General features: G+C 46.0%; 1 protein-coding gene across 3 annotated transcripts; it reads left to right on the top strand.

Moving 5' to 3' along the window:
- The first annotated feature begins 52105 nt into the window (after positions 1-52105).
- COL6A3 (collagen type VI alpha 3 chain) lies at positions 52106-120842 on the top strand. Of its 3 annotated transcripts, XM_065881015.1 has the most exons (45): positions 52106-52193; positions 53699-54316; positions 59746-60348; positions 63964-64548; positions 66226-66825; positions 68083-68655; positions 70128-70736; positions 73465-74070; positions 75434-76048; positions 77288-77887; positions 78530-78867; positions 79957-80035; positions 81037-81182; positions 82737-82829; positions 83341-83394; positions 84396-84467; positions 85604-85630; positions 85721-85765; positions 85885-85938; positions 86392-86454; positions 87055-87120; positions 87555-87608; positions 89805-89840; positions 90438-90500; positions 90995-91057; positions 92360-92422; positions 93311-93373; positions 94791-94841; positions 95021-95056; positions 95539-95601; positions 96831-96893; positions 98138-98170; positions 98252-98288; positions 98392-98403; positions 98501-98994; positions 100634-100730; positions 101350-102048; positions 103233-103335; positions 105826-106011; positions 106049-106056; positions 106149-106307; positions 107693-107956; positions 108990-109088; positions 119876-120040; positions 120802-120842. In XM_065881015.1, exons 1-45 carry the CDS (start codon positions 52106-52108, stop codon positions 120840-120842), a joined length of 9486 nt encoding a protein of 3161 aa, XP_065737087.1. The 3 variants fall into 3 exon arrangements, with proteins under 3 accessions (XP_065737087.1, XP_065737088.1, XP_065737089.1); XM_065881016.1 differs by lacking the exon at positions 53699-54316; XM_065881017.1 differs by lacking the exons at positions 53699-54316; positions 59746-60348; positions 66226-66825.
- The last annotated feature ends 22628 nt before the right edge of the window (positions 120843-143470 follow it).

Below are 143470 nucleotides of genomic sequence, written 5' to 3'. Positions count from 1 at the left end.
CCACGTTACACATTTAAAACTTTGAGCAGCTCCGTGAGCTAATTACAAACACGAACACGAGTACACCAGCTGATTTTTGACAAAGGTGCAAAGGTAATTTAGCAGGGGAAGGACTCTCCAACAGGTGGCCTGGAGCAGCTGGATATCATAGACAGAAAATGAACCTGGGCCCACCCTCATACCTTCTACAAAATTCAGCTCAAAGTGGGTTACGATCTGAAATGTAAAACATGAAACCACGACACTCTTAGAAAAACCAGAGGAGGAAATCTTGGGGACCTCGGTCCGGGTGACAAGTTGTTAGATTTGGCATTAGGAAGTATGATCCATAAGAAAAAAATTGATAAATTGGACCTCATCAAAATTAAAAACTTCTGCTCTGTGCATGACCCTGGTAAGATGAAAAGACAAGTTACAGAGAGGGAGAAAACATATGCAGAGGTCCGACCTGACAAAGGACTAGTGTTAGGACACGGAAAGAACTCTCAACGGAGAACATCAACTGAGGGAAGACCCCGGAGACGGGTCTACTGGGCCCTGCTCTGTCCAGTAGAACTTTCTTTGGTCCAGTATGGGAGCCACGGCCACATGGGCCTCCCTGCCCACTGGGATGGGTCTGAGGGTGGACGCCTGGCCCAGGGTCTTGGCTTGAGACCCGACCCAGCCACCAGCGCTCGCCGGCCACGTCCAGTGGCCCTCATACTGATCTGAGAGGTGCTCTGTCCCACTTCCCAATGACGCTAGGACAGTGCGAGCTGGACCCTGGGGGACCCTGGCTGCAGCGGGGGCAGCAGGTCCAGGAGGGAGCCTGAGCCTGGCGCTCGGGGAGGGATGGGGGCTCCGCCTCCCCCCTGCAGGGCAGCCACGTGAGCGTGCGGGGGCAGAGGCTGCCCGGCCGGGCGGTGTCCTGCTCCTTCTGGCTGGCCCTGCTGCTGCCATTGCTGTGCAGTTGGGGCGGACAAAGGCCTGGCTTGGGAAAGGGGGGGCGCTGATGGGCGTCGGGGAGGCTCCTAGCCCCCCTTTGCTGCAGCTCACCCGTCTCTGACGTCGGCCTCATCACCCCCGCCCCCCCGTCAGAGATGAGGTACAGGGCTTGTTGGCCAGTCAGCCCCTGGCTGTCCTGATGCCAGACCTCATCACCCCCCCCTCCCCAGAGATGAGGTACAGGGCTGTTGGCCAGTCAGCCCTTGGCTGTCCTGACGCCAGACCTCATCACCCCGCCCCCCCAGAGGTGAGGTACAGGGCTGTTGGCCAGTCAGCCCCTGGCTGTCCTGACGCCAGACCTCATCACCACCCCCCCCAGAGATGAGGTACAGGGCTGTTGGCCAGTCAGCCCCTGGCTGTCCTGACGCCAGACCCTGCACCTCCTCCGGCCTGTTCTGTGATCACACTTATGCTTTTCCCAACACTGCGAGGCCAGCTTTAAGGAATGTTTTTAGCAGAAAAGTATCGTCTATTCACGTGGTATGAAAATGGCCTGAGTTTGTTTCACTCTGGGATTTAAAAAGTTACGACTTTATGGTACCCTGGAGCCCAGGACTCAGATGGCCACCGTCCCTCCTTGTGGGCCTGGTTTGGGAAGGTCTTGCCCCCTGACTCTGGCCTGGCCTTCCCCACCAGGCAGCCAGCGTGACCCCCTGAGAGTGGAGTTGGACCTCATGTCTTCTCTGCCGGGGGTCTTGAGGCCTCTCCCCTCACTCAGAGCCACGGCTGGGCCTCCGCGCGCCTCTGGGGCTGTGTTCCTTCACGCCCCCACCTTCCAGAACTTTCCACGTCATTACTCAGCCAGGCCCCAGACCCCTCACAGGCCTCACGTCAGTTGGGCTCCCCCCTGGATGGAGCCTGCATGAGGGCTGGGGTCTGGGCCTGTCCCCGTCCCCCAGGGCGTTACGGAGCCGCACCTGACATGGGGAAGGTCCTCGATATGGGGACACGTGTGTGAGGGACAGATGGTCAAACCGAGGGCTGAGCACGTGACACCACATGCCACGTTTGTCACAAGGAGAGTCAACTTGATGGCCTCAGAAGAGGCGGGTGGGTGTGCCCCAGGCGGGAGCTCAGAGGACTGTCTGGTGCGTTAACGAGTGATTTTCCAGGCTGGCCGTGTGTGTTTCGTGTCATTTATGGAGGAAGCAGCAGCGGCCAAGGAACTGATGGAAGTTCAGCCTCACCAGGAAACTGGAAGCCACGGCGCTGTGCCTCCTTCTAAGCCAACTTCCATGACCACGAGCATCCCCTGCCGAGTCCCTGTGGGATGTTTCAGCGTGGCCGGAGCCAAACCGGAAACACTTGGGTTTCCTGAAAAAGCTTTTTAAAACTTTGACAAAAGTGCTAATCTGGAGGATCTTGACGTGGATGTTGGGAAACTGGGGTGAGATGTCGAGGATTCCGCGGGGGCCGCCAGCACACGTGGTGTTTCTCCAGGATCACGTATGTCACGTATGACGTGTTCCTCATCTGACATCTAAGGCAGAGAGTGGGGGGGCAAGGGAGGGAGGGGTGAGGGGAGAGGAGGAGAGACAGAGGCTTCGAGAGCCTCTGCTGAGGAAGGTCAAGGCCTCAACAGCACCCTGCTCTCCAGCCCAGGAGCCCAGAGCTCCGAGGGTCCCCTGGATCAGACTGGCTCTCACCGTGTCATGGGAGGGAGAAGACAAGGAACAGTTGAATAAATACAACTTTCCACTGGAAAATGGGCCTCAGACATATCATGTTATTCCCTTTTTTTTTTTAAAGTATGAAGATAATTCTCCGCATCTTGGCTTCTGAAGGGGGTTGTATTTCCCTTCTCTTCCGCGTGTTCTTTTCCAGCCTGGTAAATGTCTGCGTAGGTTAGGGATAAGAAGGACCACATGAGCGAGGAAACTTCCAGACTTGGGGGTGGGGCCTGGCTGCCTCACACCCCACCCCCCCGCCTCATCTGGGCCGGGCCTGACCCAGACTCGCGGCCTCCCTGTTGCTGTCTTGGCCTGGGTGGGCCCCAGGGATGCTGCTCTACAGTCCCCGTCAGTCCAAGCCACCCAGCTGTGCCCGCCCTTTGGCTTACGATGGGGTACAATCAATACAACCCTGCGTCAGGATCTCCACTTGGAACTCTAACGTCCTGCGGAAACTGGGTGTCGCTGGTAGCCCATGCCTTGAACATGGTGCACCTTGCCCTGAACCCCAGTTTTCTCAAGCAGCCCCTCCCAAGGGCAGGCCTAAAATAAAATACTGTAATGAAATGCCCCCCTCGCCAGCCCAGACAACCCCCTGCCCATACCCTGTCTTGGGAGGGTGGTGAGGGTCCTGAGTTCCTTGTCTAGCCCCTCCCTGGGGAGAGGACACTCTGAAGGTCACAGCCGTGTGGTCCTTGCCCTGTGAGGTACTGGGACAAGTGCCCGGCCAGGAGCAGCTGGGGACCCTCCCTCCTGCCTGGTCATCCAGGTGGCCGGGGTCTCCCCACTCAGTTTGTCAGCTGCTTGGGCAGAGGGCAAGGAGACAGTGAGGCTCATACATGCAGGGAAAGCTGGACAGGTGACCCCGAGTTGGGGGAGAGTCACCTCTTGAGAAGCTGGGATGCAGCAGAGGACCACTGCCGGGCTCCCGGCTGGGATGCCATCGTGAGGGCTGGGTAGGGGCGGTGATCTTCCCCGTTTGCTTCTCCCGTGTGTCCTCAGGGACGAGAACAGTTCAAGCCTCGTCGGATCGACACGTAAGCAATGTCCCAGCACCTCCCGTTCCAAAGCAAGTCCAGACTAAAAGAAAGGTGTGTGGATGATTAAAGAAAAATCCCTTGGGAGCTGGAGTTCAGCCTCCCTCTATTCACTGATTCCAGGCATCCCGCTTGCCCTTCAGGCCTCAGTTTCCCTGTTGGGAAACCGTGGGAACAACAGCCGGCCGCATCACTGTGGCTGGAGGGCGTGGGGGGAGGGATTCCAGGGCTCGGGGTGGGGAAGTAGCGACGGGCCAAGTAAACACGTTTACTTGCTGTTCACCAGGGAAGGGGTAGCGGGGCTGGGTCTCCCATCACTGTCCAATCAGTCACCCGGGGCTGCTGACGTTTCTTGGTGGAAAAGATGGTGAACACGCGGAGCCTAGGGAGCTGGGACACAGCCTCCCCAGGAAACCTCCGGGAAGGGTCGCTGGAGCCCACCTGACGCCAGATCGGGCGGCGGGGGGCGGCACCTGGAGGGGACAGGTCGTCAGGGAGTCAGGGCCCGTCTGCTCTGGCTCCCATTTTGAAATTGACAGCCGTGCGACTGGAAGAGGGAAGACCAAATCTGACTCCATATTGGATCTGTTTCTTTTACTTTAACCTTGGTATTCTATTGCTTTGGCTTCCAGGTAGGAATGTTGCCTAGTGCCTGAAATATACAGGATAGCCCAGTTTCTCAAGGCTGACCTTTAAGGATGTAACACTTTTCCATTCATATAAAAATAAAAAGTTGGGGATGGGAGAATAACATGTGTCTTGTGTCTTGTTGGAGGTTTACAGGGACATCGTGACCCAGCCTACCACGCCCCTCCCTCACGTTGCCTTTAAAAATGCTTTGTTGAAACCTTCGGGGAGTTGGGGGTGTTTTGGGCATGAGCCACCTGTCTCCTTGCGTCGCCCTGCAGGAACCCTTTCTCTGCTCCAGACTCCAGCATTTCAGTGCGGTTTGGCTTTGCTGTGCGTCGGGCATATGAACTGCCGATTGGTGACACACATAAAATCATTTACTTCCAAAGAATAATCTTCCCTCGGCTCAGTAATCTGGATTTTCCCATGTCGTTTGCATTTCGAGGACTCTATGTCACCTCAGGAATAATTAATATACTGAAGTGTCATTAAAGCCTGTGAACTTTGATAGAATTAGTAACACACACATTTGCATTTTTTTCCTTATTTGAAAAAATAAAGTCTCTTGGCAAAACCCATAATACAGGGACTTCTCTGGTGGTCCAGTTGTTAAGACTCCGTGTTCCCAATGCCAGGGGAGCACAGGTTCGATCCCTGGTCGGGGAACTAAGGTCCCAAATGCTGCATGGCACGGCCAAAAAAATAAAAAAGAAAGAAAAAACCCCACCAAAACCATAATGTAACAGTGTCAGGAAATGAAGCACTTTCAGAGGCTGTTTCTGATTATAATGATTTCAGGTTTTTTTAGTTATTCTGCTCCAAACTTTTATCTTTATACTTTGCTCTGGTGTGAAGAGGCTCTATTTATAAAACAATAAAAGAAAAACGGTTTTATGTGGAGACTGAACTCTTTCATAACTGAGGCAATTAATATGCAATGATATTAAGCTTTCGTCTATATGAATTCTACATCATTAGCTAGAAATTAGCCTGCATGGCTTGCCATAAAATTTCTTTTTCCTCCTCCCTGAGGAAGGAATGTTTTTATTTGGAAAGTCTAACAGAGGGATGAAAACAAAACCACATGTAGTTTTGCATATCACAGACCCTCTGCTGAAAGGAATAAAGTTGAGAGGGTCCCCAGCACCATGGGTTACAAAGGCTACAGCCATCACGAGGGCAGAGAGGATTTTATTTTTTGAACAAACACATGATCTTTTGTGATATCAACCAAGAAAAGAAATCTGAATATTTATTATTCTAATTTGATGAGTTAATCTTCCACAGTTTCAAAATCCCAGTTTCAATACGATGATTTGTCAAGCCCTGGTCTGCCTCCATGCATTCTTTCCTTCCACAGATATGTGAGTGCCTACGGAGTGTCTAGCCACGTGTTAGAGGCCAGAGGCTGATACAACAGATGAAGTCCCTGCCCTGGGTCGGGGGGCTGATAGTCTGATGGAGGAGAAAGTAGAACAAAGAAACAAATGCATTGCCCCTGAGTCCAAACTGTTTTGCTCACCACGTCTGCTCACCACAGGACAGGCCAATAATTTGGGAGACCAGTTGCTGGGGCAAGGAGTAGTGATTTTATCGGGAAAGCCAGCAGACCGAGAAGACAGCAGACTCGTCTCAAGGAACCATCTTAACCCAGTCAGAATTCAGGCTTCTTTTATACTAAAAAGGGAAGGGGCGTGGTTGGTCCTGGCAAACTTCTTGGTGCCGGAATCCGTTTTCTTGCAGCTGCTCCCCTAGGTCAGGTCACGGTGCTCCTGTAAACCTCCAACAAAACCAATGTTATATTCTGTTCTGCGCCTTTTTATTGCCATAGGAGTGCAAAGGTGTTATACTCTTAAAGATCAGAGCTTTGACATGGGCTCTCCTGCATATTTCAGGCTCCAGGCAACATACTTTTACAAAAGGTGCAGAGCCAGCCTGACTCAGCACAGGCAACGGAGCACAAAGGTTAAAGTCAAAGAAAGAGATCCAACATGGAGTCAGATTTGTTGTTCCCTCTTACAACATCAAGAGGATACCTTCTGATAGTGACAAGTGCTCTGAGGTGAGAAGGTGGGGGGCGGGTCCCTTCTATGGGGCAGGGGGGTCTCACTCACGAAGGTCACACCATGTGCTGTTAGCAGGCAGTGGCTGAGCACGTGGGGTCCAGACCCAGGCCTGTGCCTGCAGCTGTGGGACCCTCTCCAATGGAGACTTTGGTTCTCAGACTTCCCGGCGGTCTGGTTGAAACTTTCTTGGAACAGATGGAGCTGGAGGCTCCTCCATCCTCTTCTCCTTTCACGGGTGTCACACCAGCATCCCAGCCTGCAGGGGCCCCACCTCCTGCTGCCCCCTCATCCACAGTGCCCTCTAGTGACTCCTACACGTTTAATCTCTTCTCGGCCTCAGCTTCTTGAAAGGACTGGACCAACAGAGCCTGTTAGGAGAAAATATGAATATTTAAAAAGTGTGTCATGGCAGGAACATAAAAACGACCACCACCGTTGGTTGGAAACATCTGATCCCTATCGATTTCCAAGTTGGCTCAAGGCTGCTTGCATGTTTCATCTTGTTGTCAAGCTGACACCCTGACAGAGTGTTTTCCCTCCCTCCTTCTCTCCCCCAGCAGGAAACAGGGTCCTGGCCAAGCTTGCCTCCCTGTGATTTGTATTTTGCTTTCTTGGTAGGGTCACCAGCCTCTACCCATCCCCTGAATACCTTTGCTGCATTTCAGCTGCCTTTGTAACATGGTAACAACCCAGCCCAAATGAAGGTGTGCGGAAATCTTAGCTGGAGGATCCGAACTGGGTGTTGCTCCATGCGTGGAAAAAACACAGTGTTTCTTCTCCGAGGAATTCAATCCACACGGCGCTCAGTCCATCAGCTGGAGGCCCCAGCCAGGATCTGCCCACCCTGCCCCCTGACCTCTTTCCAACTGGGGGTCACCCCACACAGACATCACACTCCCTAGGCGCTGACACCAGAGCCCCAAACGGAAGCACCCCGTCCTGGGTGGCTATTGTGTCCGATGCAGGGCACGCTGTCTCCTGGGGCTGAGACGTCCTCTCCCCTGAGGGGGCCTCAGCCACTCCCATGCAACAACACAGACTTCTCTCTCAGAAGAAAGGGAAGCCCTGGCAGCAGGTCCTGGCGTGTGAAATGTAGGGGCAGTGGGGAGGGTGAAGAAACCGATGGGCCAGAACCAAGCCAGCAGTGGCTTTATGGACCCCTTTCCTCTCGAATGCATGCATTATGGATCTGACGGCGCTGCTCAAATGTTCATTGAAGTCTCATTTCCTGTGACGGAATGAATTGTGTGCTGTATAATTAGGCATATAATTAAATGCAAATTTTGGAGCTTAGGAAAGTATTGGGACGGAACCCCCTTCAGTGCTGGCATGAAAAATTCGAATGCGTTGAACTTTTAATGTGTGTGAATCCTATCTCTGCCTTGACTGACCATGGGGGAGGGACGTGTAGGGTGGGGACAGTGCCAAGTATGGGTGTCCCTGGCCCCTTTGGTCTTTTCTCCCAGGCTCGGCCTCCAAGTGCGTATTGAGGCTTCTGGATACTGACCCCTCCCCCACTGGCACAGCCCTCTCCTCTGGACACTGGTCGCTTTTCTCCTCACTGGACGCCTCTGGCTGGAGAGCTGTAGGGGTCAGAATGGTTCTGCCACGTCTGGTGTCCCTGAGGTGCCCCAGCCAAGCTGCCTTTTGGTGATAAGCGGGATGATGCTGGCTTCAGTGTCTACGCTTGGTCAGTGGATGGCCAGCTGTTGAGCCGTGAGGGGTGATGACCCAGTCGGAGGCAAGCCCCAAGGTGGTGGTGGTGCAGAGGGAGCCTGCTGGAGAGACTGTGTCCAGGAGACCCTAGGGTGGCCAGGGTCTGTCCTAGGCCAGCCTGAGCCACTGTTGCAGGGAGTTTTGTGGGAGCTGTGACTGTTCTCTGCTGAGCGGTTTGGAGAGACACAGAGGTGACTGTCACTGCTGCTTCCAGGAACGTCTTGGCAGCTGGGGCCTTTCTTTGGATGAGACTGTGCATGGAATTGTGTGCATGAGGCTCCCAATCTCGCTTTAGAATCAGAAGGAGGACGGCTGATTGTGAGGATGGGAACTCAGGGTCAAAGACGGAAGAGGTAGGAAGCAGCGAGAAGAGAGAAAGGTTTGAAAGCTTCACCATCGCAGGCGTAGAAATAGAAATAGTATGACTTATCTATTTCCAGAACAAGGTCTGCGATGACCTATGATAACCATGCTAGTTCAAGGCTTCCAGGTCTAGATGATGGAGGACCACACGCCTTTGTCTTGTCTCCAGCCTACAGCTCCACTAAAGGATAGCAAAGTGCTCCAAAAGTTATAAAAAGTTATAAAGTTATAAACTCACAAAGAGAAAGAGAACGGGAGGCTAAAAGTGGGACCTAAAAGTTATAAACTCACAAAGAGAAAGAGAACGGGAGGGAAACCTTCAGAGGATGAGAGATTTCAACACACTCGGGGAAGGTGGAGAGAAGGGAGGTGTCTGGTGCAGCGAGCAGAGCCAAGGAGGGGGTGTCAGCCCCAAGGAGCGTGGAGGCACCCAGGATTCAGGGTGCCCGTATGGAGAAGACCACGGCCCTGAAACAGGGATGTTAAATGGAAGTGCACCCCTAATCCCCCCTCCTTGGAATACCTGGCATTTAACCCTGCTCCCCTCCCAGACCAGCCCACCTCCCCCTGCAAATTCAACAAACCAACCAAGCAACCAAGCAACCAATCGACCATGGGTTCTGCTCCAAGGAAATTTAATGAGTCGTTTTGGGAGAACTGAAGTTGGTATGGCCTATGCTGGGTACCCCAGAACCAAGCCCTGGCAATGGGACATTTACTGAGCCTTCCTCTGGACCCTGTGTCCGAGGTCCTGAGGGAGCGTTTGCCCCAACTTGATCACCCATTGTGAGGTCTGCCAGCTGCCAGCCCCTTTCCCAAACAGCGACTATTGCCCTGTTCCAATAAATGAACACACAAGCCAGTAATTTGAGGAAAGCTGGCAACGTGAAGAAGAGGAACAAAGAAAAACACTCCTAAAAAAATGCAGAAGAGCATTCAGAGACGGACGTGGCAGCCATAGAGGGCTGCCACTCTGATCCCCCCCCTAGCAAGATGGCAGCTCGCCGACAACTCTGGCTGGGAGTCTTCAGGCCCTGCGCCACCTTCAAGCTGATGCTCTGTGCTTCACTGGCGCCTGCAGCTGGTGGTGAACAGCGGTGGTACAAAGCTCACCGTTTCTGGCCAGTGTGGGATACCAGATGATGTCTGCCCCCGAGCTCCCTGATGGGCTGGATGAGATGTCCTCAGAGCTGCGTGGTGGTCTTGGGCTTCTCCTACCCTGTCTTCCTCCCTTCCCCTTCTCCTTTCATAAGAGCCAGACCTGTATGATCATCTGAAGGCGCTCCTGCTTCCTCCTGTCCCCTCTCCCCCTTGTTTTTCACAGGTGTGATGCCCAATAAATCTCTTGTCTGCCTTTGCTTCTGCTTTGCAGAGGGTCCAAGAATTGGGACTAGATCACTCACAACCTGGCCGGCAAGGGAGACCCCATCCCAAGTTGTATGTGGGCTGTGGGTAGTCCCTGGCACAGGTGGTGGCCCAGATGCCAACAATTTTAATGGTGGTGACTTTGGAGTATGTTTCAGTGAGGGGATGCCCTGACTAGCGTGATGATCCAGTCTGTTGAAAATAGGGAAGCAACAGTGCACACGAAGACAAAGGAAATGGCTGGTTATGACTGCCTCACATTCAACACTACATTCATCCCCCAACATGTCATTGAGACCCATCTATTTGGTGGTGGTGTAAGGTCCTCGGAGTGTAGAGAAAAGAGAAGACCAAGTCGAAACCTCAGCAGCTACCCCTTCCTCCACTTCAGCCAAGAGTGTGAATCAAAAACAGTGTCGCATTCACGTGAGACCAGGAGAAGAATTGCCCATCTGGGTCCAGCCTAAATTCCTGACCACAGAATTATGAGCAGATAAAATGGTTGTTTTGTTATGTTAAAAAAGACAAAACAAAACGACAAAAATTAGTGTCACATTGTGGAAGGCATGTAGGTTGGCACGATCAGGGCTGCCCTTGAAGATTTTAAGAACACAGGGTCGGTGGTCCCACTCGTATCTGTTTACGACCCACTGAGTCATGAAGCTGGGTGTATCGAGGGTGGTCCTTTTTAACGTGGAGATGGTACAGCTGGGAGGGAGCCTGAGTGGGACCAGAGGGCGTGAGTAAGTGGTGTGAGCAGGTGTCCAGAGCACCCACCACATAGACCAGTGCCTAGTCCAGTGGGCATCTCCGGCCACGTGACCTGCTGGAGGAGCAGGGAGAAGCCCCCGCTTCACAGATGGGTGGGCTTGGCATCTGGAGGCAAGATGGAAATGCTTCTGCATCCCCTGAGTTCGTCATCACAGGCTTTACTGCAACGAGTCTCAGTACCTTCTAACTCCATCCTCTGCTGCTTTGCAGATGATCCAACGGACACAGTCAAAGAAAAAACACAAAACACAACAGTGCGGACAAAACAAGTAAAAAGAAATAAAACAAAAATGCAAACCCAAACTCAGATTCATTCATGTTTTCAATGAATTTTTTACAAGACAGATAATGCATCCATGAAACAGGAGCACAGGGCTATGAGAAGAGAACAGTCACAGCAAGAGAGTGCTGCGAGATTAAAAACATAGGAAAACCTCTCATTCAAGTGTTAGAATTAGAAGAAATGTCCTGGAAAATAGTGCAAAAGACAAGAAACAGAGATTATGGGAGAAGATCCACAAAGGATCAATGTCGTAGCTCTGTCGCCTGACGGGCAGTTCCAGAGACCACTACGGGGGCAGCACCTTCTGCTCCGATGGACGGGCCACTGGGGCCTCCTGCTTCCCAGCGTCCTCCTCTCTTTGCTGTAGTGACTCTCCTGACCAGTAAATTTGGGGGGGGGGTCACTGGGCCGGGCAGCCCATCTTTCTCCCTCTGGGAGGGAACTGCCTGTAGGGTACCATTGTCTCTCTGTCTCATTTTAAAAAGTCTCATTTTAAGAATATGTTATTTCATCTTATCTCTCAGAGGTTTCAAATATGGTTTCCCTAAAGATTAATTCTGCTCTCTTTATTGCTTCTTTTTTTTCTACATTTGTTGATTTTCCTTGGTCTTTGACTTTCATGCAGTCACATATCTAAATCTGGGGCCTCGGGACACTGGTGGAAGGTCCCTGTGTATGGGTGACCTGGAGGTCAGCAGTGTGTTGGTTAGAGACCAGACCCCTCCCCTCCATCTGTCTCTGCAGCTGACCTTCCCACTCCCCAGACGGGCTCACGCCCTAACTGGACAAGGGTGCCCATGAAACCCCTTCCAAGGGCAGCTCTCCCTATTGGTTTCCTGACGCCGCTGTGACAAATCGTCACACACTTGGTAGTTTTAAAACAACAGAAATTAACTTTCTTGCAGTTCTAGAGGCCAGAAGACTGAAATCCAGGCATCAGCAGGGCTGTGCTCCTTCCAGAGGCACTAGGGGAGGAAACTTCCTCACTTCCACCTTCTGCTGGCTCCAGGTGCTCCTTTGTTTGTGGCCACATCAGTCTGGTCTCTGCCTCCATTTTCCTCCTCCTTCTCCCTGTGTCTCTCGTCAATCTCTTATAAGGGCACTGATCACCGCATTTAGGGCCCACCCAGGGAATCCAGGACGTTTTCCTCTCAAAATCCTTAGTAACACCTGCAAAGGCCTTTTTCCAAATAAGGTCACATTCTGAGGTCCGGGGGGTGGGTCGGGACATGGACATATCTTTTGGGGGAAACACCATTCAACCCAGTATACTCCCTAAACTTCCAACACATCCCCTTTTCCAGCCTAAATCCCTGGACAGTGAGTTCTCTGCAGAGTCTTACAGAGGAAGGCAAGGGACACAGCCACTTGTTGGATCTCCAGGGGGCCACTCTGCTCTGTGACACTACAAGGAGGCACAATAAGCTGTGTGAAAGAGGGGCATCTTTCAATTTCTGTTCATTCAGCAGGTGTTTACGTTCTGTGTGGCACCGAGTGGGTACAGTGGCAGACCGGCTTCTCCTGGATATACTTCTATGGCTCCCTTTGAGTGATGCTGGTGCCTGAATCCTTCTCCAGGCCTGCAGACCCGTGGCTGGACCTTGACATTGGCTTTTCTCCCTCCTGGGCTGGCCATCCTCTGGGGTTGACCCGCTGTCTGGCCACCAAGCAGTGCCTTGATATCCCCATGGTTCACTCATTGAACACTCAGATCCCAGTGAGGAAGCATGGGTTCATTGCCCTTCCAAGGTGGGCACTTCAACAGAGCAGAGCCTTACCTCCAGAGAAGGGGCTAGCACGATAAGTTTAGGCCGTGGAGTCAGTCAAAAAGGGTCCTTTTAGGGAAGTAAGTACTCCTTAAATTATAGTAATAAAAGCACATGTGAACACTTAAAAGGAATCGTAGAAATAAAAGAGCAGACACAGGGTAAAGAAAAGGGGTGGGGGACAGTGGGCCAGAAACACCGCATTATTCCTCAGAAGTGCTGACATTTTCTGTTTGGGCCTGTTGCTTAGCGAAATTCCACAACCGGGGCGTCATTCCTGCTGAATTCAGGCTTGTCCAGAAACCTCATGAGACCAACGGCTTCTACTGTTTTAATATATGGGTCAATGGAAAACAGTTGGAAATCTGGTAGTTGGTTAAAATTTCACTGGCCAGGCCCTGTTTGAAGAGACACATTTATACTTTAGTCGATGCTCAAATAAATTACACCGAGAGGCAGTTATAAAATTTGTCAGACAAGAATTTTTTTGGGGGGGTGGAAGGAGTGGAAGACCCAGCAGCGTGGAGCTGAAGGGGCACTGGAAGACCACTGCCCTGCCCCCGGCCCACTACATTCTGTTGAGGAGCTGAGAAGGGGGCTCCATGCTGAGGACTGCTGACAGAACCGAGACCCAGCCTCAGGTCTCAGGATCCCAGCCGTCCCCCTTCTGTGACAGAGGTCACAACCGGAGGCCTGAAGCGCGTGTTTTGTTTCAAAGAAAATGTGCCCCAAGCTTTAAAAATCCAGATATCACACAGAGTGAGATCTCCAGCTTCTCCTGAAGACCTAGAAGTTCCGGCCGCATGGGGCTGGCACCCCTGCAAGGCAGTGGGATGGTCTCCTTTGGTCCCCTGGTTCCCACCTTGCCTTAACCACATGGAACTGTAGAACCGGGCTGTGGGAGAGCATTCTGGAGAGGGGTGGCGCCAGAGAGAGGGAGACCAGCATCTAGGAACCCCAAACTTGTCTGTGGGAGGTTTGTACTGCACGTGGACATTCATACGGATGCACAAGCATATATGTGTATTCATGTTTGTCTATGTGTGTGCCTATCTATCTATCTGTCATCTATCTATCTATCCTGCAGATAAAACTGGTAGATCTGGAGCCAGCCTGGGAACCTGGGCTCAGGTGTGTGGACGCCCTGGGTGAGAAGAGCTGAGGGTGATCTCCTTAACCCCCCTGGTGTGCTAGATGGAACCTGTGGGGAAGGAAGGACATGGCCAGCCCACAGCAGCTGGGCCTTGGCCTGAAATCCTTCAGGGCTCCAGAAAGCTATGGATACCCTGACCAGCACTTCCAGAGAGGAAACATCCCAGTAAATATTGTACAGAATTGTTTTCTGAGAAACTACTTACTATATTTAATTAAACAATAAATCAATTAATATAATAATATTATTTAACACTTATAATTGTATAATATATAGTATAAAGTTATATTGTATATATATTGCATTGTATCTTATTATGTATAATATATAATAATATAGTAACTGATCATTTATATCCTGACGTTCTTCCTAAAGCAATTGAGGTTCCTTAGTGTGCACACACATATCCTTTTATAGAAAGCATTTAAAATAAGAGAAAAGGCAAGATCAGCAGGAAAAAAGGGTTACAAGATAAAGACCAAGAGAGGTAATTATTTTTTGAAAATTAGTTATACAAGGAACGCATCACATGGCTTCTGAGACAAAATTCTTGAAGTGTCAGTCTGTAACAAAGAGTCTCAGTGATGCCTTTTTGTAGCTGGGCCCTGAAGCAGCTGAGGGCATGTAAAGAAGGCTCTTGTGGAGTCAGGCTGACGGAGTCCAGGAAGGTGGCTTTCTGTCCCTTGGGGTGAGGTGAAGCTGGGCTTCCAGACTGAAGAGCCACAAGTTCCGTCACCCCTCAGAAGGGGCCTCTGAAATCGTCTGATCTCCTCAGGTGGCCTGAAGAATCACAAGAGGGGATAGCTTGTCGTGCCACTGTAAATTCCTTTTATCAGGCTGGGATAGTGAAAGTGATTTTTAAAAACCTGTACGTTTCATCGCATTTTGCCATAACTCATGGCAGAGTTAATGGAATAACATACATTAAGGTTTCATCGTTGGCCTCGTTCAGTTTTGGTTCCATAAACCTCTTTCTGACACATTTCCTAACAGGATTGTCGGGAGGATGGATCACTCCAGGAAAGAAGAGCTGTGAGCTTTTCAGGAGGAAAGCTCTCTGTACTCCTCTCTTTTCAGGAGGAAAGCTCTCTGTACCGTGGAGACCGCGATGAGGAGGAAATCTAACCAGCAGAACAGCTGACGCTGGAAGTGATTCGAAGTTTGAAAGTTCTTTTTTCTGCCGGCACATTGGGCTCCTCTCTGGCCAAGGGCAAGGGGCAGCCCTGGTCTGGGGGCACAGAAGGGCTCTCCCTGGGTAAGGGCTGTTCTTCTTTGCTCTTCCTTCCTCTTTCCTTCCCTCCCTCCCCTACGGGTGCCGTAGTATTTTTATTTAGATAACACCATTACATGCCCATAGCATTCCATTACGCAGATCAATTCCAAGCATTTTGACATTACTCACTTAAAACAGAGATGTATGACAAAAATAATCCAAATTACAGTCTCACTTTTTTGGGTCTATTCCTGTGTTTTATTATATTTTAAGTTCTGCCGGGGCTGGGGCCATGTCATCAGCTCCGAGCCGCCACTGGCAGATAGCAAATGCCTGGTAAATACTTAAGGATTAACGACGCATCGTTCTGATGCCCCTGCCTGGACCCCTACTCTCAAGGATCCCTCCTGCGAATGATCTCAGCAGCTGTGGTGTCTGGAGAGGGTGCCAGCTCTCTGCATTCCTTCTGAGGGTCTGGGGAGGGCAGGACATGCCCGCCTTGGGATGTGAGGCCTGCCTTCTTGAGGGAAGCAGCCTCCACCTTTGTCCGGCAGACACAGCCCCTCAGGCTCCCAATGGGATGAGGGAGGGCAGGGAGGGAAGCTTCTAGAAGACAACGAGGTCTTTGGGGTCACTGTTAGGTTCCAGTGGCCTGATGGAGACGACTCGTGAGGCCTGGTCCCCCTGCAGGGCTTCATTCATTATCTCCTGGGTGATGTGAGGACAGAAGAAGACACAAGGATGAGGACAGCTGGCAGGATGGGAGCATCCCCAGGGGCTGTGAGAGCCTCCAAGTGTGGCCGGTACAGAAGCACGGACATCCTGGGAGCACGAGTCACTTATTTCAGGTCCAGCTCATCCCAGGACCTGACACCGCCCTCACGTTCCTGCCATGCAGAAATGCTCATAGACCTCTGCACCCACAATGCAGCTCCAGGGCTCCTGTCTGCTCTCACTGTCCCCTCTGCCTGGGATGCCCTTCTCCGCACTGCCTCCCCCTTTAGAAAGCTCCTATACATCCTTCTAGACCCGGTTCGGGTATCTTCTCCAGGAAAGCTTTTATAAGCCTACCACCCTGGGGGCTTGTCAAGGATGCAAGTCCCAGAAATGACTGAACTAGGGGTGGCGGGTGGCACTCGAGGGGAGCTAGTGTTTTAGTAAGTCCTCAGGTGATTCTGGGGAGGAGCCAGGTTTATAATCGCTGCCCTGCTCAAAGTTGCCCGCAAAGACCACTCGAATTTATATGCTTATTTTTGGGGTAGACTTAATCAGTTCTTCAAACTTTCTCCCTGGAAACGAACTTTCAACCTCAGATACTGGATAAGACACCCCCAAATGAAAATTCTGGACATGTAAAATCGGTACCTAGCTGGTTTGACTGTGATGGTCTCTAGGAGGTGAATGGATGGACATTTGGTGTCTGCCACATGGCTCAGAGCAGGCCGCCTACATGACACAGAGTGGAAAAAAAGGGGCACCACAAGGGCTTTCCTCGGGCAGGGAGTGTCCCAACCTTCAGGTGTGTTAACGCACACACGTAATCTGTACGACACCCATGTGGACAAGTATTTCCCATCCCTACTTTACAGAGGAGGAAACAGACTTGGGGAGGGTCAAGACCTGGCCCCAGGTGGCTTGGTGCAGCTGGGATTTGATACAGACATTCGGGCTCACAGCTGGTTTAGGGCTGGCTCCCTGGAAACAGAGACTGAGATGGATTCTCCTGCAAATGACTGATCAAGGGGAGGCCCAGGGCACACATGTGAGGGTGGGAGGATGGAAGCAGGGGACAGGGGAGGAAGGGAAGCCTCGATGGGTTCAGGGACGTGCAGCCACGCGGGCTTTCACCATCGAATCTGTCCTGTATCACTTTGCACCCCTGCCTCTGTCGGTCTTTGGCCTTGAGCCTCCCCTCAGGAGTAGGGTGGAGGGGCACAACTTCCTGGCACTTCTGGGGAGGTGGCTCCCATTAATCAAGGACAGAGAGAGGTGCAGGTGAGAGAGAACCTTTCTCAGCCACACCTGCAGCCGCTGGGAGATGGGCTTCTACAACCCGACACAGGGACCCCAGGGGCTGAGCAGGGAGCTCAAGGTGTGGCTCTAAGAGCCCTTATCCCTGAGCACTGCGCAGAAGTGTCACCCATCCCAACAGGTCCAAGCCTGGCCAGCACAATTCTTGAGAGGGGAGCACTTCTGGGGTTTTTCCTGGTCTCCAGCATCTTGATTGTGGCAGCCAACAATAGGTCTGACCACCAGGCATCTCTCTACTGCTACCTGGAGGGAATTTGAAGTGATAAAAGGATGTCCTGAGACCTTTCAAGCCCTTCCTCTGTGCTGAGGGCCGCCTTGTGTCTCTAGCCCTGGCAGGTCCTGGCACAGGCAAGCCCTCAGGACCAGCTTGCTTGTATGAGTGAATGAATGAGTGAATGAAGGAATGACGCCTCCAGGCTTGTTGCCATCAGGTCTGGCCATGCTGCTGCTGGGGAGGCAGGTCTCGATTTCTGCCCCTTCTCGGTCTTTCTGGGCAGGACTGCAGCCCACCCACCGCCTCTCTCAGAACTCGACTGGCAGATTCCACGTACGTCCGTGTATCTTTTCAAGTGTTCCCTGTGTGTTTCCTCAGGATGCAGGGCTGCTGTGTGGGTGAAGAGTGGTGGGGCAGCTTCTGCATCGTCTCAGCTCAGCGCTGGAGGCGTGAGGGGAGGAGAGGGCGAGGTGGGGACCCACGGGCATGGTCACAGTTACTGTTGACAGCATCCGGGCTGTAGCAGCCGGTGGAAAAAGGATTTCACCGTTGCCTGTAAACCATGAATCAGTGGCCGCTCTGGCCAACGGCTTCCTCAGTGAGTAGCCCATTCATTCTGACCCGAAGGGAGGGCTGAGGGGGCACTGAAATGGTGTGCCTGTGCCAGTTCTGGTGAACGGCTGTCTGTCTGTCTGTTCCGCTCCAGATGCTTCATCGACCCCAACCCGGTGCTCGGCCCCTCCCGGTGTGTGGCTGCGGTGGGCGGGTGGGAGGTGACCTGGCCCTCCTTTGCTTGCTTCCACACTTACTCACTGCCCAGTCACCTTCCGGTGTCCCCACCCACCTGCTGATCGTCTCCTGGTCCTGCGACAGCCTCTGCAGGGGCGGGGAGCCCACCTTCCTCCCCGTGGTCTCCCATCTCTCTCCAGCCTCCCCCTAAAGGGTGCCTGGCCCTCCCCGCTCCCTGTGCTGTCTGTCAGCAAGGTGCTGGGTGCAGAGAGGGGAGAGCCCGTGTGCAGGGCACAGAAGTGACAACACTGGGAGTTGAGCACAGACCCACTGGCAGCCCCCGGTTAGGGGCAGGGTGCTCTGGGGGTGCAAGGATGGTTGCCCAGAGGAAGTGACCATCAAAGGCAGAAAGGACAGTACGAGGGGCTGTGAGATGGCAAAGCTCGTTACCTGTTACATCTGCTACGACGCCCTGGGGCCTTTGAAACTCTTTCATTTTCCCCTCTCCACCACCCCCCACGATAACCCTGTGAGACCAGAAAGATGGAACAATTACTCTCATTTTACTAAGGAGAAAACTGGAGCTCAGATGGGGTAACTGGCTCAAAGTCCCATGGCCAGACAGTGAAGAGCTATGTCTACCATCTAAGCCCCCTTGTTCAAGCCAGAGGTGGTGCAACTGCCCCACACTTACTGACGGCTTGGTTGATGCACAGGACCTGTGTTATTCTGTCCTATTGTATTCTATTCTATTCTATTCTATTCTCCTGCTACAGCTCCCCCCAGCTCTAAGCAACCACTAATATTCTTGTTTCTATAGATTTGCCTATTTGGACAACGCATATAAATGGAATCATACAATATGTGGTCTTTTGTAGGAATGGAATTGCTGGCTCATGTGGTAACTCTATGTTTAACCTTTTGAGGAACTGCCAGGCTGTTTTCCCAAGTGTTCAATAAATTGGTGATTTTTACATTCTTCTCAGTAGTGTATGAGGGTTCCACTTTCTCCATATTCTAACCAGTACTTATCATCTAAGCTATTCCAGTGGATGTGAAGTGGTATCTCATTGTGCTTTTGACTTGCATTTCCCTGAAGGCTGTGATGCTGGGTATCATTTTATATACTTATTGGCTATTTGTATATCTTCCTTGGAGAAATGCCTGTTTAGATACTTTTCCCATTTCAAAATTTAGATTGTCTTTTTGTTATTGAATTTAAGCGTTCATTATATATTCTAGATACAAATTCCTCATCATTCCTTATGATTTGCAAATATTTTCTCCCATTCTGTGGGATGTCTTTTCACTTTCTTGAAGATGTCTTTTGAAGCACAGTAATTAAAAAAATTGATGAGTTCTATTTATCTGTTTTTTTCTTTTGTTGCTTGTTCGTTTGGTCATATCTAAGGAACCACTACCTAATCCAAGTTTGCGAAGACTTACCCCTAGTCTTTCTCTAAGAGTTTTTATAGTTTTAACTCTTAGATTAATTTTGAGTTAATTTTTGTGTATGATGTATATGATATGAGATAGGAGTCAAAGTTAATTCTTTTGAATGTGGATACCCAGCTGTCCTAATACTGATGATTGTAAAGACTATTCTTTTCCCTTGGAATTGTTTTGGCACCTTTGTTAAAAATCAGTTGAACATAAATGTAAGGGTTTATTTCTGGACCCCATTCTATTCCATTAATCTATATGTCTGTCTTTATGCATGTCCCATACCATCTTGATTACTGTTGCTTTGTATTAAGTTTTAAAATCAGAAAGAGTGAGTCATCCAGCTTTGTACTATGTTTTCAAGATGGTTTTGGCTGTCTGGATCCCTTGCAAACTTCTATGAATTTTGGAATGAGCTTGTTAATTTCTACGAAGAAGTCGGCCGGGATTCTGATAGGGATTGCACTAGGTTGGTTTGGAGACTAGCGCCACCTCAATAGTATTGAGTCTTCCAATCCACGAATGTGGGATATCTTTCCATTTATTTAATTCTTCCTTAATTTCTTTCAATAATATTTTGTAGTTTTCAGAGTGTAAATTTTGTACTCCTTTTGTTAAATTTACTTCTAAGTATTTTATTCTTTTTGATGCTATTGTTGATTGCTTGGGATTATCTGCTTAATCATGTCATCTGTGAACAAAGAGTTTTATTTCTTCCAGCTCAATCTGTGTATCTTTTATTTCCTTTTCTTGTCTTATTATATTAACTATGACTTCCAGTGTGATGTTGGTAGGAATGGCGAGGGACGACATCCTTGTATTGTTCCTGATCATAGGGGCAAAATGTCCAGTTTTTCGTCACTGATTATGATAGCAGTAGATTTTCTGTAGTTTCCCTCTATTCCAAATTTGCTGGGAGTTTTTTTTTCATGAATAGGTGTTGGATTTCATTGAATGCTTTTTCTGCACCAATTGGTATGATCATATTATCTTTCTTCTTTAGCCTATGGATTTTCAAATGTTGAACAGACTTGCATTCTTGAAAGAAATCTCACTTGGTTATAGTGTATAATTCTTTTTATATAGTGTTGGATTAAATTTGCTAATATTTTGTTGGGGACTTTTGCATGTATGTTCATGACAGACATTGGTCTCTAGTTTTCCCTATAATTTTTTATCTAGTTTTGGTACTAGGATCCATAGAATTGACTTAATAGAATTAGTTCTGAAGTATTCTCTCTGCTTCTATTTTCTGGAAGAGATTGTGGAGAATTAGAATCATTTCTCCTTAAATGTTTGGTAGAATTCACCAGTAAAACCATTTGGAACTGGTGCTTTCTTTTTTTTCGTAAAGTAATTAGCTATTGATTTCATTTCCTTAATAGATATATGCCTATTCAGATGATCTGTTTCTCCTAGTGTAAGTTTTGGTAGTTTGCGTTTTTCAAGGAATTGGTCCATTTCATCCAAGTTACCAAATTTGTGGACGTGAAGTTGTTCAAAGTATTCTTTCATTATTCTTTTAATGTCCATGGGATCAGTACTGATGATACCTCTTTCATTTCTGTAAGTGGTAATTTGTGTAGTCTTTCTTTTTTCCTGGTTTTCAGCTTCTAGCTGGCTAGAAGTTTATCAATTTTATTGATCTTTTCAAAGAACTAGGCTTTGTGCTGAGTTTCTCTATTTTTTTCCTGTTTTCAATTTCATCAATTTCTTCTCTAAGTTTTATTATTTCCTTTCTACCTAAGAAGAAAATTAAAATGCTTTTCTTTCTCTATTTTTCCAAGGTGGAAATTTAGATGATTGATTTTGGATCTTTCTTCTTTCTTAATATATGCATTTAGTGCTACAAATCTTCCTCTAAGCACTGCTTTTCACTGCCTTGCACAGCTCTTTATAAATTATACTTTCATTTTTATTTAGTTTAAAATGTTTTTAATTCCTCTTGATACTTCTTTGACTCATGTTATTTAGAAGTGTGTATAATCTCTAAATATCTGGAGATTTTCAAGCTATTTTTCTGTTACTGATTTATAGTTTAATTTTATTCTTTTGTATGATTTATATTCTCTTAAATTTGCTAAGGTGTGCTTTATGGCCCAGAGTCTATCTCTGTGAATATTCCATGTGAGTTTGGGAAAAATGTTTATTCTGCTGTTGTTTGATAGAGCATGTTATAAATATTAATTAGATCAAGTTTATTGATAGTGACATTCAGGTTACCTATATCTTCACCTATTTGATTGATTAATTACTCACTGAAAGAGGGGAATTGAAGTCTCCAACTATAGTAGGGGATTTGTCTATTTCTCCCTGCAGTTCTATCAGTTTTTGCTTAGTGTATTTTGATGCACTATTGTTAGGTACATACATGCTAAGGATTGTTATCTCTCCCTGGAGAAATGACTCCTTTATCATTATGTAATGCCCCTCTTTATTCCTAATAATATTTCTTGTTCTAAAGTCTGCTTTGCCTGAACATAATATAGCTAACCCAACTTTCTTTTGATAAATGTTAGCATGGTATATCTTTCTCTAACCTATTACTGTCAATTTACCTGTTTTTATATTTAAGTTGGGGTTCTTATAGAAAATATATAGTTGGGTCTTTTTAAAAAATACACTCTGACAATCTTTATCTTTACTTGGCACATTTAGACTACTCCCATTTATTGATATAGATGGATTAATATCTACCATGTTTGTAACTGTTTCCTATTTATTGCACTTGTTCTCTATTTCTCCTCCCCACCCCCATCCCCGGCCATTTTTATGCCTTCTCTGGTTTTAATTAAGAATTTTATATAATTTAATTTACTTTCTTGCTTCAGGATATCAATTATACATCTTTTTAAAAAGACTTATTGGTTCTTCTAGAGTTCACTGTACACATTTACAGATCACCTGAGTCCACTTTCAAATAACACTATACTGTTTCACAGGTATCTTATAACAGAGTATTTCCATTTCCTTCCACCTGTCCCTTATAATATTGCTGTTATTTATTTTGCATCCACATGCTATAACCACCTAATATATTGTTTCGATTATTACTTTGAGCAGTTATCTATTATATCCATTAAGAATAAGAAAAATAAAATATTTTGTTTTACTTACATTTGTTCTTTCTCTGACACTCTTCCTTCCTTTATGAATAAACAAGTTGTTGATATCCGGGCCTTATTAAGCCCGAGGGATAATCTCTGGCTGGTACTGGAAGAACATTAAGAAAGCCAGGTACTATGGAGACAGAGGAATGGGGAGCAAGGGCTAGAGGTGATGGAGCACAGCAGTCTGAGGCTATGGGCTCCAATGGGGCCGAGTTTGCTTTGTTGGGTGCTTCCCTCCTGGGATGTGCGTGAATTAAGGGTACTGACAACCCCCAGCGTCCTATTGGGCTGTTGAGCAGCCTTTGCTAAAAGTTCTTGACAAGTTTGGAACAGACTCACGCTTATTTTGGGGCTAATGGAAGAGAAGAATTTGGCTCCCAACTCTATACTTATTCTGACTTTAATTTTTGTACATCAGACTTGGGCTACCTACCTGTTCATTACCTGGGAACACTTGTGACCCCAAACAATCTTCTTAGAAGCTGCATCAAAACTTCAAATGTCTTACTCCTGGATATGAACCCGGGGCTAGAAAGCTAGCAAGGAAAGGCAAAAAATCTCATTTCTTTTCCCAGGAGCATTGCAGGGATTTGACTCAGAGCCACTTAGGTGTTGCAGATGACATGAGGAAAAAACCAGGGTTGAGTTGTTCTGTGAAAGAAAAATCTCATCACAGTGTATCTTCTGATGAAGATTTAGACAGTGAAAAGCTGTCTGCATTTGGAGGCTGAAAATAGGCAGGATAGAGAAAAACTCAATGTTCTTTTCAGGCAGTTTGTGGTTTAGTTTGAGAGAATGTATCAGCCCACAGGGAGAACTGCAGAAAAATGAGAAAGTCATCAAGAGGAACCCTGTGACTTGCAGGGCTGGGGAGCCTGGAGCCTGAGTTCCAGTGCTGGCTCTGCAGCCAGATCTTCCTGTGGCCTGACGAGTCTTTTCTGGCCTCGGTTTCCTCACCTGTACAATGAAGAATTTGTGTTAGATGCTCTTTCAGGAGACCTTCAATTCTCAAATCCCCTAATGCTATGGATTGACACATTTTGACGTGAGGTGAGGTTTTCCTTTTTCTGTTGCACCAGTGGTTTGAACAGACTCATGGGGCTAGACTGAAGAGCAAGTTGAGTGTGAGCATTTGTCTCCTTTGCTGACCGACAGCATCCAATTAAATTGTGAGGAGAAGTGGTTTTGTTTGGCAAGGCATTCGTTCGCACACCAGGAATTGAGGAAGCTTGATTTTCTTCCAGCTCTATTCCAGATCTAATCTCAGCAGACATCAGGATATTTTAAGAGGAGGGAGAAGGGAGGAGTTTTGAGAAAAAGTTATGAATGGAGGAAGAAAGCACAATGAGGGGCTGGGGCTGTGGGACTCTGTCTGTCTGATTCCCAAGCACCCTTAGGACTAAACTCTGTATCCAGTTGATGTCTTTCTTCATCTACCCCCTTGGAAGAACGTATAGGGGCCAACTGCTTGGGTACAAATTTGTGCCCTACTATTTATTAGAAGGGTGAACTTGGGCAAATGTCTTAACTGCTCCAAGCCTCAGTTTCTTCATCGGTAGATGCCAGTTATGACAGTGGTATCTTATGGGGTTGTCATGAGGTCAGAGGAGGCAAAGCATGTGATGCCCTTGGCGTTGGGTCTGTTCAATGCCGGTCATTATCACCTGAGGGTGCAGACATCCCCACAGATCTCTCAGACCCTATAGCAGATGAGGCTTCCTGACCTCGAGCCCCACTGTTCAGAGACTGGGCCCCCAACAGCGACCCGGAGAGCTAAGCATATGCTGATGACAGGGACACAAAATTGGACGTATTTTAGGAAAAGAGAAAGCACAGACTATCTTCCACCATCTTTGGAGTACATACCTTTTGCAGTCATACTACTATCCTAGTCTAGTAGTCAGTTCTGCTGTGATAACAAACAATCCCTAAATCATAGGGCTTTCAACGTTGAATGTTTATTCTTTTTGTCATGTTGCATAAAAGTGGCTATGGGTTGGCTGTAGCAGCTCTATTCCATGCGTCCTCTAGCTTGGAGAAGCAGCTCCAGTCTTGGACACACTGGTTTTGTAGCTGATGAAAAAAGAGTTAGAGGGCTGCAGAAATCTGTGAGGCATTTCTTCTCTATCATGTCCTCACACACTCCACTGGCCCAAGCTAGTCATGTGGTCTAGCTTGACAATGGGATGAGGGTTATAATCTGCAGGAAGGTAGATGCTGTAAATCAATGACCGCTGGAGGGAACGCATACTCTTCTACTGGGGAAGACGATGAATATTAGGGGGACAATTATATACTCTACCACACCCAGCATGTTTTCCTTTCTTGTAAACAAGGGAAAAAACAGAGAATACTGGGAATTTCAGATAGACTTTAAATGGCAGAGTGGACTGTTCATTAGATGGAACCTTTACATTTAATGCAGTACCTACTGCTTACTAAGCGTTTGTTGAGTTAAATAATGACACAACACAGAAGTAGCAGAGAGAATCACTAGTAGCTGTTTTCTGTGTGTTGTTTCAAATATTTTGAAACACAGAAGCTGCAGTGAACTTCAATGATAAAACAAGGTACATTTGGGGAGCAGCTCTCAAGATTACCTTTTGACCTTCTTTTCTAAGCAAGGAAAATTCCTTGGAACACAGAAATGGCAGTTCACTTAGAATTAATGAAAATCAGATATTTATAGCAATGTTTAGAAGGGTTTGGAACCCTTCCCTGAATAAGCCTTTTGTCTTAGAAGACATTAAAGGCACTTTTTGAAGACAAAATGGCATGGCACAGCTAAAACGTCTCAGTCCATGTAAATATCAGACATGAGTTGTAAACAGCCCTGCTCTCTTTGGCATGCAACCATGCTCCATATGCAGTACCCCACGCTACGCCATAAACATTTGCTTCAGATCACCAGGGAGGCGGTTTGCTATTGGTTTGTGATGAGGTTGGACTCTGTTTCACAAAACACAATGTTTTAATCATGACAGAGACTCAGCTGTAGAAGAATAGATGAGAGAAAAGCCTTTTAGATGAAGGTTCTTGCTTCAGCCTCCTGTAGGACAAATCCTTGAAGCTGAGACCTCAGAAACAGTGAAACATCCTTTGGTTATGTTCAGGTTATTACTCATAATTACCTACTAAGGCTGTTTATGAAGGGTGTTGAGTTTTGGATTTTAAGAAAGTGTGTCAACACTTCTTTTTTTAAATGATGGAAATGTGTATATAAATTTATGTCCCGAAGTTTTGAACTTTAAGCCAAAAAATCCATTCCTCCAAATCAAAAAGTAGTACTTTGGGACATATTAACTTGATGCTGGTGTTAGGGATCCTGCTCAGAATTTCCTACCCTTTAATCATCTTCAGAAAGTTTGGAAACCAAGTACTAAACCTAGAGCTAAGTTACTTGATTTTCTTCCTGATTTTGTTTGTCTCTCTTTCTTAAAAAGGGGAGAAAAAATTTTTTTGTAACAAACTAAACCCAGCAACCCTTTGTCCTACCCTCTTCCTGAAACCATTTTAACTCTTTTTTCCTTTCTTCTGATACTTGTCTCCATCTACATGTAATACTTGTACTGTTCTTCTCAGCTTTTTCATTCACAGGTATCTTCTGACTTCCTTCCGTGGAAATGAGTGCTCAGCTTTCTTATGTCCACCATTCCCCCTCCCTATTGATAATTGTATCATGTGTTTTGCTTAAACAGTTCTTCTGTGTTTACATTTTTAGGAGAGTTACTAGTGACCTCTTCTTGGTTGTGCTAGTCTCTGTACCTATGCGTATTTCTTCCTCGAACTCCTTTCAATAATCACCCAACACAACATGAATCTATCTGTTTCCTAAGTTCCTGGGGGCCTCCCTTTTGGACCCCACCTTTTGTTCTGGTCCTGGCCCGCTAACTTCCAAGCTGGTTGTACAAGCTCTTGTTTTACACCAACTACCTGGAAATGCCCCTTTCCTGCCCTTTCTGTTAGATCCCTGTCTCCCAGAGCCCTTGTTTCCCTCTTCCTGGTTTTCTTTCTCATTTTGGTGGAGCACATCCTTTAGTAGACTCCTGAGAAAAGGTACTGGAAAATAATTTTCTGAAATCTTGCATAATGGTGTCTTTGCTCTTACCTTTGATTAGTTGGGTGTGGCATTTTAGGGTGGAAATATTTATTTTTTTCCAGACTTTTAAAAAATTTTTAACATTTAAATTAATTAATTAATTATGGCTGAGTTGGGTCTTTGTTGCTGCGCATGGGCTTTCTCTAGTTGCGGCGAGCAGGGGCTACTCTTTGTTGTGGTGCACGGGCTTCTCATCGCGGTGGCTTCTCTTGTTGTGGAGCATGGGCTCTAGGTGCACGGGCTTCAGTAGCTGTGGCATGTGGGCTCAGTAGTTGTGGCTCATGGGCTCTAGAGCTCAGGCTCAGTAGTTGTGGCGCACGGGCTTAGTTGCTCTGTGGCATGTGGGATCTTCCCAGACCAGGGCTCGAACCCGTGTTCCCTGAATTGGCAGGTGGAGTCTTAACCACTGCGCCACCAGGGAAGTCCTTTTCCAGACCTTTGAAGGCATTTCTCCATTGTCTCCTTGTTTCTGGTATTAGTTTTGAGAATGTCTGATAGGTCTTCTGATTCCTAATCCTTTGTGTAAACCCCCAATCTTTTTGCCTTTTTGACTTTCTATAAGTTTTCAGGATCTTCTCTTGATTGTCAGTGTTTTGTGAAATGTGGCAAGAATGTGCCTTGGCAAGGATCTTTCTTCATTCATTGTTTCATTCATTGTCCAGAAACTCAGACCCTCCAATTCTGGGATTTTTTTCATATTATTTATTTGATAATTTCCTCCCTGTTGTTTTCTGTTCTTTCATTCTGTACTTCTATTTCTTAGATTTTGGGCCTCCTGGATGGGCCTGTAATTTTCTTGTCTTTCCTGTTTTATTTTCTCTCTCTTTGATTTTTGTCATACTGGCTGAGGGATTCCCTCTTGTTAATTGTCCAAAAACTTCTATCAAATTTTTTAGTTTTGCTATGATATTATTTTGCATATTACCACAATCAAGCTAATTAACACATCCATCACCTCACACAGTTACCATTTTTTTGTGTATGTACTGAGAACACTTAAGATCTGTTCTCTCAACAAATTTCAAGTGTCCAATACGGTTTTATTAACTATTATCACCATGCTGTTCTGATCCTCAGAACTTATTCGACTTATAAATGAATTTGTACCAATATCTCTCCAACATCTCCCCATTTCTCCCAACACCCAGTCTCTGGAAATCACCATTCTACTCTCTGCTTCTGTGAGTCAACTTTTTTAGAATCCACATATAAGTGACTTTTGCTAAGGTATTTTAAACTACTAAACGCTTTCTTAGCCAGTAAATATTAAATATTCTCATTTAAAAGGCAGCATCCTTTTCTTGTTTCATGGATGCAATCTCTTTCCTTGGATTTCTATGAATGCTCACCATTACTCTGTAGAAAACTTTGCTCCCTGCATTGTCTTTGTTTCCTATAAGTTTAATTAAGTTATCTGTGTTCAGGTAAGGGGCTTGTTGAATAATGGGTTCCACAGTGGTGTGAAGACCTGTCTATCTTCTCAGATTTTTTTCTTGGTCCAGTGAATTTCGTTATGGAGGAACTTTCTGGTTTTCTGTTGGGAGGGTGTAATGGGTTGAACTGTGTTTCCCAAAAAAGGGATGTCCAAGTCCTAACCCCCACTGCTTCCCAATGTGACCTTATTTGGAAACAGGGTTGTTGCAGATGTCATTAGTTAAGGTGAGATCACAGTGGAGAAGGGGGACTCATCCAATATGACTAGCGTCCTTATAAGAAGACAGAAGCACACAGGGAGAAGCCGTGTGATGGCAGAGACAGAGATTGGATAGAGAAATGCCTGGGCATCAGCAGCTGGAGGAACAAAGGGGGGATCCTCTCCTAGGGGCTTTGGAGGGACCGTGGCCCTGCTGACAACTGGATTTTGCACTTCCAGCCTCTAGAACTGAGAGGGAATAAATCTCTATTGTTTTAACTTTACTTACCACATCCCCTCATGCTAGTTCAGGGTCTCGCCCTTGCCCTATTCTGTGCCAGGTGTCCCTGGACCTGGAGTTCGTTGCTCTTGGAATTAAACTTCCGGTTCCTCTTGGGGTGAGGAAGGCGTGAGTCTCATGTGGCAGGGATCTGGGGCTGTGTCCTCCTCACTCAGACTCCCAAGTAGCCTCAACTCACTCTTGAAAAGTAACTGGGACCTCCTGTTCCTGAAGGACCTGCCTCCGCATACCAATGTCCCGTTCTCAAGTCCCGCAGCCAGAGGTCACATCTTCTAGGAATCCCTGAACCTCCCCAGACGGAGACGAGGGCGCCCTCTCCTGGCCTCCCCAAGCATTTTCTCTGGGCTCCCTTTAGGTCTCACCTGCACCATAAGATCCCGGAGGGAAGCCTTCCTGTCGGACGCATCCCAGCTCACCTCTGCCTCCCAACAAAGCGCTTTTCTACACAAAGGCCTCTCAGCACATGTCTGCTGAATAAATGAAGGAATGGAGATAACCTGAAGCTAAAGTGAGGAGACATTTGACTTTATGACTAAGGCTAGGATTGTTAAAGAAAGAACCAGTGCACCCATTCTTAATGAGTGGGAGTTTATATCTCAAAGCTGGAGAAATGGGTCAAAATTGGTGTCGTCTGATAATTATAAGACCAAACATCTCCTTGCTAGAATTTTTGAATTCCAATCAACTGCAAAAACTTCCTTGGCCACTCTCACATTTGGGTTTGCCATCCTTAAAATGAATCAGCTGAGCATGGTTTACAGCTTGCAAAGTTCTAGGAAGAATGCTATAATTTTAACTGGGCAATTTTACACAGATTTTCCTAGACCCAGCTCACTGCTGGCAGATTACATCTACTCAGTGCATCTTCTTATTCCCCCAAACGGAGCGGGTTAACATGTTCCCCCAAAGTTACTTATTCAAGGTAAATATAACATTCCTCTTGTTAGGCAATTCTTTGCAAGAATGTGCATTGTTACGAGGTGTTTCCCGTGCACTTAAATTTGAAAACTCTCTTTAGGATGCAAAGCCCTCCCCCATGTCTTGCTGGGTGGAGGCTTTGGAGAATCCACTGAATCTCTAGTTTCCATGGCAGGCTTTTGAGTCCATGTGACACGCAGTGGCAACACTTTCTGTCTGTTTGATTAGAAAAATGGCTTTAAGAAAAATTAAAGAATTAATGGAAAAGAATCTGAAAAAGAATATTTATATATTCAGATATATATCTGAATCACTTTGCTGTAAACCTGAAACTAACAGAACATTGTAATTACATCGGTTATACTTTAATTAAAGAAAAAGAAAAATCAAGGAAAATAAAGATGAGGTACATTTTTATTGCAGCAGACGTAATCATAGAATTGCCATGGTCATTATTGCAACGGACTGACTGATCTGCTAGCCTAGGACTTAAATTAGAAGGTTGCCCTGTGAACAATTTTTATTAGTGCCTCAGGCAAGACTCTTTTGGTAGCAAGTCTTGAGATCCTAACTCGAGTTAGGGTAAAAATGAATACGTTTTGGCTCACATAATCAAAGGGAGAGTTGGGATGGGTAGGATGAGACCAAACAAGGGGGTAGGCTCAGTCTTGGGGCATCTGGAGCCAGGAAGCTGATGGCACTCATTCTCCTTCTCTCCTCTCTGCTTCCTTCCCTCTGGCCGCCTTCCTCCCCATGGCAGGAAATGTGGCAGCTCCTGGGATCCTGAGATGGGCTGGCTGTAGGAGCGAGCTGGAAACCCCAGGGAAGGGCTGTTTGGACCGCTTGTGTCACATGCCCATCCCTGCATCAACCAGTGGAGGTGGTGCTGGCAGGTTCTGCAGGAAGAGGGCGGCTCCCTGTTGAAGCACATGATGAAAGCAGGGAAAGGGCCTTTCCCACAATAAGGGAAGTGCCGGTCTAGACAAATGACATAACAGATGTCCCTCCACGACCCGCAGATATTTTCCTTTGTAGCCTGCTATACTTTATTTTTAAAAAATTTTTATTGGAGTATAGTTGATTTACAATGTTGTGTTAGTTTCAAGTGTACAGCAAAGTGAATCAGTTATACATATATCCACTCTTTTTTAGATTCTTTTTCCATATAGGCCATTACAGAGTATTGAGTTCCCTGTGCTATACAGTAGGTCCTTATTAGTTATCTATTTTATATATAGTAGTGTGTGTATGTCAGTCCCAATCTCCCAGTTTATTTCCCCCCCACCCCCCTCCCCCTTATTACCTGGTAACCATAAGTTTGTTTTCTACGTCTGTGACTCTACTTCTGTTTTGTAGGTAAGTTCCTTTGTACCATTTTTAGATTTCCACATATAAGCAATATCATATGATATTTGTCTTTCTGTGTCTGACTTACTTCACTCAGTATGACAATCTCTAGGTCCATCCATATTGCTGCAAATGGCATTATTTTGTTCTTTTTTATGGCTGAGTAAGTATATATGTACCACATCTTCTTTAGGTAGCCTGCTATATTTTAGTAATTGGAGGTGAGGTGTCATTTAGCTTTAGACTCAAAAATTGCTGCAACAGCATTATTTGAACAGTAGGCCAGAGTGGTGGGAGGATCGCGTCAATGCACACGTACCAAGTACACGGGGAGCAGGGCGAAGGGCAGTGAGCCCACCATGATTTCCGTCCTTGCCCCTGAGCCTGGGGTTGGGTGGGGCTCAATCTGGAGGTGGAGAGTCCGAGTTTGCAGCCCGGGGGCCAGGGAGGAAATAGAGGCTGGAAATCAGGCCGAGGCAAATGTGCTGATGCAGCCCCAACTCCCCCGGGGCCGATGCTGGATCGTCCTGGACACCTTGGCGCACAGCTGCCCTTGGTCTACAGATGAGGAAGCTGAGCCGCCCTGCCCAAGACCTGCAGTTCATTAGTGGCAGAGAAGGACTAGGGCCTCGTTCCTAGCCGGGTGGCCCACTTCCCACGGTGCTGCTTATGGAGGCTGAAAACCAGCATGGGGATGGAATGAGGAATCCCAGCTGCCCTCCGGCTGCAGGGTCAGTGGAAACCTCAAATCCTCCCCATTGGTTGGACTCACAATCCTTCTTCTCTTGAAATAGTAATGCCTCTGTGAAAATTAATGTGCGGTTGGTGACAACGTGCTTTTCCTTTTAGTTTAGGATTCTTACGATTTTTTAAGATCGGGACATAATTATGCAGAATTGGGATGCTTCTTTTCCCACAATGCTGTAGCCACCGCGTCTACTTGTTATTTGCCAAAGCTATGGTTGCCTGTTGGGAAGAGCTTTTTGGTCCCAAGCAGCATCCTGGGGGCTGAGGACTCAGGGATGCTGGCTGTGACCCAGAACAGGCCTTTCCAGTGTGGAAGCCATCGAGGCACCTCCCGACTTGTCAAGGGACCGTGAGCTCAGAGGGCCAGGCCCCCGGATCACATATCTCTGAACTGGAGACCAAAGTCACAATGGCAGGCTTCCGGCTCCCGTCAACTCTGTTAGGGCTACCAGTGTCTATTATGGGATGCTGGTTGTTAAGACAATGGGGGCTAGGGGTGGCAGTAGGGAACTGATCTGAGGGGGGTTATTAAAGATGTAAAGTGGGAAAGGGCTCAGCTCACATGCACTTAGAGAAGCTCACTCCTGTGAGCTGGGTGTGAATCATTCAACCCCTTCCTCCCAAGGCATCTGCCAGGGAAATTTCTTAAGATTCTCATGAGCTCCCCGGGGATCCTTCTCAATGGAGATACCAGTTACAATTTCAGGGTCATGCGAGTTGTGTTATGTACGTTCTCCTCTCCATCAGCATGGACTTACTATGTTGAATTAAAAGAGAGAGATGGCACTTGAGGAGAAATCATTTCACATTTCTTCTAAAAATGTACTAAAATTCCATTTAAGTGTAGACTTCCACATGTACGATAGTATAGCTGAGACATGACAATTCATTGTAAGAGTCTGTGTCCGTGCGGGCTGACTCCGTGTGTCAGTGTGGTGAAGTCTGCAGATGGCAGAGAGAATTTATCAGCAGTAGTGCCAAGACAGAAGTACAAGAAGAACAATAAAGGCCATCTTCTTTTTTTTGTTTCCTATTTTTTTTTTTTTTTTGGCCACGCCATGCGGCATGCGGGATCTTAGTTCCCTGACCAGGGATCAAACCCACACCCCGTGTAATGGAAGCATGGTGTCTTAACCACTGGACCGCCAGCGAAGTCCCTAAAAGCTGTCTTCTAGGGAAGAGACTCAAAGGCAGAGAGGCCACCAGTTACAGAATCTATGTATGACTGAGCCAGAGACTAATTAAATACAACATTACATCTACAATCTCATTTGGGCATAGTGCTATTTTCGTTTTGTTCTGTCATATAAAATATATAAGCACAGGCTGTTGGAACTGAAAGAAGCTTTAGAGCTGATGTAATACATCTGTTCCAGTCGGGGTTCCAGGCAGGAAACAGAAACCGCTTTTGCTACTGTGAGCAGAAAGGGATTCTTCGCCAGGAATTATCAGGAAGGGCCAGGGGAGTGGGTTTGAGGCGGGGCCTCCAGTAGTAATTCCCAGGGCATCCCAGCTTGATCCTCTGGCCCATTCTGGGAGGGAGGGAAGCAGGGGGCTGCACTGCAGAGCCTGAGTTTCGGATCACAGCCGGCAATCCAGGGATAAGGGAAGGAAGACGGGGGAGGGTCACTCCCCAGCCACCACCCGGATGCTGGGCTGAGGGGTCTGACTGCCGCTACTGCCTTCACAAATTCCCTTCAACTCACCCTCAGCACCTGGGAAGCTGGCGTCTCCCTTAGACCTACCACACACATCCCAGCCTCTCCAGAAGAGGCAGCTTCCAGCAGGAAAGAGCAGTCCTCCAAAAAGGGTGCTGTGTTCCAGCCTTGGAAGGGGTCTGGGAGGGGCTCCCTTAGGACCCCCGCACTATACTTGCCAGGAGGGAAAAGACCAGCCAAAGTAGTAGAGAAATCGCCATGCCTCTCCCCACCTTCCTATATATCACAGCAGTGCATAGGGAAGCCTTAAGTACAGCGGAGCCTGGGAAACGGGGTTTGTAACTTTCTAACTTGTGCAGAAGGAAATGGGAAGAGGTACCCAGGTTCAACACAGCATTTAAGAAGAAACTGGACTGAGAGATTCTGTAAGGTCCCTTGGGTGGCCAGGCCCAGACCCAGGACCCTTGATGTTGAGGTCAGTTCTCACCTTTGAGATGGTTTCCTCTTGGGACCAGATGGCAGGAGGAACTGGTCGTTTCACCGAGAGTCCCAAATCCCGGTGATTGAGAAAATCATAGGAGCCATAATGCTCTCTCTGGTGAGTTCAAGGGAGGATGTGGGAGGTTTTCCACCAACGTCTGCCAGCTTCCAGAAGTTTCTGAGGCCACAGACAGTGTTGGCGAGGGTCTAGATTGTCAATGCTTAGTTACAGTTAAATATTACAGAGAACCATTCCTGCTTGAGCACGGGTTTATATTTCTTTAAGTCTTGTTCTAAACGATGCATCACCCTTGCCATTGAAATAGTAGAAATTCCTAATAGCAAGGAATGTGTATTCCTAGCTATCCTGAAAAGCAATAGTTGTATTGGTATTTGGGAAAAGGAACCACTGAATGGAAGTACATAGGCCACACTTGTTCCATTAACATCTCTGAGCGGAGCTGCTTGGGACAGAAAGTTGTAATCAAACATTGCCTTCATTTGCAGCAGGCGATGTGCCTTGGAGAAATGGTTCACTTGCAGACGCCAACCGATGAAGTGGCAGCACATGTCCCAGCTCCTCGGGTCCGAGTCCATGCCTGCCACGTGGAGCGGGGACTCTGGTGGGAGACGGGCTGCCCTGCATGAGAACATTGTCTTCCAACACGTCACACGGGCAATGTGGCTCCTACTCAGAGCCTCTGCTCATTTCTTCTTCCTCTACAGGTGATGGACAGGAAAACCCTCAATCCACGTCTTCATCCCCATTCTGGCATTCTTTGAGCTGAACCCCCAGGGTGTAGAGAGGGGGTGAATCTTCCTGTGGATGAGTAAGGGAGTCCTGGAGCTGCAGGAGGGGAGCAGGCACTGTCTCTCCTGTACCATCTCCCCTTCCTCCCTAAACCGGAAGGACATCGTCTGTGCAAAGGAGTTAATGATACCTTTACTCCTCAAACTTGGCTTTGGAAGGATCTCCAAGTCAAAAGTATCCTTCAGATGTCTCTCTCTCTCTTTTTTATTGGAGTCTAGCTGATTTACAATGTTGTGTTAGTTTCTGTTGCACACCAAAGTGAATCAGTTATACATATACATATATCCACTCTTTTTTAGATTCCTTTCCCATATAGATCATTATAGAGTATCGGGAAGAGTTCCCTGTGCTATACAGTAGCTCCTTGTTATTCATCTATTTTATATATAGTAATGTGTGTAGGTCAGTCCCAATCTCCCAATTTATCCCTCCCTACCCCTTACCCCCTGGTAACCATAAGTTTGTTTCTTCAGATGTCTCTTGATATCTCACATGAACCGAATTTTCAAGGGGGGGCCGTGTGATGGGTGAGCAGTGAGCAGTTTGGGGGTGTCCACGGTCAGGGTTCTGATCTGAGCTCTGCTACGAACCCAGATTCTTCTCATCTGTAAAATGAGACCATAATCTCACTTAAGAAAACATGACACATATCTCTTTAACAGGTGGAGACGTTCCTGGTGCAAGAGATAACGCATATCGAAGTGCTGGGAAAGGTACAAAGCCTTGCAGAAACACAAATTCTTTCTCAAGAATTTTCCTGTAAATCTGAGCACGATAACCATTCTTGCTCCTCTCGTATGTGTCCTGGAATTGGGACCATTAGCTTCATGATCAGAATCATTATATACAGAATTACAAAAAAAAAAAAAAAAAAAAAAGCAGTCTTTTTTCCTTGTCTTCTCACCGGCAAACAGAACTTTGGTTAGCAGAATGCCAAGGTGATTTTAATGGCTGGTTTTTTATATTTGAAATGGGAGGTTATTAGGAGAAGTCTCAATTCAGAAACTTCAAGAAGAAATGGGAGGGCGTGGTGAGGGGGGAGGCGGGAGACTGCATTTCCTGTTTTCCTTTCAGATGGTGTTGGAAAACACTGCAGCAAAACCATGGAGACCCCACGGAAACATTCCAAAATTCATTCTCTTTGCGGCCAGGGACCCAGCCCCAAAGGTGATGAGTAGAAGGGGTGGATTTTTTTTTTAAGAGTTTTTTTTAAGAGTTTTAAGGTGATGAGTAGAAGGGGTGGATTTTTTTTTTTTTAAGAGTTGCAGGCATCCAGCTACGGGCTCGTAGGGTGAAGACAGCCTTCCGAGGTGACATCAGCCCGTGGCTGGGCCAGAAGCAACAGAGTGAGAGTCTGGTTTTCATTTACAGTGTGGGGCAGGCCCGAGTGGGGAGGGGGAGAGGAGGGGCTGGAGGGAGCCTTGACTGTATCCCTGGACACGGTCCAGTTTGGAGCTCAGTCCTCCACCAAAGGCCGCTCAGCTCTCCCGCTCAGCAGCCCCCTGCAAGGACCACAGGGGGAGTTTTCTGCCTGCTCGGGGTCCCCTCTCCTGCAGAAGGAAAAGGAGACGCAGCCAAGTGGGGAAAACATGTGTCAGATTCGCACATAATTGAATATCGAAGCCCAGGGACACACGCTTCTCCAGGTTTGCTCAGGGTAAGTGCCACTTCGCCCCTGTTCCCCCTGTGTTGGGTTTGTGGCCAGAGGGAAATGCTTTAAATCCCGCTGACCATTTCTCGATGGCTCTCAGGTTCGCTCCCGTAGAGTCTGTTTTCTGTACACGCTGCTGGTCTCTGGAAGATCCAGCCGACTTTTCTTTCTCAGTTTGTGCCACCTGGGTTTCCTTAGCTGGGCCGAGGCCCTGGTTGCCCACGAGTTGTGCCGTGTCCCCCGCTACCTCCCCCCCACCCCCATCACCCTCTGCTCTCCTGACTGCGGTGCTTTTCGGCTCACGGTTTATTTATTGGACATAAATAAACTGAAGCTCAGCTGGAATCTGAGAATCTGCTTTGTTCGCAGAAGTGTCTTTCCGAGGATTCGGGAGCTACCTTGGGGAGACTCTGAGTTCTCCCATGTCCCTGGGGCGTGGGCTGGTTGGGTATATCTGTCACCTCCGGGGGATTGCGGTGACCTTGGTGTCCAGGAACAGGACCAAGTCAAGAGTTACTCAGCTATTACCATCAGGGCTCCATCTTTTCAGGAATCTGAAGTTACTGCTGGAGCCTCAGTCCTCTGGGGTTGCTTAAAGGAGCTGCAGGGGTCAGAGGAGGAGAAGGAATTTGGCGTTTGGGCAGCACGCCCAGGGGATAGGGCAGGGCCCCTAGGGCCACGGGCTGGCCTGTGTTGCCCAGAAGTGGAGCAAGTACCAAGTCCGGAGGCCGGGAGCCTGTTCCCCAGCCAGGAGGGTGGGGCTCCGGCCCTCTCGCCCAGAATGGAAAGTGTTATCTGACAGTTGCCAGTCTACTCTGGGGACCTGTTTCAGGGGCTACCGTGTTAGAAAATTAGGACTGAAGCAGGGGTGGGGTCCCTAGGAGGCCCCAGAGGGGTACTGGGGGGTGTAAACAGAAACTGGCATTTCACAGCCTGCCCAAGGAGCGAACTGAAAGGCTGGTCTGGACCCCAAGAACAAGTTGCTGTAGGCGGAGGGGAGTGTCCCCCACAGTGGGGACTCAGAGGATCTGGCCCATGCCGGCCTACACACAGCTGCCTCCACATGAGAACTGCAGGGTCCTAGAGCTGCAGGGCTGCTCAGAGCTCATGCGGATAGACTATTCTCACACTGGGGTCCCCCAACTTCCCAGGGCACCCATTCTTAATGCTCCAAAAAACTGAAGTGGCTTTAAAATCAGGTATTTTTTGTTCCTAAGCAACATGATGTTGAAAACCACCAGTTGGCTGTTGGACATTATTGAAACTTCTGAGTTCTTTGCTGGGCTAAAGATAAAGGAAGAGATTCTTGGTTAGGAGGCACTGAGGTGTGGTTCCCTGGCCTTAAAGATGAAGGTTTAGGGGCTCTGAGATGCTCAATTACTTGCTGAGGCCACAGCACCAGTAGGTGGCTCAGACAGCAGTCACATCTTTACCATTTCAGGAAAGCAGATGGCCCAGCACTGGAGGATCCTGAGCTAATTTACACCTAGATTTGGAACATACTGTGTGATTGGTTCTCCCAGAAGACAGTGTCCTCCTATCATATTCTATTAAAAGCGATGGGGAAATTGGGTTATGCTTCCCGGGGCCTCTACCAACTAATGGGGAAAGAGGTGCCAGAGAAGAGAGCTGGTCCCCAGGGACCGACACTGGCTCTGTGACCAGAACAGCTGAGCAGGCATCCCTCATCCAGGCCACCTCTGGGGATGGGGGCCTGGAGGGACGGCACCAGCATTTTGCTTCATTCTTTTTTTTAATTAAATTAAATTAAATTAAATTATTTTTTATACAGCAGGTTCTTATTAGTTATCTGTTTTATACATATTAGTGTATGGATGTCAGTCCCAACCTTGTGTGGGCTTTGCTGAGGGTAAAGGCAGAAGGGTGGGAAGGTGAGGGGTTTTGTAGGAATTCAAGCTATACGAATTATGGTCTTGTGGTCTTCGTCTCTTCTTCGAGGAGGCATGGGTTTTCCATCACCATAAGGTTTATTTTTCTCTTTCCCTGCTCTCGGCAGTGAGGAAGCCGTTGAGAAGATACTTGGTGGAGAGGAGAACTTGGGGAAGAATCCCATAGCAGGGTGGTGAGCGTGAGTGTCCTGCCCTTTTCCAGTGGGGGAATTGGAGGGTGTAGCTACTCCCACCTTCCTGGGAGGCAGCTGGGGAAGTCTCTAGAATGTTAGCCCTTAGCCCAGGCTCTTCCAGCCCTTGGGAGGGTGTGTGCCCCACCCCACCATGCTTTGTGGTCCTTAGATGACGGAATGTATGGTGAATGTCCAAACTTGGGGTCTTAAGGATACTTCTGATGTAAGGCAAGAAGAATTCCTATCTTTCTGAATAGAATTGTTTTTATTTCTGCACCTCCCTCTATTTTCAAAGCATTGAGGATTCACTGCATCTCATTCTGTCATCATAAGTGCTTTCTGTGATTTTGTGCCTTAGATGATACTGATGATAAAGTAGGAAGAAACCCCTCTCTTCAACTGATGATTGATGATGGATTCATGACTCAAGTGAGGCTCCCCACCTGACCTTAGTTTTAGGTTAGGAGGTTACAGATGCCGCCGCTAAAGCCAGCTTGAAATCAGACCTCCTTCCCTTTTGAAAGTTAGTAGACTTTTGCCATGGAGGCTTCATCTGTGCTGTTGCTCAGAGTATTTAGACAAGTGGTTACAGGGGTCTTTGTCATTACACACCTTTTTTAAAAAAAAATTAATTAATTTTTTGACTGTGTTGGGTCTTCGTTCCTGCGCATGGGTTTTCTCTAGTTGCGGCCAGTGGGGGCTACCCTTTGCGGTGCGTGGGCTTCTCTTTGTTGCAGAGCACAGGCTCTAGGCACACGGGCTCAGTAGTTGCGGCTCGTGGGCTCTAGAGCGCAGGCTCAGTAATTGTGGCGCACAGGCTTAGTTGCTCCACGGCAAGTGGGATCTTCCTGGACCAGGGCTCGAACCTGTGTCCCTTGCATTGGCAGGTGGATTGTTAACCACTGTGCCACCAGGGAAGCCCTCATTACCCACTTTTATGTGAAATTCCACATTTAGGGTTTAAAATACACTGGCAGGTCACGAATTCTGTTGCATGAGACTGTCTTGCAGGTATGCTAATCATTTTAGGCAAAAGTTTTATTTGAAAATTAGCTCTTGTCACTGTTCTTTTTGGAAGAAACTGAGGATTTGTTATCTCTTGGAGAAGAATAGTGGGCTGGTTCCTATCTGAAGGGGACTTTGTGTCCCGGGCAGCCTTTCCACGGAAACCCACAGGAGCAAACTTTTCTTGGTGTCTTAGCTGTGGAAAGCAGGCTGTAAAAACCACACCACTGCTACGTAAATAGTTGACGATTTGAGGAGTGACCTGGCATTTAAAAAAATCCTATTAGTAGCTCTCACTGAGGAAAGGAAAGCTCAAAATCATTCAGGTTTTTAAGTAGGGAAGCTTTAAAAATTTCCTGCTTCTTCAGACAGCCTTGAGCGAGACAAGGAAAGGTTCTTTTCATCCACATTTCTAGATATGGATTCCCTCTTTCCAAAACTCTGGGAGATAATCCTACCCTTTCAAGAAAAGACACTGCTTGTCCCCTCTAAACCATGGGTGATGGCCGTGTCACACTCAGGGAGCACCTGCAGCACGCTGATTTACAAAGAGGGGTTCTTTCCAGGAATTCATTATATTAATTTTTGAAAACGTAATTTTAGTACCTTCTGGTCTCATCAGACTATTTTAGGAAGCAGATGAAATTGTGAAGTAGCACCTTTGTCCTGGTATAGTCTTTCCCGAAAGTGTAGAGGAAAGATGCATCGTCCTCTAGAGGACGATGCCTCCCTCTGAGCTCCAGAAAAATCTCCGTGAATTGTAGGGAGTCCCTGGGGTGGGGTTTCCGGGACCGCAGGGAATCTGTTGATACACATCTCAGCAGAGCTTGTGGGTCACTTTGGGACTCACCTGGAGACTGCTTCAATACATAATTTTTAAAAATGTGACTGTAATATCTGAAGTAAATGTACATTTAGAATTTTATTTTTTCCCTATGCTCAGGTATGCATGTATTGAGGTGAACTTCTGCTTGCAATGAAGCATTCTGCTTTCTAAAATACGTTCATGACAAGGGCATGAACTAAGTAAGAACTTTTAAAGGAAACATTTTACTGATATCTACTGAGAAAAAAGTTTAAATTGAATGAACACAAAGGTGTTTCAGAACCAGAGCAAGGCTGCCTATTCGTGCAATGCTGTATCCCTGTAGGAGTTTTGAAGTTTACAACTGGAAGAGATGTTAAGATGAACTAATCCAGTAACTCCCAAACTTTTCCTTACCTGCCCTTGGTCTCTGTGTCTCATATTCCTTTAAGCTTAATAAACCCCTTTGTGCTCCAGGGCGTGGAGCTTTGGATCAAGGGAGGGGACAAAAATGACTAAGACTTAGGCCCTGCCCTCTGGTTGGCAAGTATATGATTTCCGTTTGGCTACTGGAAATATCCCCAAATTACTACCTTGGTGGATGGTCTCCCCACGCCCTTGACACCTCAGATGAAGAAATAGAACACAGGGAGGTGAATTGCTGGTTTGAGGTCCCAGTACTAGAAGGAAAGCAAAATCAGCATTTCCTGGGCGCTCCAGCACATGCTCACGTGTTCTCACAGGTACGTGTCTAAGGCCAGGAATATCAAGGGAGTACAAGTCTTCAAGAGTATATTTTGGAGTTTCACGTGAAGAAAGGCACTTTTTGCCATCGACCAGTCTTTTATAGAGTAGCATATTTTAAGTTTGTTTAGCAGAGAGGTAATTGTTGTTTCAAAAAATCTGGAAAGAGAAAGCAAAGCAGAAAAGTAGGACAAATATGAAACGTTCTGCCAAACCCTCTCCCGGAGGCAGGTTGTTAGTCTTTCGTAGGGGTCTGGCTGCGTCTTGCATAGCGTAGTCCTGCTGTTCTCCTGAATTTTAAGACTCGTGAAGTACAGAGAAACATTTGCGAGGTAAGAATGGCTGGGGAAAGGTACAACGGCAAATGTTTCTGTCAAATCCCCCTGGTTTGACCCATACCTTCAGTTTTCATGGACCCAGAGCATCGAGAATTGGCCGCTAGATGGAAGAGCTTGTGGGTTGGTTGCATTTCAAAATTAAGAACTGAACAGCAGCTGGAGATGACTCAGGTCTCAAGAGAAGCCATTCCAGGAAACTGGTTTTTCTTTTCTGGAATCCTCATCATTTGATTCGGCAGTGCAGTGCCAGCGCCCAGAGCCAGTTCAGCTAAGCCCACAGGCTGCCCCGCCGTGCACTGCGGGCCTCTCTGTCTCTTGTGGGGACAGCAGGAAACCCACCGGTGGTCAGAGCCTAGGGTAATAGATGAAAGAAAGTGGTCACAGAATCACTGCCGGTTAGAGCATCAGGCAATCAGCCTCATTTTACACGTAAAATTAGTGAGTCTGGGAGAGATTAACTGACCTTTACTGATAGAGACAGGAACTAAGTAGAATTTTCCCCAGATATTACAGTAAATAAGGTGTGGGTGATACTTTATCTGAGGTTTCAATGTCATTTTTTAAAAAGTCTCTTTTAAATAATTTTCTCTTCTAGACTTGATCACGAATCAGACTAGAAAACAAGATGTTTAGTTTTTCCTTACAAAAGGAGGACACATTAACCACTGTGTTTGCACAGTTCTACAATGGAACACCATGGTTTTGGAGAGGCCAGTAGCCCCAAAAGTCTATGGCCAAGGCAGGAAGGGAGGATAGCGCTGGGATCTACCCTGGAGCCGACGGCCCTGTGTGTGTCACGGGGCAGGAATGGAATGGGTGTTTGTGCAATTCCTTTTGAAGCGTCTTCTAAGGCATTCTCTGCCCTAACATTAAATCTGAACTAATCTCTGCCTAATGTTTATAATTAGCAGGAAAAATGGAGGAAATGCTCTGTGGGGCTGCCTTATGTTTAAGAGGGTAAAATGTCTTTTATATGTGCATCGTGGTGTCTAGCTTTTCCAACTATAGCAGATATGGAACTTTCTGCTTCATGTTTATTATCTCGGACCCTAGGAATACATCTTTAAATAAATTTCCAAATATCGGGGCAGTTAATCTGGAGGTTCTTCAAGTTGCCTTTATGGGGAGAAGGAAGGTAACCCCAGATGGTGCTCAGCACATCCTCACGTGACCTCATTCCGGGAGGAGGCTAACTTGCCAAGGCTCAGCCAAACCCTCCCTTTCTGGATTGCTCTGTTCTACTGCATGAGCTGTTGAACCGTCATTGTTTATAAACAAGATAGACACTTAAAAAAAATGGAAGTAGAGTTGATTTAAAATATTGTATTAGTTTCAGTTGTAGGGCAAAGTGATTCAGTTATACATATGCATATATATATATATTCTTTTTCAGATTCTTTTCCATTATAAGTTATTACAAGATATTGAATATAGTTCCCTGTGCTATACAGTAAATCCTTGTTGGTTATCTATTTTATGTATAGTGGTGTGTATCTGTTAATCCCAAGCTCCTCATTTATCCCCTTTCCCCTGGTAACCATAAGTTTGTTTTTTATGTCTGTGCGTCTGTTTCTGTTTTGTAAATAAGTTCATTTGTATCATTTTTTAAGATTCTCTATATAAGTGATATCATATGGTATTTGTCTTTCTCTGTCTGACTTACTTCACTCAGTATGACAATCTCTAGGTCCATTCGTGCTGCTACAAATGGCATTATTTCATTCTTTTTATGACTGAGTCATATTCCATTGTGTGTATATATGTATATATATACACATACCACAACGTCTTTATTCACTCATCTGTTGATGGATACCAAACGTCTACAAATAATAAATGCTGGAGAAGGTGTGGAGAAAAGGGACCCCTCCTATACTGTTGGTGGGAATACAAATTGGTACAGCCTCTATGGGGAACAGTGTGGAAGGACCTTCAAAAACTAAAAATAGGGCTTCCCTGGTGGTGCAGTGGTTGAGAGTCCGCCTTCCGATGCAGGGGACACGGGTTCGTGCCCCGGTCTGGGAGGATCCCACATGCTGCAGAGCGGCTGGGCCCGTGAGCCACGGCCGCTGAGCCTGCGCATCCGGAGCCTGTGCTCCGCAACGGGAGAGGCCACAACAGTGAGAGGCCTGCGTACCGCAAAAAAAATCCCAACCCCCCCCCCCCAAAAAAAAAACTAAAAATAGAACTACTACATGACCCAGCAATCCCACACCTGGGCATATATCCAGAAAAGATGAAGACTCTAATTTGAAAAGATACCTGCACCCAATGTTCAGAGCAGCACTATCTATAATAGCCCAGACATGAACAGACACTGTGTTTGTTACTTGAGCCAAAGATCTTGGGTCCAGTTCTGAGTGTCTAACGAGGATACCAGTAGGTGGCAGTGAGACCAAGTTGATACACAGGATCAGAAGACTTAAGTTTTGCTCTCACAGAACACACCTTCAGAGCCTGGGTCGAGCAGATAATCGTTTACAGATGTGTACACGTGGCTGCTATTTTCTTCTCTAGCACAATTTCATAGAATGGAAATGCGAGATTCAAGTTGTAAAATACACTGTAGAAAAGCAGCTTCCGATGCATTTCTTTGGAGGAATCTTCTTAGAGTTGTTCCAAATGGATTGCTTTTGAGGATTCCCCCAAAGCTCTTTCAAGTAGCAATAACATGTTAAATTCCGCTCTCCTCCTTCGCTAAGCTAACCGGAGATTAAGTCCTCTCATAGCTTCCTCTCTGGGGACAAGAATGGGGGCTCTTTTCCCAGGATTCAGGCAGGAAAGAGAAGAAGGGTAAGAAAAAGAGAGAGAACTAGGGTGGCTGCAAGCTAGAGACCCCTAGGGTTTACTGAAATGTGACTTTTCATTTCACGGCAGGTGGACATAGTTCTGTCGCTGCAGTCTTCCACTATTTCTGCAGCTCCTACTTAAAATGGGACAGTTAGGAGTTAACAGAAGTCCTAGAACTTGTTAGGAGGACCAGCCTGATTCTAAAAAGCAGGGCTTGGAGAAGACCAAATAAATGACTTCAAAATGGGAGCTCTGGATGCATTTAAGTCTTTGTTTGAAAAAGATTGCCTTGTGTGCATGTGTGTGTCTGTCTTAAAAAAGATTTCCAGACATGGAAAATGAAAAAGCTTCTGAGGAGACTTAATGAAAACTAATTTCATGGAATTGCACAATAGCTGGGGAATGTCACTGGACTCTGAATACAATTTTGAGTTGAAGGCCCATGTAGAGCAGTCTTCATAAGAAGAGATATCTTTTTAAGTTTCAAGTGGACAGCTACAAAAAGGTAAAAGGCATCTCAAATTCTTTTCAGAATGAGGCTGAGTAAAAAAAGGAATGACTAATGCTCAATAGAAAGATAAGAATTTAATGAACTTCTCTGGTTGAATCTATTGCCTTTGGAACAGAATCTGTGACACAAAGCAGCTTGACACCCACCCAACACGAGGGTCTCAAGCAGCGAATTTTGACTTTTTTCATATTTGAAAGACCAGCAGCAGACCAATGGCGTCTGTTGATACAGAATCTGTGGTTTGTCACCACCAAAGAAATTTAGTGTATTTTTTCCCCGAAAGATGTCGGGAGTTTCCTTGAGATTGGGGCCAAATCTGGCACATCCTCTTAGGGTTTCCTGGGGTTCTTCCCTTGGGCTTTGGAAACACAAACTTTCATTAGGATTCTGGTTCAATTTTTTTTTTTTTTAATGTGGCAGTGGGCAAAACACTATGCCTCACATGCTTTCAGTTTCCCAGCAGCTATAAGATGGGGGAAAGTGCAGCCATTGGGCTCCTGGGAGAAGGTCGTGAAATCCCACCCATGAGACAGGGGCCCAGAAGATATGACTTGTGCTCTTTTGTCTCTATTTCTTGGGGGTGGGAGGGAGAGTTAAGGAAGGGTAATGGGAGGGTGACTTGTTCCCCCTTATTAAAATGGACAAACTGGTTGATCATTTGGGGAGATGCTATTTGACGTCTTTTAAATCTAAATGAAAAAAAATCTCCAAGCTTTGTTGCCAGGAACTGCAGTTTTAAAAAGTGGGATGCCATGACATGGTAAACACTAGGAGAGATTTAATTGCAAACAAAAACATTAACAAATATTCACCAGCTGGTCTAGGAATGCTTGAGCCCCATGACTGGCTCCTAAGCCCTGTGGCAGGAAAAGTGTGTGGATCTAAAGGCCTTTTCCCCACCTGGGAATTCAGCTCAACTGAACATGTGAGTCCATTAATCATCAGTGGAGCCTGGATAACTCATCATCCAACAAACATCATTTTCTGTCCTTCACTTTCAGGGTTGAAAGAGCTTCTCCCCTCTGCCCTCCTGCGCCCCGCTCTGCCTTCTCCTCCCCTCCCCCACTTCCCCTCTCCCCTCTTTCCCTTTCCTCAACACCTGGATAGGTTTTAGAAAAGATAATTCCTGTGCACTGAATGTTTTTTCATTACTTTGTGTCCCAATGAGAAGGAATTCATTTAGGCGTCTACTCTTTTATAAGATTAAGATCTTGGAAATAAAAATCTTTACATATAATTTTCAACCAATTTAAAATTCATTTTCCTTAGGGAATAGTTGAAGTAACTCATTAATGCCTCAGAAAGACATTAAGACTTTGTTCTATCATGATTTTGATTTTATTGAGCTCTACCAAAGACTACCAAACTTTAGAATTTGTTAATAGAGATCCCACACAGGGATATAGGGATAGTATAGGGATAGTATAGGGACAGTATAGGGATAGTATAGGGACAGTATAGGGATAGTATAGGGACAGTATAGGGATAGTAAAAACAAAACAAAACAAAACCAAAACCAGTGAAACCTACTCAGTGCACAATTCACCCATGTTCTCTGTCAAGGTTGTCTGCAGAGAAGCCTGAAGCTCGTCCCATCCCACACTCAGCAGTGGTCATGTCCTATTTTTTCCACATGGATTACATTGTCCAATGCTTTGCAGTGAGGTCCTATACTATTTTTTTGCCCTCATTCCAAAACAAAAATACTACTTTAAATCCTGCCTCTTGTGCACGGATCAAATATTTAAAACAATTGAACTGGATCTCCCGGAAGAGTCGCATCAAATCTTTTTCTCGAATGAGTGGTGCTTGAACTTTAGTGGGGAGTTAGAATAGAGGCGGTTAGAATCACATGTGAACTTGGATGCTATCCCCAGAGACTCCCACATACACAGAAACAATGTTGTACACTTTTGGGGGAGGCTGACAGATCCTTTGAAATCTGTGGATCCCATATTAAAAAAAAAATCTGTGGATCCCACATTTAAAAAAAAGTTCTCGACCAATTAGAATATTACAGGCTGTCTTGGAAAGGACAGTATATATTTCTGGAAAGAATCCAGTAAAATTTAAATAATGTGGGCTGACAATTTCCCCACAAAATAGTTTTCTAGTAGGGTGCTTACTGCTGGTAAAGAAACCTGATGCTCAGTTTTAATGGAAAGAATCAAGAATAACGCATGTATGATGTACTTTTACATTACTCTAAAGTGTATATCCTCAATTAAGAAAACTTACAAAGACCACAAATACTGCATGTGCTTTTCTTTTCTTCAAAAGGCAAACTCAGGAATAGGTCTAGCAGAGTGTGGGGAAGAAAGGTATGACCGGATGGAAAGGCCTAGAAGATTCCTAGAGTAGAGCATGGTCTTGCAGGATTTCTAGAGAGCAATGGGGCAACATTGGGGCGGTGGCTTGGGCATTCATCCTCAGTGAAGAACACAGACCAACCAGCCAAGTGTGGGTTTCCATACTGCCTGAGGGGACTCCCCTGAGCACTGGCCAGGACTTGGGGGCGCTGTGGAACCAAAGCACGGCGAGCTGAGGACAGCCTTCCTATATCGTGCAGATCCGTGCCTAACACGTGTTGACCATTTCAAGCCAAGAAGATTGGGCTGTGTTTTTGGGATGGCACCATTATCACCACTGGCTGTCACTTCACTGTAGGAAGAAATACGTTCTCTTGATGACTGACCTTCTGAACATCAGAAAAACCTTTCCTTCTCACTGTTGATACATTTCCAAGAGAAAGTTGTATTGACAGGTGGTTTTGTATTAGGTGTTGGGGTTGTATCTTCAAGCTTTCAGAATTTGAATAACAGGGTAAATTTGTTTTATCACAGGTGATACTTTTGGTTTGACCTCCCTGGAAAATCCAAAGCAACAGTGGGTCTTGGAATCCATTCTCTTGTTTATGGTTTTGTCTTTTTCTATCCCACCAATTTGGCTGACTGGGCTGGCCTGGGGCCCACAATCTGTTGTCTTGCTGTTCCTCACAGCTGGGCCACAGGATCTGGACCCCAGCTCCTCCCTCCGGGCCTGATCTCTGGCAGGAAAAATCATGGGACTGAGCCCACTTCATCCACGTCCTTGGGTGACACCTTCGATAAGGGGCTCCATGGCCCTCTGTGCATCTTGCTAAGAAGTCCATCTAGACACTAGTCCCCTGCCAAGGCCAGGTCGCTAATTAACCAGACAGATTTTCCTTTGCTGTCATTATTTCTGTTGCTCTAGATGGAAAGGTTGAGAACCTTAGACCATCCTTAACATTGTCTTCCTTAGCAATGAGGGGAAAATGGGATTCCTGAATTATATATACAACAAACAACCACAAATAGAATCACCAGGCCCATGGAAGGCCTATGGTGACAGGAAGGTCAAGGTAGGAAGGTCATGCAGGTACAAAAGCCTAGGCCTTAGGCGGACCTGATTTTGTAGCTCTGATGACATTGGTTGGGGTAGAAATAACTTTTGTACCACATCTCAGTGTTCATATCAGATTCTTTTCAGTTTCCTGGGACTGAAGTCCTCTTCCCCAAACCTTAGTATTTTGCTGCCAAATACTGCTTTTCTTCTTCCTTTCCAAATATTATTTAGGAGCAAGGACAAATGTTGTGCTATTTAATTATAGGGGCACATACATATGCTTTAAGAAGGTATGTGCTGTTGTATTGTTTTCCCGTTTTAGCTCTTAAAGACTCATGCCTCAAAAAACAGATGCCACATTTATACCATTCCTGTTAAACTGATGGCCACATTTTAGGTGTATGGAGTAATCCACACTTTTAAAAATCTCAGGTAACTTTTCCTATCCTTTGAAAGATTGTAATAAAACACATATGACATAGAATTTACACGATTCTAAACTGTATATCCTCAATTAAGAAAACTTACAAAGACCACAAATATTGCATGTGCTTTTTTTTTTTTTTTTTTTTCCAAAGGACAAACTCAGGAATAGGTCTAGCAGAGTGTGGGGAAGAAAGGTATGACTGGATAGAAAGGCCTGGAAGATTCCCAGAGTAGAGCAAGTGAGCAAATTTAATCATTTTTAAGTGAATAGTACAGTAGCGTTATCCACATGTACCTTGTTGTGTAACTGATCTCTAGAACTTTTTCATCTTGCAGAACTGAACCTCTGTACCCTTTGGACACTAACTCTCCTTCCCACGTCCCCGTCCCTCTAGCGACCACCATTCTATTTTCTGTTTCTAATAGTTTGACTATTTCAGATGCCCCACGTAAGTTGAATCTTGCGGTACGTGTCTATTTGCGACTGGCTCATTTCACTTATCATGATGTCCTCAGGGTTCATTCATGTTGTAGCCTATGACAGAATTTCTTTCTTTTATTTCAGGCTGAATAATATTTCATTGTATGTATATACCACATTTTCTTTATCCATTCGTCCATTGATGGGCATTTATGTTGTTTCCACGTCTTGGCTATTAAGAATAATGCTGCATTAAACTTGGGTGTATATATATAGCTTCAAAATCTTGTTTTCAATTATTTTGGATACGTACCCAGAAGCTGGATTGCTGGCTTATATAGTAATTCTATTTTTAATTTTTGGAGGAACCTCCATACAGTTTTCTAAGTGGTTGCAGTGTTTTACATTCACACCAACAGTGCCTAAGAGTACCAATATTTCTACATCCTCATTAGCACTTCTTGTTTACTCTTTGTTTGATAGTGGCCATCTCAGTGGATGTGAGGCAATATCTCATTGTGGTTTTTGTTTGTTTTTGCTTTTTTTTAAACATCTTTATTGGAATATAATTGCTTTACAATGTTGTGTTAGTTTCTGCTGTATAACAAAGTGAATCAGCTATACATATACATATATCCCCATATCCCCTCCCTCTTGTATCTCCCTCCCTCCCACCCTCCCTATCCCACTCCTCTAGGTGGACACAAAGCACCGAGCTGATCTCCCTGTGCCATGTGGCTGCTTCCCACTAGCTATCTATTTTACATTTGGTAGTGTATATATGTCCATGCCACTCTCTCACTTCATCCCAGCTTTTTGTTCCCCTTCTCCATGTCCTCAAGTCCATTCTCTACGTCTGTGTCTTTATTCCTGTCCTGCCCCTAGTTTCTTCAGAACCACTTTTTTTTTTTTTAGATTCCATATATATGTGTTAGCATATGGTATTTGTTTTTCTCTTTATGACTTCACTCTGTATGACAGACTCTAGGTCCATCTACCTCACTACAAATAACTCAATTTCGGTTCTTTTCATGGCTGAGTAATATTCCATCGTATATATGTGCCACATCTTCTTTATCCATTCACCTGTCGATGGACACTTAAGTTGCTTCTATGTCCCGGCTTTTGTAAATAGAACTGCAATGAACATTGTGGCACGTGACTCTTTTTGAATTATCTCATTGTGGTTTTGATTTTCATTTCTCTGATGCTGAGTGTTTTTTCATATGCTTATTGGCCATTCGTATGTCTTCTCTGGAGAAATGTCTATTCAAGTCCTTTACCTATTTTTAAATCAGATCTTGTTGTAAAGTTGTGGGAGTTCTTTATGTGTTCTGATATGAACCCCTTATCAGATATATGGTTTGTGAATATTTTCTCCCATTCTATAGCTTGCCTCTTCACTCTGTTGATTGTTTCCTTTGCTGTGTAGAAGTTTTTAAGTTTGATATAGTACCATTTGTCTGTCCTTGTTTTTGTTGTCTGTGCTTTTGGTGTCATATGGAAGAAATCATTACCAAATCCAATATTATGAAGATTTTCTCCTATATTTTCTTCTAAATCTATAATAGTTTCAGGTCTTACATTTACATTTTTAATCCATTTTGAGTTAGGTCTTTGTAAGTGGTGTAAGGTAAGGGTCCAACTTCATTTTTTGCATGTGCATATACAGTTTTTCCAGCATCATTTGTTGAAAAGACTATCCTGACCCCATCGTGTAGCCTTGGTACTGTTATAGGAGTTTATTTGACCATATACTTGAGGGTTTGTTTCTCGGATCTTTATTTTATTCCATTGGTTGACATGTTTGTCTTTATTCCAGTCCCATATTGTTTTGATTACAGTAGCTTTGTAATATGATTTGAAATCAGGAAATATGAGGTCTCCAGCTCTATTTTTCCTTTCTCAAGTTTGCTTTTGCTCTTCTGGGTCCTTTGAAATTCCATATGCATTTTAGGATTTGTTTTTCTGTTTCTACCAAAAAATGCCCCAGAGCGAGAGGTTTTTGATTTTTATTTATACTGATGATGATTACCTTTTCATGCTGTAATTCCCAAGGCCGCCTTCTTAATCTTCAAACCCTAACAATGAACTGTAAATTATGATGGTAACCCAATCTCTCCACATGAAAATATTTAGGTTTCTTAAACCAAATGGGATTTCTCGCTTGACTGTAGTCTATACTACATAATTTTCAATATTAAATAGTACTTCTTGAAACTAAGGACAAGAAAAAATAACCAATAATTTTGACCGGCACACCCCTCCTCTCTGATGCTGTTACCCAAGGCTCTGATCAGGGAACCCCTGCCAAGTCTGGGTAAGGGTAAGAAGAGTCATTGATACACATGCACAGCTGTAGCCAGGACCAGCTCCAGAACCTGTGGGCTCCATGCAAAATGAACATGAAGGGTCCTTGTCCAAAAGTTATTAAGAATGTTAAGACAGCAACAACAAATCATTAGATCAAGCATGGGGTCTAGTGGGTCTGCTCAGGTCATATACCCAAGACCTAAGAAAGAGTTGGGGGAAACCAGAGCCTTGGATCAAGGGGAAGAGAAAAGAGGTGATGTCCTGCAAGGGGACCTAAGCCCAGGTGGAGAAGACCTAGGCCGGCTCTCTGGAGGGTCATAAGGAAGAGCCCAGACTCTCAAGTCACTGGAGACTGGAGGGTGAAGATGCTGACCTGAAGGTTTGGTGTGGGTCAGGGTGCTTTCAGATGTGGCATGGGGAGAAAGTGGTGTTTGCTTGAAGGGAAAAGTGATGGTGACACAGCCCACTGCTCCCATCCAGACTTGAGCCCGGCTGGCTGGCAGTTAAATTTGCATGGGAGACCACGCTATGTGGCCGTCAGCCCTCATGACTGGCTTCGGTCTTGCTAATTCCGTATCCCAGGGTGTGCTCCATCCTGTGATTGGCGTTGGACACACAGCAGGTTTTTGGTGGAGGAAAAGTGCTAAATATTAACAGAGAATGAGGGCAAGATTCGAAATGGTCCCAGCTGCCATGGTTGTGTTGGCACACGTTGTGATTTGGAGGAAGCCCGTTCCCTCCCTGAACGGAAGCTTCCCCGCGGGATTCCTTTAGACACGATTGACGTTAGGCTGGGCGCCACCAACCTGCCCCGTTGTGCCTCTGAGCACCCTTTCTGCTGGCCCTTTTCCATTCTGCCATTTGTTTTGTGATATACTATCTTTGCCTCAATCTGAGAGGAAAGGAAGTTGAGCTGCACAAGTTTTAGCTATGGCCACAGTCCTACAATCACTAGATTCAAAGATTCTCCCGTCTATGTTTAGTCAAAACTATTTTTCATAAAAGGGATAACTCTTTGATTCACTCGTTAGTAATTGGGGAGTCAATGCCTGATCATTCTCCTTTGTCCTGTTTTCTCTCGTAGGTTCTCACTTGGTGCTTAGACAAAATCAAAATGAGGAAGCATCGGCATTTGCCTTTAGTGGCCATCTTTTGCCTTTTTTTCTCAGGCTTTTCCTTTACTCGCGCGCAACAACAAGCAGGTAAGATCCAGAAACATCTCTTCATTTCATTAAAAGGAACAGTATTCTCTGATTTTAGATCTTAGGCGTCATGTACTGAATATAGAGCTTAGATAAGCTTTGAAGAGAGAGCCAAGCCATTGACTACAGGATGTTCATTTATTTTACAGACTCTTTGCTCCTCTTTATCCAGTGAGAGAGAGGTTCTTTTTACTGAAACTTGAGTTTGATATCTTGGCGGTGGTTGGCAAGTGGTTTGTTTTTACCTTGGGTGTGAGCAGAAAGTTTGTGTTGAGAATGTTTTACCATCTGAAGAGCTTTTCCACATTTCTGGCACTGGTTGATGTCTGAGCACATAAAACCCAGGGAAGACAATGGTTGACAGCAAAAAATTATTTTCCCTGAAAAAACAACAAAAACAAACACAAATGTCGCCATTTCTTTCTCACTCTGGACAGGAAAAGACATTTTTCATCTAGAATCATCAAATCTTTAAATATCAGTTTCCCCAAACTACTTAAAAATGGATCCCAACTAATTCTATTAAGAACTTGCTTGCAGAGTTTTAGAAAAATGAGAAATGGTTCGTGTATTATGAGCTGGGAAGGATTGACTTGGGTCCCTCTCCTTTGCTTGGAGAGCTGAGCTTCTGATGGGGATTCTCCCTCTGGACCTGGTAGTTCTTAGATGGCGGCCTGGTGAGGACCACCTCAATGCCAGGGGAGCATGGCTTGGGGCATCGCGTCAGCCCCAGGTGAGTAGAGTCCAGGGGCCTGCTGTGCACAGCCAGCCTGGCCCAGTGCAGAAGGGTACTTCCCAGCCACCCACAGCCTGGCACCCGGAGCCTCTTGCTCCTACTTTCAAGAGAGAACTGGATTTTCATCTTTGAAAGAGATGAATACCGTTCAGCATCTAAGAGGGCTTAGATGGCTCTGAAGATGTAGTGATGAGTCAGGGTACCTTTCTTCATGCTAAAAAGTCTGAAAACAATGAGACTTTGCCCCTCCCTACAGTTATACAAGTCTTCTTAAGATGTATTTATAATACTTATTTTTCTGGCAAATTACCCGAAGTATGGGAGGTAAAACTGTAGTAGATTGTCAGGGCCCAGTTTCAGACCCAAAGCTGAGGAAGGAATTTCTAAGATGATGCTTGGTTACCTGTGATAGGATATCCTTCCCACCTGAGCAGGTGGGTCTTGGGGTTCAAACTACCACAAAGAATCATCTAGAGTTAAAGGACATGCCGGGGAATGTTTTTGCCCATTGTGGAACCTGCTACTGGTCCATGTATGGCAGTCATTGCATATGGAACTTGGGTCAATGACTGGGCAGCGGCAGCTGTTGGGTCCATGTGTCCAGGTCCCTGTTTCTCAGGTAAGTCAGCGTCCCCGCCTGTTTCACGCATGAGGTGTAAATTATTTAGTAACAGCAGAGTGGAAATGAATGAGTTGAGGAAGGCTTTGCACTGATGGGAAGTCATTTCTTAAACAGGAGAAACATCTAAACCAATGTCTTTTTTTAAAGATGTCAAAAATGGTGCTGCTGCCGATATAATATTTCTAGTGGATTCCTCTTGGAGCATTGGAAAGGAACATTTCCAACTTGTTCAAGAGTTTCTGTATGATGTTATAAAATCTTTAGCTGTGGGAGAAAACGATTTCCGTTTTGCTCTGGTCTGGTTCAACGGCAGCCCAGATACTGAGTTCCTGTTAAATACGTATCGTTCTAAACAAGAAGTCCTCTCCCATGTTTCCAACATGTCTTATACTGGGGGAAGCAATCAGACTGGAAAAGGATTAGAATACGTAATGCAAAATCACCTCACTGAGGCCGCCGGAAGCCGGGCCAGTGATGGAGTCCCTCAGGTTATCGTAATGTTAACTGATGGACACTCGAAGGACGCCCTTGCTCTGCCTTCAGCGGAACTTAAATCTGCTGATGTTAACGTGTTTGCAATTGGAGTTGAGGATGCAGATGAAGGAGCGTTAAAAGAAACAGCAAGTGAACCGCTCAATATGCATATTTTCAACCTAGAGAATTTTACCTCACTTCATGACATAGTAGGAAACTTAGTGGCCTGTGTGCATTCATCCATGACTCCAGAAAGGGCTGGAGGCACAGAGACCCTTAAAGACATCACAGGTAATGGCAACATCGCCAAGCTGCTGCCTGCCTCGCTCTTCTTTGGAGATAAGCTTGGCAACCGCTGGCATTAAGGCAATATTACGGCTAAAAGATGGTGGGCGGATTAGGGAAGAGATGCCTGTTCACAGGTCTAAAAACAAAGGTTTGAATATTCTCTGTAGTCTCCTTCCAAAACAGAGCAATTCATCTACCTTCAAGAGGAATTCTTTGCTTTTGAGACAATTAATATTCTAACTCTAAAAAAGCACATCCTGATATTATGACCCCACAAGAGGTTGCTTCTACCTTCCTTGGACAAGACAGACTCAGCGTGGCTGGGCAGGTATCTAACAAAAATCCCTTCATTGTTCCTGGGATAGAGAGCCTGTTTCCTTTAAAGAAATCTCCGTGTCTGTCTGAAAGAGCTTGAGTGGAGGGGGAAGGGGGGGTCCACTTTGGGTCCAGTGAAGCAGCATGCAGAGCTCATCTCTTTGACTCACTGGGATTTATTTCAGAGATTTGATGGAATTAGAATTGTGAGAGGCCTTAGAGATGATCCAGTCCAAATCTATTTTGAAGAAATTGAGTTTTAGAGCTGGAGGCCCTTACATGTTGGCTCTGGAGTGGGTTTTCCCACTTCTCCTCCATGCTGTCACCGTGGCTGTGCCCATAGAGATGCTTCTGAGATTCCAATGGTCCTCATCAGTGCCATCGGAAGTACCGATGATGCAGCGACTTTACATGGATGTGTTCATGCATGGTGATGTGCATGGAACTAATTGTCCGGCAAGTCACTTAACCAGTCACGCCTATTAGCTCTCTTGCCAGTGCTAAGTGCCTAAAGACTGACAGGGAAGGAATTCCACAGGTAAATTTCAAATGTATTGCATCACAGCAATTCTGACCAGAGCTAGGCTTCCTCATCAGGGACGAGCAGGACAGAGGGAACTCCCTGTGCCCCAAAATGAGTCCATGTCGCCAACTGACAGTGGGTAGCAGAGAATTCTAGGAGAATGGGCAGAGAGCTAGGGTGGGAGAGCTCAAGGGAGAGATGAGCTCCAGAAGGAGAGACATGTGTCCCACAAGATGAAGGGAAAGGAGGAGAAAGGTATCATATTTCTAAGATACTGAGGTGGAAAGGGGAGACGTTGAGAGTGTTCAGGTTGAGTTGGCATCAATCATCCAATAAGAGACGATGACAGAGGGAGAGAAGCAGTGGTGCTTGGGAGCTTGGAGGAATCAAAGTTATTTTTGAATAGCTGCAACAGGGCGAGGAGGAAAGGACCACAAAAAAGGATCAAGAAGAAATGGCTGACTTGCAGTGATGTTCAGTTGCCATCAGAGACCACAGGCTGGGGTCTTGTCCATGAGCGTGGCTCCTTGGTGTTCTGAAGGTATCTCAGGCACTCTAGGAAGAAAAAAGCTACCAGGTTGGAGCTTGCAAAGAGGGGATGATAGAGGGACAAGAAGATCTTCTTGGGAAGGAAATTTATCATTGCTAAGACGGTAGCTAGTAAATTCCTGAAATAGCCCGCCCTGGGGACCTGGCTGGGTGGGGAAGCAGATGAGAGCGGGAAGGGGCTGGGAGACTTCTGGAAAGCCAGAGGAGCAGGGACCAGGATGGGGCAGAAGGGACCTAGAGGCAGTTGAGGAGGAGTCCAGAGAAAGGTTTTCTGGGTTATCATCAGAATAATGGTGTTTTTAGGCAAATAGTACTAGACATCAGTTTTTCATAAGAGAGATTCCGAAAACAAGGAGTGGGGAGCAAGATGGGTAGATGTCATTAGATAGGAGCCGGGCAGGCAGATCGTGGTTAAGAGAAGGGTTACAGAACTAACCAACCCCGAGGCGTTTTAGGAGATTAAAATGGTTTCCCCAATGGTTATCCGTGATTTCAGCTTTGATAGGGGTGGGAGGGCTCATGACCCTACCAGTGGGTCTACTTCTAAGAGAGGGGTGAGGCACAGTCTGGATTATTTGCATTAAACCTGAATAGCATTCCCTACTTCAAATGATGTGTCTCACCTCTGCATTATGACGCTAGTGTCGATCCTGCCAGATTACAGGAAAAGAAGGTGGACGCTGAGAGCACCCCAAACCAAGCACTGCAGGTTACAAGGAGGTTACAAGATGGCAGCTCTAATGACCTTTTCCATTTGCTACAATGTTCTCAGCATCAATAATTCACTAATCATTGCCTTTCTGAATATAGGGATAATAACTCATCCATGTCAAAAACAATGAAAGGGATCAGGAGAGACATGGAACATCTTCTCTTTATTGGTGTTTTGGCCAATTCAGGAAAAAGGGTGGATGAGTTTGCCATTATGTTTAACTGTTATATAAATGGATAAATGCTTAGATTACCATATGAATGCTAAATGAGCCTGTCAACATAGTCTGTTTCCACACAAATGACAAAACCTTTGTTTTTATGCCAAGAAAGCATCTCTGTCTTCTAGTGTCCAAGCCGCTAGCAGCACCGGGGTGGGATATTAATCCATTTATGTTGTCTTTTCTAATTAACTTCACTCTGCAATTCTGCCAGTATCATGTCCCACTGCATGTTCCATAGCAAAAAAAAAAAAAAAAAAAATAATGAAAATTCTCTGCTTATAGTTTTTGGGAAAGGTAGTCAGGAGGGCATTATGGAGATTGCTAATAAGTTAGGGCCATTTCTTTCCATTTCCTGCCCACTAGGTAGGTAACTTTTCCCCATGAATATATATATGACGGCGCTGTTCTAAATGAACTGTACTGAAGTAATCACTGAAAGTTGTGTTTTTTTAAATCCCTTTTATCAATGGATATAAAATACAAAAGCTTTGCTAAAGCAAGAGCTAAAGGTGACCTATATATCCGTGAGGATGAGCTTTCTTTTCTTTGCAAAATACAAAGATTTAGAAAACTCGCAAAACCTATCTGCAGTTTTGTGTTTGCATAGGAAATACAAATGTGATCTTTAAAATTCTGCTTGGAAAAAGGAAGCATCCCATGAGCTAAGGAAAGCATTGTGCCCACACCAGTGTGCTCAGGAAAGTAGTGTTTCCAACGATGTTGAAGGAACCTATGATTTTTCCATGGATGTTTCAAAACTTTTCCATAGAAATTGCTGCAGATGGTGTGATACATGAGCCATAAAAGCAGAAAACCAGACAACTTCACATTTTGAATTTTAGAAAGATCTGATTCCTCTTAGAGTTAATATCGATCCCTGGTATGCCTTGCTGTACACAGGAACCGGTCTCTCTTGTGTCTGTCTGAGGCTTCGGCTCTCCTGGATAACAGCATGCCCTTGTGTGTCCCATCATTGTGTGCGTAAGAGGACAACGTGGTTTTTTCAGTGATGACAAATTATCCAACATTTTTCTATGACCTGCTGTGGTTCAGCTTTTTAGAAGAGCAATAGTCAAGGGTTTTCCCTCAGTGTTTGTTTATTTTATTTATTCTATTGTGAACCGCAATCAAAAAGTAAGTAATAAATTAATAAGGAATGAGTCATCTGTGATTTAGGGATCGTTCTTCTTTTATTGATCTTAGGTTCAGAGTTAGTCCTTCCTTTAAAGGTCTCGGTTTGCTGAGTAAGGGGCAAATCTTCCTTTGTCCCTCAGGGTCATTGGTTTAGGCCTGGGAAATGTTGAGGAATTTTGTGGTATGGTTTGCTGAACCTGGAGGTCCCGGCACCATGTGGGCTATTTCTATGGCTTGCAACATAATTCACACTGTTGATACCGCACCATCCCACAAGATCCTTCAGGAACCTTACGGTTTGGTTAAAGAGTAGCAAATGCTTTGCAATTCTTAGCAAACGCTAAGTTAATATCTTATAAAACCTTACAAGATATTTTCACATTAGTATCTTTCCCTATGAAAGGAATTCCTCTACAAAATTGCTGTTAGGGGTTTCACGTATGTAAGGGGAGAAAGAGAGCAGTTCTGATTCCAGTAATCCCAACTGCAACCATCCTTGGCTGAGATTCCCCAAGGGGAGAGCTTGGGTAAGAACATCATTTCACTCTAGCAAAATTCCTTAATTCCATGAGACAAGATGTGTATCCTGTTTCCATTGTGGAAATAAAAGCAATTTTGTTGGTACCAGGAAAAATTAATTTTATGTATAAAATGTTCACTGTCATTAAAAATATCAGAATGAATGATTGTACATATAATATTACAATTATACTCCAAACATAGCTTCCTAAAATCCAGAATATAAATACCATATATGCTCACATAAAATCTCTTCCGATTCCTAACATATACTTAGGTTATTAAAATATATTTGCTAGAATAATTTTACTTTCCATATCATTTAACTCAGCCAGATTTAAACATTCTAGCAGATGAGGCTTTGAAATATTCCACCCAGGTTCATAGTTTATTGATTGCTATTCCTTGCTCAGTGCTTCCGTGAAACCCCCATTCTCAGTAACAGAATGGAAGTGTCATGTTTGCCATTGTGGGGAGCAAAGAGACCTTGGTCAGCCTTTTTATGTCCATTTGTATAACTCCGGAGCTAATTCTGATTCAGGGTTTACTAGATGCCCATGGGCTTGCCAGGCACTCGGTCTACGATGTCATAAAAATAAGGTTGGATAATTATGTCATGACTGGTTTCATATCACTCTGCTTAACATCATTCTGCATTATGTGACCGAATACAGAGGCAACGGCAAAAATAGATGAAAGAGAACATTTAGCTGAATCCCAGACTTGCATTTGAGTTTCACGCAACTAAACGTCATTTGAGAAACGAAAATCAAACCAAAATGTATCAGAGCACTTTGGAATCAAAACTGTAAATGTTGTCTGAGTTCTTCTTTTCGTATTCCCAAAGTGGTAGATACACAGCCACTCTGGTTTTTAAAGTAAAAAAGAAGGAACAACAGTTGCTCAAGGAATCAAGTGTTTAACATACTGGGAGGATGACTCACCAAACGCTAAATCTGGGATGCTGTTTTGTGCTGTGGATTTGGACAAAGAAAATTCTTATAATGACTTGAGGATTATACGAGAAATGTCCTCAAATTAGAAATCATCTTTGGACCTTTGTTAATATACTCCTTTACTTTCTCCTGTAGGTATGGTAATGCATAATTCCATGCAGCTACAGTTCCCTCCAAATTTAGTCGAAAATTTCAGAATATACCCAGAAAGTGAATATGTGTTGAAATTTGACTACAAAGATGGCACAGAAGAAAATTTGATATCAAATGCCCTACTAAACACCATCATTTCTGTTAAGAAATGATGTTAAGAAGTTGCCTCTTATCCATTCAGAATGCAGAGCTAAAAGAGAATTTCACATTCCTTAATCAACGTGTGTTTTGTTTGTCCATATTTCGTGTTTCTTATTGGTTTCCCAAGAAACATGTCAGAACACTGAACGATGCATGTGGTCACTTGTTCTAATGCTTTCACATTTTTTGCATTTCTCTCTTTTAAAGCACAAGACTCTGCTGACATTATTTTCCTAATTGATGGATCAAACAACACCGGAAGTGTCAATTTCGCAGTCATTCTCGACTTCCTTGTAAATCTCCTTGAGAGCCTCTCAGTTGGAACTCAGCAGATCCAAGTGGGGGTGGTCCAGTATAGCGATGAGCCCAGAACGCTGTTCTCCTTAAACAGCTATTCCACCAAGGCTCAGGTTCTGGACGCAGTGAAAGCCCTGGGGTTCATCGGTGGGGAGTTGGCCAATGTCGGCCTGGCCCTTGATTTTGTGCTGGAGAATCACTTCACCCGGGCAGGGGGCAGCCGAGTGGAGGAAGGGGTTCCCCAGGTGCTGGTCCTCATAAGTGCTGGGCCTTCTAGTGATGAAATCCGAGATGCGGTCATAGCACTGAAGCAGGCTAGCATTTTCGCGTTTGGCCTCGGAGCCCAGGCCGCCTCCAAGGCAGAGCTTCAGCACATAGCTACCAATGACAACTTGGTGTTTACTGTCCCGGAATTCCGTACCTTTGGGCTCATCCAGGAGCAATTACTGCCGTACATTGTTGGCGTGGCCCAAAGGCACATTGTCTTGCAACCGCCAACCATTGTCACCCAAGGTACGTATGCTTTTCTCACCATCTGTGTGGTAGTGGGCTGTCTGTGTGTGCTTTTGTAGAAGTCAGGTGGGCACCTTGCAGAATGATTCGCCTCGGGAGAACCTGTAAGTACCCACAGCCGAGTCCTTCCACGATGAGCTAGTTCTTGGATGTGGTGTCTGTGACGGTTGCAGTGTTCCAGAAAAACCAGAGATCTGTGATTGAGTGGAAAGTTCTTTTTAGAGCATGAGTTGTCAAGAAAGTGTGCTTTTAGGGCTAATTTGACAAACCTGTTACGTTGGTTATTAAACATCGTCGTATGATCTACTTAAAATGCAGTCATCCTAAAAATGGATCTCTGGGGATCATTATGGTTCTGAGACAGTTACTCCAGGATGATGGCATTGAGCTCTAAAAGTCAGCCCGTTAGAGTGTGCTGACATGTGAGAACTGTCTCCCCAAAGTCAGTTTTGTGATGCATAGCAGGAGTGGCATTTCTGGAGGTAAGAAATAACAAAGCACTCGCTTGGGGGGATGTTAATGAAAACCGTTTCTCCTGTGTTTACTGAGTAGTAGAGTAGCTCTGGTGACGGAGAGATTATACACTCAGATGGGAGGCCTTTGGCAAAAGAGCCCGACTGGAGTCATTTTAAAAAAACATATAAAGCTGATCAAGTCACATAAGAAAATACATTTCACGGACATGGGAGGTGGGACGTGTATTTAAAAATTTCAGTAAGAACCCAGTGGTGCTTGATGCTGTGGCAGGTAAAAATCTGGCAGATCCAGGTGGACCAGGTTACATCACTGGTGATCTCACCCATCCGTCAGGGATTTTATTATTAATGGTTTTAGGCATATTGCTGGGTGGGGTAAATTAAGAATTGATGCAAAATTACATCCAGAAAATTCTCTTGATATTTCCAGACTTCCCTCTGATTGGAATACAATCTATCAATATTAAAGTTTCTCTGGGCTTGCATGCTTTTGGAAACAAAAGAATGACTTCCATAGGTTTTGTAAACACTCAGGGAGCGCCATGGCTGCTGTCCGAAGAGCGGGCCTTTGGTCCTAGGTCTTATGTTAACGAGCTGTGTGATCCTGGGCAGCCCACACAGACTTTCTGGGCTCCAGTGTTTTGAACTGATGACAGAGGATGAAAGGATATTTCTGTTCCAGGAGAAGTTTCAAGTTCATTTTTATGTATGGCAGTCCAGGCCCTTATTTCAGCTTTCCCTAGCTGACTTTCACTCCTCACTTACAAAACCGTCTTTAATCTTTGTGCTTCATCTGTAAATATTCAACAGATATTCTTAGCTATCAGGTATGTGCTGGACACCAGGCCAAGCACTGGGGACCCAGACTGATGTGGCCGCTGGCTCGTTGCAGTATAATGGGGAGATAGATCACGAAAACGTAAACCAACGACCAGAAAACTACTCCCAGAGTGTGACAGATGAGGACACTAAAGGGGGCTGTCATGGAAAGAACGGGGAAAGAGAGCTGTAGGTCAAGTGGCCAGGGAAGGCTGCTGCGAGGAGCTGCAGGACAGAAGCAGAAGGAACAAGGTGCCAGGTGTGGCGGTCAGTCGTGCAGCACGAGGGAACCTGGCCGCACCCAGGACTGTCAGGGGGAGGTGGGCCTGGAGCTCACTGATGCCTGGAAGCCTGGAGAAGCCTCTGGGTTAGGGCGCACGCATCACCAGCTTGGGTGAACTCCTCCAGTGGCTTCTTTCTCAGTGAAGCTGGCGGGGACAGGAGGACCTGCTTTATTGGAGGTCAGGGTCCCCAAGTCACTGAGAAGAATCACCTAGGAGTAGCCTTGAGCCACCCTAAGAGGAGGGTGCAGAGGAAGACAGCAGCGAGGAAGGGCGATGGGGGCTGGACGTTTGCTGGAAGAGATTTTGCCTGGGAACAGGAGCGTGGGAGAGCGAGGACTCTGCCACCGGTCCTGAGCTTGCAGGGGGCTTGGCATCCTGTGGGTCAATAGGGAGGTGAGGGCTACAGTCGACTGGTTACAGGACCTTCAGGGTCACCGTGGTAACGGGGGTTCACACCCAGCCCCAGCAGAACCCTGTGAAAGAGGGGAGACGGCTCTGTTGCCATCTCGCAGCAGGAAGAGGAGAACTCTTACTGGAGGGGGAGGGAGGAGACGGGGTGGGGGTGAGTCAGCCCAGAGACCGGGGGTGTGAAAGGGATCTGCCTTCCTCTCCATCTACCCATGTGTTGCATGCACCTTATTGAATTCAGGAAGCTCTGCATTTATCGTTTCAACTCCTACATCCACGGTATGGAAGGCGCGTTGTGAGGGTGGGTGTTTCCGGGTGAGCTCGCTCTCCTTGTATGTGTCTAGAAAGCACACGTGTGGTTAGCTGCATAGCTGTGTATATGGCTTTTAGGTGTATATGGAGAGAGGGAGAGGGAGGAAGCGGGGGTGCGGCTCTCAGGGTCTCTCAGCAACCCCCGGGTAGGGAGAATCCACGTGTCTGCAGGCTTCGATGGAGAGTTGGAGGACTTGGAACTCACTGTTTACACCACGACTCAATGCCAAAGCAGTGGTCCCCACGCGCCTGTCCCTGAATGCTTTGTATCTATGGTACATTAACATGTTTTCTCTTAAAGAGGAGAGTTTGGGCCAGTGCTGTCAATATAATCAAACATCAAGGGAACTAAAGTGCTACGTGCCATCCATCTGACTGCAGGGGGTAGTGAGGCCTCCTCATATGCAGATGAGCATTCAATAAATCGCAAGCACTCCTGCCTCTGCTTGGACCATTTACGATCTTACGAGTCTCGGAAGCCTCTTCTCCGTTTTCTGGATGGGGTGCTGTGGTCCGATATGAGCCTCGGTTCCCGAGACTCAGGTGTGCTGCCTGGGTGTCGATACAGCAGGTGGACACAAGTTCATAGTCACTTGGAGGCAGTGATCTTGTTAAGGTGTTTTTGCTTCGTGATTTGTCTTTGGATTATCATAACCTTAACATGTGACGTGGGACCTGCACAATGCCTCTCTCTTAAATGCAAATACTTCTGGGCCACTTCCTAGTTTTGACATTGATTTCCTTTTTATAAGTTTATGATGCCAAATAATTGGTGTTTTTTTCCCCTTGCCTGAAAAAATCAAGGCAGGGACAAGAGTACCAAAAGGAATAGAGGCGCTTATGCTTTTTCAAGTTTTGCACTTGGCAGTAGGTGTTCATGAAATCAGGATTGTGAAGCACGGGGCTCTCCGAGCAGACACTGACTGCTTCTTTAATTATTTGAGCTATGGCTTCGTTCTCACCTCTAAAACCCAAGCTATGGGTTTATGGTAGAAAAGAGCTTTCTGACATTTTTAGTGACAATAGGGTAAATAAGTGGTGAATAAACCTACATTGATTTTTGTGCAACTATTTTGTAAAAAGTACTAAGAGAGGGTGGGGGGTTGGGGAGCCCCACCTGCTAGCCGTAGGGAAGCTATAAGTAGCGCAGCTATAACTCATGTGTGTGTTAGGACAAATTCCTCAGGGGCTCCCATGGACTTGACATTGGCCAGGGCAAAGGGAACTCCCCTTGGGTGGTGTCAGCTGGGTAGACAGTCATACTGAACGTGATGCGTAAGGCTATTCTACTCACCTTGTCACGTTGCTACCTACAGTCATTGAAATCAACAAGAGGGACATAGTTTTCCTGGTGGATGGCTCTTCTGCACTGGGACTGGTCAGCTTCAACGCAATCCGCGACTTCGTTGCCAAGGTCATCCAGAGGCTGGAGATCGGACAGGATTATATCCAAGTGGCAGTGGCTCAGTATGCAGACACAGTGAGGCCGGAGTTTTATTTCAATACCTACCCCACCAAGAGGGAGATCATAACTGCCGTGAGGAAGATGAAGCCCATGGATGGCTCGGCCTCGTACACAGGCTCTGCTCTGGACTTTGTTCGGGACAACCTGTTCACGGAGGCGGCCGGTTATCGGGCCGCCGAGGGGGTCCCTAAGCTTTTGGTGCTGATTACAGGTGGTAAGTCCTTAGACGAAGTCAGCCAGCCTGCCCAGGAGCTGAAGAGAAGCGGCATCATGGCCTTTGCCGTCGGGAACAAGGTGGCCGACCGGGCTGAGCTGGAAGAGATCGCTTTCGATTCCTCCCTGGTGTTCATTCCTGCCGAGTTCCGAGCCGCCCCTTTGCAGGGCGTGCTGCCTGGCTTGCTGGCGCCTCTCAGGACGCTCTCTGGAACCACTGAAGGTGCGGTGGGGAGGGTGTCAGACACGTGAGGGGCTGTCTCCAGGCAGAGTCTCTGGGGAAAAAGCCAACCCAAGTTTTATTTGTGTTCAGCTGAGAGACGCCTTTTAAATGATGGAAACCATAGCAACCAACAAGATTTATTTCGGGTTTCCTTTTACCCCGACTTGGGAAAAATATGACTTAAAACACCATGTGATACAACTGCATGTCTTAAAATGTCATAAAATAAGAATCATGTGACTTAGGCTATAGGGCCAGAGACCACCTGTCTTTGAAGCTTCTGGCCGAGAGATCACCTCTCTGTTCCGATCCCTCTTGAGGTCCTAGTGTTCTGTCTCTACTGGTGACTCCTGTCCAGCCCCCTCCCGCCTCCACCAAGACGAAGCCTGGCTCTTCCTTTCCCAAGTAGACAGTTTACTTCTAAATGGTCCAAACCTGAGCATTCATCCTCTGTCCTCTCTCTTTAAGGGATTTCCTTCAATGGGGAAGCATAGTGAGGGGATGCTTGTGCAGATAAAAACCCAGTGGTTTCCCAAACCCCTCATTTATTACGGTTATCACTGAACAGTTATTTTTAAAGACAGGATAAGAGTCAATGAGCTTACGAATTGAATCAGTGCAATTCACCGTCCTTAAAGAAGATGGATATCACAGAAACAAGCTTTTCTGCCTCACAAACTTCACCACTGGAAGTTCGGTGCATGACCCACAGTGCATGGATGCATGCTTTCTCCTCAAGCTCTCTGGTCTTCTAAAATCCTCTCTCTCTCTTTTATTTCCTTAAGACTTCTAATCCACACTTTCAGAGCCAAAGTTCAATTTGACAGAACATAGGATATAAGTAGTCGTTAGGCTTCAATTTTAGTGAAACATCAGGGAAGAGATGGGAAAGAATTTGGTGGCATGTGTTGGGGAAAACACTCTGATTTGAGAACTGTACTTTCGATTCTTTATGAGCACAACCTCAGCCCAGCATAGCAAGGAGTCTCTTTGCATTTTAATGTGTTTCCATGATCCTGTGATCTCACTCAGGAGGAATCCCCATGGGCACTGGTTGGATTATTGCTTGCCAATGCCATGACTCTTCTATGGGAGAGTCAGTAGAGAATGACAAGTGGGCCTCCCTAGGAATATTTCAAGATGAGAACAGCCTAATTTTGTTGATTTTTTTTTTAGCCTTAGGGAACTCATGTTCTCAGGTTAACTTGGGCTAACCCTTCTAATCTATCTGTAAGTGGAAATTTATCTGTAAATGTGTAGAGGGAAACCCAGGGGGACCCAGTCTCGCCCAGGTAAACCTGGCTCTGACCGTGGTCGTAAGCCGAGTGATGCAGAAAGGAGCAACACCCTTGCAGAATTCATTTCCAGGGAAGGAATGTTCTGTTTCAAGGATTCTGATCACTTTTGTTGGTTGTAAACATTCTAGCTTTTGGCACTGTATCTCTCTGTGAGCCAACTTGGTTTCGTAACGTTGGCTATCAATACTCCTCACAAACACCAGCCCCCACTGGAGGAAAATATGCAGCTTTCTGCCATATTTTATGAGACGGACGTGCTTGGCCTCACTGATGTTCTCTGTGTTCTACATGTTGGCATGTGTGCCTGGGCTGTGGGCACACATGAGGAAGCCCTCTGCGGTTGTGTATGTCTCACTTTGTTTTCTGTGCTCCACTGCAGTTCACGTAAACAAAAGGGATATCATCTTTCTTTTGGATGGATCGTTCAACGTTGGAAAGACCAATTTCCCTTACGTGCGGGACTTTGTCATGAATGTAGTTGACAGCCTTGATGTTGGAAGCGACCATATTCGTGTCGGTTTAGTGCAATTCAGTGACACTCCGGTGACGGAGTTCTCTCTAAACACCTACCAGACCAAGTCAGAATTGCTAGCTCACCTGAGGCAGCTGCAGCTCAAGGGGGGTTTGGGCCTGAACACGGGCGCAGCCCTAAGCTATGTCCATGACAACCACTTCACCGAAGCTGGCGGCAGCAGGATCCGGGACCGTGTGCCGCAACTCCTGCTCTTGTTCACAGCCGGGCAGTCTGAGGACTCTTATTTGCAAGCTGCCAACGCCCTAGCACGCGCAGGCATCCTGACCTTTTGTGTGGGCGCTAGCCAGGCCAATAAGGCAGAGCTTGAGCAGATAGCTTTTAACCCGAGCCTAGTATATCTCATGGATGATTTCAGCTCCCTGCCTGCTTTGTCTCACCAGCTGATTCAGCCCCTAACCACTTATGTTAGTGGAGGTGTGGAGGAAGTGCCACTCGCCCAGCCAGGTAACGCTCTCCGACTGTTCCGGGCTCCCTCTTCCCCCCTGACACCACTTTGGCAGGCAGATGGCCCGATCTGAACTCCAGAGCGTGGCAATAAGCTATAGAAAGATGATGGGCTCTCTTTAGTTGAAGGATTTTGAAGGGGGGCTTGAGACACTCTACCAGCAAGCTCAGATGCTCTGTCTAAAGTCTAGAAAATCCAGTTTACGTTCTGTCCTGGTTGTCCCACTCTTGATTCAGAAGCTTTACTTATTTATTTTTTTTGCCCCAATACCCCTGAAGATTCTGGTGAGCAAATCCAGATGGAGATGGGAGAAAAACAGAGAAAGAGAGAGAGATGGATTCCCTTTCATACATGAGTATGAATTGGGAGCATTTAAAAATGGAAAGGATTTTCCTGATATGATATTTTTATGCTCCAAATCTGCTGTATCTAGAAAATTATTTGTCATAAACCCAATGAAGGCTGTATCTTTATGTGATGGCAAAATGGAAAATGGTTTCCAAAGGAAGTCTGGATGATGATGATGACGCAGATTACTAGGGTGATGAGATACAGACTCTTAGATCTACCAGTCGCTGACATCACAGATGGGTAGCAAGATAGATCCCACTGAAACATAATCAAAATAGTTCTAAGAACCGTGTGTGCCGAAAATAATGTTCACATGACATGCCGTAGCCCCCTATGTCCGTGTTTTCTGTTGTCTGATCACAGCAGATTGGAAATCACTGACAGAGATCCTGACCCACAGACCGATAATGGACACTATTTTGGGTTCTAACCCATAAGCTCAAATTTAATGAAAAGAGGATCTAATTAGAGCATGTCTATGTGTCAGGTGGATAACCCATATCAGCCTTTGTCACTAGAGACAGATCAATTTTTAAGCAGAAGAACAACAGGACCATATTTTCAATAGTTCTGTTTATAACAATTTGAAAACACTGTCTGTTCTCCTAGAGTGGTTGCCACCTGATATAAGAACAGGACCCTCTGGGCTTTTCCTTGGCCTGCTTTGTTGAGGAAGCATGATGTTAGGTTGGGCAGACCGATCTAGTTGTCCTGATCCTGTGCATGGATGAGAGGGGGCATTTGAAAGACACCTGTTGTGGGTTTTCTCTTCCCTTGCTGGTGCAGTGATACCAGATGAATTTTGTGAACTCCCATTACCAAAAGCTGGTGGTTCTGGGCTGAGGTCAGTTTGGTGCTTGTTGTGTTCTTGTCCCTCACTGTGTCCTAACTCTCCTTCGTTGTAGAGAGCAAGCGAGACGTCCTGTTCCTCTTTGATGGCTCAGCCAATCTTGTGGGCCAGTTCCCTGCCGTCCGCGACTTCCTCTACAAGGTCATTGATGAGCTGGACGTGAAACCTGACAGGACCCGGATTGCGGTGGCTCAGTACAGTGACGATGTCAGGGTGGAGTCTCGTTTTGATGAGCACCAGAACAAGCCCGAGATCCTGAATCTCGTGAAGAGAATGAAGATCAAGACGGGCAAAGCCCTCAACCTGGGCTATGCCCTGGACTACGCGCAGAGGTACATCTTTGTGAAGTCCACTGGAAGCCGGGTCGAGGACGGAGTGCTTCAGTTCCTGGTGCTGCTGGTGGCAGGAAGGTCATCCGATCGTGTGGACGGGCCAGCTCTCAACCTGAAACAGAGCGGTGTGGTGCCCTTCATCCTCCAGGCCAAGAACGCAGACCCTGCCGAGTTGGAGCAGATGGTACCATCCCCTGCCTTTATCCTGGTTGCGGAGTCTCTTCCCAAGATTGGAGACCTTCAACCACAGATTGTAAACCTCTTAAAATCGGTGCAAAATGGGGCGCCAGCACCAGGTAAGGCATAGAACTTCTGGTTGCTTCTGCAGCCCAGTTGTCCCATGCTTGAGTCGATGGTAGGCGGCTGGCTCCTGGTCTCCGGGTAGAAGCCCTCCTTGGGTTTCCAAGAAAGATAGGTGATTTCTGCAGGAACAATGGAATATGGCTTTTCTTTCCCCGAGGTGACTCTCTAACTGCTCTCTAGGGCAAAACCGGAGAGTCAGGGTGATTATTTTTAAGGACATTATAAAATTTAGCTATATCAGTGGTTAAAAATAATCCTTTTCTTAAAAAAGAACACAGTTTTTACTATATATATAATAAAAGCCATATAACACGGTCACATTAGAGCTAACACAGTTTTCATCTTCATATATTTCCCCAATTTCTTATTTTAAGTGGGTATCACTGTGTCATAATTCATTCTCTGCATTCATGAAAACCATAAAGCATGAAGAGAGGCAGGCACATTCCCATTATAAACGCTGCATTAAAGTTTCTCGGTACTCATCTTCGTTACCATGACTTCATGCTCAACCGCTTTGCATTTGGTGATAAAACTGCAGCAAAAAGAGTAATTAATTTCACATATAATCCCTTTGATTGAAAATAGAACAGCTAGAGCTTCTCTACATTGACTGTTGAGCACGTTCGCTGTGGGTTTTGGGTTGTAACCTGGACATCTGGGTTACGTTTTCCCCCATTTATCCGCTGTGACTTGCAGTACATCATTTGAAACCCCTCATCTATAAAGTGCTAACGGTTGTGCAGACTCCGCCGACCATGTCTCTCTCCCTGCCCCCAACATTCCTTCTTGAGGACAACGTTGAAACTTAACAATACTGTTCAAACGTGGAAAAGTTCTAAAGTAAAAGGGCTATCTGTATGTATTGGTGCATCAGTTTCCTAATCCTGCTTTAATAAATTACGATAAATTTAGTGGCTTAAAGCAGAATGAATTTACTATCTTAAGTCTTAGCGGTCGGAAATCCAAAACCTGTTCTACTGGGCTAAGATCAAGGTGTCAGCATTGCTTTCCTTCTGCAGTTTCTGGCCGATTACCCACTTCCTTATCTTTTCCAGTGTCTAGGGGCTGCCTGCATCCTTGGTCCACGGCCCCCTCCTCCATCTTCAAAGCCAGCAGATCCATGGCCCCCTCCTCCATCTTCAAAGCCAGCAGATCTTCAAAGCAGATCTTCTCATATCTCTGGCCTCTTGTTTCCATCCTTACCTCTTCTCCCTCTAACTCTAATCCTCTTATCTCCCTTTTATAAGGACACGAGATTGATTACACTGGATCTACCTGGATAATCCAGGGCAATCTCCCCATGCCTCTAATCCTTAATTTAATCACACCTGCAGATTTTCTTCCATATAAATTCCAGGGATTAGGGGTTGGATATCTTAGGAGTTATTCGGTCCACCACAGATTGGTATGAAATTATCCCTATTGTGTCCCGTGTGAGCCACAGAGGCTGTCTTCCGTCTAGTTTCAGGTGAAAAGGATGTGGTGTTTCTGATCGACGGCTCCGACGGTGTCAGGAACGGCTTCCCGCTGTTGAAGGAGTTTGTCCAGAGAGTGGTGGAGAGCCTGGACGTGGGTGCGGACCGGGTGCGCGTAGCTGTGGTGCAGTACAGCGACCGGACCAGGCCCGAGTTCTACCTGAATTCCTACATGGACCAGCAGAGCATCGTCAGTGCTATCCGCGGGCTGACGCTGCTGGGCGGGCCAACCCCCAACACCGGGGCCGCCCTGGACTTCGTCCTGAGGAACATCCTGATTGGCTCCGCCGGGAGCCGCATAGCAGAAGGCATCCCCCAGCTCCTGGTCGTCCTCGCGGCCGGCAGGTCTGGGGATGATGTGAGAGGTCCCTCCGTGGTCCTGAAGAGGGGAGGAGCCGTGCCCATCGGCATCGGCATCGGGAACGCTGACATCACGGAGATGCAGACCATCTCCCTCATCCCGGACTTCGCAGTGGCCATTCCCACCTTCCGGCAGCTGGGGACCATCCAACAGGTCATCTCCGAAAGGGTGACCCAGCTCAGCCGCGAGGAGCTGAGCAGGTTGCGGGCGTCTGTGGTCCCTGTAACGAGCCCGGGTAAGGAGCGGATTCTTTGGCTCTTCATTCCTTGAAATATCTGGGGCTACTTGTTTGGACTGTGTGTTACAAAGTATTCTCAGTTTTGTTTCCTCAGCTGTAGGGAGTGAAAACCAGAGTTACGCGAAGAATCAGGAACCACGTGGGCTTGGTGCCAGAAATGGCTTGCGAAGATGCTAAGATTCATGTTTTTGGCCAAATTCAAGTCTCAAAGATGGGCGTAGGCTTGGCTTTCAGCCCAGACCCCTAATTCTGCATAAAGGCTCTGTATAACCAACTGAAAAGAGAGGCCATCTAATTGATAGTTCCAGTTCAATGCCGGGTCCAGACTTCCCCTGGTCGGTCCAGCTGGCCGTCTCCTGTGATCGAGGAGGGAGTTTAACCACAGGTGGCCTATCAGGCTAGAGCACAGTCTCTGAAACATTGTTATCTCCAGACCCAATGTGTCAAGATTGCTTTTTTTTTTTTTTACATCTTTATTGGAGCATAATTGCTTTACAATGGTGTGTTAGTTTCTGCTTTATAACAAAGTGAATCAGTTATACATATACATATGTTCCCGTATCTCTTCCCTCTTGCGTCTCCCTCCCTCCCACCCTCCCTATCCCACCCCTCTAGGTGGTCACAAAGCACCGAGCTGATCTCCCTGTGCTATGCGGCTTCTTCCCACTAGCTAGCTATTTTACGTTTGGTAGTGTATATATGTCCATGCCACTCTCTCACTTTGTCACAGCTTACCCTTCTCCCACCCCGTATCCTCAAGTCTATTCTCTCGTAGGTCTGTGTCTTTGCTTGGTGCAGAGAAGTAAGTGTCTTAACTGGCAGGAAGGCCACCTGGCTGTTATGACCTCGGCTTATTCTATCTCCTCCTTCCTGTTCCCCTTTCCTAGGCCTGATACAATGAACTGGAAAGTGGAGGGAACCTTACTTGCTCAGAAGGAAGGGGGCTCAGATAGACCCACCCTTCCCAAAATGCCCACAGAGCGCCTGCCCTCCCTGGACACTCGGGTGGGGAGGGCACAGCGGTGAACAGGCACATGCATCCTCACTCCCGTGTGGTTCACATTCTACAGAACCGTCCGCATCAAGGCTTGGGGAGCGGAAACTAGGAAGGGCTCGCGGGGAAGGGGGAGGGAAGAGTAAAAGCAAGTGAGAGGAAAGTCGACGTAGGACACAGTGCTGTTTGGGTGGGTGAGGGTGACTGGCACGGTGCTGCACAGAGGGATTGCTTCCCTCGCTGATGTCCATGCCGAGTGCGGCTCGCCCTGCAAGGCTTCCCTGGAATGTTCTAGAGGGCTTGCCATCAAATAAATTTGAGAAGGCAGTGGGATAAATGAAGTGAGGGTCTTTTTGGTTTTGGTTGGGCCCTAATTGATATGTGTTGTGTATCCCCAGTACAATAAGGGAACACAGCATTTCCCAACCTTGTTTGGCTGCAGCAGTCCTTTTTCTTTCTTTTTTTTTTTTTTTGTTTTTACTTTATACTGGAGTCGAGTTGATTTACAATGTTGTGTTAGCCTCAGGTGTACAGCAAAGTGATTCAGTTTTACATGCACATGTATCTATTATCTTAAAAATTCTTTTCCCATTTAGGTTATTATAGAATATTGAGTAGAGTTCCCTGTGCTCTACAGTAGGTCCTTGTTGGTTATCTATTTTAAATACAGTAGCATGTCTATGTCAATCCCAAACTCCCAATTTATCCCCTCCGCCATCTTTTTTTACGGTGCATTGGAGGTACTGGTACTCCCAAGAAGGCACTTCAGAAATGCTGTCATCGTGTGTGTGCACCTCACTTATACACAAAAGCCTATGTTTCTACAACAGTACGACTCCTGGTCTATCAGCTCTCCCGCTCTTCAAGATGACTGTTTTCTACCTTCTCCTTCTCCTGCTTCTTCTACACTTCTCCTCCCACAGCTTACTCTGAGCTGGTGATCTTGATTCCCATTTCACTGAGAAAATATAAGTCAATTGGAAAAGAACTTCCAGAAGCCTTACTGTCTGTCCCAGCATCAGTGTCCATGTCTTGGCTTCCTCCCGTTACTTGGATGAACTGTCCCTGCTTCCCTGGGCAGCCTCACCACTTCCCTACTCAAGGGTGTCACCTGCAACTCTCTTCCTCTCTCCTGCGTCATCAGTTCTCTGACGTACTGGGTGATTCCTTTCATGATACAAACGCAATGCCTTTTCTTTTCTCGTAAAAACTCTCCCTTGATGCCCTGCTCCCACCTGCAGCAGTGCTCCAGGCTCCTTTATAAAGTGTTGCTGTCTACAATTCTTCTCTGGACACACCCTAACCTGTTGTTTGCTCTCCCTGCTCCACAGAAGGTGCTCTGGTCAAGGCCCCTCCATCTGGCAAATCCCAGTAGTCAGTTGTCGGGCACTGTCCCACTTGACCTATGAGTGTCATCTGTCACAGGTTCGATCCCCTCCTTCCCAAAACCCCATCCCCACTCGGTCTAGACCTGGCTCCTGTGTGTCTAGGTTCTTCCTCCCGCTGACTTACTTTTCCTTGCCCTTTGCTGCTTCCTCCTCTTCCCTCTGACTTTTAATCACTGAAATGCCCAGGACTCTCTCCTGGGACTGGTATTCTAACTCAAATAGCCTGAATTAGGATACCTTACCAGTCAGGTGGCAATTCTCTGACAAATTGGGAGGCTGTTCATTAACACTAAGAATTTGGTGTCAGTGAAGCTGAAGCCCTATGATAACGTTTGATTCACAGGTGTCAGCGGCAAGAGGGATGTGGTCTTTCTCATCGATGGGTCCCAAAGCGCCGGCCCAGAGTTTCAGTACATCCGTACCCTCATCGAGAGGCTGGTTGACTACCTGGATGTGGGCTTCGACATGACCCGGGTGGCCGTCATCCAGTTCAGCGAGGACCCCAGGGTGGAGTTCCTGCTGAACGCCCACTCCAGCAAGGACGAGGTGCAGAACGCGGTGAGGCGGCTACGGCCCAAAGGCGGGAGGCAGATCAACATTGGGGCCGCCCTGGAGTACGTGTCAAAGAATATCTTCAAGAGGCCTCTGGGGAGCCGGATTGAAGAGGGTGTCCCTCAGTTCCTGGTCCTCATTTCTTCCGGGAAGTCTGATGATGAGGTAGATGAATCGGCAGTAGAGCTCAAGCAGTTTGGTGTGGCGCCACTTACAATCGCAAGGAACGCAGACCAGGAGCAGTTGGTGAAGATCTCTCTGAGCCCTGAATACGTGTTCTCAGTGAGCACCTTCCGGGAGTTGCCCAGCCTGGAGCAGAAACTGCTGACACCCATCACAACCCTAACCTCCGAGCAGATTCAGCAGCTCCTGGCCAGCACGCTCTACCCTCCTCCAGGTAAGATTGGGCGTTTCTTGTTCTTTGTTGTGTCTTTTCAAAAAAATATAAAAAATAACAGGCTCTAAGGCCATGGTGCTCACAAGTAAAATTAAAATAACGGGACACCTGAGATTGAACCGGCTGGGTCTATTGCTTGTGGCAGGGAGGAAGGACACACATGCTGGTGAGCCACAGGGCATCTCAGCGAGAGGGTGTTAGGAAGGACTTATGATAGGATTTGAACTCATCATAGATGATTTTGTGGAAGGCTTGAGGAAATGGGACTTTGCCCCGGATCGAATGCTGTCGAGAAGGAGTAATTTTATGATTGGATATCTTACCAAATCTCACAGCTAAAGCTGAAATTGATACAGAAGCAGTGGTCACGCCTATGATCCAGGATGGGGAGTGTCTGGTGATTTTTGTTTTCTTTTTGTCAGTGTTCCGATATGATCAGGGCATGGCTGTCTCTGATACTGATGTTCTGTGAAATCTTTTATGTGCCACTGGAGAATCCAAGTCCTGGCTGTGTAGGCCTGGCCAGCTTTTCTCTCTCTCAAGATAAATGGTTCAATTCCATGACCTGCTCAGCTTTTGCTGTGCTATGTTTCCACTATAAGTAGCCAGTGATTTATGAGGCAAATGTCGAATTTGTTGAGAGGCAAGGTATGAGCTATTTAATAAATGGCATCCAAGAAGTACCTAGAATTCTAATTAATAGGAAGCCATGGCTCATCTTTCCTAAGACTTTTGATTAATTTTATAGTTAAAAATGGATTCATGCAAAGAAAATAGGGGTATAATAGTGAAAATAAAAACTTTGCATAAATGCTAGAGATATGTGAGAAAAAGAAATACTATGAATCAAACACGAGGAATGATGGTGTGGCCTGCTGGAGCGAGCTGGGATTCTCCGGGCCGTCACTAGCTAAGTGGTGGCCTTGGATGAAGTGAGGGCCTTTGTCCTCAGCTATCTCTTTTCTTGCACAACAAAGATGTTGATGCTGGTGATCTCAATACCTTCTGGTAGTAACAATTCATGATTCATAGATTATGGTAACCCAGGATTCGTTTCTAAGTGCTGTTTATATTTTTGAAATGAGTTGTAACCCAGACACCAAAGCCAAATTAAAATTGAGTAAACTCAGAAAGAGAAAGTTTTGGAGAACTTAAAATATTTCAAGAAGCAGAAATTGTTTTGATGCAAAAGGCCCAATGTGTGATGATTGATTAAAAAAAGCCAAAGAGTTAAACACATACACATCGGCTTATAATTTTCATGTCAGTTGATATTTTGGTGCAACATGGAGCGAAGTTCAGAAACGAAACCACATGCGTGCCAGTCTTGTCCTGAGTTTTCTTTTTTCCTTTTCCTCCGCAGCCGTGGAGAGTGATGCTGCAGACATCGTCTTCCTAATCGACAGCTCTGACAGTGTGAGGCCGGACGGCGTTGCACACATTCGGGACTTTGTTAGCGGGATCGTGCGGAGACTTAACGTTGGTCCTAATAAAGTGAGAATTGGGGTCGTGCAGTTCAGCAATGATGTCTTCCCAGAGTTTTACCTGAAGACCTATAAATCCCAGGCCAGTGTGCTGGACGCCATACGTCGCCTGAGGTTCAAAGGGGGGTCTCCGCTGAACGCTGGCAAAGCCCTGGAATTCGTGGCAAGGAATTTCTTTGTCAAGTCTGCCGGGAGCCGGATAGAAGACGGGGTGCCCCAACACCTGGTTCTGTTTCTGGGTGGCAAATCCCAGGACGATGTTTCCAGGTATTCCCAGGTGATAAGCTCCTCGGGGATTGTGAGTTTAGGGATAGGAGACCGAAACATCGACAGAACGGAGCTGCAGACCATCACCAATGACTCCAGACTAGTCTTCACGGTTCGGGAGTTCAGAGAGCTCCCCAGCATAGAAGAAAGGGTCATGAACTCCTTTGGACCCTCCAAGGTCACCCCTGCACCTCCGGGAGTGGACATGCCCTCTCCCTCACGGCCAGGTATGAGCTGTGGTACCCGTGACTGCAGAGCGGGACACCAATTATTTTTTTTTTAATTGAAAAAAAGCAGTTAGCATTCATTTTAATAATTTTCTTCTCTCAGGGTTGTGGCTGCCATACAATTAGAAACTAAATGCGAGAAAAATAATTGAGTTGAAATTGTAGGAGGAATAGAAGGAAACGCATCTCAGAAAGCATATGGTCATTGATGCTTCCATGAGCTTCCACGAGGCTAATCATAGCCCCATTGAAAGGTTCTATAAAGGTGCATTGAGGGTTAGCCACAGACCCATTGGCTCTCAGAATAAAATGGCATCTTTGAAGTTGTTCAATCTACGCCCCTCTGAACATGATTGGAAGTCAGCCTCTCTCCTTGGTGGGGTCATGGTCCAGTCAACCCTCTTCCTTTGGACTGGTATCATCGGGAATTTAGAGCTGTCCGCCTATAGCTTTGACCTCATGCTCCTGGGTCTGACCTTTGGGGTTGCCAAGAGCAAAGTGAGTCCCTCCACCAACCCACGTCTTTCTTAGCTCCTACCCCAGGTGATAGCCCCTCAGACACCTGGAGCAAATGATTAGGGTTGGTTTTCCATGGGGCATCTGCACTCTGCTTAGCTCTTTCATGTCTTCCTTCTGTGCTGGTGGTGGAACATCTCACACTGCTCCGGATTCCCTTCTCTCTACTCCAGTCTTGATCCCTTGATTGGAGTCAGGGAATTATCTCCAAATGTCATTGAGTGTCACAGGCTCCAACAAAGCTCTCAGCATGCTGGCTGGTGATCCTCCAAAGGTGCACGGAGTCTGCTTCCCATTTTCCAATCTGTTTCTCCCAGCCCTCCCTTTCCCCGTCTCTAGCACACCTCCCCCAACTCCTTCCAGACACTATCATTTATTTTTGACCAGGAGGAAAGTGTGCAGTGGCATTTCCTAAAACCCCTGATATCACGGACTGTTGAATCCATGGCACAATCTCATTTTGCACGGGATAACTGGGACTCAGTTCCGCTGAGCTTTCATGTCTCCTTTCCTTTTGTTTAGGTGATTTATCATTTATCACCTAAACATGTTTTGAGGACTGTGAATTCAGGAACTCTAGAGTCATGGAACAGAGTCCAAGGTGTCCACTGTGAATGAATTACAGGAATGCCTTATTTTAATCATTTTACGTTTTGTGTTTTTGCTCTGGATATAGAAACCAGATTTATCCTTTTTTCTTTTTTTCATTGTAATCATCTTTAGAGAAAAAGAAAGCAGACATCGTGTTCCTGTTGGATGGTTCCATCAATTTCCGGAGGGACAGTTTCCAGGAAGTGCTCCGTTTTGTGTCTGAAATTGTGGACACGGTTTATGAAGGGGGAGACTCCATCCAAGTGGGGCTGGTCCAGTACAACTCTGACCCCACCGACGAATTCTTCCTGAAGGACTTTTCCACCAAGGAGCAGATTATTGATGCCATCAACAAGGTGGTCTACAAAGGGGGGAGGCACGCAAACACCAACGTGGGCCTGGAGCACCTGCGGCTGAATCACTTCATACCAGAGGCAGGCAGCCGCCTGGATCAGAGAGTCCCACAGATTGCCTTTGTGATCACCGGAGGAAGGTCAGTGGAGGATGCCCAGGAGGCGAGCCTGGCACTCACCCAGAGAGGCGTCAAAGTGTTCGCGGTGGGCGTGAGGAACATCGACTCAGAGGAGGTTGGGAAGATTGCGTCCAACAGTGCCACGGCGTTCCGAGTGGGGAGCGTCCAGGAGCTGTCGGAATTGAGCGAGCAGGTTTTGGAAACTCTGCATGACGCGATGCATGAAACCTTATGTCCTGGTGTGCCTGATGTTTCCAAAGGTAATGCCCTTTAGGTGCATATTTTCAACCATGTCCTGTCGATGTTGGTGAGTTACCTGTTTACCCAGATCCCCAGCACTGGCCTCTGGGCTCCTACAGCATCTGGTGTGTCAGGCATTGACTTATATCCACGTGGGTTGGGTCCTGGTTGTTACCTACCACTGTGATCGGATGTGGTGCCAGGATAGGAGTGGATGTCTGTCTTTTCTTGCTCTTACCAGATTTACTCCCCATCCCTTACTCTTTAATCCCCTAAATAATTCAGACTGATTGATGCCTGTTTCTGTTTGTAGGTTTATCAGATCAATTATTTGAGATCAGAGGGTTTGCGTTCTCAAGTGTGTTTAGTCTAAAGCACAAACTCGGGATGCACTTAGATAGACACTGACTGTATACGTTGCCAAAGTTGATTAATATCAGGAAAGCAGACGTACTGAATGGCCAACAATTTTGGCTCCGAAGAGTCAGTGTGAGTTCTCCCAGTGAGAGAGGCAGATCTAACTGCTTCTCAGAGCTCATACACAGAAGGCCCCATTTTGCACTTGAGCGTGGTGTCCTGGTCCACGCCCCGAGCTGTGCCTGTAGGTTGAACACATCTTGGCAGCTCGACTTTGAGCTCACGGCCTGCTTTTCCCTTTACAGTCTGTGACCTGGATGTGATTCTGGGCTTTGATGGTTCAAAAGATCAGAACATATTTGTGGCTCAGAGGGGCTTTGAGTCCAAGGTGGACACCATCCTGAATAGAGTCAGCCAAATGCAGAGAATCAGCTGCAGCGGCAGCCAGCTGCCCACAGTGCGGGTGTCCGTGGTGGCCAACACGCTCTCAGGCCCCGTGGAGGCCTTTGACTTTGCTGAGTACCAGCCAGAGCTGTTTGAGAAGTTCCAGAACATGCGCACCCAGCACCCCTACATCCTCACTGCGGACACGCTGAAGCTCTACCAGAACAAGTTCCGGCAGGCCTCACCAGACAGTGTGAAGGTGAGGATGGCCGCCTCGTTTCCGCTTCCTGTGTCATCTCTGGGTTTTACTGGGCAGGGGCAAACCTCAATGCCTGGAAACCCCCTCCCCAAACTGTTCTTCTATAGATGCTCTTCATGTTTGATGGGGTTGGTGATGCCTGTATGTAAGAGTCCTTTATTATCAACTGGGCTGAAATGGAATATCTTCTTCTAGTTTTACCAAAGCTCTAAAAAAAATCTTGGAAATCAGTAATTAAGCTTGAATGCATTGAATTTTTGAGTAATTCATGTTTACTCATAGTCCTGACCATTAAGTGCATTATGTTCTCTATTTGTATTTACTTTTATCTCTCTCTTTCTCTGTATTGGTTCATACACACACACACACACACACACACACACACACAATCAGTTTGCTAGGGCTGCCATAACAAAGTTCCACAGGTTGGGTGGCTTAAACAACAGGAATTTATTCTCTCACAGTCCTGGAGGCTGGAAGTCTGAGATCAGAGCGGCGTCAGGGTTGTTTTTCTGGAGGTCTCTCCACTTGGCTTGGAAACGGCGCCTTCTCCTTCTGTCGCCACGTGTTTTTCCCTCTGTGTGTGCCTGTGTCCTAATCGCCTCATCTTAGAAGGACACCAGTCGTATTGGATGAGGACCCACTCTAATGACCTCAGTTAACTTATTTGCCTCTTTAAAAGTCCTATTGCCAAACATGGTCACACTCTGAGGCACTGAGGGTTAGGACTTCAAAATATGAATTTTGGAGCACGGGCTACACAAACACACACGCACGCATGTACACGCCCACGCATACGCATGATTTCTAGAAACTACATCTCCTAAATAAGAGAATGAGATAAACTTTTTATTTCCATTGTTGATTGTGCTTTTTAATAAATCAAGTCCTACCCTATACCCATTTATTTTATACCTCATTTATTGCATAGTATCAAGGAACTATGAACATGGGGTGATGGTTTCTCAGCCTTGGCCCCCAGTTTCCTCTGCTGTAAAGTGGAGGCTTTGAACTGGCTAATCCTTCTCTCAAGGGTCTGTGATGTTTCTTTTACTTTTGGCTGGCGCTTGACGTATCTTTTATCTTCAGGTGGTCATTCATTTTACTGATGGGGTGGATGGAGATCTGGCTGATTTACAAAGAGCATCGGAGGAACTCCGACAAGAAGGTGGGTTCTGGGGCTTTCTATGGGAGAAGTAAACCTGGGTGAGGCAGGCGCACTGCTGGGCTAGAGAGAAACAACTCCACTAAGGGACCCTCTGGGAGAGCGGCTTCTCTTGGAGGACACCTCATCCCAGCATTTTGGTCCTCTGTCGCCTGCCTGGGGCTACAGGATGGGGCAGCAAGGATCCCATACTTACACAGACAGCTCTATTACCAAGTCCTGGCACAGACCCCATGGGGTCTCAGGCTCATTCCTGTGGTAGGACATCTAGAAAGCATGATGCTTTTGTAAAAGAACATGAAGTTTTGACTCATTTGGCTGTATTATATAAGCTAGGAATTAATTTTATAGCAAAAAATCTTGCTGTATTTTCCGTTTGCAGTTATCACAGCTCAAAAATACTCCAACGTTAAGAAAAGATACACTTTTCACATAAAATTTGGAAAGCATACTTCACAAATTTAAGGTGACTGGTTTGCAATGATACCTGTTATCAGATGTACTATTTGTTCATCTGCTTTGGAATTTGGTAGCACTTGCTATCAAAAAAGTGGATGTCAACACTAGAGGTTTAAGGAGAATTTGTTGAAGCAAATTTATCATAAGAATGTTGTATTTATTAGCTTGCTTTTCCAGAGCAATGGAGATGAGACTGCTATCATCTGACTTGGGAGATGTGGGATTTCAATTCTTCCCACAGCATACCTGTGTTACGTAAGACCAGAGCTTGAGAATTTATGTATGAATAAACTTCATGGTGGTGTTTCCTAGAGTTACATGAATCCATTTACTTACTGACAAATCAGAAACAATTGCTCGGAGGAGTCCAGAGTTCCAGTGTTTCAACTCTTCGGAGCAGCTAATCAGTGTGATTAAGCAAGTTTCAGTTAAAGGCCAAATTTTATACTGAAGTTTTCTTTAAAAAATAAAAGAGAGTCAGGAGGAAAAGTACTGAGGCTCTTGAATGCCTAGGTGAGGCTTCTTACGTGTACCTGTCCCCGCAGGCGTCCGAGCTCTGATATTGGTGGGCCTTGAACGTGTCGCCAACTTGGAGCAGCTGATGCAGCTGGAGTTTGGGCGAGGATTCACGTACAACCGGCCCCTGAGACTGAACTTGCTGGACCTAGACTATGAACTAGCGGAGCAACTTGTGAGTGTTTTATGTATCTACACACAAACTGGTTTAGATAGCACAATATTGGGCATCTCAGGATAACGCAGTCCGTTATCACCAGGCAAATGGAGGAGAGACCGCTGGGTGGGCAATTTAATTCACGTACTTTACTTGGGACCTACTTTGTTGCCATGACATGAGTCCTGGAAATGGAGCTATCTGAGAACTGGAAAGACAGCCACCCGGGCATGGGTGTCGAGGCAGCTGTCGCCTTAGAGTTTCCTCTGCTCCCTTTAAAGAGACTTCTTTTCGTTTATAAGATTGTTGAGAAGCCATAACATTGAGATTTGACCCTTCCCTCTGTAAACAGGAAACGGGGAAAACAAGAATATGCAGGAAACGAAAGACCATTTCTGGGTGGAAAGGGGCTTCCGTTGCCTTCTCTTCTAGTTTCCTTTGGAGCAAATGAGGGCTCCCCATAGGCTTCCTAATCCTCTTGGGTTCAGCCTCTCAGCAGGTGGGGTTAACGCCTGGGTTTGGGGGTGAGGCTGGGGGCTTTTGGGACATGAGGGTGCTGAGCATTCAACTCAGAGGTTCTTTGGAGGAGGCAGCGGTGCCCCGTGGGATGAGCTGACTCCCTCCCGTCCTCCGACCTTCTTCCCAGGGCTGCAATTCGGATTTTTTTATTGAGTGGAAGGAAGTTGAGTTAATTGACAAACCTAGGACATGGGAGAAAGTGCAAGCTCTAGGAAATTCACTGCAAGGGAAAGCATTGGCCATCATGAGTTTGGCAGGTAGAAATGTACTTTGGGTGTACGCTTTCCTGCATGAGGCCAGGGGCTGGGATGGGAGGGAATGTCCAGGGTGTCTGATGGGTGCTGGAGTCATTGGTGACTGGCGGTGCGGTGCTTGAGGCTCAGAGGCAGGGATCCCACCCCGCAGCTGCTCCCAGGCTTCCTCCAGGCTGGCGCCATGTTCCGTGACTCTGACCGGGGTTCTGGGGAAGGGCATATGGTCTCTGCTCTGAAACCACCTTCCATCCTGGCCATCTGCAATGGTTTGTTAGGTTTTGCTTTCTGGAGCTTAAAAATATGTAAGCTGGGCTTCCCTGGTGGCACAGTGGTTGAGAGTCCGCCTGCCGATGCAGGGGACGTGGGTCCGTGCCCCGATCCGGGAAGATCCCACATGCTGCGGAGCGGCTGGGCCCGTGAGCCGTGGCCACTGAGCCTGCGTGTCTGGAGCCTGTGCTCTGCGACGGGGGAGGCCACAGCAGTGAGAGGCCCGCGTACCGCAAAAAAAAAAAAAAAAAAAAGTAAGCTATACTTAACATCTGAAGCTTGAATATCTATGTTGGAAACTTCTAGAAATAAGGCCCAGCCTGAGCTGACATTGTGAATAAGATGCATTGTCTTTGGTGGTTCTTCAGAGTCCATTTGTGACACTGTATCGCCCACCCATGGCTAAGCCTTCAAGGGAGTGCCGTAGGAGGTGACTATCTCTTGCTGTGGACGCCGCAGTCCTCAGACGGCACATTTATGCCTTTTTTCTAGACATTTATTGAGATCTGAACTTCGTTTTCTGTCTTGGTAGGACAACATTGCCGAGAAAGCCTGCTGTGGGGTTCCCTGCAAATGCTCTGGACAAAGAGGAGACCGAGGGCCCATTGGCAGCATTGGGCCGAAGGTACGGTGGTTTTACCCTTTTCTTATGCCTGAGACTAGATTTCAGAGCCGTCATTACTTCGGCTGGGGAATTTCTCTGCTATGATGGTGGGGAGATGGAAAAGGGAGGAGAAGGAACTAGCTGTGCTGTAGGACAGATCTGAGGTGCAGACCTTGTCCCTGTGTCTGCTCCCTCCTCCCTTTCCACTGGGTTCTTTTATGCATTGGTTCTTCATTTTATAAAATTATGTTAAGACCAGTGGCATCATTGACTGGCAGCCTCACTAGGATGGCCAGCAGGGATGCTTCCCATTTGCCTCTAAGTTATAGGAAATGCACAGGATTTCTTGGTAGATCAAGAGCCTTAAAGATCCTGATAGAACAATTGCACTGAAATAATGAGTAGGAAACAGTCACGTTCCAGGGACACCGAAAGCACCGCTCTACCAAATGAAGGGGGGTGAAGAGATGCTTAAATAGGAAACAGAGAAAACCACAGCATTTAACCAAGGAAACGATTTACTTTCTCCTAGGGTATTCCTGGAGAAGATGGTTATCGAGGTTATCCTGGTGACGAGGGTGGACCTGTAAGTAAAGGTTGTTTTATTCCTTAAATCTTTACTCCCTCCTTGTTCTTTACATGTTGGGATTGAATTGTGGGGTTCCTCTTCTGTTCCGTTTCCAGTCTTTTCCACCAGAAAAAAATTACTTTCTAACTTTCTTAACAACTTGACTTAGATTTCTACACTACGGAGACCAGTCTGAGAATCTGAGGATGACAAGTGTGGGTAGGAAGTGCAGGTTTTTACGTGTTCCATCTCAGAGGGCGGGACTAAATGTCTCCTGAGACAGAGGACCACTGAGGATGGCAAACCCAGCATCTACCAAATTCAGACATCCAGGCAGAGATGAGAGGCCGCTGGAGCCGGGGTGCAGGGGAAACCCAGTCAGGATTGTCGCGGTGACGCCCTTTGAGGGCAGCCTCCCAGAGGGCGGTTGCCGGTATGGGTTATCAGTCACCAAGGGGTCCATTTGGGGGTGGGTAGAGCCTGAAGCAGGGCCTTCGGGAAGCAGAATCCTGCCCAGAAGTGGTTTGAGAACTTCTGAGACACTAGAACAAGGCCCAGCCCTGGGGTGGGGAGAGAGGGCCCCAGTGGGAGGAGTTGAAGCCCCCAGGGTCCCGTCAGGCAGTGCCAGGTGTCAGGGTTGAGCCTGGACCCCATAGAAGAGCTGGGAGCCCAGGACCATATGGAGAAGCAGCCAGCCCGAGGGTTCTCCACGGGCCCAGCCCCCACCCAGACCCAGCACCCTGAGGCCTGCTTATCCTCTGCCCACCAGGAGGCGCCCTCTGTGCTGCAGACACTCCCAGACCCCACTCCCTCCAGGGGAGGGAACTGCAGGTTCAAGGCCCTGTGCAGAGGTTGGCCTGCGGGGCCCGCAGACGGGGATGCTGGAGGCCTCGCCTGGCACATCAGCCCACCAGCCAGTGGACTGCTTCCTAATGCATGCCTTTCACAGGGCTCCCTATTCAGTGGAGACACGTGACATGAAGCTCCAACTCGCAAAATGCCTCTGTTTCTCCTGACAGGGTGAGCGCGGCCCGCCTGGTGTGAACGGCACTCAAGGTTTCCAGGGCTGCCCCGGGCAGAGGGGCATAAAGGTACAGTGACCCCCATGTGTGGGGAGGGGACCGTGGCACCGGGCCCCAGCGGGGAGAGGGCGGTCGGTGGCGCGTACAGGAGGGGGACACTTTCTCCAGTGCCTCCTGGGGAAGGAAGATGTCTGCCCCAGCTTCTCTGCTCAGCACTGGCAGCCAGTGGCCTCTCACAGAGGCAGCCCAGGGCCTGGCGGGTTCAGGAGCGCACACCGTGACGGGAAGGGAGCCTGAGGTTGGAGAAACAGTTTCGTATGGCAGTGTGAAGCAGTCAGGACACACTGATGAGGACAGACAGGATGTGGGCCAGGGCAGAGAGAAGGCCGGTGCCCCGCAGCTTCAGCCCCTGGACCTGGGAGGAGTGAGGGAAGTGGAGGGGGCCAGAGACAGAGGGAAAGGACTCATGTGCTGGAAGGTTCTGTGTGTGACATACTTGGAGTCAAGGGCTGATGAACTTTCTCCTCAATCTGCTGCCGTTTGAGAGACAGGCCACTGCAATGTTATAAAGGGGCCTCCTCGGAGCCCCTGTCCCGGGCCTTCACGGCCCAGCCCTCATGCCAGAGAGCCAACACTACCCAAGTGCTCAGGTCCAGGCAAGTTAGTTTTATGATCCCCTCATGACAGAGAGAGAGCTAGCCAAACAGACGAATCTCTAACACTGAATTTTCAGACACTGACTTTTCTTTAATATAAATTTATTTTATTTTTGGCTGCGTTGGGTTTCTGCTGCTGTGTACAGGCTTTTCTCTTGTTGTGGTTTGCGGGGCTACTCTTCGATGCGGTGCGCTGGCTTCTCACTGCGGTGGCTTCTCTCGTTGCAGAGCACGGGCTCTAGGCGCACATGCTTCAGTAGTTGCAGCACACGGGCTCAGTAGTTGTGGCTCGCAGGCTCTAGAGCTCAGGCTCAGTAGTTGTGGTACATGGGCTTAGTTGCTCCGCGGCACGTGGGATCTTCCTGGACCGGGGATAGAACCCATGTCCCCTGCATTGGCAGGCGGATTCTTAACCAGTGAGCCAGAGGGAAGCCCTAGACACTGACTTTTAAGTTGGGGATGGGGAGAGGGGAGCCCTTAGCCTATTCTAGCCTATTCTATTCAGCCTCCGGGAAGGAGCTAATGTTTCTTCTTTCCCTTCCCTTTTAGGGCTCTCGTGGATTCCCAGGAGAGAAGGTACTTAAGCTTGCTTTTCTTTTTATATTTAAAACTTTCCCAGTGTTTTGCCATATTTTATACTCACCTGTGTGTCTTGTCCCCTCACAGGGTGAATTAGGAGAAATTGGACTGGATGGTCTTGACGGTGAAGATGTAAGTGATTTTGGACTCTGAGTGCAAATTGCTTTTGGTCCTGAAGACTCCAGTGACTAACACCTCAGTCTGTGGTAGAAATTGTGCCAGGAATGACATTTTATCATTGTCTTTGGCAGGGAGACAAAGGATTGCCCGGTATTTCTGGAGAGAAAGGGAATGCAGGAAGAAGGGTAAGTATATTTCTGCATTGTTACTGTCATGGAAAAACTATGAACATTTCACTTAGGGATTATTTCTTTTACTTGTGTATGTTAAGACCGCTTCCTCCAGGCAGCCTTCCCTGACCTCCTCCTGGGGTGCATCCTTGGCATCTCCTATGTCCCTTGTCAGCTGTGACATATTTACATTATATTTTCTTGTTTGGAGAGTCCCATTGGGCAAGGACTGAGTGTGTTTTGTTGAAATAAATCCCCAGCGCCTGGCACAGAATGGGTCCCCAATAAATACTTGTGGGTTACCTGAAGTATCTGGAAATAATTTTACCTTCATGGAAAATGAGTAAATGGCAGATGCTGAAGCACTGTTCTTTTTAAGATTTGTGATTGGAAGAATGCAATGTTGAGGGTGAGATAAATATGTGAAACTCATCTAATTCTCAGTCTCTGGTTGTGGTTTTTATTTAGGGTGACAAAGGACCCAAAGGAGACAAAGGAGAAAGAGGGGATGTTGGGATCAGAGGTGACCCGGTAAGGGGAAATCCTTGTCACCGATTTGAGACTTGAGTCCGGGAAAGGGGTTTGTGGGGAGAAGTGGGTTGAAAGGAAGAATTTTATTCTTGAAATTGCTTTAAAACATGTTGGCAAAATATGTGGTTTGCCCTTTTCTTAGAATTTTGGGGTGGCTGGAGATGTCTTTGCCCTCTCGCTGCAAAGAGTAGTCTTTGCAAAGCCTCTTATGTGAAGACCCGAGAAGTTTCCCTAAAATGTGGTCTCAGGACACTTTAAGTTCGCTTTAGGAAAAGGGAAGAGTTTGCAGTTTTTCTTCCTTTATGGGTCTATAAAACCTGTCAACAAGTGACCATCGCTGGGCCAGCCTCTTCTGGCCCAGACCAGGACAAGGCAAGAGCGAGCCTGGCCACTATCCTCCCGGGGGGAGGAAGAGCCATCTCCCCCACCCTGTTTGGGGTTCAGAATGATTGCTGACCCCACGGCAGGCATTATCTGGAGATGGGATGTGGCCAAAGCGACTGGCATTCAGACCACCACTAATATTTTCCTGGTCACTGACCCAGCGGCAGTGGCTTTCCCTGCACACGTGGCTTATTCCCCGACCTGTTCTCTTTTCAGGGTAACTCAGGACAGGACAGCCAGCAGAGAGGACCCAAAGGAGAAACCGGAGACATCGGCCCCATGGTACAGCACTCTGTGTACCTAGACTCCCCCTGTGCCGAGAGCCCGAGAAACTAAAGTCAAGCTGGTTCACTGCCAGCCCCGGAGGCCACAACGTGGTCTTTAAGGCTGTGGATGTACAAGGCTGAGGTTGGGAGCAGAAAGCCGCGGGAAGCCAGTGTGCACACTCGCAAAGGAGTCTCCAAGAGGAACAGCAACAGCCTCTCCCAAGAGGGGCTTCCTCTCGGCAGAGTTGTGCCCCATAGATATTTCCAGAAAGTGCTCATCAAGCCTGAGCCTTGTGGGGGGCAGAGTGCACCTGGGTCTAAGGCACCCCCAGAGTGTGCGACTGGCCCTGTGTGTATCCATTCCTTTTCCCCAGCGTCTTGTGCAATATTTGAGTTACAAGTTCTTCTTCGCAGACGAGAATCTTACGTTAATTTTCTTTCCCATGACAGGGTCTCCCTGGGACAGATGGGGTGTCTGGCGGGCCTGGAGAACCCGGGAAAAGCGTGAGTGCCTCTTGGGGTTTGCAGGGGCTCTGTGGTGATATTTACTTAACTCTGCTAGACACCTTTTGGGGCAGAGCTGCTCAGCAACGTTTTATTTAGGGAATTTAAGGCCATTTCGGAAACCATTGTCCCCCATGTGCTGCTGCTTCTGCAGACCCTTCATTCTTATCATTCACTCTGGACTCCCCCAGCCTGCTTCCCTCCCCTTCTAAAACATACTGAATAGACGCTTTTAAAAGTAATATCTTTGCTGCTTTCGAATATTTGGCTGGGCTTTATCCCACTGAATGTTTAAAAAAATCTAAACAGAAACACAAATACAGAGGGAGCGAGGGGGCAAAGGGCGGGGAGGCTGATGGGGTGTATGCTTGTTTTGTTTGATAGTTGTTTTTCTCGTACTGCTGTAACTCCAGCAGTGAAACCAGAGTCAATTTTCTAGTGAACTGCATCTCGCAATTGCTTTTTCAAGACGTTTCAGAAATGCCTGTTGTAGACCGCTCAGTGCATGCCTCGTCTTTGTGTCTTGTTGAAGAATTGCTGAAGCCAAAGGGAGATGAATGATCTTTGGGAAGCTGTTTGAGTGCTTCCAGGGCCCAGGGTTACACAGAGCTCAGACCTCCTAGCTGGGAGAAGATGTGTCTGGAAGTCTGTAAATTCTCACGGCTAGTTCAGGGCGCTGGTGGGTGCCTGAGAAAGGTGTCTGCTCAGCATCTGGCTGGGGAAGGGGGCCAGATCGGGGCCCCCTCAACCCTTTCTCCCGTGGCAGTCACATGGTTAGGGATCTTCAGTGGACGATCAGAGGGTGTGTGCTGACAAGGGCTTTTAAAAGAAACGGCTCTCGGCCCTAGGCACGTGATATACTATGGGCATAACCTTGCTTTGAAAATTCAGAAGAAAACTTAAATTTTGAAAATGCTATCTTAAAAGCTTTTGAGTATTATTTTTGAATAATGCTGTTGATTTCTACAATGAAAAAAGAACATGAGGAAAGCACTCCATTGTTATAACGTACTGAACAAGTTAGCTTGTCCGTAGAGCCAAAGCTTGTTTCCATGAAGAGACTTAAAATACAGTCAGACACACAGTTTGTGTTAATTCTATGCTCAGGGTGTCAGTTTGGGTTTGAAATCAGTGTGGTCAAGTTAGGGCTGTCTTCCCTTAGGATATCACTAAGCCAGGCTCACGCCCAGATGAAAGGCCTCCTTCCCCTGGGCTACCTCACTCCTCACGTGGCCTGAGCACAGGTGGCCTCTGGTCATACTCGGTGAGGTCCCCTTTGGAAGCGGCAGGCAGATTGCTACTCTGTGGAGAGTGGCCTGGCTGCGCCCCTCCCCCTCTTGTCCATGTGTCATCCCTGGAAGGAGGCCAAGGTCTTCCATGAAAGAAGCTGCCATTACAGTGAATCAGGGCAGAGTGGTGGCCCCAGAAGATCATGGGGCTTGTTCCCTGGGAGAAGAGAAGCTGGTTCTTGGGTTGATGCAGGAGATAGGCCAAGCCTGTAACAGGCTGGTGCGTTACAGGCTCCAGAATTCAACCCCTAACCTTGCGAAGTTATATCCAGGATGGATTCCCACCCCAAACCTTTCCACTGAAGAGGAAGCCATCTTGAGGTGGGAATTCATGGATTACTTAAGAGCGAGCCCACGTTTATTTGAACTAAGGTTCACTTCTGGAGCATGGGGGAAGATATTGCCAAGTCATGAGCCCAGACCAAGTACAGCCAGGATTTTAGGTTCACATACGCCCACGCTGAATACTTTACTTAACCGAGTGTGTGTTATATTTGGCCAGGACAGTGTGGAGAGTCTGGGACTCCCTTCCATTATAATTAAGGTCTTACCTCTCCCTCCAGTTAGGAAAATGGAAGAAAAATAGACAGGTCGACCTTCCTGTTTCACATTCCTTACTTGAAACTGTCTGGGGCCGTGCAGCCCGAGGGGTCCTTATTTTGGTTGGCAGGTCTGAAGTCATCCTCAAACCTTCCATGTGGATGATTGACAAGGGCAGCGTGGAAGGGCTGGGCAGGAGGGGAGTGCAGGAGGAAAGGTGTCCCTTCACGAGAGTTTCCTCTGGGCTGGGTAGGCACAGTGTCTGGGGCCCAGCGGGTGTCGTGAAGGTGCGGGTCAAGTCCCAGGGAGCCTGGCCTCCCCCAGCCTCCCCGCCTCCCTTTCACCGTTGGTGTCATTTCTTCCTCAGGGCGGCTTTGGCCGAAGGGGACCAGCAGGGGCTAAGGTAAGCCTCAAAGTCACCATCTCTTTGCTCTCATCACAATGTCAGTCACTGTGTGCTCTCGAGAGAGGGTCCCCACCCCACCCACAAGTTAAAAATTACTCTCTCCTTCACCATCAAAGCTTGTAGCTCCCATCTTTTCTACCATCTCCTTAAATGTAGCCTCTTCTATAAGACTTGCAGAAACGATGATGGCGGTGGAAATGATTATCAAAATGAAAGTGACGGTGGGGAGGGGAGAAGGGAAGGGAGATGATTGGGGAGGCAGCGTCCTGGGGACCTCTTGCCCGCGATGTGCCCACTTACCTGGTCATCAGCAAGTCACATGTCTTGGTGGCTCTGTCCTCTCACCTGTGCGAGACAGGTTTGGGTCCCAAATAGCTTCATGTCATGAAGTCATCCTGAGGAAAAGGTGAGGGAAGAGTGAGAATCGATGCTAAGAGTGCAAAGTGGCTCCAAGTATTGAATGTCTGTCCCTGGAGTTATGACGCTCTCCCTTCTGACCCCTGGTACAGCTGTGACTATCTCCCTGCACCCTTGTGCAGATATGACTGTAGAACAGAGGGCTGACCCTTCCCTACATCTTCTCTTGTTTCAAAGGGCAACAAGGGCGGTCCTGGCCAGCAGGGCTCTGTGGGAGAGCAGGGGACCAGAGGTGCACAGGTCAGTACCCCCGGTGTGGTTACGTGCCTTGTGACATGTTCCCAGATGCCCTACCATTTTTAAAAAATTGAGGTGACCATTGCTTCTACAAAATTGAGCACAAAATTAATCTTTTAAGGTGGCGTTTAGCACATCCCCAATGTTGCATGACTGTCATCTCTATCTAGTTTTGAAACATTTTCATCGTCCCCCAAAGGAGACCCTGTACCCATTAGGCAGTCATGCCCCTCCCCCAGCTCCTGATAACCAACTAACTTCCTTTCTGTCTTTGTGGATTTGCGTATTCTAGACCTTTCGTATGAATGGAATCATTTAATAGGTTTTGTGTCTGGCTTTTTCACTCAGCACCAGGTTTTTGAGGTTTATCTATGCTGTAGCCGGTGTCAGTGTTTAGTTCCTTTCCATGGTGGAATGATATTCTGTTGTGTAGATACTATGGCAGTCACGGTGTGTCACCTCCACACGGCACTTCTGTTGGCATTTTACTTTTTCAGGGTCCTCCTGGTCCCATCGGTCCTCCAGGCCTGATCGGTGAACAAGGCATTCTCGGACCTCGGGTAAGTCTTGATCCCACCCCTCTCTTTAGCTAAATGGATAGCATGTTGCCCCAGCAGGCTGAGAGTTCCATGTTTCGTGAAGGGAGGAACAGGAGACAGACCCCTCAGCCCGACTCTGGCAGCACAAACCTGGGGCCAACCTCAGTCCTGGGAGCAACTGGCTCGTTCACCCTGAGGAAGTTAGAGGGCGTTTTTCTTGATGCTCCAGGGGCTAAGTCCCAGTGCTGCCCCTTCCAAACACAGGCCACCTGGGAGGTGAGCAAAGGAAGGAGGGGCCTCACTGCAGAAGTCTTAGGGTGGATCTGCAGGAAATCAGATGAATCAACCAAAATTCTCAGATTACTCTGTGTTATTTCATATTTGGCCCCTGGAAATTGCCACTGCGGCCTGGTATTTGTGTAAGGAGTTCCCCATCCTCAAGTTCGACATGCAAGATGTCCCTTAAACTTGCCGTCAATGCAAACATCAACATCTATCTTGGCTGTTATCCATGATGAGCAGAAACATGATGTAGCTGAGCTAGGACCGGGTGCCCATACTCTGGTGTCCCTTGGGTCTACTAGGAACAGGGAGCCATCATATAATTTGTTACAGAAATTAGTAATGACTAATAAACTGGCAATGAACTGGCCTGAGGCTACATAAATGCGCAAAAATGTTTTACAGGGGAAGTAGGAACTTTGTGAGAGCCCCTATTTGCTTGGAAAGTCCTTCCCAAGTTTGAAATCTGATAGATACCTATTTTGTTTTAAATATTTATTTAAGCTCTGCTTAGTCAAGACTTTAAGATGGTGCAGGGATGAGTTGAAGCTCTTCAAATAGTTAACAGTACGAACAGCTGCTGCATCTGTCAGGGTCATTTCTGGGCTCTGTAGGCTGCCCTGCATTTGAAGAGCTATGTTCCTTTGTTGACTTATTCACTCACTCGATGAGAAAGTGTGTGTAGGTTTCCAAACCTGTAAAGTCAGGCGCTCGTTGTGGAGGTGCGGAAAGGGAGAGGAGGTAAAGCCATATAAATCCGGGTGTCAGTCCCCTAGTCGGTAACTTAGGAGGTGAACGTTAATGACTGAGACGTGTGCCCACCTGTGAAAACTGGTCCCACTCATATTTTAGGTTTGCACAAGCCATCTCCATGCACGTTTGCACTGGGGTCTCCAGGGCTGAGAGTGGCAGAGAGCTGCAGGATCTGACCTCCACTCAGGAGCAGCAGGGGGTGGGGTGGGGCTTGTGGGAGGCGGGCTTCCGCAGCTTTGGCTTGGAGGGTGAATGTTTCACTGACTGTCTCCTCTCCTCATGCTCCAGGGAAGCGGGGGGACCGCAGGTGTTCCTGGAGAACGTGGCAGAACCGGGCCCCTGGGAAGAAAGGTTTGTCTGGAGCTCGTGTTTCCCCAGGCCGGAGCCTGGCCAGACACCATGTCACCGCTCCCTCGTTTGTCAGTCTGTCCAGCTGCTTGGCTTGCATATCCCTTCTCCTCCCCTCTGGTCTTTTCCACTAGGCCTCCCCTGTTAACAGTGGCTGCACCAGTGGGATCACTGTCCACGCCTTGAGAGCACCCATGGGCTGTGTGCAGTGGGTTGGCCTGCGTTCTCATAACCAGAACTGCCAGCCGCTGCTGAACTGCCCTATCTTTTCGAGCACAGGCTTGTGAGGACAGCTCAGCATCCCCAGGGCCCTTGGAGCACACCAGCGGCACTAGGACCACTTCCGTATTGCACTGAATGTTCTCCAGATATTGACGCTGTGCACAGCAGCCCCGATGGCCACGTGCAGCTAATCCAAGGGTCCCAGAGCCTGGCTGCTTTGGATAACAGCCGCTTGCTATATGCAGGCTGCCTTTCTGTGAGCCTTGAGAACGACTATTCAGCATAACCAGTCTGAGAGGCAGCATTTTCTTGGGGAAAGCAGTATGTTCATGTGACTCCAGCCTTGCCTCTCCGCCCCTCGTGGGGCCACTGGCTTTCACTGCTGACTCCACGCCTTCCTCTATCCCGTCTCTCTCTCTCCTCCCCGTTGGCACGTCCCCGTGCCATGATTACAAAAAGAACAAACACAAGCCTTCCTGGATTCTCTTCCAGGAGTCCACACGTGGATGTTGCAGTTTAAAAAATCATTAACATCAAAATCTAAAAGGTGAAGTTAGCAGCTTGTGGCAACCCTACCGATGATGTCACCCAGAACAAGTGCAGGGCTTGGAATCACATTTTAAATCGTCCCAGACCCACAGGTGTCTCAGCCCTGTTTCTTATGTCTAGGGCGAGCCCGGAGATCCAGGACCCAAAGGAAGCATCGGGAACCGGGGTCCTCGTGGGGAGACGGTAAGATCAACACGTGCACGGGGCCCAGGCTGCCGCTGACTCCACCGAGATGCTCAGGAAGCAGGGAGATGTGGCCTTGTGCTGGGTTGGGCTTTGTCATTGCAACTTCGGTTGGTTCCACAAAGAGACAGCTTGATAGCTGCTTCTTATATTACTGGGGATGTGATTGAAAATAGTGAAACCTGCTGCTTATGAGTTTCAAAATAATTTTTATTTCACTGGAGGAGGAGTGAATAGAGACATTTTTTCTTGATTTCTTTCTGAGAAGTGAATGTGGTGGTTTACTGACCCTTGAACCACCTTCATTTCAGGCCTTGCAAATGCTTTTGGAGCTCAACTAGATGGAGCTTTTCTGCAAAGAAATAAATGTCCTTGGTTTAAAATGGAATGGGCTTTGATAAGATCTCAATTCAGGTTGAAACGGTTTGTTTTGAATGAGACATCCCAGCAATGGAAATTCTAACTTTGAGAATTCATTTTAAAAAGTTATTTAAAAACACCCTAACTGCTCTCTTGCGGGAAAAAGAAATCTCCAGTACATTGGGAATGTTTCTGTAAAATGAGTCATTACACCTAAAAACTACATTAAGTGGACCAGGTTGATCTGATTCACAATCCCAAAGCTTGAAAATACTTTTCTTGTGTTTGTAATTTCCCTACAGCTAACTGAAATTTAAAAATCCATGGCTATTACTGTCTCAGAAGAAGAGGGGAAAAAAAACCAGACTTTAAAATCTACTCAAACCGTTGAATGAAATCTCTTCCTGATTCTGTTTCTATAAATTTGGGCCAACAGCTCTTTAGCTGTTTAAAACTGTAAATTAACTAAGGAGCATGTTCTGTGAATGTTTTAGAGATATTAATGTATATTTCATGCAAATTCTTTGGATTCTTTTGAAATAATCAACAGTGTCCAGTTTGGAAAGCCCCCCAGGAGAGAGTGATAGGGGCAGATCTCCGAGTACAGGGAAGTGGGTTTGGGGAAGGAAGGCAGGCTAGAGGCATGACCTGGATGGAAGGAAGGGAAGGGGCACCGGGGAGAGGGGAGTAAGGGCTGAGCACAGAAGACTCAGGAGGGTGCGAGACTGAGTCTTGCGTTCTTGCTTTGAAGTAGAATCAAAGACTCATATATGCATAGATCAAAGAGTCCTATCAACTCTAAGATTCCCTCGTTCCATGCGTCTTTGATTCTACATCCAAACGGCATCTTTACCAATAGCTCGTAGTAGTTCTTTAGTACAGACACGGTCTTGTTTGCACTGGAGGGTGGGATAGGACTAGGAACTCTTCCTTGAGCTGTACCTTGATCTGGGAACATTCCAGGGACACAAAGACCCACTGCTCAGGGCTTTAGAAAAAGAAGGTCATGGTGTGCCTGACAGGGGCACCTGCAGTAACGCTGTCTTTCCACTCTTAGGGAGATGACGGACGAGATGGAGTTGGCAGTGAAGGACGCAGAGGCAAAAAAGTATGTGTCTGCCGAGGATTCTCGAACTTCTGACATGCTGTATTTTTAAAGAATTATCTCTCAAAATTGAATTGTAATGTAGTGAATTTTTTCTCTTGGCTATATTTTTTTCTGCTCGAGAATAATTTGTTAGATGATTTTAAGTTGGGATCAAATACTGAGTCATTTATTTTTTATAGGGAGAAAGAGGATTTCCCGGATACCCAGGACCAAAGGTAAATATTCCCCTAGGGGGTAAACAGCATCATTGTTTTAGGATGTAGGTCTGATGTGACCATGGACTTAAGGTCACCATAGCTTGGGTCTAGTCTTCAGTCAGACACTTACTAATCAAGTGACCTTGGGAAAGGCCCACCCTCTCCAAGACACTCCCTCATCAGTCACATGGAGATGACAATATGTCCTTGTCATGGTGCTCGTGAGGATTAAATGAAGTGGCACTGCGATAGAGTACTTTATAAACCTTAAGATGCTAGTAGAATCTGTATGATGTTACCATTAATGTAACTGCTAAGTCCAAGCTCAGTAAGCTTAGACTGAGTCTGCAAATGCCACAGCTGTGCCGGTAACTTGGTGGAAAATCCATCAAAATTAGCCATTTGGCCGCTCTGGGAAGTGTGGTCCAGAGGCCCCCAGGGACCCTCAGCTAGACCTGCCTCTCAGAGCTTAATGTGCTGCTTCCTGGCTCTCTTCCCAGGGCAATCCTGGTGACCCGGGGACAGACGGAGCCCTGGGACCCAAAGGCATCAGAGGCCGAAGGGTAAGTTTGCCTGCACCTTCCTGGTAGCAGGTCTGAGCACTGAAGACTCCATTGCTTCTTTGAAAGTTACCCTTCTTCACTTGCAGCCTGGCCAGAGATAGTATGGGGTGGGAGTAGAGGAAACCTAAGCCTTCGACGGGATGTACTCAGGACACCCTGTGGCTGTGTCTTCCTTTGGTCATGCTCCCTTTAGAGGGAGGTCTGGAGGGCCCCCTCGTCTAATACGTCTCAAGGTCACTAGCCCATGGTCCACTCCGTGCATGGTGCCGGGGGAGTAAAGTCTCACAATGAATGACATCAGAAGTCTGCGCAGATGTATTTGGTCATGCCCGCCAGACGGTGCGGAGACAGGATTTCACAAGCTGCACGAAGTGCTTACTAGGGTTCCAAGTTCAGGGGCGAGCCAGGCTGAGACCATGTATTCTCTCGCCTCCCCACCATGAAAAGACTTCTCTTTCTTTTTTTTTTTTTTTTTTTTTGCGGTACACAGGCCTCTCCCGTTGCGGAGCACAGGCTCTGGACGCGCAGGCTCAGCGGCCATGGCTCACGGGCCCAGCCGTTCCGCGGCATGTGGGATCTTCCCAGACCGGGGCACGAACCCGTGTCCCCTGCATCGGCAGGCGGACTCTCAACCACTGCGCCACCAGAGGAAGCCCAGCCTCCTCTTTCTTAAGCTACTTTTCATTCTGGATTATTCTCCGTAGTGGATGTTTACTCATCCTTTTAAGATTGCCCTGAGTCTTGAATTAGCAACTTGGCCTAGAATCGGGTAAAGGCTTCTAACAGTTATATTTAGCTTAAAATATAGTGAAATTCATTGCAATTATCCTGTTAATTTTCTCAGTGAGGACATTCAAACTCGATCATTTATTACTCACGGTAGAGTTTTAAAACATTGGATTGGTTATCTACATTGAAAAGTGAGCTAATTAATTGTCAGTTACTGCTTTCTTATGCATCCATAGTGGTCTTATTAAAGGTTCTCAGGCAAGCATCTATCTCACCTTGACCTGCCAGAGAATAGAGTTGTGGGAGATGCACATCAGTTTTGTCAGGGCCACTTGTCCCTATACCTGAATTTTGGAGACACTTAAGGTCTCTTAAAGTGAGAGATTCCTTGTGGTGATGGGGGACATTAGACAAGATCATCTCCACCACCCCTTCCAACTGCAGAAGCTGAGAAGTCTCCATCTTCTGCCACAATTGAGCAATGTTTGTTCTGCTTCTAGGGAAATTCGGGACCTCCAGGGATAGCTGGACAGAAGGGAGACCCTGGTTACGCAGGACCATCTGTGAGTACCTACCCATTTCCAATCAAGCTGCCTGAGGGCTGGGTGCCTTACACATGGTCCTCCTTGAAAACTTTCCACTATCTCTTTTCCTCACGAAAGAGCTGCCTGCATTTTTGTTGTTGTGGTTTCTTTGTTTGTTTTTTAACCACTTCCCTTCTGATACCACAGTGGAGAAAAGAACTTTTGAGCTTTAGTGTACCAAGAAAATTTTAAAGCAAGTTTCACATGGAACTCTATAATCTAGGGTGTATCGTAATTTGCCTTTACAATTTCCTGGTGTAGGTTTGCTTGAGGTTTGTGTTGAGGACAAACTAAAGAGAACACATTTGAATACCTCTTGATTGCATCTTGTGGAAGGAGTATAGTATAGACCTCGGTTTGGGGAAGATTCCCTTTGGTGTATAAAATCCCCAAGGGAGCTACTGATTTGTGGTTGAGCCAGGAGGGCACCTTTCTCCAGCCCTTCCATATCCTTCATCATGAATGCCTTTGTTTCCTTGCTTGAATTTCTTCCTGTACTGTCTCCTGACATTGAAATTGATGAGGTTCACAGAAGAATGGAAAAGATAACTCAGGAAGTGGAAAAATCATCCTTAGAAAGAAAGGTTAGAGGGTTGGATTGGTTGAACCTGGGAGAAGATACTAGAGTCAGGTGTTTAATCTGGAGAGGAGCCTTTAAAGGGAGATGGTTAGTCCAGTTGCAGTGGGGGACAGGTGAGCAGGGGCAACTGGATGGAAAGACGCTGGCTACCCATGAGGTGACAGCTTGACCCTCGGTGGCCACACATTGGGATGAGATGCCGAGGGCAGCCATGAGTGTATCCCTGGGGTGGAATCCTGGGATGTGTAGACCTGGAGCCTCAGGGTAGCTAAGTGACTCCTGGGTGTCCCTCCTCTGACAGGATGTAGGAAGCCAGCAGGGGAAAGGCAGCTTTTCTCTCTGGAGAAGCAGCGTTTAGACTCAAGTTCAAATGTGTGATTTACGTTGATTTGCAATGAGTATCCTGGATTCCAGGGCATGGAGCTATTTATCTTACAGGGGAAACACTTCTGTCCTCAAAGTCTCTCCTTTGCTCTTCGAGCAGTTAAGTCAAATTTATAAGGAGAGCCTGTAAACGATCAAGGTCAGTCAGGGCCCACCTTGTTCTCTCTGTCATGCGTCTGTGGGCCCCGGGCTGTTCCTTGGTGGGAAGCTCCACAGCCCTCACGTCTGCGAGGTCTCAGCCCCCGTCCTTGTTTTGCAGGGTTACAAAGGCAGCAGAGGTGACTCGATGGACGTAAGTTGCATGTGTGCCTCGCGAGCCCTTGCCCTGTGAGCTTTCTTTGTCTGTTCTCTTACATCTTCTTTCCTTTTCCAGCAATGTGCCCTGGTCCAGAGCATCAAAGATAAATGTCGTAAGTACACGATTTTCTGCCGTCTGTGCCTCATTTTTATCCTTATGTGTGAAATTCGCACCTGGTGGACCAGGCTTTCACTCTCTTCTCTGTTCTCTTCTAGCTTGCTGCTATGGTAAGTCATTTCAGTAATTGAACTTCCTTCCAAGGAAAGCAGAAGATCCCTTTTCCAGGAAGTAGTTTGTCTGTGAAAACCCTCTCCCTTCCCACAGGGCCCCTGGAATGCCCTGTCTTCCCAACGGAGCTGGCCTTTGCCTTGGACACCTCTGAGGGAGTCACCCAGGGCACATTCAGCCGGATGAGGGATGTGGTCCTGAAGATCGTGGACGACCTGACCATTGCCGAGAGCAACTGCCCGCGGGGTGCCCGCGTGGCCGTGGTCACCTACAACAATGAGGTCACCACGGAGATCCGCTTTGCTGACTCCAAGAAGAAGTCCGTTCTCCAGGACAAGATCAAGAACCTTCAGGTGGCTCTGACGTCCAAGCAGCAGAGTCTGGAAACTGCCATGTCCTTCCTGGCCAGAAACACGTTTAAGCGGGTGCGGAATGGATTCCTGATGAGGAAGGTGGCGGTTTTCTTCAGCAATAAACCCACAAGAGAGTCCCCGCAGCTCAGGGAGGCCGTGCTCAAGCTCTTGGATGCTGGGATCACACCATTGTTCCTCACGAGCCAAGAGGACCGGCAGCTGGTCAACGCCCTGCAGGTCTGTGCTCTGGGCATCTCTGACTCTGAGAAGGTGCTTGGGTGCAACTGTACCCTCCCTGATGGGTTTGCACCCCTTAGCTTCTAGCTGAGGCTGGTCTCACTTGCGAGACTTCCAGAGCATCCTGATGGCTCTGGCACTAGATGGACATCCAAATGCCCATGACTTATTCCCACTAGGTCCCTCTTTGCTTCTTGGATGAGACTCTCCCAGGCTGACCCTGGAGGCCTACAGTCTCCTTGGGAGGTTCTCCAGACATCAGCCAGCCCAACACCCAAGCTGCATCCCTGTTCAAATATTTCTCAGCCAGACTGGCACCTAACAATGAAACAAGTTATTTAAGCATAGGACAAGGAAGCATTAGCTCCAGCCTATGAAGCAGCTAAGTGTTTCCTTATTCTTTGCTTAAATGACTTGTACAATTGTTATACTACTAATATATATATATATATATATATATATATATATATATATATTAATTAGTCAATTAATATTTACTCAGTGCTGATTGTGGCTTTGCAGTCCAGGATGGGTGGATGATGGGTAGGAAGGGACAGAGCGGGACCAGGAGTGAGGAGGTCTTGGCTCTAGTGCCAGTCCAACCACCTTCTAGCTTTAAGTCACCAAAAGTAACATGGCCCTGTCACTTATGCTCTCTGTGTCTCAGATGTCTCACCTGTAACAGAGGCTGGTGGATGAGATGGTCCCTAGCGTCTTCCTTTCCAAACTGGATGTTCTACAGTTTTATCACTGCCACGTCAGCAAGAGACAGTTGGGTCACTGGCACCATCTCTTAGGGTTTATTCTGCCAAACTCCAGGCCAATTGGAGAACATAGTATTGGGCTTTTGGCTCTGGCTTGGGCTATCAGCCTTATGTTCCTATTAGGGGATCATGTATACATCTCCCCTTGTGAGGGCTGAGTGATCCAGAACCACGCATGTTTCCTAAAAAGCATAGTTTCAGCAAGTTCAAAAAGTCAAATATTCATTCATTTATTCAATTTAATGATGATGTGCCAGGGGCTGTGATGGGCAGGACATTCTGAGTCCTCTGGAAGTGATTTCATAACTTGCTTTGTTGTTAAATCCCTTTCTAGACCTGGGCCCATGGGAGAAGGATGGACTGAATATTTGTTAGTCCCTATTATTGTTGCTAGATAACAATGACATTTAGGTCCCTGCTATTTGGTAGAGGCTATACCAGGTACTTTACATACATTATCCAATTTAATCTTCCAAATAACTTTGTGGGAATTTACCATTATCTCCACTTTGCAGCTAAGGAAACTGAATTCCAGAGAAATTAAATAATTGCGCTTCAGGTCCAGCAGGAGTGGGATTTGAACACCGGTTCATCTCATTGGGAGAAAACCTGTTTTCCTATCATAATCAGTGCCTTCCTTCCTAACCCTGTTTCCCAAGAAAGAGAAGATATTGATCTATTGGGGGTTTATTTAATTGATATGTTTATTAAATAATTATTTAATTTAATTATTTAATAATTATTAAATAATTATTTAATTGATGTGTTTATTAAATAATTGTGTTTATTTAATTGATGTGTATTCTTTGGCTACATTTTCTAATGGTAACTTACCCTGTGTACTCCTACTAAGGATTTCCTTTTGTTTAAACCAGATCAATAACACAGCGGTGGGTCATGCCCTTGTCCTACCAGCTAGTGGAGACCTCACGGACTTCTTGGAGAAAGTCCTGACTTGTCACGTCTGCTTGGGTAAGGTGCTTCTCTAAGAGAGAAAAAATCTGTCCGGCTGCAATTGCAAAACACACTATCTACAGAGGGACATTTGAGTGAATAATCATCACCTGTACAAAGAGCTTGAGTTAAATGAAGATTCACATAGTCTTATATTTACCAGCGTATATGCTGCGTAAGTAGTTTCCATCCTAAAAGCCGACTGCCCCCAAACAGAGCCTCTCTTCGTTAAGAGAATGATTAGGTCTATAGGTAACAAAGGAGGAAGTGGGCTCTGCTTATATTTTGACCTTGGAGTCCAGAATTTTATTATCTGGTTTTGTTTTTTATTATCTGGTAATGTGTTTCTGGAACACATTTCTTCAAGGAGTGGCAAAGAAGCAAGGTAGTTTTCTTTTCTTTTCTTTTCTTTCATTATGCCAATGCCATAGTATGTTAACAAGGATTTCAGCTTGATTTGTTTCCTCTAGTAAGTGCTAGGTGATAAAAACTGAACTCTGGCCATGATATTGTCAGCAAGGTATACATAGGTTTCTACATTATGTGACAATTCTAATGACCCCAGACTCCCCGCAGACTGATGTGCAGTGTCTCGCCAGGAGAGTCAGAATAAACGGGCTGCCATGCTTCTTTCTAGACATCTGCAACATCGACCCATCCTGTGGATTTGGCAACTGGAGGCCTTCCTTCAGGGACCGGAGAGCAGCGGGCAGCAACGTGGATATCGACATGGTTTTCATCTTAGATAGCTCCGAGTCCACCACTCCGTTCCAGTTCAATGAGATGAGGAAGTACATACAGTACCTGGTCCAACAGCTGGACATGAGCCCGGACCCCAAGGCCTCCCAGCACTTCGCCAGAGTGGCGGTCGTGCAGCATGCACCCTATGAGTCCGTGGGCAACGCCAGCGTGCCGCCCGTAAAGGTGGAATTCTCCCTGGCTGACTACGGCTCCAAGGAGAAGCTCCTGGCCTTCCTTGGCAGCAGGATGGCACAGCTCCAGGGCACCAGGGCTTTGGGTAGTGCCATCGACTATACCATTGAGAACATCTTTGAAAGCGCACCCAACCCACGGGACCTGAAGCTCGTGGTCCTGATGCTGACGGGCGAGGTGCAGAGCCAGCAGCTGCAGGAGGCCCAGAGAGCCATCCTGCAGGCCAAATGCAAGGGTTACTTCTTCGTGATCCTGGGCATTGGTAGGAAGGTGAACGTCAAGGAGCTGTACAGCTTCGCCAGTGAACCAAACGACATCTTCTTCAAACTCATGGACAAGTCTACTGAGCTCAATGAAGAGCCTCTGATGCGCTTCGGGAGGCTGTTGCCATCCTTCATCAGCAGTAAGTCCTGTGCACACTTGGCCCCCAGGGATGGGGCTGCAGGCATGGGAATGATAGCTAGTGTGCCCATGTTGACCTGTCCATTCATTCAACAAGTATATACTGGCACCTACCACATCCCAGACACACTGTTAGGAGCTGGGGTCGGCAGTTGACACAGACGGGAATCCTGCCCTTGTTCACTCGTTTATTCAACCAGACTTGACTAGACCCCTCCCAGCCATGGACTGTGTCCCTGGGAGTTTATAGTCTAGGTGGGTGAAGGGGTCAAGTGCACATTTATTAGGCATGACACGATATGCTGTTATGTCACATTGAGTGTGCCCTGATGGGGATCAGGGAAGCTTCTAGAAGGAGCAGCATTGATCTGGGCTTAGCCCCCAACCATACACTTGGATACCTCTGAGCCTTTACCCGATATGTCTCTCCCTCTGCTAAATGATCTCCACCCTTGCTTCAGCAACAAACCCGCATTCATCTTCAAAACTTATCTCCAGACCCCCTGCTCACTGCGATGGTCCCCACTCCCAAGGCTCGGGCAGCAGTGTTAATCAGGATGTTGTACTCACTGCATCTATCACATGGCCCGTTGGTCATTCATTTATGGGTAGACTGCGCATCCTGGAGGAGGTGTGTCATTCATCACTGCCTTGATGGAGTCAGGCACAGGAAAGCATCTAACAAATGAGGGAGATTTATAAAGTGTGACCTGTCTCCCTAAAGTTTTAGGGGAGAAATGTGAGGCAAGGGTAGGCCAGCGAGTTCACCCAGGAGCCACTATTACCGTCTTTGGAAAATTAAAACAGAAGTTTTGTTAAACAGCACTGAGAAAATGTTCAAAGTAATTCTATTTTAATGTGATGTTCTAGAGCTTGGAACTTGGTACATTCTGCACTTGATTTTTCTTCTATTCCTGTCTCCCCTCACATTGAGTAAATGCTACCGTTAACCTAATCACCCAAATATTGCCAAATAGGAGATACTGGCTTAAGGTGTTTTATGGATCAAGCACCATTATGCTTCATGTTTCAAATCACTGGACTTAGATTGTCTGGAAGAATGAATTAATCTGACAAATGTTCACGGACTACCTATACGTGATCCATTTAAGTCCTTAGCAGATTGATTTTAATTTGCATGTGGTTCACATGCCCTTAAATATTTCCTTCTCTCTTTTTCTCTAGGTAAAGATGCTTTTTACCTGACCCCAGATATCAGGAAACAGTGTGATTGGTTCCAAGGGGACCAACCGGCAAAGAATCTTGTGCAGTTTGGTTACAAACAAATGTAAGTGATTATAGTAACTGTCTTAGAAATTAGAGCGCTAGAGGGAATGCAGAGGTCCTTCAGCCAATGCCTAACTTTATGGGGTGAGGATGTTGAAATCCAGAAAACGTGACTTCCCAAATGTCACGTGGAGCATTTCAGAGGAAGAGTCTGTTGTATCCATTAGCTTTTGTTGCATAACAAATTACCTGAAACTTAGTGGCTTACAATAACAACTGTTTATGTAGTTTGAGATTCTGTGGGCTGGTGGGTTTTGCTTGGGCTCAGCTGGGCAGTTCTTCTGGCCTCTACAGAGCTCATTTTCATGTTTGTGGTCAGCTGCTGGTCAGCTGTGGACTGGTGGTCTAGGGTGGTCTTATGTGGCAAGCCTGGGTTTGTGCACAAGGAGACTGGGAGGGTTCCGTGAGAGAAGGTGGAGGTGAGCAAGTCCTCCTGAGGTCTAGGCTAGAGCTGGCACACTGTTGCCTGTGCCTTATCCTATTGGCCAAAGCGTGTCCAAAGCTGGCCTAGCTAGATTCAAGAGTGGGGAGCTGGGCTTGTTGGGGGAACCTGCCACATCACATCGCAAAGGGTGTGGGTACAGAGAAAGGGGGCCACTGGGGCCATACGTCCCAACAGTCTACTCTAACTGGTGTGCAATGATTTCATACAGAAAGATTGGACACATTAAGCAAAAAATGGACTCCCCTTCTCTCAAAATGATTAATGCTGTAATGACACAGGTGATGGCGTTAGCAAAGGCGGGGGACATGCATGGTCTCCTAGGAAGACCGATGAGATGGATGGGAGGTGGGTGGGGCTGCAGTGCCCATGGTGATGCTGGCTGCTCGGCACATGCTCCATAGCCTTATGTCCAGTGCCGTCGTTGGTGCCAACTCCAGGAGTAGAGAGGAGGCCACTGTGGCTGTGTGACAGAGGACTGGGCAAGGGGGACATGGTGGCAGGAACTGAGGTCAGGCACTGTACCAGCAATTGTGTCCCTCAAGAGAAGGCCACAGAGGATCATGCTTTGGGAGAGGGGGAGGTTCTGTCTGTTGCATTCAGATGAGATGCAGATTCGAATTATCCTTGTAAAGTGACTACCTGCCTTACTCTTGGCTGAGCCCCAGGGTGACCTCTTCCAACTGCCCATGCTTCTCCCTATACCCCTTAACTCCTTCAGCTTTTGCCATTGTCCTCAGAGGGAACGCTTCGCATTTCAGCCTAGTACGTTGAAAATCATTCCCAAGGCAGCAGTGACCCTTCTCTGGTGCTGTGATGCTCATTCTGCGTGATCTAGGTTCACAGGTTCTGTTTTTCTAGCCTTGTATTATCTGTACAATTTCCCTCGAACATTCCGTCAGGTTGGCTCAACTTTATCTTTAGGAAAGCAGAATGAACAAAGCAACCTGGTATCTGAAGTTTTATGACAGCAACTTGCAACTATACTGCCTATGCCATATAGCATGACATTTCTATAAAATAATGAACGTTCATCTCAGGGCAAGTAATGAACAAAATTGGGTCTGCCCTAGCATGTCTGATGGTTATGTTGCTGTTCTCTTTAGGGATTCATAGTAAATCAAGAAATTGTGAGAAAAACAACCACATACACAAAAATTAATACAAACGAAAATACACAACACGCCCTAGGAATGAAAGCGTATGCCGATTTGATCATTTTCCAGCTCAACACAGCAACTTGCTTATTTTTTTATTTAAACGTTTTAATGGAAGTATAGTTAGTTTACAATGTTGTATTAATTTCTGCTGTACAGTAAAGTGATTCACTTATACATATATACATTTTTTAAAATATTCTTTTCCATTATGGTTTATCACCGGTTATTGAATATGGTTCTCTGTGCTATACAGCAGGACCTTGTTATGTATCCATCCTGTATATGATAGCTTACATCTGATAACCCCCAACCTCCCACTCCATCCCTCCCCCAGCCACCCCCCCCCAGCCGGGGGCAACCACAAGTCTGTTCTCTATGTCTGTCTATTTCGTAGAAAGCTTCATTTAACACAGCATCTTGTTGAGTGGCTACTTTCTTATAACGAGCGTAGCTATTAAATGACCTCAGTTTTTGGTGTATGTGTTTCAGTTGGTCAATTTTTATAATTAGAGCATTATTTAAATATTTTATCTTTACTATTTATTATGAACAATAAGTATTATTATTATGACAATATTTATTTCTGTTTCTTTGCTCTCTTCCAGCTTTCATAAATTGAAAATAAGATTTCAGGTGTATTTATAGTACAATAGAGGCTTCATTTTTGATAATTCTATTTTTTATGTGCTGTTCAATGTCTTTCCGTGGCACAGGTCCTAAAAGGAAGGAATTTAGTATATGCAATGCTATATGTAATAGGTAAAAGCTACTGCATGCATGTTGGTGAGATAGCAAATTTTGTATAGCACATGGAGTTATGTCTTTGTCTATTTTAGATAGCAGGAGAAAATATGTATGAGTTGAAATAATATTTAATATGTTTTAACAGAAATGTTCCAAATAATGTTACTTCAAGTCCTACATCTAAACCGGTGACCACAGCAAAGCCAGTGACCACCACCACCAAACCAATAACAGTGGTAAACCTGCCGGCCTCAAAGCCAGCTTCCACGAGACCTGTGGCCGAGAGACCCGTGGCTGGGAGACCCATGGCCACCAAGCCCGAGGCTGTCAAGTCCACGGCCACCAAACCTGAGGCCGCCAAGCCCGAGGCCGCCAAGTCCTTGGCCAAGCCAGTGGCCACCAAGCCCGAGGTCGCCAAGCCTGTGACCACCAAGCTCGTGGCCACCAAGCCGGAGGTTTCGAAGACAGCCACAGTTAGACCCGCACTGGCCGCGAGGCCCGCAGCAGCAAAGCCGGCCCCTGCCAGACCCCCTGCTGCTGCCAAACCCATGGCCGCAAAGCCCGAGGCCCCCAGGCCCCAGGCAGCCAAACTGGCCGCCACCAGGCCAGCCACTGCTAAGCCCATGGGTAAGAAAGCCACCTACCTGGGATGTCTCATTTACTGTGTCCAGGGCTTGTCCCTTGAAGCCTGTTTACAAAGCAATCCAGACACGGTCCTTGATCTGCAATCTGACATCTAGATGATGTATTTTGAAAGGTGCTGGTTTGAGCATGGAATTACCAAAGCATCCCTTTTTATCTATATTAGAAAGCAATCTTTCTCTTCTCCGCCCCCCCACCCCCGCCCGCCATGAGGCTGGTGAGTTCCAAGCAAAGAGCAGGTGAAATACCCACCCCTCCGCCGCCTCTGCTGCCCGTTTTCCCACTCCCCACTCCAGCCCCAAACCCCCATCGGGGCAAGCATGGGAGCAGCTCATTCTCTCAGGGGTGTCAGTGGGCGGCCACCACCCACCTCTCCTGGAAATGCAACTGTCTTCAGTTAAAGGGATGAGTTCTAAGTAGATGTAGGGTTTTAGACCCCATCGAGGGAGTGAGAGAGAGAGAGAGAAAAAGCCTGTTGTCAGCTCTTAAATGGTGAAGCTTATGCTTCTATGCTTTAGTTCTGGAGCCAGACCCGCCTCCCTTAGAATATGACTCCCGAAGGTCTGGATGGAGCTTTGTAATTGCAGAAGGCTTGTCCCTGCTGGGAAGCATGTACCCATAGAGAAGAGGCCCAAGCCTCGTGCTGTGGCAACACTGAGGCGTTGCGTTTAGCAAATTGAAAAGTTAGAGCCCAGACGATTGTTCCATCCCCACAGACTGAACTACGTGCTGGTACTGCCCCTGGGAAGAATGCATTCCAGGCTGGATTAGATTTGGGGGTTGGGGGTTGGTGGGCTTAATGGGACTCAGACTATGTTATTTTATTTTTCCCGCAAAGAAGATGCTAGAAGTTCCTATAGAGTCACAAACTGTATAGAAAAGTGAAGGCAGGATGTATGTGCTCCTGAGAAAATGGAGATTGTCTTCATTTTATGAAGAGAGAGAAGCAGGGATCCCTTGAAAGAATTTCATGTCATACCCTAAAGTTCCATGATGTATATTTAATATATTTTAAGTTAGGGGCCTCATTCTGTCTTGAACGCTTCAGATTAAGCACCCTGGACCACACATTTTCAAAGTATTTCCTTAATAAGAGAGATTTTCAACAGGAAAAAAAAAAGATAATCGTGTACCTGGCCGATGAACAATGAGATTTTTGATTACTGTGAATTTCACGTTTCACATATGCTGGTAGGTTACAAGATCAGTATTTCTCTGGAGCTTGAAAGAGAAACTAGTTGTCTGCCTCACCCAAATTTCAGATCGACCGTCTACTGGTACATCTCTTTTAGAGTTCATCTCCGGCCTGTGTGTTACAGTCATTTAGGGTTTTATTTTCTGTCTCCTGCTCTCAGCACTCCATCTTGCAGTTAAGGCACCCCGAGAGGTCCACGCGTCTGAAATCACAGAGAACAGCGTCAAACTCCACTGGGAGAGGCCCGAGCCCCCCAGCCCTTATTTATACAACCTCACCATCACCTCGGCCCACGATCAGTCCCCGGTTCTGAAGCAGAACCTCACGGTCACGGACCACGTCATCGGGGGCCTGCTCCCTGGGCAGACGTACCATGTCACGGTGATCTGTTACCTAAGGTCTCAGGTCAGAGCCATCTACCAAGGCAGTTTCAGTACAAGTAAGTGCCCTGTCGGTTTAAGGGCGGTTGGCACCTGTCTCTGCATGGGATATCCAACGGCGCCATAAAGGGAACAGTGCTTATTCACTGACCTTTTTCTGAAACAGCAACAAGGTTAAAGCAAAATCCTGTGTGTTTCGGTTGCACCCAACTTGATAACTTAACGAAATGGAAAATGGGTTCCTTGTGAACTGTTGTCCTGCCTTGGGGGTCCTGGGCTACTTGATGCAGGAAACCAGATCCATGTGGCCTGAGTGCAGCCCCTTCCCAGGGAGGAAGAAATATGGTCATGGAACCTGGCTGGGTCTTGGCTGCCCACCATGTCCTGTGTCGGAAGCATGTCTCCATGGTCATTGAACAGAAAACACCACTGAGTCATGGCTCCTTAGGGATTCTCATCCCAGGGGCCACGGGATGTCCACAGGCACAATCAAAAGGGCACCAGCGTTTCCCTCCCCTGGTCTCATTGTGCTCAGGCTCTGCCCTCTGCTGTGTTGGCCCTGTGGCTCCTTTGCTGCCCCAAGTCCTGGCCGGCATGACTTCCCAGCCCCCTCCCCAAGTTGTCCTGGACCCTCACCCCCACCCCTGACTCTTCTTGACCCCTGCTGTTCCTGGGACGTGGAGGGGAGGCTCCCATTCTTTTCTCTTGGACCAGAGTTATTCATATCAAGGAACTATAATTGAGGAAAGGCAATTCCCATCAGTTACCATACAACCCATGAAGATTTGAGTCCAAAGACCCTTCAACCCTAGGGCTCTACTTCCTTGGACGGAAGCAGAAGATGTTCTGTGGAAAAATGTGAGGATCTCTTCCAGGTTCAGAAATTTCCTCCGTTTGCTTGTTGAGATGAATCAAACGTGCAGACAACAGACATAAGCAGTGTGTGTGGAGACTTCTTGGGTCTCTACGTTTCAGTGGCCCCTCCTTACATAAGACATGACCCAGAACGGCAGGCCTGCCTCAGTCCCATAGGGTTCCTAAGCCTTTCATTTTCTGAGTTACCTATTAGTGGTGTATCTTCTTCTTTTATAGAGAAAATTCAGCCTCCATCTCCACAAACGGCGAGGTCAGCTTCTAGTTCAACCATCAATCTAGTGGTGAGTGCCGAACGGCTGGCTGGGAGTAAAACAGGTGAGCTGTGAAACTATCAGGTCCACTGCAGCACTAAGAAAGCATTCTTCTGAACAGTTTAATCTGCTGGGGTTCTAATTCTCAGACCAGGAGTGACTTGTATGGAGAAAGTTTCAAAGTGGCTCTGTGTGGCCCCTCCTGGGCTTATTCTGCACATTCCAAGTTGCCTGTCCCCAGGATCTTAGAAAAAGTTGAATGAGGGCTGCTTTGGGAGCCATAGCCAGGAACTCATGTGTCCCTTAGTCATTTCACTGGTGCCTCATCTTGGGACTCGAGTTGATTTGTGGTGTGTGATGCAGTGAAGCATAGGATTTCATCCACTTGGTGATTTAATCTAATAAAAAACTGCTTAGAAGAATACAAGACAATTCAGACTGGAATCCATGAAATAAATGGGTTTGGAAGTGACCCATGGGATCAATGTTCTGGTCCCAATTTCCTAAGCACATGCCCTGGCTTAGTCTAGCCTGCCATTCTCTATGTGTCTGACCCCAAGCATGTGCACATTTTATGTGAAATCCATGATGAGTCAGATGTGTTTCTGGAAGTGACAGTTGTGACTTGCTTTTGTCCTGGGCAGTGGAACTCTGGGGGACCCAGAACATGAGCTATGATTGTTCATCTGTGGGAAACTGGTTATTGAAATAGCCAATATGCTTTGCTTAAGAGTATTCTGCAAAAGATATTGGTACTAATTCCACAGTCAAGGGTATTTAGATATCTTATTGTTTACAGACCCCAAAGCAAAGGGTTTCCACTAGTTATAGGGACAGTTCATTCGTTTTTGATATATTGGCCACAGTCAGGAGAAGGAAGGCATATCTCTTTATGTTGTTAATTTCTGCAACGGACTATGACGAAAGCCATATATCGAGTGCCCAGCTGCTTTCCTACAGTGCTAGATTTAAAAGCAGCCGTGCTTTCTCAATATGCCCTGCATTGTCAGAAGCAGCAACAAATTACTTTTTGAGCTGTTGGCAAGGACTCCCTATTTTACTCTTTCCAGTTTAAGTTTTAAAGTGACCCTTGTTTCTCCACCTCATCCTTTTTGTAGAGTTTGCATCGTATCTCATCAGTGTTTAAATGAAATTGGGTGGTTTATGACTCCACACACCCATCTCTTTGGGGCCACTTGGAAATACAGGGCTCTCAATTCTTTTAGTTATTTCTAGAGGGAATCTTCTCTATTACCAGAATAGTATTTTTCTTTAACATCTTTATTGGAGTATAATTGCTTTACATTGTTGTGTTAGTTTCTGCTTTATAACAAAGTGAATCAGCTATACATATACATATATCCCCATATCCCCTCCCTCTTGCGTCTCCCTCCCACCCTCCCTATCCCACCCCTCCAGGTGGTCACAAAGCACCGAGCTGATCTCCCTGTGCTATGCGGCTGCTTCCCACTAGCTATCTGTTTTACATTTGGTAGTGTGTATGTGTCAAGGCCACTCTCTCACTTTGTTCCAGCTTCCCCTTCCCCCTCCCCGTGTCCTCAAGTCCATTCCCTACGTCTGCGTCTTTATTCCTGTCCAGCCCCTAGGCTCATCAGAACAATTTTTTTTTTTTTAGATTCCAGATATATGTGTTAGCATACGGTATTTGTTTTTCTCTTTCTGACTTACTTCACTCTGTATGACAGACTCTAGGTCCATCCACCTCACTACAAATAATTCAATTTCGTTTCTTCTTATGGCTGAGTAGTATTCCATTGTATACATGTGCCACATCTTCTTTATCTATTCATCTGTCGATGGACACTTAGGTTGCTTCCATGTCCTGGCTATTGTAAATAGAGCTGCAGTGAACATTGTGGTACATGACTCTTTCAATTATGGTTTTCTCAGGGTATATGCCCAGTAGTGGGATTGCTGGGTCATCTGGTAGTTCTATTTTTAGTTTTTTAAGGAACCTCCATACTGTTCTCCATAGTGGCTGGAATAGTATTTTATTCCATTGATGGACTTTCCCTGTGTCCATGTATACATGGTTTATCTATATCTGTACTTCTACAGTTATCTAACTACCTATCTATCTTTTAATTCATCTACAACCCATACTGACATGTGGTATCAGGAGTTACTAGAAAGAAGATGATGAGTCAATGCAGGAATTATGAAACTATTACATACACAGATGTGTGATAAGGGTCAAAAAACCAACTACTTATAGAGCTGCAAAGTGTTTTAAAATGGTTTACTTTTAGAAACAAGTTTAGGAATTGGTCTTTGTTAGAGACAGCCACGTGTTTTATAGACTCCTTTTGCCTTTCCAATGGAAAGACTGACAGAAAAACCAAGAAATTCTCTCCTCTTGACATAAATTTATGGGAACAGTTCAAGAATTCATGGTAGATTGGGTAATTAAGTTTTAACTTAAGAGTTGTATAAAAAGATTTTATAAAAACTTTTAATGCTATGATTTTTAACTCAAACTAAAAAAATGCCAGTATGGATGTGGCATGGTGGTTTGGGATGGAGAAGAAAACAAGTCTCAACCCCTTTGATTTCTTATTTTTTAATTGAAGTATAGTCAATTTACAATGTTGTGTTAGTTTCTGGTGTACAGCAAAGTGACTCAGTTATGCGTATATATATATATATACATATATATATTCTTTTTCATTTTCTTTTCCATTATGGGTTATTACAGGATATTGAATATAGTTCCCTGTGCTATACAGAAGGACTTTGCTGTTTATCTATTTTGTATATAGTAGTTTGTATCTGCTAATCCCAAACTCCTAATTTATCCCTCCCCTGCCCGTTTTCCCCTTTGGTACCCGTAGGTTTGTTTTTATGTCTGTCAGTGAGTCTGTTTCTGTTTTGTAAATAAGTTCATTTGTGTCATATTTTAGATTCCACATATAAGTGCTATCATAGGGTATTTGTATTTCTCTGGCTTACGTCATTTAGTACGATCATCTCCAGGTCCATCCATGTTGCCGCACATGGCATTATTTCATTCTTTTTTATGGCTGAGTAGCATTCCATTGTGTATATGTACCATGTCTTCCTTATCCATTCATCTGTTGATGGACACTTAGGTTGCTTCCACGTCTTGGCTATTGTAAATAGTGCTGCTATGAACATGGGTGCGTGTATCTTTTTAAATTAGAGTTTTCTCAACTCCTTTGATTTCTGCTCATAATCAAGGGACAATAGATAAGCCTTTGTCCCCTGCACTGGGGGTTCCCTGCAGGCCCTAGTGCACCCCAGCTACCTTCCTGAGTCATCTCCCAACACAACGCTTGAGCTCAGAGAAGCCACAATGGACCACCAAATGGATTTCACCAAAGATATGGGTCAGGACAGATGACATTCTGACTTCAAAGTCCCTGAAATCTGTGCATATCATTTGCCACTTGCTGGTAACTTCACCCCTCACAGAGTGTGGGAAAAGTAAAACTTCTAGCAAATTCAGTGCTTCACTGAGAGAAAATGATTAGGAATAAATTACACAATGAGATTTAGGGATGTTTTTGGTTCTCTTATATATGGTCCAGAGGGAATAAGAATATATAAACAGTGTTGAGTTAATATAAACAACACAAACTTTAAGCAAGAATCTGGCTGAGCTCTCTTGTTTTTTAAGACTGAGTCACAGATTCAGACGTAGGAAGGTGTTTTCAATCTAGACCTTCAACACTTAGGTCTCCTCTCTTCATGTGACAGACAGAAAAGAGATTTTGAGACTGGGGCGTTTGTGTCCTTCAAGGCGATGGGTGGTAGTTACATACAGATGAGTCCAAAACCTTTCTCCTTCCTTCTGATCAGTACAGAGCCCTCAAACCCAGGACTTGAATGTTCTTTCGCCCTTCCTTTCATGTGTGTGTGCACACACACGTGTATATATTTCCCCCCTAGTGATTCAAGTCAGCCTGAAAATATAAATTACTTGCTCTTCTTTTTTTTTTTAATTTTTGTTTATTTTATTTATTTTTATTTTTGGCTGCATAGGGTCTTAGTTGCGGCACGCGGGCTTCTCGCTAGCTGAGGCGTGTGGGCTCAGCAATTATGGCGGCACGTGGCATCTTAGTTCCCCGACCAGGGATCAAGCCCGTGGAAGGTGGATTCTTAACCACTGGACTACCAGGGAAGTCCCTTACTTGCTCTTCTTAAGAACAAGTTTCTGCATAATTCATCTCTAGCCTGCAAGTAACAAAACAGCGCTTTGAAAAAAAAAAAAAAAAGCCCAGCACTTTGCCTGGAGAAGTCGCTTAATAAACATCTGCTAAATGAACATATGTAGGTGTACACACACACACACACCATTTTGAATGCTCTTCTTCAATGAAATTAATTGGGTATTTACTTTAAAATGTATAAATTGAAAATGGGTAAACAGGATTAGGAGATGGAAGCTTGTTTTCCCTCCTCCCTACCAACCCCTCCCGCATATAATCAAGGCATCTTAGAAATTTTTTCCAGGGGGTGAAACATTTTAATATATTCCTATTTTTGCAGATAGAAAAGGAGTAACAACAAATCATTGTTTATAAGAAACTTAAAAAAATATACTAACTATACTTTTCCTCAGTAGTTTCAGGTATATTTCACATCTAAATATCAATTGCCACAATATGCATTATTTCTCCAAAGACGTATTTTCTAGACAATTCAGGCAAAAATAAGTTTTAAAACTAGCTTTTATATGTGGACGTGAATGCAGTTTAATTCCAGCACCAGTTCATTACAGTTCGTCTCTGTAAGCACAAACACAGTTTGTGCTTACAGAGATGTGTTCCTTTCTTAGTTTTAAATGCTAGATACTATTTTTGTTTTTTGACCTTGGCATGCAGCTTGCAGGATCTTAGTTCCCCAACCAGGGATCGAACCTGGGCCCACAGCAGTGAAAGCACCGAGTCCTAACCACTGGACCACCAGGGAATTCCCTAGACACTCTTCTTTGCTTTTTTACCTCTATGAATAAAAGATTTACTGGGTTTTGATTCTATCTTTAGGAACTGAATTTTGTCATAGTTTACCACTTGGGGTTTAGGAAACATGGTGACCAGTGTTTGAATCTATGCAGGAAATTGTGGGCAAAAATCCTGTGAAATAAAAGGTCTTTGGTCCATGGCATCCAATGAAGGGGGAGAAGATTGAGCAGTCCTAATATTTGAGTTTTCATATGTTAATATTTGCCCCTTTTGAAATTCACATTTAATAGGTACTTCTTTACCAGAAATTTGACACAGGCATGTAATGGGAGGATAGCCTAGTGAGGGGATTCTTTGTCCCCCATCTGAGGCCTGGCCCTGTGTCACATGGAGTGTGAGGTGTGGCAGTAAGGCCTCAGCTTGAGATGAAGGTTGATTACAACAGCAAACCAATAGCATCATTACTAACCATTCAGGATTCCAGACTTTGCAATACTACATGATTCCATTTTAAATGGTTAATACTTGTATTTTCCTCAACAAAACAAGCCCTGCAAAAAGAAAGATCCCACCCCACTTTTTGCTTTCCTCAGCACCTAAGGGCATCACACCCACTTTTCTGAGATACATTTGCTGCCTGAAAATGGCAGTTAGCAGCAATTAAACAAATCTTTTGGTGCTTGTCACAGTCTTAAAGAAGTACCGACTGTGCTAGGCATTTTTGCGGTATGTTTTGTGGCTGCTAGTTTTGAGGATGCTGTATTGTTGCTAATGTTGGTTTTAGGTTTTTGTTACCATCTCTCTCTTTCTCCTTCTCATTTTTGGCCAAAGAAGACTTGGATGAATATTTTACATGCATATGATTAGTAAAGTTAAGACTCTGAAGTTTCTAAACAGCAAAAAAAAAAAAATTTAACTCAGAAAAGAATGAATCCTAAATTATTGGCCCACCCATGTGTGAAGAAATGTTTCAATGCAGAAGAGAATAAAAATAACTAACACAATGTGTAACATTCTTTTCTACTCACCCTAGAAATTAGCAATCTGTAGAAATGACCATATTTTGTCTGATCAGGCATTCCTGGGTCAGTTACACAGCTCTGAAGGAAATAAGTTCAGCAATGTTTTACTTACTTTGTTGATTCTAAGATGTACAATTTTCCCCATTGTAGTACCTCTGAAATTGAAATATGACTTGAAGTTGATGACATGTCATGGCTTATTGGCAGCATTTTCTCTTACTTAGTGGATTATAAAACGCTAGTACATTATAAAATTAAGATGCCTTAGATTTGATGAAATCCAGTATTTGCTTGGCTGTGTTCCACCATGAATATACAGCATTGGCTGCCATAAAACGATGTGATGGGGAAAATATATGACTTTATGTTGATAATAATTTAAAGAACTAACTTAACCCCAGAAGTTGAGGTACATTCAATGGCTACAAATATTTTCTCTACTTTGAGGAGACGTAGCCGTCTTCAGGGCTGTGTGTTTACTGCTGCATGAGAATGTAGCTAAGTCAGCTACCATGTTTGGGTTATGACGGGTCTCCAAGGGCATTTGGTATTTTTTTATTGTGAGCTATAAAAGTCTTATGAAAGAAAACTCTATTGGTCAAGACCTGAAACTACATTTAAAATGCAACTACAGCTACATTGAAAATAAGGTTAAAAGTACAAAAAAAGTTTCTTTGGTACTTTTTGAGCCAATCCACACTCAAAATGTAGACACAGGAAAGTTTTATTCATTCCTGCCAATTGTATCTGCTTCAGAGGTTTGGAAGCACTTTATATCATGTCAACAATGTCTGATCCTAAGGCAATTAAACCTTCTTCTTGTTTTGAAACCATTAAACTAACGAGGAACATATTTACACATATTCACAACTGCAGCCTAAACCCTTTCCCCTCCTCTCAGCTCCCACGATTTTGCTTAAGAAAGAACTTAAATACTGATGACTTGCTGGTTTGGAAAATGTCAAATTGATGTCTTTAAAAAGGCTGCTTTGCAATAGAGACACAGACATAGAGGATAAGCGTATGGACACCAAGGGGGGAAAGCGGGGTGGGATGAACTGGGAGATTGGGATTGACATATATACACTAACTAATATGTGTAAAATAGATAACAGTGAGAACCTACTACATAGCACAGGGAACTCTACTTCACTTCGCTGTACGGTAGAAACTAACACAACATTGTAAAGCTACTATACCCCAATTAAAAAAAGAAGTTTAAAGAAATAAATAATGATAATTTTAGAATCACAGAACTAAAAAAAAAAATGCTGCTTTTAGACACTATACAAATCTCAACTGATAAAAAAAGGCAAGATTTTCCAATTCAACATGTTTTTGGTTTCAAACACTTTTTCTAGTAATAACATAATAGATATTCATTGTGAAGAATTCAGGACATACAGAAAAATGTAAGAAAAATATGATTCCCATAATCAAACACTGATGGCCATTTATGGCCACCATTAATGATCCAATGCATATCTTTCCTGTTTTTTTCCCATGAATATTACACGTGCACACACACACGTCTTTCTTACAAAAGTAGGCTGTGTTTCTCTGGGTGCCTTCCACCCCATGGCTGTTGTTCCAGAATGTAGGTTGGCTCCTGTGGTTTCTGTGAGCGTGGGATTCCTTGGACAGGGTTTCTCCAGGCATCACGCTTGCATCAGTTTCCTCTCATGTTTGGAAGCTCACTGAAGCCCAGTAACCGTTGACTATTTCACCAGGAAGTTTCACCAGATGGGGATCTGAATCAGGCAGCCTTTCAAGTCTCTCTTTTAAAATGAAACTTATTATTATTTTTTATACATTTATTTATTTATTTTTGGCTGCGTTGGGTCTTCGTTGCTGCGCGCAGGCTTTCTCTAGTTACGGCGAGCGGGGGCTACTCTTTGTTGTAGTGCGCGGGCTTCTCATTGCAGTGGCTTCTGCTGTTTTGGAGCACTGGCTCTAGGCACGCGGGCTTCAGTAGTTGTGGCTCGCGGGCTCTAGGGCGCAGGCTCAGTAGTGGTGGTGCACCGGCTTAGCTGCTCCGCGGCATATGGGATCTTCCTGGAGCAGGGCTCGAACCAGTGTCCCCTGCGTTGGCAGGCAGGTTCTTAACCACTGCGCCACCAGGGAAGCCCTAAACTGAAACTTATAAAAAAATTGAAAAAAATAAAATGAAACTTATTTACATTGTTATTCTAGGCAAAAGTGAATCAGGAAAGGTTGGTGATAATTCTCACTCCCCATGGTCTCTTAGGCTCTGGTTGGGTTCTCAGTATAAGGAGGAGAAAAATCAATGAATGTGTAGCCAGACACTTCTCTTGGATCAAGGACCCCAGGTTCCCCCAGGGCTGGGCCCCAAGGGGAAAACTCTTTCTGGAGGGAAACATAAATAGCTGTCATGTCCAAAGACTTGTTCTAGGGAAAAACTCAGTGAGAGCCAACCATCCTTCTTTGGACCCTAGGACACTTCAATGTTGTAGACTTTGACACCATTGTTCTAGCATATGCAGACATAGCTTGGGTGAGTCCAGCCTGCGTGGGTCTCAGAGATCAAATGACGGGAGTTTAAAACTTTCTCTTCTTAAGAACAGAAAGCCTCCCATTTTCATGCTTTAAAAATGGAGAACCCCAGGCTCTTGTCTTTGTATAAAGTTGAGGCCCACATTAACATATTTCTCTTGGTTCTCCAAGAATTTACGTGTCCAGAGTAGTAGCATCCTCATATTCCATTAGTAAACCTTAAAGGTCTTGGCAGTGACTCCTGCTGGAATAAAGGATGTAGAATGCAAGAGCTGTAGTTTGGTACCACAGACTGAAGGTGAAACTCAAGGGAAATTGGAAAAGCCAGTTGGTCAGGGAGCAGTGTCCTGCTGCTGGGCTGCCTCCAGGCTGGGTGTCCTTGGGTCTGGGAAGACTTCTGTTGCTTCAGAAGAGCACAGGGGAGTAGGACCTGAAGAGCTAAACACAGATGGCCAGGACTGGGTGCACTTGGAACAAAGTGGAACCAACCTGGGCCACTGGGGGATGCTCTGGGGAAGAAAGGGGAGGGGATGAGGCGACCATTTGGCCAAGTTCCCATGCTAACAGGGGACCCACCGGTAAACAAGGGATGTGTGTTGGTGCTTGAACGATCTTGCCTGGCTCAGTCCCCTCATTCCTTCAAACCAGGCCTTCTCCTCTAGCGTTGGCACATCTGAGAGGAAGCAAGTTGTTTTTGTAAGTTGTCATCATTTTATCCTGGCCTCATTTGGGTCTTCAAAAGCTCTTGGTAGCACTGCTGGCCTTCTGGGCCTCTGAAAGTGTCTGCAACTCAGAGATGCTGTAGGTGTGGGGTCACTTTCCTCCTGGGGGCGGGGATGACAGCCTCCCCAGAGTCACCAGGTAGCGTCTTAGACCAATTCTGAGCCTGAATCCTGTTCCTGGGAGTCTGGTCCATTATGCTTGACCTGAGCTTTGGTTTTCGACCTGAGCTTTGGTTTTCTACCTGAAGACCTAGATTTTCCTTTTACTTCTTGTTACCCACCATCCCTGAAGATGCCTACCACCCCTGCCATCCATGGAGCTGGGGAAAAGGCCCCTGGAAATGTCAGCCCTGTGTGGGGAGGGCCGGTGATTCACGGGTGTTAGTTACGCACATAAACATGTAACATTGTCCACTCCAGGGGTTTGTTTTACGTTTTTCAAACTTTCAGATAACAGTTGATATTAATGTTTCTCTTTTCCAGCCAGATGTAGAGTTTGCCAGAAAACACTGTAAACAGAAGTTTTACTGTGTGTGAACTGTAAAGTTTTCTTTTTTTCCAGGCGTGGTGGAGAATGTAGCTTTTACTCTGCAGCTGGACTGCATCAGAAGCATGCATTTAAAACATAAACTTCCTTAACTGGAAAAAGAATGCTGTCTTCGGAATAGCTTTGCAATGTGACATTTTTGCTTCTGTGAATTTTGCATCAGTGTTAGCTCTTCTTTTGGCTTGTTAAATTTGACTGGTCACAAAGGTAGTAGCTACACACACACAGACACAACACATGTGTGCATATACACACATTTAAAAATTTTATTTATTTATTTACTTTTGGCTGCATTGGGTCTTTGTTGCTGTGTGTGGGCTTTCTCTAGTTGCGACAAGCGAGGGCTACTCTTCACTGTGGTGCGCGGGCTCTAGGCACTCGGGCTTCAGTAGTTGTGAAACGTGGGCTCAGTAGCTGTGGCTTGCGGGCTCTACAGTGCAGGCTCAGTAGTTGTGGCGCACGGGCTTAGTTGCTCCATGGCATGTGGGATCTTCCCAGACCAGGGCTCAAACCCATGTCCCCTGCATTGGCAGGTGGATTCTTGACCACTGTGCCTCCAGGGAAGTCCCTACACACATATTCATAAAGGATTTTCTTTTTGCACTTTGACTTTTGTTTTTAATCTACCCGGCTTGTAGTGAAATGGAGAGTCTTGTTTTTGAATGGCATTCTGACAGAACTTAATTGTTATTTTGCAAGGAGTAGAAAACTCCAAGGTTTTAAAATTAGGTTTCTTCTCCAGGGGTTGAGCATTGAAAGAACCGGAGACTAAGTGACCCAGTGATTGGAAAGGGGAAAACACAGTTCATTTAATCTGAAATCATCCAATAATAATTGCCAACATTTGGGATTCCAAGTGTAGTTTACGAAGTCCTTTCATCGATAAGATTGTATTTATTGCTCTCAGATCTGTAGGTGATTATTATGTCCACTTGACAGTGAGGAAACTGAAGACTGGGGAGGTAAAGGAAGTTTTCCTCTGGAAACTCTTCTGTTTTCTCTCTCTGACAGCACTGTGATTAGAGCTTCAGCCCCTCACGCTGGGAGCACAGTAACTTACACGTTCTCATTAATCCTCTTTCCCCATCTTGTTCTTCAAGATATATGTAAGTTGCCAAAAGAAGAAGGAACTTGCAGGGACTTTATATTAAAATGGTACTATGATTCCGTTACTGAAAGCTGCGCCAGATTCTGGTACGGAGGCTGTGGTGGAAATGAAAACAGATTTGATTCGCAGGATGAATGTGAAAAGGTTTGCCCTCCTGGTAAGTGATTCTTCTTTTGTGTTGGTGGTTTTTGCAGGTAAGGGATCCAGGCCAATAATTCACCTTTTAAAGATATTTGAATGATAATAATGATGATAGATTTGAAAAAGAAGATAAATTGGATTTTCAGATGAGGAAAGTGTACAAATAAAACACACGGGGTTAATTTTCTGAGTTATTATGGTTTCCTAAAAACATACTTGCATACTTGTATTTTTGCCGATGAGGAAACATACGGTGGACCACTCCTTACCCTTCAGAAATATTACTAAGTTTCTGTTATTCATAAAATACTGTAACAGACATGGTTATTAGGAAAATAATATAATGAACAATTAATAATAACTGCTATATAGTCTATTCAACTTTAAATAATCTTGCTTCCTCTAAATGATAATGTGGACTGCCAGGCCATGCGATATCTCCATTATGCTGGGCAGCGTGATTGGTAATAAAATCAGAACAGCTGCACAGAGATTCTGGGGCTGGTGCGGAATGGGAGCGCTGGGTTTGCTTAAAGGCCAGGCAGGTGATGCCAGGAGAGAGAAAGGGCTCAGATGGCACAGAAAGCCCCAAACCCCAGGCCAAGAAGCTCCAGGGGAGCCACTGAAGGAAATGAACTGAAAAGTGAGATTGGTGATGAAAGCCAGAGGCCATGGATATTTTCATGAGAAATACAGTGTCCTTTTGGGTCAGTAATGTGACTTTCCCCCTCCTCTTCCTTTCCACCCTCACCCGCTGCCCCCGCCATCCATGCTCAGTGCTCATCAAGCCCGGAGTCATTGCTGCGATTGGGACCTAAGCGCGGCTGACCAGTGACACATACCTCTTGAAGAAGAAGGAGTCCGCCATCGCCAGTCGTCTTTGTAGAAGCTCTGGGTATAGATTCCCTTGCACTGTACCATTTCATGCTTTGATTTACACTCGAACTTGGGAGGAAACGTCTGCTGCATGACCTATCAATATGGTGCTAAATGTGTCTGTGGAGTCAACCCTCTTTGTCTCCGGGCAATTACATTGTATACTTTGAACGTTGTGTAATAGTTATCCACTGCTGGTGTTTATGTGAACATTCCTATAAATTCAAATTCCCTCTGGAGTTTCACGTTATGCCTGTTATAGGCAAGTGTAAGATTAGAAAATAACCCCCAATTTCACAGCTACTCTATATACTTCTGCTTGGTTCATTTTTTTCCCCTCTTAATTAAGCATGACTTTAGATGGAAAGCCTGTGTATGGAGAAAAAACAAGAGTCTAACTTTTCCATTTCCCCCCCAATTTCCTGGATTAGATTTTGAGCGAATTTCCTTTTTCTAGAGCTTCTAACAAACAACCTAGCTAGAGGGAAGCAAAATCCCCTAATCTTTGTACACTGTTGTGGGACCAATGCGTTAATTAAAGGATGTAAAGAAAGTCATAATAGAGATTTTTTTGGCATTCCTCTAATGTTGTGTCTGTGTTGCTTTTTTTTTGGGGGGGGTGTTAATTTTAATTTTAAAATTTTTAGGAAATTTATACAAAGAAACTTTTTAATAAAGTATATTGAAAGTGGTGTGGGTTTGGTGTTCTTGGCTGTGTCGTTTCCCTAGCACCTGTTATCAGAATCACCCCAGGACAGGGGAATTGGAGCCCGTTCAAGCCCCCAGTCTTGGGTACCACCCTTTGATTTCCAGCGAAGGGGCAAGGGCGCTCTATCGACAGTGGGAAACCCGGTGGATCCAGCTCTCCATGGCCGGGTGGGTCACGTTCCTTGCTTAAGGCCCCTGGAGTCTTCCTAGTCTTAAGAACCAGGCTGGCTTTCATGCTCTCCTTTATCTTCTAGCTGTGTCCCAGAGATGTGGCCTCCTTCCCTGCCCCTTTAAGATAATTGTTTCCTGGGGGTCCCCTTTGCTCCTGCCTACAGTGGCTGAGAGGTGGGATGTCACTGGCCCAGGAATCCCCAGTCCCCTTTCTGGAGTCTCAAAGATGAAGCATAAATTTTCTTTTTTCTTTAAAGACCCTTTTGCTCCTGTCTTCAGAAATAACACAAGAAACAAATAAATACATATTTAGGTGGTACCTGAACTCCACTTGGGAAGGAAAGTGAATTTGTTTGATAAAACACATCTACTCTGACAAGTGCTTCCGGCCGAGCTCTAGGGACCTTGGGTGTGGACAGAACTGTTTTATGTAAGATGGGGAAGGATCTGTCAGTTAATCTATTGGTCAGAGGTAGGGAAGAGGAGAGAGAGGGTGTGTAGAGCCATGGAGATGGGTGGGGAGAGGCTGGGAAGTTACAGAGACCACTCCTTGTGATTTCCACCCAGATCTTTGGGTGCAATTTCTAAATTCACAAATGCGCTCAAAATGAGCACATCTGCATAGCAATTGGAGGAAGAACTGAGCTTTGTCCCTGAGTCGGTGTGTCAGACAATGCAGCCAAAGGCAGAGATGGAAGGAAGATGCTGTGGGCAAAGGACCCCTCTGCTGGAATCTGCAGGAATCTGGGGGAGGACTCAGCACTTCACAGTCCAAGACGTTGGGCACCTTGTCGGGATGGAGAGAGCCTGGTTGAATATCAGGGTAGCCCGGGGTAGATTGCATGGCTTTGAGGACTCCTGAGAAGCTCTTACAGTCAGGGGGCCCCTGGACCACGTCTGCCCTCTAGGCCATGCTGACTGCCTCCCCACCTTTGAAGGGCCCCCTTTTTAGCGTGAGGCCAAGCCAATGGAACTACCAAGAGCCCCGTGATGGCCATGAATCCCTTTCAAACAGGTACTCAGCCTGAGTGGGAAATGTTTCTTCTATGACTTTCTTAGAGATTTTTCTCTCCAGCCCCACAGGAGCAGCCCCCTTCCACAGAAACAGGCCTGCGTGCCTCCCCTCAGGCTGTGGGTAGTCAAGCCAAGTGCATCCCATTCCACTGGAGCAGAGAAACATTTGCAGGGGGATTGGGAAAGGCAGCTTCACTGGTGTAGTGGATGGGACAGTCTGTGTGCATTTGTCCTGGGACTGCCATAACCAAGTGCCACAATCCAGGTGACTTAAAACAATAGAAATGTATTCTCTCACAGCTCAGGCGGCTGGAAGTCCAAAATCAAGGTGTTGGCAGTGCCATGCTGCCTCGGAAACCTGTAGGGCAGTCCTTCCTTGCTTCTTCCTACTTTCTCGTGATTCCCTGACTTACAGGCATCTGAGTCCAATCTCTGCCTGTTTTCACATGGTCATCTTCTTATAAGGACACCGGTCAAACTGGATTAGGGATCCACCCTGCTCTGGTATAACCTCATCTTATCTAACTATATCTGCAATGACCCTATTTCCAAATAAGGTCACATCCTGAGGTCCTGGGGGTTAAGACTTCAGCACATCTTTTTCGTGGGGGACACAATTCAACCCATAACACAGTTTTAGGGTTTCCAATACCAGTTCCCAACTCTGATCTGTCGATCCACTGTTAACAACAAGGTAGCAGCTGTAGTTAAGAGATTTCAGTTGAATGCTGCCACTTCCTCACTGGCATTGGTTATTGAAACCATCACTACTGGATCTTCAGGCTGGGTCCTATTTATTTCAAAACTTAAATCCCAGATGCTGAATTTTTGTTTTTAATGTGATGGGGTGAACCGATCCCACGTGAACAGTGCAGGAAGAAAGATGCCCACCATTCTACCCTCTCTCGGGCTGTGGTTTTCCCAGTCGAAGTGCCCCCACCGAGGGGAAGACCTGAAAACTGCTGTAAGGACGGATGCTGTGCAGACCCTTTTCCCTGTAGACCAGCACAGGTACTGGATGATTAGATTGGAGAAGCCCATGGCTTGTTCCCTCCCACCTTCCTTTTTCTCCCCAAGCCTGTGGAGTTCTGGGCTGGAGCTCCTTCCCAGGCTCCATAGGTGAACTTGGAGCTGACTTTCTGTTGGCTTCTGTTCTCTCCTTGACTTCTTTCTGTGGTAGGGTCCCGTGCTGACTCTCTCGGGGTGTATGTCGGTTCTCTGGCGGAAGCTGAGGGGCCCTAGCCTGGCAGTTTTGTGAACCTCTTCCGCCCCTCACAGCCCCTTACTGGGGGTCGTCCTCTTCACAACCCTCGGTGCTGGGGTCTTTGTGCAGGAGAGCATCCCCTTGGAGAGCAGTGTAGGCCAGTTGGCTCAAGTCCAGCCACCTTCTCGGGTCACTTAATCCATAGGAAAGGCTCATGACCTTACCACATCAACTGCCACATCCGTCTTTCCACTAGACCAGGGGTCGGGGTCCTGCGGGTTCAGGGGTCAGGAACATGGTCAGTTGAGAGCTGGTCTCCAGCCCCTGACTTGGTGGTGGTGGGAAGGAATGATTCAGACCATCATCTCCAACTTTTGAGTGGTTCTTTGTCTTCAGGGACAGGGTCCAGTGGACACCCCTTCCTGATGCCGCAGGGAGTAAGGGAAGAGGGTGGCCTCTTCATAAGCGCTTTGTTGCTCTCGAAAGGCCCCCACCACCTCTCCCTTGGCCCTGTTTTACCTCATTAGTGACTGGCTACTGTGCTCTAAGCTGGGGCCCTTAGCCGTCAACTCTGGGAAAACAGGACCCACCAGGCACCCACCACCAGCCTCTTGTAGGAACTTGATGAGTGGAGAGCTCTGAGCCCCAGATCTCTAGTGCAGGCTGAACACTGCTTTTCCTCCTCTGCCCCTCGATTTCCTAGAAGTGAGCCTCGGCACCCCAAGGCACCCCACTAGTGTGTGTGAGTCTGCCTCACCACACGTTAGTGACTGAAGTCTCCTCGAGGGGATGAGGGAGAAAGCTCATCACATGTTCATGGTTTGGCTTCACACACACCCTTTAACAAGCTCTCTCAGCCCCAAAGTTCCTCTGACCAACAGCGACCTCAAGTCTCCCCTCCTCTTCCTTCCCCCTGCTGCTTAAAATTCCCTCCGTCCTTACAGCAGTTTTCAGGTCTTCCCCTCGGTGGGGGCACTTCGACTGGGAAAACCAAAGCCCGAGAGAGGGTGGAATGGTGGGCATCTTTCTTCCTGCACTGTTCACGTGGGATCGGTTCACCCCATCACATTAAAAACAAAAATTCAACATTACTTACAATAAAACGCATCCACTTCTGTGTGCTGCTTGATGAGTTTTGACAAATGAATACATGCACAGAACCCTCACCACGCTCGTGATGGCCATCAGTCCCTTAGCCCCATCCAGCAATGCGTGCGAGTGAACAGCATTTAAAGTTATCATGACTTTTCTCCCAGTAAATTTATCCTAAGGAAACAATCGGAGATGCACAAAAATTTATGTTTAAGGATATGGCTTTATTTGCAATGACAAAAGTGAATGTGAGATCATCAGAATGGCCAACAAGAAAAGGATGCTTACATACATCCTGCTTCACCAACAAAAGAAAAACATAGCCATTAATGTGATTGATATATATATACACTACTATGTATTAAATTGATAACTAATGAGAACCTACTGTATAGCACAGGGAACTCTGCTCAGTGCTCGGTGGTGACCTAAATGGGAAGGAAAACTAAAAAAGAGGGGATATATGTATACAGATAGCTGATTCACTTTGTTGTACAGCAGAAACTAACACAAAATTGTAAAGCAATTATACTCCAATAAAATTTAATTAAAAATTACATCATGTTGCTGGTAAATGGTCGATGCCATTAATCAGTTGATATATATGATATGATGTTAAAAAGATAGAAATCTGTATATTTAATATGATAGTTTCATATATATGTGCACACGCACACACCTGTATTTCCCTTTTGTGAAGGAAAACAACAAAAGCAAATACAACAAAATTTAAGCAGTGGTTGTTTCTGGCGTGGCAATTTAAGTGTTCTTTAAATGTTCCTACACTTAAATTTGTTTCTAAAAGAAACCTGTGTATTACCCTTATCAAACAGTTATTTTCAACTTGAACATATTTTTATATACGAATTGCACTATTCATAAATTTAAATTGTTTTAGAATCTGTGTTGTGTGGATGTACGTAACCACTCATCCTTCCTTCATTCCTTTGTTCCACAAGTGTTTACTGAACATGTGTCATGTGCTAGATCCAGGTCTAGGCACTGGAAATGCAGTTCCGCTGGAACTGACCTACTGGGGGAACCAGACAACACAAATGCATCTATAAAGTATGAAGACGTGGGAAGAGCTGAGGAGAAAAATAACCGCAGCCGCCTTTCCAATTCCCTCGGTTTCTTACTCTGCCTTTGTGCAATTAGGCATGTGGTGGTCCCCAGGAAGAGAAAACGTGGACTTTAGGAGAGCTTGAGGGCACACACATCACCTGTGGCCCCAGCTTACATCCACATCCAGGGATGCTCAGATGTGCAGAATCAGACACCACTGGAGGGAGGGTCCTAGAAACCCCATGGCCACCAGACATGTCCCCTACCCAGCTACAGCACTTACCCTTCCCAATGTCTAGGCCCTAATCTTGAAGTTGCATTTTACCCCAATGTTATTTATAAAATAGAGTGGAAGAGTCATTAATGGGTTCATTCCACCCCTGGAAAATCAGGCTGATTTTGCATCTCACACTAAGATCCCATTTCCACATAATTCTGCCTTGTTCAATGGAGACAGATGGTTACACTAATTCATTTGACACCTGAGCACATTGTATGTATTCCTCTGGGCTTTTAGGATAAAGTGTTGAACAAACCAGACAGGGTCCCTGCCCCCGAGGGGCTTACATTCTGCTGGTGGGAGACAGAGAGAATGCAAGGGCCATGAAGAAGAAGCACATGGTAGAAGTGCTTTTGCAGGAAGTGACGAGGCTCTGGGGCAGGGAAGGTGGGGTAAGGGGCAGGCAGTGCTGTGCTGGGGCAGCCACCATGTTTCAGTTGTGCGATCACCGTGGGCCTCGCTGAGAAGGAGACTCTGAGAAACACCTGAAGATGGTGAGTCAAGGAGGTAACTGAGGAGAGAGCTCAGGGCAGATGGGACCCCTACAGCAGCGTGTTCCTCAGATGGAGGAGAAGGCCCTGGGCTGGGTTCTGTCAAGTGAGGGAAGGGGCCCAGGGGCCACTGGTGGCCTGGGTCGATCTACCGGCTTTTATTCAGTGACGTGGAGCCATCATTCAGCAGCTCCATCAAGGGACCGACAGGAACGTCCTTGAACTCTACAGGATCCACTAGCTGCTCTGTGTGGACAAGACCTCAGAGCAATGAGGTGATGACACCAGTGATGGGGTGGTAACATCGGTGGTGAGGCCATGGAAGAAATTCAGGTGAGACGCGATGGTGACCAAGACCAGAGCAAAAGCAGAGGAAATGAAGTGTGGACTCTGGGTACATTTTGGTCTAAAATGTGCAAGAATTGAGGTAATGTCTGTGTACCGTGTTTTACACATTATTTCCACAAAGGAACTAGAACCAAACAGATGTTAGATCATCTGTGCTGACGCTGTGTTCACCAAAGCGTGGTCTGACCTGCACTCCTGGCCTGAGACAGCTGTGGACCTCTTTCTGAGGCCTGTTCTTTGTCAGACGGTGCCACGGTCTCCACATCCTTGCCTGTGCTGTAGCCTGGCCCTGACCCGAGGGTCCACCCAGTGCTTTATGGGGCAACCTTGGACAGCTTCCAGCCGGGCTGTGTGCACGGAGGTGGCTTGCCAGGAAAGAACACCTGTTTTGAATTTTGTGAGCAAAACTAAACTTCTACTCGGGTAATGCACTGAGTTTTTGGGCTGTTCTAGAAGATGGTGTAATCTTAACACAATTTACCTCTACCCAGTAGCAGTTGTCACCCACATTATCTCAGGCAGTGCTGTCTGGTAGCAGTCACTATACTAGTTCTTTAGATGATGAAACAGAGGGTCAGAGTGTTCCAGTTCACCCAGTTCCGACCTAATGGAGGCTGTATGTGAGAAAGTTACCATGACCCAGAAGCACTCCCTGAGCTCCCAAAGGTGTACTGGTTCCTGCGGGATCCTCGCTGTCATTCCCCAGGGGCTGTTTCCCTGGAAGTTGGATCTCATCTCAAGCTCCGTATCTTCTTCCAGCACAAAGCACGCCCTACCCAGTCCCTTTCTAAGACCTTCTGAAACTCTCAGCGGGCAGAAAGTCCCTCTCTCCTTTCCTTTTCCTTTAACGACAGTTTTCCCATCTCGTTTTCATTATCCGGAGCTGCTCAGGGGAGGACTTAGAAAAGCTAGCCATTCTGGGCTTGTGCCTGGTTCTCCGAGGCCAGGTCATTGAGACATCTGTTTGGACTGTACTATTAGCACATTTCGATCCTTTCGTCAGCTTTGCTGGATCTGTGAATATAAATGCCTTCTACTCCTCCCCCCCACTCCCACCCCCTTTACAACTTTCTACATAATTTTAAAAAAATCACAAGGAGTGTGAATGGGCACCAGTCTTTCTGTAGGAAGCCAATATCCTGAATCCTCAAGATCAGTTTGAGATTTCTCCCCCACGGTGATTCATTTTTAGGGAATGGTTCAGATTTCACTGCCAAAGTTCCCTCGTTGTCACGTTTCCAGTTGGACCTGGCTGTTGATCAGGTTCTCGGAGTCCCGCCTTCTGGGTGTGGCTTCCGGGGAAATTGGGGTCTGCTGACGGTGCTGAGCTGCTAGGCCCCGGTCCAGGGGCTGCCCAGGGGTCTGCTCCTTCTCCGATTTTAGTTCAGGGTTCTGACCTTTGATGCCGCGTGTGCCTCCTGTCTCTCCCTGGAGCTGAAGTGCTATTCTTAGTGCCATCGGATTCCCAGGGGGTCTTCCTGTTTGTTTGGAGTCAGGACTTCAGAATCGGACAGTCCTTCAGAGGTCCTGAGGCCCAGCATGAACAAGTTCAGAGATCCCTTTCCGCACTATTCCTGATTCTGCGACTCACGTGGTGGGCACAGAATTGCCTGAGAGTGAAACACTGAAGAAGGAGTGTTTAAAAACCCAGTCGCTCCAGCCCAAAGACACCTGGTAGAGGGTAATGGGAAACAAAGAAGAAAGGGACTCTGTGCATAAGGGTGACACTTTCCAAGCAAGACTCAACCTGGAAAGTACATATGATTTTCCTGCCTTAAATAAGAGGTGTCTATGAAAACCTTCAGGCTACTGGTACAAAAAGTCACCTAGTGGAAGGGATTCGGGGAGCTGCAGAGAAAACCAGCCAAGCATGTTTGAATTCAAGAGGAATACAGAAGTTCCAGTGTCTGCACAAATTTTCCAGGAAAGGTTAGACAAAGAAATAGTGAGACAATATGAAAAAACTGGTGGAGCCTCTATATATTCGAGGGAAAAAAAAAGTCTATTTATTTATTAGTTCAAATAATTTTTTTTTAAAACATCTTTATTGGAGTATAATTGCTTTACAATGGTGTGCTAGTTTCTGCTTTATAACAAACTGAATCAGCTATACATATACATATATACCCATATCTCCTCCCTCTTGCATCTCCCTCCCACCCTCCCTATCCCACCCCTCTAGGTGGTCACAAAACACCCAGCCCATCTCCCTGTGCTATGTGGCTGGTTCCCAGTAGCTATCTATGTTACTTTTGGTAGTATATATAAGTCCATGCCACTCTCTTACTTCGTCCCAGCTTACCCTTCCCCCTCCCTGTGTCCTCAAGCCCATTCTTTACGTCTGTGTCTTTATTCCTGTCCTGCCCCTAGGTTCTTCAGAACCACTTTTTTTTTTTTTTTAGATTCCATATATATGTGTTAGCATATGGTATTTATTTTTCCTTTCTGACTTCACTCTGTATGACAGTCTCTAGGTCCATCCACCTCAGTACAAATAACTCAGTTTCATTCCTTTTTATGGCCGAGTAATATTCCATTGTATATATGTGCCACATCTTCTTTATCCATTCATCTGTTGATGGACACTTAGGTTGCTTCCATGTCCTGGCTATTGTAAATAGTACTGCAATGAGCACTGTGGTACATGACTCTTTTTGAATTAAGGTTTTCTCAGGGTATATGCCCAGTAGTGGGATTACTGGGCAGTATGGTAGTTCTATTTTTAGTTTTTTAAGGAACCTCCATACTGTTCTCCATAGTGGCTGTATCAGTTTACATTCCCACCAACAGTGCAAGAGGGTTCCCTTTACTCCACACCCTCTCCAGCATTTATTGTTTGTAGATTTTCTGATGATGGCCATTTTGACCGGTGTAGTTTTGATTTGCATTTCTTTAATGATTAGTGATGCTGAGCATCCTTTCATGTGTTTGTGGCAATCTGTATATCTTCTCTGGAGAAATGTCTATTTAGGTCTTCTGCCCAATTTTGGATGCGGTTGTTTGTTTTTTGATGCTGAGCTGTATGAGGTGCTTGTAAATTTTGGAGATTAACCCTTTGTCAGTTACTTCATTTGAAAATATTTTCTCCCATTCTGAGGGTTGTCTTTTCATCTTGTTTATGGCTTCCTTTGCTGTGCAAAAGCTTTTAAGTTTCATTAGGTCCCATTTGTTTATTTTTGTTTTTATTTCCATTTCTCTAGGAGGTGGGTCAAAAAGGATCTTGCTGTGATTTATGTCAAAGGGTGTTCTGCTTATGTTTTCCTCTAAGAGTTTTATATTGTCTGGCCTTACATTTAGGTCTTTAATCCATTTTGAGTTTATGTTGTATGGTGTTAGGGAGTGTTCTAATTTCATTCTTTTACATGTAGCTTTCCAGTTTTCCCAGCACCACTTATTGAAGAGGCTGTCTTTTATCCATTGTATATTCTTGCCTCCTTTATCAAAGATAAGGTGACCATATGTGCATGGGTTTATCTCTGGGCTTTCTATCCTGTTCCATTGATCTATCTTTCTGTTTTTGTGCCAGTACCATACCATACCATACTGTCTTGATTACTGTAGCTTTGTAGTATAGTCTGAAGTCAGGGAGCCTGATTCCTCCAGCTCCGTTTTTCGTTCTCAAGATTGCTTTGGCTATTCAGGGTCTTTTGTGTTTCCATACAAATTGTGAAATTTTTTATGCTAGTTCTGTGAAAAATGCCATTGGTAGTTTGATAGGGATTGCATTGAATCTGTAGATTGCTTTGGGTAGCACAGTCACTTTCACAATGCTGATTCTTCCAATCCAAGAACATGGTATGTCTCTCCATCTGTTTGTATCATCTTTAATTCCTTTCATCATTGTATTATAGTTTTCTGCATACAGGTCTTTCTTCTCCTTAGGTAGGTTTATTCCTAGGTATTTTATTCTTTTTGTTGCAGTGGTAAATGTGAGTGTTTCCTTGATTTCTCTTTCAGATTTTTCACCATTAGTGTATAGGAATGCAAGAGATTTCTGTGCATTAATTTTGTATCCTGCTACTTTACCAAATTCATTGATTAGCTCTAGTAGTTTTCTGGTTGCATTTTTAGGATTCTCTATGTATAGTATCATATCATCTGCAAACAGTGACAGCTTTATTTCTTCTTTTCCGATATGGATTCTTTTTATTTATTTTTCTTCTCTGATTGCTGTGGCTAAAACTTCCAAAACTATGGTGAATAATAGTGGTGAGAGTGGGCAACCTTGTCTTGTTCCTGATCTTAGAGGAAATGGTTTCAGTTTTTCACCACTGAGAACAATGTTGGCTGTGGGTTTGTCATATAAGGCCTTTATTATGCTGAAGTAAGTTCCCTCTATGGCTACTTTCTGGAGGGTTTTTGTTATAAATAGGTGTTGAATTTTGTCAAAAGCTTTGTCTGCATCTATTGAGATAATCATATGTTTTTTTCCTTCAGTTTGTTAATATGGTTTATCAAATTGATTGATTTGCATATATTGAAGAATCCTTGCATTCCTGGGATAAACCCCACTTGATCATGGTGTATGATCCGTTTAATGTGCTGTTGGATTCTGTTTGTTAGTATTTTGTTGAGGATTTTTCATCTATGTTCATCAGTGACATTGGCCAGTAGTTTACTTTTTTTGAGACATCTTTGTCTGGTATCAGGGTGATGGTGGCCTCATAGAATGAATTTGGGTGTGTTCTTCCCTCTGCTATATTTTGGAAGAGTTTGAGAAGGATAGGTGTTAGCTCTTCTCTAAATGTTTGATGGAGTTTGCCTGTGAAGCCATCTGGTCCTGCATTTTTGTTGTTGGAAGATTTTAAATCACAGTTTCAATTTCAGTGCTTATGATTGGTCCGTTTATATTTTCTATTTCTTCCTGGTTCAGTCTCAGAAGAAAAGTTTCTATTTCCTCCTGGTTCAAATTCTTCTAAGAATTTGTCCATTTCTTCCTGGTTGTCCATTTTATTGGCATATAGCTGCTTGTAGTAATCTCTCATGATCCTTTGTACTACCGCTGTGTCAGTTGTTACTTCTCCTTTTTCATTTCTATTAGAAATGAATTTCAATTCTATTGATTTCAGTCTTCTCCCTTTTTTTCTTGATGAGTCTGGCTAACGGTTTATCAATTTTGTTTATCTTCTCAAAGAACAAGCTTTTAGTTTTATTGATGTCTGCTATTGCTTCCTTCATTTCTTTTTCATTTATTTCTGCTCTGATGTTTATGATTTCTTTCCTTCTGCTGACATTTGGGTGCTTTTGTTCTTTTTTCTCTAATTGCTTTAGGTGCAAGGTTAGGTTGTTTATTTGAGATTTTTCTTGTTTCTTGAGGTAGGATTGTATTGCTATTAACTTCCCTCTTAGAACTGCTTTTGCTGCTTTCCATAGGTTTTGGGTCGTCGTGATTTCATTGTCATTTGTTCCTAGGTATTTTTTGATTTCCTCTTTGATTTCTTCAGTGATCTTTTGGTTATTTAGTAGCGTATTGTGTAGACTCCATGTGTTTGTATTTTTTACAGTTTTTTTTCCTGTAATTGATATCTAGTCTGATAGCATTGTGGCTGGAAAAGATTCTTGATATGATTTCAATTGTCTTAAATTTACCAAGGTTTGATTTGTGACCCAAGATATGGTCTATCCTGGGGAATGTTCCATGAGCACTTGAGAAGAAAGTGTATTCTGTTGTTTTTGGATGGAATGTCCTATAAATATCATACGTCCCTCTTGTTTAATGTGTCATTTTAGGCTTGTGTTTCCATATTTATTTTCATTTTGGATCATCTGTCCATTGGTGAAAGTGGGGTGTTAAAGTCCCCTACTATTATTGTGTTACTGTTTATTTCCCATTTTATGGCTGTTAGCATTTGTCTTATATATGGAGGTGCTCCTATGTTGGGTGCATAAACATTTATAATTGTTATATCTTCTTCTTGAATTGATCCCTTGATCATTATGTAGTGCCCTTCTTTTTCTCTTGTAATAGTCTTTATTTTATTTATTTATTTATTTATTTTTGCGGTACGCAGGCCTCTCACTGTTGTGGCCTCTCCCATTGTGGAGCACAGGCTCTGGATGCGCAGGCTCAGTGGCCATGGCTCACGGGCCCAGCCACTCCGTGGCATGTGGGATCTTCCTGGACCAGGGCACGAACCCATTTCCCCTGCATTGGCAGGTGGACTCTCAACCACCGCACCACCAGGGAAGCCCTACTTTAAAGTCTATTTTGTCTGATATGAGAATTGCTACTCCAGCTTTCTTTTGATTTCCATTTGCATGGAATATCTTTTTCCATCCCCTCACTTTCAGTCTGTGTGTGTCCCTAGGTCTGAAGTGGGTCTCTTGTAGACAGCATATGTATGGGTCTTGTTTTTGTGTCCATTCAGCCAGTCTATGTCTTTTGGTTGGAGCATTTAATCCAATACATTTAAGGTAATTATAGATATGTATGTTCCTATTACCATTTTCTTAATTAGTTTGTGTTTGTTATTGTAGGTCTTTCCTTCTCTTGTGTTTCCTGTCTAGAGAAGTTCCTTTAGCATGTGCTGTAAAGCTGGTTTGGTGGTGCTGAATTCTCTTAACTTCTGCTTATCTGTAATGGTTGTAATCTCCATCAAATCTGAATGAGATCCTTGCTGGGTGGAATAATATTGGTTGTAGTTTCTTCCCTTGCATCACTTTAAATATGTCCTGCCACTCCCTTCTAGCTTGCAGGGTTTCTACTGAAAAATCAGCTTTTAACCTTATGGCAATTCCCTTGTATGTTATTTGTTGCTTTTCCCTTGCTGTTTTTAATATTTTTTCTTTGTATTTAATTTTTGATAGTCTGATTAATATGTGTCTCGGCATGTTTCTCTTTGGATTTATCCTGTATGGTACTCTCTGTGCTTCCTAGACTTGACTATTTCCTTTCCCATGTTAGGGAGGTTTTTGACTATAATCTCTTCAAATATTTTCTCAGACCTTTTCTTTTTCTCTTCTTCTTCTGGGACCCCTATAATTCGAATGTTGGTGCAGTTAATGTTGTCCCAGAGGTCTCTGAGACTGTTCTCAATTCTTTTCATTCTTTTTTCTTATTCTGCTCCCTAGCAGTTATATCCACCATTTTATCTTCCAGCTCTCTTATCCATTCTTCTGCCTCAGTTATTCTGTTATTGATTCCTTCTAGAGTATTTTTAATTTCAGTAAGTGTGTTATTCATCACTGTTTGTTTGCTCTTTAGTTCTTCTAGATCCTTGTTAAGTTGAAGTTCAGGGCAGTGACTGGGGCTAAGGGTATAAAGCTGGCACTTCGGGAGAGCATAGGATATTCTAAGCCACGGGTCCAAAGGAGATAACCCAGCTTGCGAGTGTACATAGAGAAGGGAAAGGAGGTTAGAATAGACCTTTCAGCACACTGACAGTTAGATGGTGAGCAGAGGAGAGGGGCCCAGGCAGAGTCTGAGAAGGAACATCTGGAACAAATAGAAGAGAACCAGGAGAGAATATGGTATCTTGGAAAGTATGAAAAGCAACTATTTCAAGAAAATAAGCATGTTCAGCTGTGTTGAATGCTGCTGAAATGAGGGCAGGGGAAATCTTGAGAAGATTCGTGCAGATGTTGACATGCGTATTAGGTGGCCTCAGCAGCCAGGAATAGAATCCCCACATCATATCAGCTTTGCCTATAAAGATATTTTTTATCCCCACCTCACAGGAAATCCAGAGCATGGGCTGTTGGGTCAGTCAATTAGATGGTTGAATGATGTCATCAAAGAGCAGGTGCTCTTCATCTCTCTGTGCTATTTTCAGTGTGGGCTCCACCCTCAGGTTGGTAATGAGATGGTCCCCTCACTTGGACATGGCAATATTTAAAGGAAAAGGAAGACCATCTCTTTCTGTGGCTCTCTCGGGAGTGACAGCATGTTTCCCAGCAGCTCCCACCCCCCGAATTCCAATGTTTAGAATTGGCTGAGGTGGCCTTCCTTGAGCCAATCATTTGCAAGATGACTGACATTACTCCCAGACAAACAAGCCCACTTCCCTTAGGCCCATGACGTGAAGGTCAGTGGGGCTCTGGTCAGGGGGATGGGGGCTGAATGTATTCATTGCTGTGCGTGTGTAGGTTTGTGAGTGTGTGTCCACGACATAGCAATGTGCCATTTAACAAACCGTGTGTACTTCACCCAATGCCGTAATCTTTATTCTTCTAAATTAACTCCTGATAGTTTCCAAAGCAAAATAGAACAGCAGAAACAAAGCACTTGGACTAATGGTGCTTACTGACATTTCCTGTCTATTGTGGTTCCCTCACTGTGGTCCAGGAAAAGTCATGACTATCAACTTAACTGTATCAGCAAGGCAGCTGCTTCGCTGCATCTCTCAACGTGGATGTCAGTGGTCCGTGCCCCACGCCTAATTCCCCACCTTCTGAACTTTTCTGGTGGCCTTACCTCATCCCTGCACCAGACCTAATGCTCGTGACCCATGGCAATGCTTGGAAAACAGTAGGTGAAAAAAGACTTCAAACATTTCTCCATCATTGTTTTTCTCTACTTTAGTGAGGCAAAAGAGGGATTCGGTGTTAGAGTGTTTGGCCCTTATTTATATACAATAAATAGTTTGTTAGATTTCCCACTTCATCAAGGGAATTTATGCTACTCATGATACGACACACTTCAGGATAATAAAAATAAGTATTAATCATTTCCAGAAACAAAAACTTATGCATGCTTTATACTATTCAGAATAAAGGTCCTAAATTAGAATATATTCTAATTCTGTTCTGTTGTCTTCTACTTTATTCTGTTCATTTTATTCTATATTAGAATATATTCAGAAAACTGTTTCCTTCTGTGGAATTGCCCTGGGAAAGGCTTGAGCTGAGACTGGGTCTGTTTAGCATCCAACTCCAACCAAATGGCCAAACAGCTTTGATTTGTGTAGTAAATGTCTGAAGGGAATTTATATGAGCGGCTCTCAAGTCCCTGCCACAAATGAATCACACAGGGGCAGTCTTTCCTTGGACGACCAGAATGCAACATATATCAGCTCAAATTCTCATCCTGATTTCAGTTTCAAAATGAAAACCCGTCTTCACTGAAAGGATGCTGACACGCAGGCTCTTGTTAGTTTCCTGGTCCCCAAAGAGCTCTCTGAGATGGAAATTCGCCGTCCGCTTGGAGTCCACACTCCTGTCCCTGTAGCCGTCGGATTTGACATTCTCATGCCTTTTAAGGGAACACTCGGCCGCTGGAAGTGGTCCAGTCTGCACACATGGATCCCATTCCCTGCCATGTGGCAGCACGGCCTCGCCAGCATGGCAGAGAGGAGGCTAAAAATAGCAGGCGGGGTGAAGCAGGCTTCGCTGCGACAGCCATTCTCAGCTGCTGTGAAAATATAAGAACCGCTGCTGGGTCTCGCTGGGACTCTGTGATTCCCTTGTTTGGCAGAAGCTGCTACTCCAACCCCACCTCAAATTAATTTTTGCTTTTCAGAGAAGAGCTTCACCAGCATGGGGCTCTCAGGCCACGCCCTCTTGTAATCGCCATGACAGTGAGGTTCACGTCTTCCTAGGCTTCTGGGCCCTGGGGTCCCCACCATTCAAAGTGGACAGAATGGGACAGTGCGGAGGAAAGGTGTCCTTTCAAAGCAGCCAAAGCAGCCACCGTGATGCATCAGAGACCTACCCTCAGTCCCAGCCCCCATATTTGTTTGGAGCTCATTCAGTATGTGGGGTGGGTGGCCTCATGGACACACATACCTTCAAGGCCTGGCAGGTTTCATAGGTGAGCAAGGCCAGGGGAGGGACTGCTAGGGCTTGGGGTGTGGAAAGGGGGGTGTCCACCTTACGGGCATTCAGGTTTATAGCTTTAATACACTGCTATACCACGTCAACTCGGGCCACCACTTTGCAATCTCCTGTTTAGAGGCACTGAGTTAAGATTCATTGTTGCTGTGTCTGTTCTGCTTACGCGACTATGCAAAACGTTGAGCTGTGGCCTGGAAATACACCCCAACTTGACCTCAGAATCATTGGATGTGACCCCAACAGGAGGACAGAGCAGATGACAAGGTCTGCAGGTCTAATGGTAAATGCGCGCCTGACCGTGAGAGCTGTCAGAATTGTCTGACGATTCCTTATGTTCAGCAAGGCTGTTTTCACAGAGAACAGAGTACATGATACAATGCAGGGAGTGTCCTGGAGGGCATTCAGGGTCGCGAGGAAAGAGGAGGCTGACCTGTCACATGAGCCAAATGCTTAAGATGTTATCATAAACGAAGTGCCTGGAGGAAGAAGCTTCTGGGAGGGAAGCTCAGACCTGCCCCTCCTTCTCACTCCATCCTTGGGGATTTTTCCCCTTTTAGTCATCATCATAGCTAATAATTACAAAATCCAAACAGCTCTAAGAACAGTCATGCTGGCGTGCATGGGGGTACGTGTGAGTCTGACAACTGTTTTGGTGCGTGCTGTCAGACCCTCAGGGTTGGGGCTGTGTGTGTATCGCTCAGCTGGACTCTGTGTTGACAGCAATGGAAATGCTGGAGCCGTCTTCTGTCTGGTCACGTAGGGGAGACAGACATGCACGCAATAATTGCAGTGCAAATGAACTTATCTACAAAGCAGAAGTAGAGTTACAGAAGTAGAAAATAAACTTATGGTTACGGGCGGTAAGGGCGGGGAGGGATAAATTGGGAGATTGGGATTGACACATACACACTACTATATATACAATAGATAACGAATAAGGACCTCCTGTACAGCACAGGGAACTCTACTCAATATTCTGTAATGGCCTATTTGGGAAAAGAATCTAAGAAAGAGTGGGTATATGTTTATGTATAACAGATTCACTGTCCTGTACACCTGAAACAAACACAACCTTAGTTTGTGAAACATAACTAACATAAATCAACTATACCCCAATAAAAATTAAAAACAAAATATTCTCAGTGCAATATGGCAAAACCTTTTTTTTTTTTTTTTTTTTTTTTTTTTACTGTACAGCAAAGTGAATCAGTTATATGTATACATATATCCCCTCTGTTTTGGGTTTCCTTCCCATTGAGGTCACCACAGAGCACTGAGTAGAGTTCCCTGTGGGCAAGAGCTTTGATAAAGGCATGCACGCGATGGACACACCGCCGCCATCGGGCCCTGAGAAGGGCGGTAGGACGAGAAAAAGAAACACCTTGGCCCTGGCTCTTAAATAGCATTTAGAGGCCAATGTACAGACAAGATACAAGATATTTGTTCCAATGGAGGTAAGAACGCTGTGTGTCCGGGAGCGTGTGCAAACACTTGATGGCTTTGAAGAGAAGTAAGTGTTCAGGGGACGTGAACTTTGTTATTGCTGGACCTTCCTGAGATGGTAGAGATGAGGCTGGACTGAAAGCCAGCTAGTAAGTCTTCAAGGGCCCTGCTGTCACTCAAAAGAGTGTGTGTTTAATACCTTCAGTGTCCTCTGAAGGCAGAGGACACTGTCTTGAAATGTAAGCAGGGAAATGACACGATTATATCACAGCACAGCTGGACAATCTCCTCCCACTTTCTGTTGTTGAGAACTGTTAGGTTTATGTCAAGGGGAGCAGGGAGGTAGGAAAGGAGCCTATTAACAGCGCTTCATTTTGTAGGCAGCGCAATGGAGGCTCAGAGAGGTTTTGTGATCTCCCTTAGCCACACAGCTGCTAGTGGACAAATTGGCTTTTGAATTCAACATGGTCTGAAAGTCTGTCTTGACTTCTTGTCCTCTTTGCCTGTTTTCCTTTTGGCCTATTTATTGTTCTATTTGAAAGATTTCTTTACTTATTAAGTGACTTTCACAGATATTACCAATTTTTAAAGTACTCACCATTTTCCTTTTATTTATGAGGCTCTACACTTTTCTGAACTCATATCTATCTTTATTTTCCCTTATAAACTTCATCTTTGCTACCATACTTATAAATGAAATCTCTATTTCAGGTTATAAAACTGTGTGTTAGATGCTGCTTGGCCATCTGCCCAGGCCCTGGGCCCCTTCTGTGACAACTGCTCTGTGACCTGATCCCCCCAGCCCCAGGGTCAGAAGCCATATCTCACTCAAGGAACCACAGCAAAGGGCAAAACCCCCAGACCAACTGTTAACCAGTAGAAGCAAAGTGGTTTTGATCGTTGCATTAGGCAGTCAGGGGCTTAAGAATGGCTGGCTCAGAGATGTCCTGCCGTGGCACAGACATCACAGGTACCACAAACTGAAGTTGAGAGGCAGCTCACCAAGGTTCTGTAGCTGGGGAAAACCCAGGGGTCGTGAACAGGGGCCTTAGGTTGCTCAGCATCTTGGTCATCCTTGGGCCCAAGAACCAAGTGTCTGACCCCAGCTCTAAGTGGCCTGCATGTGGAGAAAGAGAGTCCTCTGGAAATGGGGCCGCAGCAGCAGTAGTGCCATGGCGTCACGTGGCTGCCCAGCCTCACCCCTCTCCTGGCAGGATGCCCAGACCAGGAGCACATCTTCCTCTTTGCTTAATGCAGGGCATGGCAGAAGTGGTGCCCCGTCCATCTTCTGTTTCTTGACTCTGACACCTCAGAGTTTTGGTTTCTTTTCCTTTTGGTAGGGTCTGGAAGAGTGCCTTACTTGGTTGAAACATGCTGGAGCATGGCTGCTTGTAAGTTTCACAAGCAGCCCAGAAGCCTTTCTGAAGAAGCTCCGGACTAGCTAGTGTGAGGCTATATCTTATCGCTTGTTCATGAGAGGTTTTCTCATTCATCACTGCGCACAGTCTCCTCCCACACGCTCTTTACATCGTCCAATTAGACTCTTCATCCTCCGCTTCTTCCCTGCTTCCCAAACCTTTCCCGTGTCTTCTGAATCATGGCTACCATCAGCAAACTCCCCTTGTAACGTCAGTAAAGTTTTCAGAGTGATTTTTTTTTTTTCTTCTATTCGCCTTACTTGAAGACTGGTTTTCTGCTCTGGGGAATGCTCTCTGCTTCCATTCTTTCAAGGGTTTTTTTTTTCTTTTTGAATCCCATTGATGCCAGTGCCGGAGGATGAGTTTGCTGTCTTTGCTCCCCATCACCACCTCCCGGGGCTGTTACTGCCCTGCCCCCAACCTCACGAGGACGCCTCCCTTCCATCTGATTTGTTGTCATCTGCCCACCTCTTTATCACTGTCTTCACCGCAGTCTCCTCCGTCCTAATAACTGTGACCACTCTCAGAGATGGCAGAGTTGATCCTCAGAGCATGTCCCAATAAATAACCTTTCTGCCAGCAAGTCTCCACCTCAGATACAGGTCTGGTGTCCCTGACCTGTGGCAGTCAGGAAGCACCCAGTGGTCGGGTACCAGGAAAGAGATCTGGTGAGCAGGTGTCTGACTTTTTCAGTGAAATGCTCTGTATGTAATGCATTACCTCTTCTGAGCCAAAAACATTTGAGTAAAACTATAACATAGGAATATCAGTTCAAAGTTGGTGTGGACCCAAAGCAAAGACCCTTTTCCCATGCAGATGGGAAAAGCTCAAGGTTGGAGGTCAGTAGGGGTGAAGAAAGCAGACATTTGGGTTCCAGGAATGTTTGTGTATAACTCTTGTTCCTAATCATTCCAAGAGTCTTTGGGAGTGAGGGTTTGGATTAGTTCATGTGTGTGTCCCTCGTGACCCACAGGACCTCTTACTCAACGTGTATGCATGAAATGGAGAATGAATGTGTGCATGCTGGCTGCTTGGCAGTGAAGGCTATTAGGACATCTCTTGGGACACATGCGGCTATGTGCCAATGTCCCACTGAGGGCAAAACTGCCTCAACCACCAAGGCTTCCAGCTTCCAAACCCTTGCTTATTCAAAGGCAGGGAGCCAAAGTGTTTGATTGGATGCCAACTTGAGGACATTGCCTGGTCTCCCCTCTAAACTGGAGGTCAGAGGGTCCATGTAGACCATTTGAAGGTTCCTTCAGTGGGTTCATCTTTGTCAAGTAAAGCATTCGAGTTTGAATTGCCATCTTATTTCCTTACTGTCTTTCTGCCCTTTTCAGCTTTATTCCCTAATCCTCCATCTTTCAATTATTTTTATTTTAATCCTCTTGAATCATTTCAGAACTTTGTGTCATTTTTTAATCCTTTTTAATAGCATCTTTGTTGTTCATGATCTCAGTTTATGCTACTTCATTTTTCCTTTTCAAATGTAAAAGCTTTTTAGGTTGTTTATTTACTCTTTCCATTTCTTCCAAAATTTACTTTGTAAACTTCAGGCCTTGGATCTTTTAAATTTATTTTTACTGCTATTTGCTTATTTTCTTTAAAGACTTTTGAGTTTATCATAAGACAGACACATGGAACCAGCATATGGGGACCAGCTGTGAGGCCCTTATGTGTGTCTTCGGTCCAACATAGCCTGTCCTCCCCAAACGTTCCGTGGACATGAGGGAGCTGTGAAGAGCCAGTGACAGCCCCCCGGGGGATGGAGTCACCACAGAATCCCATGGAGATTGGAGGCATCCCCATCCCCTTGACGATGTAAAGGCTCTCCTTTGGAAGCAGCTCCTGTCATAGTAGTAAATGCAAGGTGACAATGCCACCTAGGTCCCCAGTCATGAACCAGCTGTTTCCCAGCCTACCTAGGCACCCACCTAGTCAGATGTGCTCAGCATCTCTCCATCATTCAGTGGAATATTTGGGTCAGCACAAGCAGGTCTGCAGACACTGGACCTTGGTGTGAGCAAGTAGCTCATGTTCCTACTTCTGCTACAACGGCACCACCTCTTCAACCCGCACCGATAACAGTTTACAGAGAAGAAAAATAGAACATGGTGTATAGATGTTTCTGCAAGATGTGTCAATGCCATGTGACAGTGGGTGGATGCTGTGTTAAGCTCTTATTTGGGATGTCCTCAGCAGAGAAGGGAAACCTTCCTACAGGCAGAACTCTGAACCATTCCCTTATCCACTTAGCATGAAGTCACCCTAGCAGGGAGGAAGGTAACCACCAGCAGTTGTGTGCTAGGTACCACGTCCTCTTCACATTTACTTCTTTTGTGGTAACCAGAGGGGAGACATGGCAAAAGATGAGGCTCTACACTGATCCATGGACCATAGTGTGAGAGTCATCAACTTCAAAATGCCTGGAGGATTAGAGACAACGACACCTGGAGAAAAAGGTTGGACCTTTTGAGATGAGCCCAGAAGCTCAGACTATTCACATCCTGTCTGAAAGCCCACCCAAAGACCCTGGGGCGTCTTCGTTAGCTTCTTTCCTCCAGCGATCAATGGCTGAACAAACCAAGTGGCCCTGGCGCTTGTGATAAATCCTACGTGTGGAAACCGTGGTGTGGGTTCCACTTCATCAAGTCTGACCATTGCTGTTGTGGTGTGGTCTACTTGCCAGTCAAGGAAGGCTGACCCCGATCTCCTGATGTGGCATCTTGAGGGACCAACCAACAACTCCATGAGGGTTGATAGCACTGGTCTCACTCCACCACAAGGGAGCAGTGATTTGTCCTACTAGGAACAGACACTTGTTCTGAATTTGGGTTTGCTTTTCCTGGTTACCATGCTCTGCCAGCACCACCATCCATGGGCTTATCAAATACCTTATTCATTGTCACAGGATGCCACACAGGCTTGCTTCTAAAGGGGAGCTCTTGGGAATTCCCTGGCGGTCCAGTGGTTAGGGCTCCATGCTGCCACTGCAGCGGCCACGGGTTCAATCCCTGGTCAGGGAACTAAGATCCCACAAGCCATGTAGCATGCCCCCCTCTGAAAAAGATAATAATAATAATAAAATTAAGGGAATCTCTTTATAGCAAATGAAGTTTCACTACTTTCATCATGTACCCCATGGCCCATAACAACTGGCCTTTAGAGAAGAAATGGTGAGTCAATTAGAATGGGTTAGGTTATGGTGACATAATCAACAAGCCCAAACACAACAATGGTTTATTTCTCACTCACATTTCAGGTTCAACTCAACCTGGACTTAGGCTGACAGAGGTTTCATCTTGGCAAATGCGTCTACAGTTACCGAGGTAGGACAAAAAAAGGTAAGGCAACTCACACTCTGGCATGAGTTATCTCTTCCTATTATATGTCATTGATCAAATCAAGTTACAAGGTTAAACTTGACTCCCAGGGTGTGAGGAAGGACCTTCCTACTAGGTTTCGGGAAGGAGAGGAGAACCAGAATATATGTGATCAACCTAATGATTAAAAGAAATGTCTTACTGAAGATCAGATCTGTCCTGGCTTGTGATTTTGAACAGCT

This window comes from Phocoena phocoena, chromosome 7 (genome assembly GCF_963924675.1).
Source record: "Phocoena phocoena chromosome 7, mPhoPho1.1, whole genome shotgun sequence".
NCBI classification, from domain to species: Eukaryota; Metazoa; Chordata; class Mammalia; order Artiodactyla; family Phocoenidae; genus Phocoena; species Phocoena phocoena.
Note: the sequence above shows the minus strand (reverse complement) of the source record. Positions and strands in the feature narration are given on the sequence as shown.

Excerpts from the sequence above, each read along its gene's own strand:
- COL6A3 (XM_065881015.1), top strand. The coding sequence starts at position 52,106 with ATGAGGAAGCATCGGCATTTGCCTTTAGTGGCCATCTTTTGCCTTTTT. Across the intron at positions 84,468-85,603 it reads CCGGGCAGAGGGGCATAAAG|GGCTCTCGTGGATTCCCAGG; the intron begins GTACAGTGACCC and ends CTTCCCTTTTAG. Across the intron at positions 91,058-92,359 it reads AAGGCATTCTCGGACCTCGG|GGAAGCGGGGGGACCGCAGG; the intron begins GTAAGTCTTGAT and ends CTCATGCTCCAG.